The 144,179-nt window shown below is 40.1% G+C and overlaps 2 protein-coding genes across 7 annotated transcripts in view; both read left to right on the top strand.

The window, feature by feature from the left end:
- PAMR1 (peptidase domain containing associated with muscle regeneration 1) overlaps positions 1–43,323 on the top strand; it is a 60,509-nt gene extending 17,186 nt beyond the window's left edge. The window contains exons 4-12 of one of the 2 annotated variants that reach the window (XM_027703963.1): positions 689–803; positions 5,816–6,033; positions 12,994–13,101; positions 32,372–32,542; positions 35,220–35,432; positions 37,022–37,088; positions 39,183–39,415; positions 40,721–41,016; positions 42,305–43,323. In XM_027703963.1, coding sequence (XP_027559764.1) covers positions 689–803; positions 5,816–6,033; positions 12,994–13,101; positions 32,372–32,542; positions 35,220–35,432; positions 37,022–37,088; positions 39,183–39,415; positions 40,721–41,016; positions 42,305–42,841 — 1,958 coding nt within the window. In that variant the 3' untranslated portion in view covers positions 42,842–43,323. The remainder of the gene's footprint in view (positions 1–688; positions 804–5,815; positions 6,034–12,993; positions 13,102–32,371; positions 32,543–35,219; positions 35,433–37,021; positions 37,089–39,182; positions 39,416–40,720; positions 41,017–42,304) is intronic. The other variant, XM_027703972.1, reaches the window with a different exon arrangement.
- A 4,242-nt stretch (positions 43,324–47,565) lies between these two features.
- SLC1A2 (solute carrier family 1 member 2) lies at positions 47,566–138,448 on the top strand. Of its 5 annotated transcripts, none has more exons than XM_027703927.1 (11): positions 47,566–47,875; positions 101,952–102,091; positions 103,651–103,803; positions 104,427–104,677; positions 108,179–108,338; positions 111,372–111,498; positions 114,312–114,545; positions 116,411–116,605; positions 120,119–120,253; positions 125,646–125,877; positions 129,327–138,448. In XM_027703927.1, exons 1-11 carry the CDS (start codon positions 47,859–47,861, stop codon positions 129,399–129,401), a joined length of 1,719 nt encoding a protein of 572 aa, XP_027559728.1. In that variant the 5' UTR covers positions 47,566–47,858; the 3' UTR covers positions 129,402–138,448. The 5 variants fall into 5 exon arrangements, with proteins under 5 accessions (XP_027559728.1, XP_027559744.1, XP_027559751.1 ...); XM_027703943.1 differs by lacking the exon at positions 47,566–47,875 and adding an exon at positions 49,801–50,036; XM_027703950.1 differs by lacking the exon at positions 47,566–47,875 and adding an exon at positions 78,691–78,857.
- Positions 138,449–144,179: the final 5,731 nt, after the last annotated feature.

The raw sequence follows: 144,179 nt of genomic DNA, 5'->3' as shown, positions 1-144,179 counted from the left end.
GGCTGCCCAGGGAAGTGGTAGATTCTCCGTCCCTGGAGATTTTTAAGATGAGGCACTTAATGCCATGATCTAGTAACCATGGCGGTGTTGGATCAAGGGGTGGACTTGATGATCTTGGAGGTCTTTTCCAACCTGGTTGATTCTATGATTCTATGACAAACGTGTCTCCTCTAGGAATACATCAGCTGTTTTCCTCCCTCCTCGTGAAGGACTAGAAACCATGATGTTAAGTGCAACATCTCATTCTTTTGCTCACTTGAGCTAATTAAAGTATTCACTGTAGTTTTGCCACCTTCCCACCGGCTTCCTCAGCATCAGTGATTGCACAGGTCAGCATAGGCTCCATCAAAACTGTCCTAAGCTGGAGTGTCAGCCAGGTGGGTGGGCTGGCTAATTAATTGTGAGGCAAAAGCTGTAAGAAATGGTTTCATTGGGCTACATTGCAAACCAGGGAGAAGCAATCAACTAAAACTTTTCTAGGGCTGCTCTTAGCCTAAACAATGCTCCAGTATAGTCATTTACAACCATTTTGTAGCTGTCCTATTATTTTATATACTGCCTTGTGAGAAGGTGTGTATCTTCCTAAGTCATCCTGTCTTCTAGTTCTGGTGTTGTTTCTATATGTATTTTCTTCAAATGTCTCTTGCAGGTCACTGACACAGATTTTTTTTCTTCTTTTGCTCCCCAGGGTGCGGGCAGGTTCTTCGGGCTTCTAGAGGTCAGATTTTGCTGGAGGGTTACCCACTGAATGCACGATGCGAATGGACTATCCACGTTCAAGCTGGATTTAACATTGAATTAAGGTGGGTCATGTTGACTTTTAGCCAGCATTGATTTCAGGTGGACATTGAGGCATGTGGATAACCAAGAACCAATGAGGGTCAACAGCTGTAAGCTCTACAGCACTGAAGGTATAGCTACCACTTTGCATTTGGTACCTCAGTTCTTTCCCCTGGTCTAGCTTGTGATGGGCAGCCACTGGACAAATCATCAGTGATGTGCTTTCAATTTCCATTTAGGACAGCTGGATGCTAAGGAGAGTTTCTCAGATTTTAAGCTCAATGTATCTCTTTTCAAGACCTTTATACCAGAGAACCCAACATTTTGTGAAGACAGTACCAGGCTAAACTATGACATTCTTTGAAGAAAAGCTGTTTTAATATGTTTTAATATGACATCTCATGCGAAGAGAGAGTTGCCTATGGGACCTACCTTGCATTGAGCCTACATTTTCCCTCTCTTATTTTTCTTTCACTTGCTTTACCAGGGCTGTCTTCTACCAGCTTCAGTTATTCCTCTTACCATTCCTGTGTCTGGAGGATGTGATTAGTTCTCCTGCAAGTCATCGCTCTTCTGACCTGAGTATGCTTAGACTTACTAACCTGTTCTTTCTGACCCAGGCTCACAGTTCTTGATTGGGTATCCTGCCTAGTGCAGGAAAGCCTCCTATTGGACTGATTTCACATGTGTGTAGCAGGGTGCTCACACATGCAACAGGAAGTGTGGCAGCGGGTGGTATCCAAACCCCACTAGTTAATATGATAAAAACAGTAGCCAAACCCTTCATATCAACCCTTTCACCAACTTTGGAGCCCAGGAAAAAGAGCTATGCTAGACACACAAACAGTTGAAATATGTTTAAAAGGTTTGAATGTGTTCCTGTATGTTTGAAGAGAGACTTAATAAGAGGAAGACAAATCAATTGAATAGAAAAGAAGAGCTTGTGGCTTTCCCACACTAATGCACTTTTTTCAGACTTGCAAATGCAAGCCTATTGTGCAGTTATGAGCAGCTGCAACTAATGCCTGGGATAGCATTGTAACCTCTTGACTTTGGAGAAATGTGTAGGAGCACAGCAATGCTGTGAGGAAGAGTTTTGTGTTCTCATGACACAGCTTCACATCAGTCTCAGCATGCGTGAGTTTTACCTACCTTGTTTTTAAAAGGTGTTGTTGAGGTGCATGATCTGCACAGCACAAGCTCAGGGAGCTGATTTTTTTTCCTGTTTCTGAACAGGGCTTTGTCAATTGTAAGGCTTTAAAAGTGCTTCAGGAGCTACAGGTGTCGCCCTGTCTTCACTGTTACAGGGGTGGATGTGAGAGTGGAAATGGATCCTGTGCATGCACCACTAGTGAATGCACCCATCTCTGGGTAAAATGTTGACAACCAGGTGGCATCAGGCACAAGGTACGAGAAAGGGAGAAAAGGCTATTTTTACAAAGGACACTAGATTGAAGAGATGTACAGTTAGCAGATGTGCTAACTCTTTTGAGAAATCAGACCTCCATTGTAGACCCTGAGGGCCACCCATATGCATACTAGGAAGATGTGTCACATGAGATCAGTACAGTTCATTCTATTTATCTTTGCTGTTAACCAGAAAATGCAAAACTTTAACATGAGAAGCATCCTGCAGAGAGTGCCTTTCTCTTTCTCCCCATGTCCAGCCTTCCTGCAATCAAACAAACACAATACTAGGTATCTCCTTGATGTAACTAAATTGTTATATTCCAACTGTGAAAGTCTCCAAGAAGGAAGCCTGAGCTACCAAACTTCTGTTGTAAGCATCTACATTTATCTGAGTTGGGTAGTGTTGGAGAAGCCTAAAGCCCTTTGCATAGCCTGATGATGAGTTTAATGTCTGAATGTCTAAAAATCCCAGCAGATGACACAGTACTTCTAGGGAAAGATCAGAAACTCTCCTCAATGTCCACACTTAATCCTGCCACCCTGCAAGTTCTGCAGGAGGCACAGAGGAAACCCTCAGGGTAAACACAGAACAGGAGGACCTCACATAAGGTACCCCTGTGTAGTGTGTTCTCAAAGCTGGCCATTGAGGTATTTTGGCAGTTAGATGCTGTGGCAAAGTAGCACAATAAGCCTACAACTTCTCTTTTAGGCCATTCCTAAAAGAAAGGGAGGTACAATTAAGCTAGCCATCAGAGCCTGCCTCCTGAGTCTGCCATCCCTGTTTCCTTCACTGCATTTTCATACAAACATGCTGATCCCCTCTGTGGGTGGTAACTGCTTAGAACTGTAATGCACAGCCAGCACTGTGCTGAATCAGCACAACTGCTAACAAAAGAACTCTTTTCTTCATTATGTCTGTGCACAAATCCTGTTTGCTGCCACCCTGATGGCTTGCAAGGGCAGCGATGGGGACACTGGGATACAGAAGGTGAACAAAGTGGTTGTCTTTGTTTACATAGAGCAGGAAGAGTAGAACTCTCATGAACACAGATAAATCTTCCCTTGCTTTAAGCTGTGCCACGCAGTCCTTTGGGGATTGGCTTAGAAGAGCTGTTATGACAAATAGTGCCCATATTGTGGTGGTAGTTTGTTTTCCCTGCCTTTTTTCCCCAGCCTTGTTTTGTTTTGGGATGTGATGTATAAGCTCCCTCAGCCTGAGCCATGTCAGGGGTATCATACCACAGTAGAAGTAGCTCACAACTTTCAATCCTTTTCTTTAGTGTCTCAGCAGAGAGTTTTAACTACTTTCTTTGGCTGGAAGCTTTCCTTAGAGGGGTTGATGAATGTATTCACACTACAGACACTGATGAAGTCAAGACAATACTTTGCATTTTGTATCTGATGACCTGTTGCATGAAATTAGCATGCTTATTTTTATAATATCCAAGAGAGTTATGATATAATTACAGTTTCACTGGTCAGGGAACTGAGATTCATTACATTGCCTGCACCTATGATTTAAACAGCAATAGACCTCATGGTCTGTAAAGGGGCCTGTCAACTGGGCCATAGCCAAGAGGTTTTTAAAAGCTTTGGCAGGTTTCCTGACCTGCCAAGTCTGAGTCTTAATCATGGGATCCCATGTCATCAGTACAGTATATCTGCTTCTATGCCAAGTTAAATAAAATGCAAATCAGAACCCCTATGCCTTTCGCATTTTCCACTCTGTTTTCCTCATTTTTTAATGCAGAGAAAACAATTAAAGAGAGTATTCTGTGTATGGTTCTTTCATTATGTGCTTTCATTCTGTGTGAGTATGTCTTGATATTCTTTGTTCAGGGATGCACTTGCTAGACACAGTTTACCTTTACATGTATAAACAATACTGCTCCCAGTAGGTAATGGACATTCCAGAAACTTTCCTTTTGTACTCACACACATACTTAATTTTAATCAGAAATACACCAGGTCAGAAAACCAGTAAATATTTTTAGGATTCAGGATAGGGTTTCAGGATAAACTGTAGCCTGATAAGCGTAATAAGCATGAATGGGTTAATTTATATTGCTCTATTACTTCAATAAGGATAGATCCCTGGGGTATGTTTCAACAGTGAAAGAATGTTTTGAAGATGTAGTGTATAACCTGATACCTGCGAGGATGTCTATGACAAACCTGACAGAACTAGAATTCAACTCATGCATTTTATGCAAAGCTAAGTTGAATTATTGCTCTGTAATGCATATTTAAAGCAGATGTGGGTTTTTTCTTATTCTACATGCCATCAGATGATTTAAAAAATGTGGGGCTCTGCTCCATTGGTGTAGTTTCCTACAACTGCTCAATCATTTCTCTATATGTAGTCTACTCCTGATGCTCTAAAACTAACCATATGACCTGAACGAAGATGACTGAGTAGAGTCAAAGAAAGGTCATTTCACATAACATGGGGGCCTCCTTAACATAGAGGCCTGAGTCCCAAGATGAGAATTTCAGGAAATAGGCTCTACAACTCTCTTTCCCTTCAAACTGTGAGGTCCAGCAGCAGATCCAAGATTTTGTCTCGCTTCTTTGGTGTGCAAATGCAGTCTGCAAATCAGTAGGACCACACTAGAATAGGCAGTGTGGGAGATATAGCCTAATCCTAAATACACGTTTGCAGTGGTAGGGGTTCCTAGGAAGACTGAGTACATAACAAGTTTCATCTATAAAATATCCTGCTGAACAGTAGTAACATGACTCTCCCAGGCCCGTATCTTCTCTTTTTCTGCTGTACCAAGGCTGATCTCGGCCTCTCTGGCCATTGCGCATTCTCCAGAGGCACTGGGTGTATCTCGCTCTGTTTCTCATTCATATTCTGGTGGGATGGTTTGGCTCTGGACCCAACTGAATTCAAATAGCAGTATATAGCATGGCTGTTAATGAACAAAAGCCTCGTACAGTGCCTGGATTGAAGCTAGGAAAGACAGACATTGTGGGAAAAGGCTTTAAATATTTCCCTTCTGCATTAACCCCTGTGCCTTATTTCTGCTCTCAAAAGAAGGACAAGTGCCAGACATTGAGGATTTACTACCATTTTGCTTTCTAATGCAAAATGTGCTGTAATATTTTGATTCCATTTCTCTGGCTATTTCTTCTTCTCTTACATCCCCAAGCTTTCTTTGTATTCCTAATTGCTGACTTCTGAACATCACAATGTAAATAGCTTTTGAACCTTGTTATTTGATGCTACTACTTTCAGTACTTAGAACTTTATTTTGGGGAAATAGAGCAATTTTTAGCAAATGGCCATGATAGAAATATGCCCCCTATATTGTCTTACCCTATATGAAAGTTCTGACACTGTATTATGGTTAGAAACCTGATGCATGTGAACAGACTGTATGACTTCAATTTAGACTTCACTGTTCTGATACTTTATTATTCTCTTGGAGGAACTGTATAGAGTTGAGCTGGCTTCCAAAGATCATGATGCAAAAATTGAGAGGCAGTGAAGGGGACTCTATGTGGTTAGGGACTTGTTGATTCATTGAGAGGGGCAGGCACTAATGTAGCTAAACATGCAAATAAATCATATTCAGGGTGCACAGGTATGCAGTCTGACTGTGTGTCCTTGTTCCCCAAGATTTTCCATGCTGAGCCTGGAGTTTGACTATATGTGCCAGTATGACTATGTGGAGGTCCGTGATGGGGATAATTTGGACAGTCGGATAATAAAGAAATTCTGTGGAAATGAGAGGCCACCTCCAATCCAAAGCACTGGGTCTTCACTCCATGTTCTCTTCCAGTCTGATGGATCCAAGAACTTTGATGGATTTCATGCTGTCTTTGAAGAAATTACAGGTAAAATAGTCCAAATGTGGAACATGCCACTCATTCTCATTAATTCAATTTCACTAATCTCTTTCCCTGTTTTGCTTCATTAAAAACTTTCATGCTGTGTTGCCAACAGCAACTTACATAAAGTCAGTGTGGGGAAGATCCAAAAGCTGTCAGATGGCATGTGAATGTGAGCCTCTTCTAAAAAAGACTGAATTCTTTCTACTTGTGTGAAGAACAAGCACATCAGCCAATAGAGAAAAGCTGCTGTTTTGTGTGACTGTTCAGTTTGAATTGAAGAATTAAGAGCACAGAAGGAAATAGAGGAAGGGGCATGTGTATCTGCAATGGCAGAATTGCTCAATGCTGTATGCAGGAGCAGAGTCACTGTCTCAACTACCAAAAACCTGATGCAAAGCCTCATGCCCTGACAGAACTCTTGTGTTGGCTTATGTACCAGTAGGGCTTAAAAAAAAAAAGGGTGTACAAAGGACAGATTATTTTCTTTAAGAAAAAAAATAAAAGAAGAGGCATTTTCTATTCTGTAGAGATCTCAGTGTTATGAATGACAGAAGCAGGACTCCAGAATTACTGGTTTTGTTACTACTCAGTGCTTGAGTCTCCTACATTGCTTTCCATAGTTTCTTTCTGACTACAAAATAGCACTTAAAGTGTAGCTCACTCCTCATTTTTCCATTGCATTTGCAGCAGCCTCTATGCTCTTTCTGGATCTTCCTTGTTTAGCTATGTAAGGAATTTTGGTCAAACCTATCCGCAGTACTCCTGGCACAGAAGGTTAATCAGACTGTGCTGCTTTGCCATAGATAAACACTTCAGGATCTATGACTCACCATAACTTGCCTTCTGCACACACTAGTGACCCACATTTTATGAGGTCATCCTGGGTATATCTGTCTCAGGAAATTTAGTTAGTTTATATAACCCTTATATAAATACACAAACCTACAGAGGATCAGCTCTTAGCAATGAGCAGAAGTGTAACTAGCAATCTGAAATGCACATACTTCTGGATGCAGCACCTATACCATTTCTTAGCCTGCCCTGTTCTTGAAATGTCACTTTTAGTACCTGCTAGTAACATAGCAGGAGCAGTTAGCTATTGATAGTTTGCCTGGGCTTACAGCAGGAGAGGTGACATAGAACAAATGAGTGTGGCGTGGGCTATGTTGCATAAGGACTGCCTACACTCAGAGAACTAACATTTTCCATATGGTGCAAGCTGAATTGGTTCTGTTTTCCCTGCCCAGCAGGGAACACTTGGTATTCAAATATGGTTGAGCACTTTATTTCCGCCCCATTTTTAGTGGTAATTATTCTGAGGCTGTGAGGCTGCAAGTGTGGTAATCCACACAGAGCACGTTGTAAAGGCCTTCTTAGAGTTTGTGAGGAGGTCTTATTGTGCACTTTATTATGAGGCTGTTCTGGTCTAATGTGTAGCTGCAGTGAAAGGCTTTTCAAACACTCCCAGTGTCTTTTTATGTGAAGCATTAACCTGGCCAGCAGGACCATTTAAGGGAAGAATACAGTGTTCATGGGGCAGCATAGAATTGAAAGCAGGGGCAGCACAGGATCGAAAGCTCTGGCAGCACATTGAAAACTGAAGCAATTCCCCTAAAATTTTCCTCTGTGCACAGCACTGTGGAAGAGCCAAAGTCCCCAGAACAGATTTCACAGGGCTTACTAGAGCAATTTCCTATGCTGCAGGTGAGAGCAGCAGCAGCACAGGTGCTTACAGGATGTGGACCAGGCCATGGAGGTGATCTGATGTCCCCGGCACCTTACTGCAGTAGTGGAGAGAACTGAAGAAGCATCTTATGCTGCCAAAAGTGAATTCCTTGAATTCCTTCCCTTTCTGGCTTCCCTTCCTGTGAGCTCTGTACTGGCTTAGAAGTCACAGCTTGCTGAAACAGGGGTGGTGACTGCACAGATGTCACTGGTTCAACTGCCAGAAAGGTTTTCATTGATACAAAATAAGCTGCAAAGCCTGTATCTCCTTTAGGAAAGGTCACTGCATGTGTAGTTATTAAAGGATGAAACCACACAACCTGCTGTGCTGCCTAGTCTGGGGCAGGTGCTAGGTCCCATCCCATGCCAAGTGTGAAATGGGACCCAGTAATTGGCATGAGTGACTAGAAGTCACTCAACAGAATTCAGATGAGAAGCCAGATGGGGAGCCATCAGGGTCTCTTAAGGATTAGTCATATGCTGGATCGAGTTAGATGAAAGCCGGTTACTGACTTTCAATAATAACACTTTACTTTTTGTACCCCTAAGCTAGCAATCTTTGACACAACATAGTGGATTTAACCTTTTATAGTATTGTCCTATGTTGTTTGACTTAATCCAGGAAATCAAGACTCCTTAAAAAAGGAAAAATATTTAGTGCTCTTGAATATCAGGCATTTTCAAGGACAGTGTCTGACAGTGTCTGAACCTTATCCTTGTCCACTTGACATGCTTCCTTTTCCATAATCATGAGACAAAGCTGTGGCAAAGACAAAGCTGAAAGTTCACTAGCTTCAAACCAGTGACTACAAAAGATCAGTCTGTACAGTCTTTTGCTTCTCCTTCCCTTTCTCAGTGATATTTTACATTAGTTGGATACAGTAAAATTGCCACATATATATTTCATTTTAACGAATGAATTACTGTCTTTAGTCAGGCCTTAGTCTTCAATGGAGACCCCTGGTGGCCTAGTGGTTAGCGTGCAGGACTTTCACTGCTGCGACCACGGGTTCAAATCCCGGTCTCCTGGCCTGATGGAGGTCGTTAGCCCTGTGTGGCCATCCATCTATGAGAAGGACACTCTAAACAAACCTACGTCCTGAGGACCTCACTGCCATTGTCCAAGCTTGCTTGGCCCCGGCAGATGAACCTTAGGATTAAAGGGTGGGCTCAGTTCAGCGCAGGCTGTGTCTCACCTAAAAAAAAAGCCCATTGCGCAGGCTGGAAAGGTAAAAGACCTTTCCCCAAATCTTCGCTCGCGAAGATGGGCCATTATTATAGTCTTCAATGACACCTGGAAGATATTTGTTGCCCAGCTATGTATGAATTGCTCTTACATCACCACATGAAACCTCCAGAGAAGTCCATATGTGGCATCTATATATTTCTTATCTCATGCCATCTGGATATAGGAGACTTCTCCAAGAGAAGCTACTCTGAGGTCGGTCCATATGGTGGCAGAGTGACAGATCCTGGCACATGGAGGTTTTCTTGAGGTGGAAGACGCCTGAGCAGGTCTCGTGAGAGGTGCTGAGGAGACCTGCACGTTGCCAGAACAACCACCCCTCTGTACCCCACCATGCCTATGCAGAGCAGCCGGGGGAGGTGTGGCAGGTCATGCAGTGCTTGGGTGCACAGTGGGGGCAAGGTCCTGCTGTAGCTGCAGAGCTGAGCCCAGCCATGGTATCCACTCAGCAGAGAGCTATGTCCTCTGCACATGCCAGAAAGGAGGTGGTGACCCAGGCAGAGCTTCCACAAAAACATGGAGCCATCCAGGTCTGGCTGCAGGGAGGGCCAGAGCCTGTCTTTTTTGACTCAGTCATTTCTTCCCACACTTCTCAAGCAGATTGACTGCAAGACAGGCACTGGGAAAGCAATGTCCCTCCCACTGTAAGAGAAGGTCAGGGCTGTGACCTCCTGAGGAACCTGAACATACCATAAGTCTATGGGACCTGACACCATGCATCCCAGAGGAACTGGCTGATGTAGTTGCCAAGTCACTTTCCATTTTATTTGAAAAGTCATGGCAGTCAGATGAAGTCCCAGGTGACTGGAAAAGGGGAAACATTGCACCCATTTTTAAAAAGGGGTAGAAAGGAAGACCCCAGGAACTACCAACCTGTCAACCTCATCTCAGTGCCTGGGAATATCATGGAGGAGATGCTCCTAGAAGCTGTGCTAAGGAACGTGGAGGACAGGGAGGTGATTTGAGACAGCCAGCATGTCTTCACCAAGGACAAATCCTGCCTGACCAACCTAGTGGCTTTCTACAACGGAGTGTCAACGTCAGTGCACAAGGGAAGGGCTACAGATGTCATCTCTCTGAACTTTTGTGAGGCCTTTGACATGGCCACAGCATCCTTCTCTCTAAATTGGAAAGATATGGATTTGACGGGTGGACTGTTTGGAGGATGAGCAATTGGTTGGATTCCAAGGGGAGCAGTCAACATCTCAGAGTCCTGATGGACATCAATGACAAGTGGTGTCCCTCAGGGGGCCATATTGAGACCAGTGCTATTTAATGTCTTCATCAGTGTCATAGACAAAGTGATGGAGTGAGCACTCAGCAAGTTTGCAGATGATGCCAAGGTGAGTGGTGTGGTTGACATGCCTGAGGGATGGGATGCTATCCAGAGGGACCTGGACAAGCTCAAGAAGTGGGTCTATGGGAACCTCATGAGGTTCAACAAGGACAAGTGTCCTGAACTTGGGTTGGAGCAACCCCAAGTATTGATACAGGCTGGGAGATGAACTTGCTGAGAGCAGTTCTGACAAGAAGGACTTAAGAGTACTGCTGGATGAAAAGCTGGACATCAGCTGTCAATGTGCATTTGCAGCCCAGAAAGCCAACTGTGTACTGGGCTGCACCAAAAGGAGAAGAACCAGCAGGTCGAGGGAAGTGATTCTGCCCCTCCACTCCACTCTGGTGAGACCCTACCTGGATAATTGCATCCAGCTCTGGGGTCCTCATCACAGGCAGATAGACCTGTGGAGCAAGTCCAGAGGAGGGCTGCAAAGATTCTCAGAGGGCTGGAATACCTCTCCTATGAAGAAAGGCTGAGACAATTTCAGTCTGGAGAAGAGAAGGTTCTGGTGAGACCTTATTGCAACCTTTCAGTCCTCAAAGGTGGCTTATAACAGAGATGGAGACAGACAGCTGCAATAGGACAAGGGGTAATGAATGTAAACTAAAAGAGGGTAGATTTAGATTACATATAAGGAAGAATTTTTTTATAGTGAGAGTGGCACAACACTGGAACAGGTTGCACAGAAGTGGTAGATGTCATGTCCCTGAAAACATTCAAGCTCAGACTGGATAGGAGACTGAACAATCTGATCTAGTTGAGGATGTCCCTGAAGGGGGTTGGACTAGATGACCTTTACAGATCTCTTCCATCCCAAAGTATTGTATGATTCTATGATTCTGCTTCAAGTGAAGTCTCTGCAAAGAAAACTGCTGATTCTGGACTGCAGCACAGTGAATGCTTTGAAGTAGTAGTACACAACCTTACCATAGAACCCCCAGGGTGGGTTGCTTGTGGTTGCAAGACTCAACAGCTGGTACAGGCATTCATTTTTCTTTATAACCAAAATAATCATGGAAGGACAAAGATGATATGTAAAAGAATTGGAATGCAGAACTTTCTAGCAATTATGATTTCCAAGTTTAATGTGTGAGCTATCAAGCATGCTTGGATAATTCTTTAAGATGGCAAGGAATATATTTTGTAGTCAATGTGAACTGAAACTGAACTCAGCTTCTGGTATGGATCCAGATGTGAACTTTGCTGCAGAGTCTTGTTTTATAAAGATGGACTTGAAGTAGGACATCAGATCCTGAACTCCTCAGGTGTTGGAGTTACTTGAATCTTAAACTAGATCTAAATCTTGAGATTTTGGGTCTACTTTCTGTCCGCTAAAACCCACACTCGATTTGGAAAATAATCTAAGTGGAAATTATTTTTTTGCATTTTTGAGATTAATTTATGTTCTTGTCCTGGTTTCAGCTGGAATACAGTTAATTGCCTTCTTAGTAGCTGGTGCAGTGCTGTGTTTTGGACTTTGTATGATAACACACTAATGTTTTGGTTGTTGCTAAGTAGTGCTTACTCTAGATCAAGGACTTTTCAGTTTCCCATGTTTTGCCAGTGAGGAGGTGCACAAGAAGCTGAGAGGGAGCATGCCCAGGACAGCTGACCCAAACTGGCCAAAGAATGTCATGCTCAGGATATAAACCAGGGGGAATTGGCTGGAAGCCACCACTTGCTGTTTGGGGAAGGGCTGGGCTTCAGTCAGTGAGGGGTGAGCAACTGTGTTGTGCATAGTTTTTTTTCTCTCAGGCGTTATTTCTCTGTCTCTCTCCATTTCAATGTAATTATTACAATTATTGTTATTATTATTATATTTTATTTTGTTTCAATTATTAAGCTGTTCTTACCTCAACCAGTGAGGTTTACTTTTTCTTCCTCAATTCTCCTCCCTACCAGAGGAGGTGGGGTGAGTGAGTGGCTGCATGGTACTCAGCTACCGATTGGGGTTAAACCATGGCAGTCCTACTCACTCATCTCCCCTTAGAGCAGCCACCAAAGAAAGTGTGTGTGTGTGTGTGTTATTACACAGTGGAATTTGCTGATATTAATTGCTCAGTTACACATTCTGATATTAATTTATGCTAGTATGTACAGTTTGATGTGTATCACTGCTAGACTTGTTGCATGCAAGAGCTTCCCCAAAAAATTTAGGATCATCATGACCATTCACAGCTTCCTGAACCAAAAACCAAAGAAGTACTCCTCAGGGACAAAGCAACTCCCAAAGTCTAGAATTACAAGATGCAAGACCCCAAAAACCCTCCAGAACCCACAACTTATCCCTAAACTCTGGAGTGAATGGCAAGAGAAATGTAGGTTGCTATTAAACATCTTTAATTTAGGCTAAACATTATTTGAGCTTGGTGTAAATTATTTTTCTTCCACAAATGTTTCTTACCACTTGACTACAGTTAAAAGAAAATGGTAAAAGTAATGGATGTTGGGTAAATTGCTACTCACCCCTATTACATCCCTTCTCCAGTAAGTGAGAGCAGAAGACTTTTTGACATGCATCAGGCCCTTTACTCTGTCTTCCTAACTTTTAACTAGAATATATAATTTACCCCAAGACACAACCACCATGAGGAAAACCAGGTAGGTCCCTGATCCTATGAAGACCATGAATGTTCCTGCTTTTCTTTTACAGCTTGTTCTTCATCTCCATGTCTTCACGATGGAACGTGCATTCTAGACAAAAGAAGTGCCTACAAATGTGCCTGTCTTGCTGGCTACACAGGGAATCGCTGTGAAAACTGTGAGTACAGGCACTGTGTGTATCACCAGCCTCCAGGGTTGTCACTGATATAGGCCATTAATTGTTATGAGTGTCATTGATGTGTAGGTCAGGTCAGTCATACTGCCAGGGAGCACACTGAGCTTCCTCTGGTATTTTTAAAGACAGGGTGCTTGCAGTTCATGAAGATTTCCACTGAATCATTCTGGAGCTTTATGTCTATGTGTAAAAAGGTAAAACAGAAGTGGAACTGAGGAAAAGCACACAAGATATCTTGTAGGGAATTAGCCTTATCAGACAGAGGTATACCTGCCTGCTGTTTTCCACTGTGTGGATCAGCTGTTCTCTACTAAAGACACATACTCCAGCTGAGCCCTGTGCTTGATGCTCTAGTCAGAGTCAGTCATAGGAAACTTGTCTCCCCCCACAGCCACCTGAAAGGTAGAATTCTGGCACCATGAATGAAAGAGCCTTGGGATCAAAAGAAATGAAGAGGGGTAGATTCTATCCATGTCTGTGTTCGTAGTCCTCACTGTCCCTATAGTCATACACTTGGTTTTGTCTGCCAAGTGAATTGTAAAATAATTGGGTTTAAATCAATTGTCTGTTCCAGTGATTTACTTCATGCATGAGCAAATGTCTTCATCTAACAGGGCTCGAAGGAGCAAGAAGGAGTAAGAATTGTGCAATATATGCCACGACAATGGCTATATCATCTGTACTGGCTGAAAGGAGCATGCTGCCACATTAAAAGTCCCTGAGCTAGACCTCCAGCTGACCCTGGAGGATTTCAATGATGATGGTGAAATACACTTGAGATCATATTTGGCCCAAGACAGGAAGCATGGCTTACTGCTGTGGCATTACTCTGGCCACAAGGCACACAATGCCTTGCCTGCTAGGAGAGTTTTCATTTCTGTGTCAGAGGAGCCAGTATACACCAAACCTCACTACTTCAAAATCTTTTCCCCACATATGCCATTGTCAGGAGTGGATTCATCTCCTGGAATTTCTTTTATTTCATCAGGGGAGTTAAATCATAGTGACATGATATGTCCTTTCATGGATCATTTTGAGATAAAAGACCTTTTGATTTCAACAGATCCAGAATTACCTCATAAGGCTTGACTTCCCTCCCAGCAGACCAGAGGAGAGGTAGTTTTATATTTTCTATGAGTCTGAAAAAATTGTGGTTCTGAACAGCATGCCTCATTCTGCAGATTGCACCAATTCCTGGTATGTGTTCCATAGGGAAAAGGTTACTGAAAATGGAAGGTTCCTGACCTCAGGACAGAGAGTGGCTGGCTCTTCTGCTAACAACCTCTTTCCTGAGAGTAGTTGTTTAGCAGGTCATTTAGGGACTGAAAACCCCCGAGCTCTTTGCAACTGCTCAGTGGGATTAGTTCTGTTCCTGCCTCTAGAACAGGGTTAAAAAAAAAAAAAAAGGAAAGATTCCTGTCTGCTTCAGAACGAACCTGTATTTCAGATTAATTACATTTCCAGCAAACCTCAACCCTAGTTTTGGCAGGCTCTACACTACGGTCAAGTCATGGAATGAAGCTCATATTCTTTTACTGATTTTCTGTAACACACAACAAAAAGAGAAGTTAGTAAAAAAACAATAGGATGAGACTTCTGTCATCGTAAACAATGAAGGGTACAAGTAGTAACAGGATGAAAGCGAAGAGACACTTAAAAATATAGACAGTAAGATTTTTAATTTGGCAGGAATCCTATAGTTTGATTAGTGAAAGAACAATTTAGGTGAATCAAATTCTGTTACTTTATGATGTTTGTGGCTGTGTGCTTGCCTTTTGCTTATGCTAGGAAGTATTGTTTTCCAGCACCTATATTGCTGCTTCCCATAACAGAAATAAAGGTTGACTTTTTTTGTTGTATATGAATAGCAAACCTCACAGTGGGAAAACATCATGGCAATTCTCTGTTTTTTCCATCTTCAAATAATTTTTTTCTTAAGATATTTCCTTCTGTTTTGCCAAAAGGTATCCTAAGTATTTTCCACTGTATGGGGGAGAAACGTCAGAAAGTTAAAGTGTGATTCATTTTTTAAGAACAAAAGGAAGAACTGGGAAAAAATATCTATGAGTGTAATTCTTTAAAAATTAGTCATGTAGTTTCCTGAACAGCATTTCAGTTTAAATGTTAAAGAGAGATTGTGTCATGCTCAGAATCTTTCTTTCTTTCAGCAACAGTGCTGTCTTGTGAGATGGAGCCAAGGGAATTAAATTTATTTCTGCAGAAAACAGTCATAAAATAATCACTGTTGGAGCACTGAATATGGCTTTGGACACTGTAAGACTGATTTTTTTCAGCCTGGTTTTCTTGGAGCAAGTCAGGTGCAATCCCATTACAGTTAATGGATGAAAAATAGATATAAGAGAGAAGAAAATTAGAGTCCCTTGATGTTAAGTGCCTGTAGAAGCTTTGTGGTGGTGCAACAGAAGGTACCCAGAGTGATACAAGGGTTTTAAAGAAATCCAAGGGACATACTTCAGATGAAGGGAGACTGGGGGATTATCTCACTGAGGAATAAGTTAAGGCCAAATTAAACAAATTTACAATGGATATTTCATTACAGAATCAGAAATTTTGTAGGTCCCTTACCATCCTAATGCAACTGTCTCTTTTTGTCCATTACTAAGTGTAGTTTTAAGGGTGTGGGAATCACTATTGGAATTATTATTGAAATCACCTTAATGAGATAAACCACAAGGAACCTCTTGTTTCCTCTGTTAAACTAAATTCCATCTATTTAACAGGATGGTCAACACTGGTCAAGCTGCTTTCCTGAGGTAATATTTAACCCTAATTGCTCTGTCACGATTTGCAATATTAATAAAATAATCCAAGGCACAGGTTACTTATAACTAGCAATCTCTCTCCTCTTCCACTATAGCAGCCAGGAAATTAACTTTTTGTTTACAATTTGATGAGCTAATACAGTGATTGAAAGGTTTCTACAGCATGAAGTGCAATATAGGCAAGTATCTTTCTAACAGCTGCTAATATATTTTGATCAGTCCTGTTTCAGAGCAACAAATATTTTATAGAAATATGTCTCATTTCACTCCAGATAGTGTTAAAAAAACCCAAACAATATGAAATTGTAAAACAAATGCTAACCTTTTTTTTCTGACCAAAAGCACAATAAAGACAAGACTTAAGTACAGAAAAAAATACCTTCTTACAGATAAATATGCATTGCTATCATGGTACAGTAAGTAGAGAAAACTACTCCCTATTTTAAATACTTCGGCTTTTTTTCTGACCTTAAACTTAATTTGCAGTATATCTGCATACCTCTCCCAGTAACCCCTTAGCCATGGTGACATAATTGAGATAAAACTCAGGCTTTTCTGTTTGACCTCTGTAGATTTTAATGCAGTCAGAGGCACTCAAAAAACCACAAAATCAGATAATCTTGTTCTTTTAACCTGCAATACTGTGAGACAGAGTGGCAACTTCCTCAAAAGATGCAGGGGAAAGGTAACCAGCTGACTAGTGCACATCCTGCATGCTAAAAACCATCCATTCCAGTATCAGATTGTCAATGGCTCTACAGTGTAACAGCCACTTGTTGATCTCAAACTAAGAAAGGTCTTTTCCAAAGTCTCTATGTTGAGTTTTCCTGCTGAAGATGCAGCTATAGAGGGATGGTATTGCTGGTACCCCATAGCACATGCTCTTGCCCTCTGCTTGTCCTCCTCCTAGGACAGGGTGTTCTGACTCAAGTCCTCCTAGAGCTTGCTGGCCCCAAAGCAAGAGACCTTGACCTCATCCTGCCCAGAAATTTCCTGTTACCTTTATTTCAAACAAAGCCAGGCAAACTGGGGTTCCTACGCACATAAGAAGAGCTTTGCTGAATGGGGAATTCAGGGCTGAGATCTGATTTCCATTTTTATTCTGTTTCTTGCTTCTGTCTGCCAAGTAGAAGAGGTTTGCTCTGCATCCTAATGAAGAGTCGAATCCAATTGACTAAACTGTATAAACTAACTCCTTGCTTAGCCTTTGATGTTGCTAGGGCTGGCCTTAGTGTGTTCCAGCAAGCCTCTGAATGTAGCTTTCAGGCCCTTCTCCAATGCTTATATAATCCACTTCTATCCTTCCTGGCCCCATACAACTGTGACTTGGGCTGGTTCTTGGGGATGTGCTCACCCTTAACAGAGTGACTGATATTTAAGACAGGGAGAAAGCATTAACATCCCACCACCACACCCCACCCCCTGTTCTGCTATGGGAGAAATGAGCCCAGCTGTCAGTGCTTGGCATAAGCTAGACAGAGTTTTAAACTCAGCAGAGCCTATGATGAGGCACTGGGGAAAAGTTCTGGACATTAAACCTTGTTTTCTTACCTAACCATGGATGTGTAATGCAGAGTCTTCTAAAGGAACCTTTGCAGGTTTAATTTTGTCAGAAAGATTCTCAGTAATAGATTTCAAAGAGTGTCATAATCACTGGTATATATTGGGCCATTTGCAGCCCACATGTGTTAGACCATGCCTATGCTGCCTGATTACAGTGGAGAACTTAATAATACCCCTGATAACCAAACACCCTCATAACCCCTCAGTCCTTTCTTTCCACTCTGTCCTGGAAATCAGTCCTATTCCAGTTGGGGAAAATGTTCCAAATAGAAATACAACTCTTAATTTCCCAGCTCCTGGGGCTGCCATTGGTTGGTGGGGAGTGGGTTTTTTTGGGTGTGGGGTTTTTTTTTGTTGTTTACTTGTGGGTTTTTTTATTGTTTGTTGGGCTTAGCTTAGTTTTTCCAGTGGAAAATAGCTTGTTACAGCTTTTTTTTAAAGGGACAAAGTTTGTCCCCACTTCTGTCAAAGCGGCTCTTTTGGTGGCTATGCCAAAGAGATGACGTTAACGTCACTCCTTCTCCACCACATTTTCATTGTCCTCCCTATTGGCGTATGTGTATAGGGTGGGAAATAAGAACTCAACTCCTCCTGCTGTCAAAGCACATGTATACCTGGAGCTGCTAAGGAGTAAAGGCAAGTGGTCTTTTTTCACTATTACAATCCCAGGGTTCACCTGCCTCGAGACCCACACAGTAGCAAAAACCTTTAATTGCAACGTGGCAGTTCTCAGGTTTTGCAGGCCCATTAGGGGTTACAGGCTAAAGCTGAAAACAGCACCATCCTTTGGCCTGTCATGCAGCAACTCTGTAGTGTGAACACAGTCAGGATGCCCTCAGAGGTGGCCATTCTCCAGAACCTTCCTGGAACTCCCTCTGAGAGGACATGTAGTATCACTCCCTGTGCCTTGAGCACTGTTACTTGGTTAAACTGCTCTTTGTGGGCAAGACTGTTCAGAAGGACTGTTAGTGCAAACAGGGTGAGAAAATCCTACAGTGATAACATGGCCAGTGTAGTCACACAAGAAGCTTCACTGACCCACATGTCTCTCCAAAGCCAGATACTGCAGTCCTCAGAGAGGTTTTCAATGTCATCTGCAGAGTTCAGTTCTGGTGGCATAATGCCCTCTTTTGTTCTACTGAGCTGATGAGAAGAACATTGTGATGTTGCCTAGAATGTTTGCTAGAATGTTATCATTACTTCCCAACTGCCCAACAGTGTACTCCTTTCCAGGAAGATCATGTGTTTACAAGGCAATCTGTATTGTTTAGTGCCTAGTGCATGAATCTGAAGGGCTTGGGTAGATATGGAGGTAGAGATTTCGACTCCCAGTTTTCACTTCAATATATTTCCTGGAGATTTCTCCCTTGGTTAGAAGGATGCTGGAACTGTTCACACAGAAACTGCCAAACCACCAAACATGATGTCTATTGCTTTAAGATAACCTAACATCAATTTCAGGTTGTCTTAATTTACTGAGCAATAAACTAAAGTTGTTCAGCTCCTGCTACAAAAACAGCCAAGAGACCTCATAGGAGGACAGAAACACCTAAGAGAAAAATGATGTTGATGGCTGAGGATGGAAAGCAAACATCTGAAGCAACCACTAAACAACAGCTGCTTGTAAATCAGCCTGCAGAAAACTAGTCCCTAGGACTGGTTTTTCCTTCAGTTTGTCAATATGACTGTTGGATTGGATAGGTCATGCAGTCTCTGGGAGGAAGGTGCTCACACCATGTAATAGTGTTTGATCTCATAATACTTTTATAATGATTTGAAACTCCAGTGAGTAAGTGTTGCTAACAGCAAGGCTGAAAGAGACAGGACATCTGCTTTACTGACAACTACTCTTGTCCCTTTTTATTTTCTTGGTGTCAATTAACTTGCCATTTTTTTTAGTTTTTCATAAAGTGAAACATATCTGGTAAAACCCTATGGTATTCTGCCCAGAGCATAGCCCCAGGCATTGCTATCATCTAAACAAATAAAAAATTGTCTCTTTGTTAATGTCATCTATCCAGGGCCAGGCCTGCCACAGGAAAAGGAGTCTATTTCTAAACTACATTAAATATTTTCATAAGGAATCTCCACTTGCCCTACCCCAAAACAATACTGAACTTTTTCTTTGATCTGCTAAGATGCCTTAGAGATAAACTATCCGTGGGATTCTCCCTGGTATGACTTGCCATGTGGAAGGATGAATCAGTGTCAGGAGGACAGGTTGGACCAAGCTGCATTCCAGGTATTTTTGCCCCACTGGATGGGCCAAAGATACTTTTCCCTGTCATTTAATCACTGAGTCATTTAGGAGACTAAGTCCTTCTGGCAAGCCTGCTCTAATGTATGGCATAAATCAGCATAGAATAAGCGCATGCAGGCCAAAAACCAGTTTGCATCACTGGCACACTTTAAGCTTAGCCCCATGTTTTGCAAAGGTCAAAGATGATGGGGGGCTGGTGTAGAGTTACAGAGTATTCTGAGTTGGAAGGGACCCACAAGGATCATTCAGTCCAACCCTTAAGTGAATGGCCTCTATGGGGATCGAATCTGTGACCTTGGTGTTACTAGCACCATGCTCTAACCAACTTCTAAGTTGCTGATGGAGGTGTTTTCTGCTGCCTAGCTGAGGAGGAGGAAATGTAACTTTTGGTTTCTTTGGAGCTAGAAGAAATGAGAGAAAGGCCCAGAGTAGATTACAGATTTGGGATCTCTGCCTCTATCAGGCATTCGTCATTGTTGGCCAGCTAGCTTCCCTTACCTGCTTCATCACCCTCCTAATCCTCTTCCCTATTTTTGGAGCCCTAGAAAACAAAATACTGAACTTCTAAAAATACTCTAATAGTTTATAAAAAACATTGGTCTTGTAAACCAACAAGTGAAGACTACACCTCTTCTTTAGAATTCCAAAAATCACCTCAGAAAAAAGGGACCTAAGCCTCTATCTCCAATTCCCAAAGCTGGTATTTTACATTAAACTACTCTCTGATTTTTACCGTTAAATTGCCTGAATCACCCTGTCAGATAACCATCACACAAGCTCCAAAACAAGTAAAGTTAATAATAGCCCCCATCCTGTGACCAAAACCATCCCCACCCCACAAGAACAAAACAACTACACCACTAAAATCCAATCGAACAGAAAACATACCCCCACTATCAACAGTAGCCACACCAAACTTTCAGCATTCAGTAAGCCCCCCCAATAACTACCTCCAAGTTCTAAAAGACCCACACCATAACAACCAATCCCACCAAGCTTCTGGAAAAGTCTGCCAGTAAAGACAAAAAAACCCCACTGTCATTCCACCCAAATAAACCATAAACAACACCAATGACACAAAGGACACCCCCAAACTCAACAACCACCCACCCCCTGCAATAGATACCAACAGCAAACGTACCATTCCATAATATGGTGAAGGGTTAGATGCAACTGCTAACCCTCCCAAAACAAAGCACAACCCTAAGAAAAGTAAAAAATAGGTCATAATAGTTCCTACTTGGCCTCTCGCCGAGGTCTATGGCCTGAAAACACATAATTGTAAGCTTCAGCTACAGGAACCCACCCAAAATACAATTTTTATTTTTTTCTTCCCCCTCCTACCCTTCTGCTCAGTCCTCTCTGCAGACTACTGATATACTGTTGGTAGCTTCTGCGGTGCAAGCATAGTCTGCACACGGTCTTGCAGTTCATCTTTCAACTGCTTTGACAGTTTGCTCAAATAATCAGCATGCTTAAATGCTGAGAGTTTCGTTCTTCTCCCCCCCTCCCCACCTCCAAGTTCATTAAAAGGCTTTGTTCCTCCTTGAGGATTTTACAGTCAAGCATCTCTGAGGCAAGCTACCTTACACACTTCCCTTTGTTGTGCTCACGGGAATGGATTTCATTGTCTTGTGCGCTGTTTGCAGGTGATACAAAACCCTGCCAAGGCAGAATGGCCCCAGGCGGTAGGAATGATGACACAAACGACCAGGCAGAATTCCGCTTGTTCATATCTTATGGCTCCCACTCTCCTCCTTGGTTTCTTCAAGAGCTCAGGAACTGCATTTCACAGCCAACCAAATTGCCCTGCTACTTCCTTAGTACTCTCCTGCATTTTAGTTCCCTTCATTTTCTTTTCCCTATACTCTCATCTCAACACTTGGTAATTTCCATCTCTTTTTCTAAAATGGGCAATGCCTGATCTTCCTTTCTATACGAAATTCAGCTTGGATCCCCACAAAAGGCTGAATGAACTATTCTGTCAGCCATGCTAGGGTGAATCTATATAATTAAATATTATTTTCGTGTTACAGTTAATGCACATTCACAAACATTGTTTCAAAGCAATATGCATTTCTGTAGAGTGTCTTTCTCATCCAGCGTTGTTTGGGCTTGTCCCTGTTTATCTGGAAAGCTGACATCTCCACAACAAAACACCTCAGGCTTATTTACTCTCTCATTTGTAATTTGATATAATAATGAGCATATCCACTTCTCTCTTGCCCTAGAATCTTCCCCCTGAACAGACAGTGCTCTCCTCTGCAGCACATACTGTGATGTTTTCCAAGGGACACATTAGGGAACTTACGATAAATATTAGTTCTTGCTACTGATAGAGAAAGTGAATGTTGAGGATCGTTAGGATACAGCATCCCAGCACAAACAGGTCCAGTTGTATAATTAAATAGGCCATCCAAGTACCGGAAAGGTTGTATCCAGAGACACAGCTTTCTAAGGGCTAAAAACAATGCTGATAAAGATCAAGTGGCTAATTGTAAGCAACAACCTCCAAATTGCCTCCGGATGAATAAATCACAGTGAGTGATCCAAGCATATTTTCACATGGATACGGTCTCATTCACAGAGGCAGGGAGCTGGAAAACATCAGGGGTGAATTCCAATTGGCTGGAAGGGAATGAAAAGATCTGGATTTCAGTAGGGATTACGTCATACTTCTGTGTAATTATCCCTAGCCAGTGGAACCACTGCAAAAGCAGAAAGGCCCAGAGAGCAGCACTGGACACCTACTGTCTCTGGTTCTTGGGGCCGTTTGATCAGCTGCTCTTGTTATGATTTCCTTTGACATTTCCAGTACTAATGTGAGGACTGACAAAATGCAACGAGAGGAGATTTGAACTTCCAGGATTCTTCCATGGGGGATAAATTAAGGCCAAAGATCTTTGTAATGAATAGTCTGCCCCAGAAATTCTGCATGAGCTGTGGCTGAAGCTGGGCATGGAGCTGGGAGAATGTGTCCTGGGACATCACAAGAGGCATGAAGGAAGGTAGACAGTTTCTTCCCTTTTGAAGAACAAGTGAGTGAGGGCAGAGATAGTTTATCAAAAGTCCTCCTTCGCTAGCAACCTAAATGGACGTTACTGCAATGCCGGGAAGCACTTTTGGGGAATAATCCTTGTTACCCCTTCAGGACTTGTATTTGATACTGAAGGCCAAGGTCCTGAGTGAGGTTTGCTCTTTTATGTATTGCAAGCACCATGACATGAGCGTTTTTGTGGAGCTGGCCGTTAGTATCTTAGCCTTGGCTAAGTGCCTATGATAACACAGAGGTTTGAGGTACCTCTGAGACCCCTGCCTAAAGCCTCAACCAGTCATTGCTGAGTCTGTGGTGACAGGCATAACCAAGCAGAGCAGTGCTGCTTTGATGTGTGGCTGTAGCTGTTCAGAAAATGCTGCCATCACTGTGAACACTTTTTATGACAGTGGTTTCCATGCCCTTTCCTATACAAGATCCACTGTGTAGTTTGCAAGTATTTGTTCTCTGCTACTGAGTCTTGCTTTAAAACAAAATAATTTTCAATCCAAACCTTGCACTCTTGGCTTTCCTTGTTCACTCCGTTCTAATTTCTACTTGTAAAAGCTGCAGTCACATTGTTTTTTTTACCTAAAGTGCAGAGCCTGTCAGCTCCAAAAAGTAAAAGTTCTGAGTGGCAACAAAGAAGACAAGCGAGCATTCTAGACAACACCAACCTCCTCAGACATGGCCCGTGTGAACACACACCACCCCCAGAAAGCATTTTCTTCAGAATTCTGACCAAGACCACCTGTCCTCCAAAGCTGTTCAGCTCCAAGCAGTCTGTTCCTGCTGTGGGAAAGAATGATGATCACATTGCTAAGCTAATGCCATCGAGCCTCTCTGGCTCTCATTCACATCCAGCTCTTGCCAGAGTCTGGAGGAGAACAGCTGGGCTGCTTGTCACTGTGTGGCTTCTTAGTCATCAGTGCTCTCCAGTGCAGGAGCGGTGGGAGGTTCAAGGAGGTGGTGGCAAGAGTGCTAGTTTCCTTATTCTGGATCCTGCAGTGCTTGATACCATTTATTCAGGAGATCTTGAGCTGAGAGTTGATTTTGAGAGCAGCATCAGAAGATGCCAGGCTCTTTTCTAACTACCATCATTGTGAATTTAGCTCCTTGTAGGAGCAAAGCCTGTGCTGAAACAATTGTAGGCTCCGGCAGAGTGTCAGCAGTGTCACAGAAAGAAGGACATTTCCTCCACAATTTACACAGCTTGCTCGATGAGGCATTACAGGACCTCATGAATCAATGTTGCTGTCAGCAGACTTATGATGTGCCCATGATTCCAGCATGCAGAGAACCTTGAAGTCAGACAGGAGCCAGACAAGAACAATGGGACTCCTAAAGCATAAGTCTGGAGTCAGGGTTCCTGCCTGTGTGTGTGTGACCTAACAAATGCAGGTTTGTCAGGCCTGAGCACAGAAGAGTGCAGAGCTACACTGCACTGCCTCAGGATGGCAGAATGGCCTGATGCCTCCCAGTGTGGACTATTTTATCAAATCCATTGCCAAATTCGTATGCTTGTCTGAAAGCCCTACACATTGCTTATGAGAAGCAATAGAAAAGCAATTCTGAGCACTTTGAGCCATGGCCTCCAGGAATCTTTCACCTCATTCTTTCCTAGAGGATACAGCTATTCTAAAAATATTTTGACAGCCAAGGTCCTTATGCTTTTGGCTAAAGTTAGTCTCTGTGGGCTTATGTGTTAGGCATTAACCGTCTCTGGGCTGCTATGCCAAGCTGCAGAAGGAGGATGTCTCAGGAGAACCATCTGAGTCCTCCCCCATGTCAGTTCTTCTCTGCCAGTAAACCCTGTGAGAACCTGGGGGTCCTCACCTAGTGTATGCATGCTGCGGAGAGAAGGGATCAGCACAGGGATAAATGGTATCAGAGATTTACATGGACTGACAGAGCTCATGGACCAGGATTAGGAAATAAGCTCTGTTATGAGTGAAGACAACAAATTCTGTAAGTCTGAATTCAGAAAAGTCCCACATGGGACTTTGAAAGGGGCATCACAATACCCAGCAGTAGCTGCTAAGCTTCTGGTGGCTGCGTCCCTCTTTAACTCATGTGCTTTGTGTTCAGACATACTGAAGTATCTGCTCCCATATGGCTTCATCACCTTTGGACAAAACACTGCTGCTGAGAATAAAGTGTAGATTCCTAAATGGTAAGACTATTTAATGCTGCACAAAGTTGGGTCAGTTTAAATATAAATGTAGTAAGAATATCAGGAGATGACAGGACTGTTAGCATTGCCACTTACTCAGTGTTTGCCTTCAGATAAATCATTTGATATCTCGATGCTATCACTTCCCCAGCAGTAAAATGCAGACAGATGCTAATTTTATAAAAAAGGTTGGAAAAACAGAGATTACTGTTATATAATGATACTCAGGTAATCATGTCATCAGACTTACCTTCTAAACAAAACTTAAACCAACAAAAAGAATTTGGTCTGATCAGACTTGCAGTCCAAAAGTCAAACATGATGGGATTTATCACTATTGACTTCAGCAGGCTTGGCTGTAGGCAGTCTTTGCGAATATCAGTGAGCTGTATGAAGTGTATGTAGGTGGAGCTGGCTAGGAGTTTTCTGTTAGAATGGTTTTATAGCAGAAATTTGTATTTTCTACTGTATTCTTATTTAATTTTTATTTCCTTAGAGAGAGAGAAAAAAAAAAAAGTCACTTCCACATACTCTGCCTGTTGTGCTCCCTCCAGCCAACAGTGTTTTGGAGCCATGTTTCTAGGGCTTCCAGGTCCTCTGGCTCCAGAGAACATGTTGGCCACTGCTGTAAAGCCAAGAAACCCCAAAGTTCAGATCCAAAATCCTGATGCTCAGGATCCCTGCGCAAGTGTTTTTCTGGCTTAGCGGCTGCTGTGACTTTTAGCAGCATGCAGGGTCATGATAGCATTCACTTGAAACAGAATGTCATTTTGGCTTCCTCCAGACAAAATGTCCTATCTCTCAGGATAGTTATTTAAATTTCTTCAGTTTCAGTGTCTATTGGGCTTTCTCTGACAGCCATTAGATGGTTTGGCTAGAATGGTGACACCAGAGGTTCCAAAGTAAGTCCATAACTCTTTTTCTGCAGAAGAAATACGCTAGGATTTGTTACAGCAGAAGCTGCTCTATTCCCCTACTTGTTACAAGTGCAGTTTCTGTGACCATTTTCAGTGTTTGGCCTCCACTGAGCACACCAACAGACCTTATGCAAAAGCAATATTACAAGTACCTACAAAAGTTCTGGGGCCCCCAACACAAGAAGGATGTGGACCTCTTGGAAAGAGTCCAGAGGATGGCCCGGAAGAGAATCAGAGGGATGGAGCACCTCTCATCTGGAGACAGGCTGAGAGAGCTGAGGTTGTTCAGCTCAGAGAAGAGAAGGCTCTGGAGAGACCTTATAGCAGACTTACAGTACCTAAAGGGGGGCCACGAGGGAGCCAGAGAGGGACTTTTCACAGGGGCATGTAGTGATAGGATGAGGGAGAATGGCTTTAAGCAGAAGGAAGGTGGATTTAGATTAAATACCAGGAAGTAATTCATTACTGTGAGGGTGATGAGACACTGGAAGAGGTTGCCCAGAGAGGTTGTGGTTGCCTCATCCCTTGAAGTATTCAAGGTCAGACTGGATGGAGCTTTGAGCAACCTGGTCTAGTGGAAGGTTCCCTGTCCATGTCAGGGAACTAGATGATCTTTAAGGTCTCTTCCAACCCTAACCATTCTATGATTCTATGATTGTATGATTCTACAAAAAATGCTCAACAGAACTGTACTACATAGGCAAAATGTGCTATATACATCAGAACAAGTCAGCCTGAAATCCAAACTCTGATTGAAAATATGCAACAAGATAAATTTCTTTAGCAGTAGCCATATTAAAGAGTTTTATAAGCAAATTAAGAACAAAACTCCATAAAATTACAAGCTCTTGCACCTAATATTTCAGGGAGAGACAAAAAGAGAAATATAAACCTTTTATTAGTACCGGCAATGAGAAATGAGATTTATTTCAGGCATGCAATATATTATTGAAAGGTTGTGCAGAATTTAGAGATAATAAATGATATGTGTAAGGGGGAATATATATTATTTAACAAAGTGGGTGAGAGGAAGGCAGCAGAAAAAAATAGTGTTCATTTATTGAAGGGATCCTGGGACAAAAGCAAATGATAATTCCATCAAGCAGGATTTGAAGGACATTGAAGAGAGAAAAGTGTAGCTCAAGAGATCATCTAATTTATCTCACTGGTGATAAAATTAGCTTGAAAACTATTTCTAAATGGCACATAATTCAGATCTGAGGAATGTCTCTTACTTATAATTGAAAAGGAAGAAGTATTTGTACTGCTATTATTAAAATTCAGGAACTTACTGTTCCTCTAGTCAAGTTTTCCTCATATTGAGGAAAGTTATGTGAGAAATGTGGAGGCATTTTAATGTTTCATATGGTATAGAAATTATTTTCTTTTTCCCAAGACACCAAAGTAAGAGGCAAGAAGCACAATAAGTTTTATCAGGAATGTGTGAGTTTGTGATATAGACACTTGAGGCAGCTCTGGTTTTTATTATCTGACAACTGGGCTGCCACAACTGAGCATTTCTGCCAGAGGCATGTGTAACCACCTTATCATATATCTTCCTACTTTGCTCTCTTATGAACTGTATGGAGCTGTATCAAGCCAAAACTCACCTCAAACCCTAAAGTGACAAGGGTTACCTACATGCCTGTATAGTTTAATTGTAGAACTTCCCAGGAAAAACGCTGTGTAGCAAAATATGGAAACATTAAAACAAATAAATAGAACTATCTCCATTCATAATGCATTTGCTAGTGTCACCCTGTTCTCTCCAAAGTCTACTTTTTTTTACCCGGAGTTTCAGTTTTCCAATGATGAGACTCATATAATTTCCACTTACATACTATTATGCTTTTCTAACATTTGTCAAGGAGACTTTTTCTTGAGTAAGAATTACCCTGTTCTTCATTTTATCCTGCCTGAATATACCTCTTTGTCTTCCTGTAAACATTTTAATGCATCCTTTCTGTTTTTAGCTTTTTGATTATTGCAGTTTTTAACTTTCCCATGAGCAGGGCGGTCATTCTTAGCTCTTAGTCACTCTCAAGATTACATTTCCCTAACATTAATTTCACCTTTCCCTGAAACCTCTCTCATTTTCCTATTGCTTTCTAGATATAAATTCACCAGAACCTTAATAGGTCTGATGACATCCCAGCAGGAGGAATGTGATCAGCCTGACCCTCATGGAGTCTCTGAGTTGCTCAGATATTTTTTCACAGACCTTGAATGAATGTCTTTCATATTTGGCTGTCCATTGCCACGTCATGGTAGAATTTTGTAGACACCTGGTCCATTTTCTGGGGTCCTGGTGGCTTTGGTCTGACAGGAAAGTTTAGGGATTGAGCCCTGCAACCTGAAATCCTGATGCTTTTAGTTCAGTTTTGGTAGGGCTGTCTCAAACTCACAGTTTGGGGTAAGTATTGCTGAATTCATGGTACATTTCATGCATAATTCTGTCTGAAGCTCTCTACCTCGTCTTCTGCTTCTTCCTCTATCTGCTTTGCAAAGCACATGGAAAAGTTAGGCAGTAACTGCTATTCAGAGGGCATTGCACTAACACTAGGGAAATGTTGATAAGGCCTTTAGGTAGGGTAAGATCTGTGGATGCCAGTTCTTTCTTTAACCACTGCTGTGTCACTGAGAAAAGTCCTCCCATGTGTTATCAAGACAGATTTTCCTACTCCTTCTTCTCTCATTTTGCTATGGACAAGTAATGCTGTAGCAAAACACAGGGTAAACAACACGTCTAAATTGCCTCAAAGGTAGGAAGCCAGAGTCACATGGCAGTAGGAATGTTTTTTGTTTGTTTGTTTCTTTGTTTTCCATGTGGAGCAGGGCAGTCTAACTAGTGGCCTAGGAATGGTTCAAGCTCATGGAGTGCTCCTGGAGAGCCCACCACCTGCTTCCCAAGGAAGTGCTGGCCAAACAGCTTCCAGCCCTGTCTGTGCTGTAGCAGTCAGGCTAGACCAGGCACAGGTATAGCTGGGGCTGGATACAGGGTGGGATGGGGATGGCTGTGGGTAAGTGAAGGCTATGAGGGGAATCCAGCCCTCTCTGGACCGATACTTAAAAGTACTCAGTAGATGGCAGGATCAGACCCATCCTGCCTAGGCAAGGGAATCTGAAATCAATCAAATACCTTAGAAAGCTTAGAAACTGAAGAGAAGTGGGTCAGCTCAGGTGGTTGGATTTTATGACTAATATGTATCCAAAGGGTAAGGGCAAAGATAGGTATGAATGACATTTACAAAATGTTCTGTCCTTTCTTTTTGACTTCTGAGAAATGTCTGTTGGAGAATTGGATGTAGTCTTACACCAGAAGAGAATGTTGAAAGACTTCAATAAAATATCTCAAACAAAGGAGGCTGTCCTAAAATTCAGTGGAATACACTGCACATTCTGAAAGATATAAGAACCAGTCAAAATCACAGTCTTGATGGGAAGCTATCTGCAAAAAGATAAGATGAACTTGGATGAAGCACAGGGGCTAGGATTCCCTTCATAATAACTGTTCAAAACTCCATTGCCTGAAGTGTAAAGGGAAAAGGTGCAGAAGAGATGCCTGAAGCATACTACATGAAAGGGATAAAAGGCAAGTCAAACTGAAGAGGAAAAAAACCTATAGAGCTCAAACCAAAGCAGTAGAAGCAAGTACTAGAGTAACTGTATGAATCTTTCAGGCTAGATAATATCACTGAAAACAGAGAACTCAGCTATGGTACTGAAATGCAGAGAACACCCCAAGATTCAAAAGCACATTTAACTGGTAGAGAGAACAAATGAGCTTAACAAGATTATCTGAACTTAACAAAATAAATGTAGTGCCTGTGCCTCTAGTGGCAATTTTTAAAGAAAAGGACAGAAGATGAGGGAAGACCCTTTGTTACAAGAGAATGGACAAGCAATAGCTAAAGGCATGGGTAACAAAAGGGACACATCTATTAATAATACTAAGCTGTTTTGCCATCAGAGAAACCCTGCAGTGGCTCTGTGACACAAGTGGCTATGAGCTAATGCTTGTGACATCCCTATGATGAAAGGGGTGCTCTCATTTGTCAGATACAGCAGATGAAGCAATCTATCTATGACCACAGTTTTTTAGCTATGATTAGATCTCCTGACCTTCTGTCTCCATATTCTCTGTTCTAGGCCATAGTTCAGTACTAAATTAACCTGTGTAGGAAACACTGAATTTACATAATAAATTAAACCAGAGCTGTTCCAGCTGGCTCACACGTGCACAGAGAATCTAAAGAAAGTGTGGCAACAGAACAAATCAAAAGGACTAGAAATGAAATAGCTTAATGAGTTAGGAGACTGAACAAGAACAGGTACTTATAAGTAAACAAGTGTAGCTTCGTGAAAATTTTCTCGGATGGACCTAGAACACAAAAGTTTTTCTGCAGAGTTGAACTGGACCACATGCCAAACAGAAAACCTGTATTTATGATAAAAAATAGAACTCTGAGTGATGAAACAGATGTTTCATCTAATTTTCTCATTTGACAAGCTCAGTGTGACTTTACATTGAAAGAGAGAAACATAAATGCAGGGAAATAGATTGCTGCACAGAGAAAGATATGGAGGGAGTGACTGGGAACACAAAGATCATAACTGCAAAGATAAGTGTTCTGAGAATTTAAAACACCTAGAAAATCTGTGTTCCCATTATTTCCCTTTCATTTATCTATGTGCTTGTGTATGCACATATCCACCTATATACGCATGTATATGTGTCTATATTTTACATGAGAAATGTCAAGGGCTAGGAATAAATTCTGTTGAATTTTTATCATTATTTTTTTACTGACAATGATACTGATGCCAAACACTTGGAGCCAAGAGGAAACGTTGAGCTCCCCTAATGGGATGTGTTTTTATTAGGAGCACTGAGTCCAGGCCCTTCTCTAATGCTTAAACGTTAGACAGTTTTTCTTGCCAAGACTTGTGCTCACTAGTGCACAAATGATTCTTCCAATTCATCATTTGATGTCTTCCTTATGTGAATATTTGAATGGTCAACAATCCATATAAATAGATGTATTTGTGTGTGCTCTGTGTAAGGATTACAGGGCAGAGGCCTTAGAAAAGTTTTTCCTCTGAAAGTGTAAGGATTGAAATTTGGCTTCAGGTTAGCAAGCAATTAGCCATGAGGCAAAACAGAAAAAATCAAATTCTAAAAGCATAAAGTAGGGATTGATCTCTTTAACATTCACCTATCTATCTTCAGTGGAGTACTGCAGATCCCAGGTAAAAAACCTATATGCATATCTAAGTGTTGCACTGAATCCTTTCTCATGCAGTTTTTCACAATGAATGGCCCAGGCAAAGAGAGACAAAGAGATGGATAACTGTGTATATAATAAACCATGTGTTTCCTACATTGCTGTGAATTCTACCTACAGAAATACACATATGTAATTTCTACATACAGGAAATTGGTCTTTAAAAGTGACTTGGAGAAAGTTAATAGGGCATTCTCTGTCTCTATAACAAAGAAACTACAGCATCAAATAAAATTATTAGGTGTCAGGCTAGAAACAAAACTAAAGAAGGCAATGCATTTTTCACACAACCCTTAATCTGTCAAACTCATTACTACAAGATGTTGTGGCCACCAAGTATGTGGCTGAGTTTAGAAAACACTAAGACAAATAAATATTAAAAAAATATCACCTGGGTATGTTATACGAAAAATACCATTTTAGTTCTTCTAGACCTTGAGCTTCAGACTTCTGAATGCTGACAGAATATGCCAGGAAAGTATCCTATATGCTTGTTCTGTTTTTATATTCCTTCCTTCAAATCTACTCTTTACCACAAGTGGACAGGTTTCTGTGCTGGGTGAACTTTAGTTCTGATTTAGTATGGTTGGTTTGATGCTGTCAGAGAAATCTTGCTTATGATGCCTAATCTAATATTTACTACTTGCAGTAGTTATATAGACCGTCATCTGTATTTCCCCAATAGAGCGAACTCTGTGGAAAGGGTAAATATTCCAGTTTAGTAAATATCAAGGTTCCTTTTTAATGTAATTATGCTAATGTTTGGTCTATACAAATAATGATGCTTTAATATTTCAGCAATATTATCTGCAAACCTATCTAAAAATGTAAAGAATTTGAAAGAATTTTAGTATAAGATTTTTAAGGATCTAAATTTTTTCTTGACCAGGCATAGTAGTTCATTCAAAACCACTTTTAAGATAGAAAGTGCTTCAAGTACTAATATTTTGGAAAAATGATCTCTAATTATTCAAACACATGCACATGATCATGTCACACTTCTGAGCAATCCCATTGAAACTAATGGATCTATACAGTCTTTGAAAAGTGACATATATATAAGTGTATGTAGAACTGACACCTAAACAACTTTCTAAAGATCAGCATATACCAGGCTTTTAATTTTTACTCCTGTGTCCATTTTAATTGGTTTTTCAATGTTCTAAGTATAGAATCATCCTAACACAGTCCTGTTTTTGTAATAAAGTGGATTTTTTTGAAATATCTGAACTGTCAGTGGTGATGTGTAGGACTCCAGGTGCTCCCGCTCATGGTATTGTGGAAGGAGATGACTTTAAATACGGGGCCCAGGTTTACTTCAAGTGCAACGCAGGTTACAGCTTAAAAGGCAGCCGTGTTGCCTACTGTCAGCTTGATGGGATTTGGTCATCACATCATCCTGAATGTGGTAAGGTCATTTTAAGTTTTAATTCTTATGAAATACTTTGGCCAGTGTATGCCCATGAAACTAGACTATCCAAATCTCACTTGAAATTTGGTAGATCTGTGACTTAACATGTTCTTTTGTCTTCCTGTCTTTAAGAAGCAGTAGAAATTTTTATTTTACTCTGCTGGAAGCCAAGCCTGCAAGACTTTCTTACATAAAGGTCTGACTGAAACATCAATTGACTGAAAACTAATATCCTCAAAGACTTTAGGCATATATTCTTTTTATACACAGATTGAAAATGTCTAGGACCAAAGCCAAGTGAGAGACATTGTGTAACAATGAATAGTTACTTCCATTATTATGTATCCCTGACACCTTCTCTGCAGAAATCTCGTGCGCTCTGCGGAGGTCACTAGGGGCTTACTCTGTGAAGACTAGATCCTTATTTCAACAGAATTCCCATCCTAGAGAAAAATGGATAAAAAAGAAACTTCCGTTCATTCTGACTGTGCAAGATGGCATGCCTACCATTCACATTGATACAGCTATGAAATTCCAAGCCCCTTCTTCTCATCCAAAGAGACTTTTAATTTTTCTTTAGTTGATTTGTATGGCACAATTTCATTTCCATATTCCAGAATAATTCGTATCAATTGAAAAAATGCTTTTACAAGTGTGTTATGTCAAACAATGTAAATTTGGGGGGGAGTGTTGTAAAAGATCTGTATACAAGTTCATCTGAAAGAGCAAGCACTAAGCATTCTTCCATCTAGAGAGAATGTCTCCAGTTGCAGTGAATGTAATGTCAGGATCATGCTAAGTCCCTGCTGCATAATGTTCCTGGCTAAAGATCTATAGAAAGATCTGTCTCTAGACTTGGCTGTTACTGAAGTGCTAGGTGATGTAATTTGGATTTCTCCTTCCCAGATGTTTTCTCTTTGTTTTTAATCTATCAAAAAGGTCATAAACCTGTTCTTAGGGAAGAAGACGATTACTCTTCAAATTACTGAAATAAGAGAAGGTCTTAACTGACCTATTTGGTCAAGCTTTTGGTACATTTGGAAACATGTACTCCACTCATCAGATGATGCCTCTAGGTTAGCCATCAGTGCAGAAAGCAACTTGCAAATAAAGCATTATACTGTGGGGGATTCCCTGTAGTCTTTAGCTGCTATCAAGTTACCATTCACTTGTGGTTCACAAGTGAGAGAGCCTGTGAGGTACAAAGAAGGAAAATGGAGCCAAATTAAAAGGAGACAGGGCTCCACTTTTCCCTTTCTCCTGGTTGAGAGGAAGTTCAGACATCTTCATTGTATACTGAATAGGACTTGTGGAAAAGTATTAGGTACATATATAGCTTTGAGCATGTACTAAAACCCACAAAGAAAACACGGAAATGTATGCTTAGCTTGAATTTACTCAATGTTAAAAGCATGTGCTCTTCATTAGACTTGCATTGTTAGGGTTACCTGTGTGTTTAGATGCTTTGCTGAGTTGGGCTTTGTCTGGTGGCATGAGGATATGGGGACAGGACAAGGCCATACCTTTGCACTGTAATTGTGTAGATTTTACAGTGATTTAAATAAATGTCTAAGTGCTTTGTTATATGTTGGTGCTTTTGTGAAGTGAGGCTCAGCAGGCAGCCAAGTCTGAAGCAATGATATGAAAAGGTCCTTTCGGGTCAGTTGATCTGTCTCGGTCTTCGGCCCTCTGTAAGCAGAGCAGCACCAACACCAGCTGTCTAAACTGGACGTTTACTGGTTATCATGCAAGGAGACATCAGGGAGACGAATTAAACAGAATTGCATGTTACTGTCGTCCTGACAAGAAAACTGAGATGAAATCCAAAGGGAAAAAATAGTACCTTGTCACATGCTAAATAGAAAGAGCAGAGTTAAAAATACGGGGAAAAACATCTACTAGCATCAAATAGTCAATCCAGATTTAGGCAAAAAAATTAAGTTTATTGAGAGAAAAAAAGCCAAACACAAACACAACAAGAATTAAAAAGAAGGGGAAAATACTGGGAAGGAGGAAGTAAAAGAGGTTTTGTAGGCAGAACATAGCATGAGTAGGCTTTCCATACTTACTTTTTAGTATCAATAAATACAGATTTATATTCTCTTTCAATTCCCATATTTCCCTGGATTATTGAGATCTCTCTCTCAGTGCTAAGAAAACAAAATGCATACATTTGCATGCATGCAAACATAGAAGTAAAATGAAGTAGTCAAGTTTTATTATCCAGGTCCAGTGAAATATTGAATGTACAGAAGGGGGAAATGAATGACAAGGGCCTATTTCCTGCAAATATTTTAAGTATAGCCTTTTATGTTATTGAAGTAGCCTTGTTAATGTTAGTGGGATATTAACATCATGTAAAGTCAAGGTTCTTTTTCAGTATTGTCAGCTACTTCTTATGGTTTTAACCACTTGAGAATCTTTAACAATTTAAGAATCTTATCCTTTCGTGAAGACTAAAGTATGTATTATAAACAGACATCTCTATATTATAATTTCTTCTTTAATATTTGATATTTTCAAAGACAGGGATCCCAGAAGGGTCTTGAAAAGGCATCTTTAATAAACTGTAGATTGTTTAGTAACATAAGAATGAAATGCCAAGCAATTTGATGGGTGAAAATAACATAGTGAATGTGATAAAATGGTTACCATCTTTTTCCCCTATCATTAGTTCTAGATGAAAAAAACTGCTCAGATCCCGGTGGCCCACTCAATGGCTACAGAAGAGTAGTAGAAGACACTGGGCTCTTGAATGGACGCTATGCAAAAATTGGCACAGTCATTGCTTTCTTTTGTAACAACTCATATGTTCTTAGTGGGAATGAACAGAGGACCTGCCAAGAAGATGGAGAATGGTCAGGGAAGCAACCAATCTGCATAAAAGGTAGTTTACAAACTTTTTTACCACAACTCACACAAGCTGCTATGGTTTTACTGGATTTTGTTTAATATAATTTGCACTCACCAAACAATCATTTTTCTAAGAATAAGCTGTCTGACTGATACCTGATACTGAGATAGGTAGTTTGTGAGCCCTACTGGCTGCTATACTCAGACAGAGAAGATGCCAATGATTCCAGAAGATTCCATCTTTAAACAGGGAAAGGAATGTTCCCTAAAACCCTTATTACCTTTATTCTAGGATCAAATTTGCATAAGATCAAAATCAAAGAAAATCAGCAGGGAATTGAAATAGAATGAAATGATTGTCTCATGAGACAGTTGACAACAATCAGTTGCTGTCATAGGGAACAACTCTCCTCTCACAATCCTTTTAAGACAATGGGACCAGTCATGAGTGTAAAAGGCCAAGTCTGTAGATTACCTTGAAGATTTGGTTCAGAAAACCACTTGAGGACATGCTTAAACTATCTGTATTGATCAAAACACTGAATCACACCTTTAAATCCTTTGCTAGAAAGGGAATTATGCTATTGACCTGGAGCTATTATAACTGTTTATAAATCCATGAATGAATCAATGAATCAATGAATCAATGAATTTGGGCTGTGGAACTGCCAAATTCATTTTATCAAAGCAATTGTTTCACACATATTTTAATGGATTTTTTGAAAACTGAAGTAATGATAATATAAGGAAATGCATCTGTCTCCTGGGGAATTTGCTTTATTCTGTTATTTTAGATGAAAATATCCTCCCCCTGAAGAGTATAATCATCTGTAAAAAGCATCTTTATTGATGTTTACTGTGATAGTGACATAATGGTTAACATATATAGTAATCACAAAGAACTAGATATTGTTAAATCACACAGAATACAAGTGTTCAGGCATACAGATAAAATCCATCCTGCAAGATTTCTTTTCTTCCACTCTGTGCAGTAGGAGGGAGACCCTGGCAGAATTATTTGAACTGATAAACCTGAATATTATATCCTGTTCTAAAAGTAAACAAATACAAAACTAGAAATCCTGGATCTCACTTCTGTTATTTTATGCCTGTTCAGGTAACTCTGAGGTGTTCCCCTGAATCAGAGTCTCCAGTTCCTTCCATGAGTACACAGACTCTTAGAAGTCCGTAGCATCCTTTCTCTGTATGCCGAGTCACTGGGATTAGCTGTGTGGGGCTATACAGATAGAAATTAGGTATTTTTATATATAATTCCATTATTTCCAAAGTTTGCTCAGATACAAACCCATCAGCCGTAGTGGTGTAAATCTGGCAGAGACACTGATGGAAAAATCCTCCTCCATGTCTGAAAGTGCCAGTGCAGAAGGTGTTCCGTAGCTTCCGCTGTTGTAAATGGGACAGATCTTGCAAACTGTGGAGAAGTATTCTTCCAAGGTTTTAGGTTTTAGGGTCTGTCTTTATTTTAATGCACGTAACTTAACTGCCTCTTTTCTTAATCCAGTCCACTATAGCTAGTGAGAGGAAAGGTTGGAAATGTGTATGAACCATAGCACTTGAGCTGTGAATGTGAAAAAGTACTGTGCAACATTATATTTTTTCTAGCCTGCAGAGAGCCAAAGATCTCTGACCTGGTGAGACAGAAAGTGCTTCCAATGCAGGTTCAGTCAAGGTGAGAATGCAATATCTCAATTACAGTTTAAAGAAACAATGTGATTTCTTTTTCCTTCCTCTCCTTTTCACTCTGTGTATTTAGCCTGCCTGAACAGCAATTCCTACAAATTCACTGATAACCAAGCAATGAGAGCTGCTGGGAGGAGAGGTCTGATTAAGCACAGGTTGAAGCTGCTGGAGGCAGCCAGGAAGAAATGCACACAGAGATGTGCAAACTGCAGGGTGGTGCTGGAATTCTGCTTTCAAGCTTGTGACAGACTATGAGAACAGTCTGAGAACAGTTCCTTGGGCTAATGATGTGTGTTAAAATATGAACATGTGCCGTCTCAGTGAAAAAATGTGTGGGGAGAGCAAAAGGAGAGAAGGGAACAATGTAATATAATCTGCAGTGTAATCTGCTCCCAGTAAGTTTCACCATCCAAAGCAATATGAGATTGGGTTGAGTGTGGGCATGAGGGAGAGGAGGAAGTAGAGTAGGAAGGGAGGAAGAAATGAAAGATCAGAACCTTCCTGGGCTTACTCTTCTGATGATTTCCTGAAATAAACCAAATCTGAATTAGTTATGTTCAGGTTCATTTTTGTCCAAGTAGTAATTTCTCATTTCAGGGTTATTTTTGCAGTACATGACTCATTTAATTTTAGATGCAGTGAAAGAGCTGTCCTCATCTTTGGTCTTAAGAACAGTCATATCGGGTCAGAATAAAGGTCCAGCTCAAGCCATACCCTGTCTCTGGCAATGACCAATAGCAGATACCTAGAGAAGACTTTAGGAACAAGGCAAGCATGCACTTCCCAAGCACTCTTCTACTCTCCAGGTCTGTGATGTATGACTGTAGTGATGTCCCTGAGAGGCCAACATGAGGCTTCAGTAGCCATTAGGAGATTTTTCTTGCTTAAATTTCTCAATTCACTTGAATACAGGTCTTTTTATGCTAAATGTTTCAGATATTAACACCAGCTGTGTGAGGGCACGTACATGCCCCCACATCCACAAGATGCCATGAGATGATGGCATCTCATGTTTTTGGGCTATTTTTAATCTCTTGAAGTAGAATCTCCATTTCATAGGTCAATAGTGAGGCAAAGTTTGGATTGTGCAATATCGCAAGTCACATGTGAGTTTGGAATGGGACCTTGGCAGTCTAAGCATGACCACAGCAGCTCTCATCCTCCTTCCAAAATACAAAAAAGTTGCCATTGCTCTTGTTCTTAGTAATTTTACTTTCCTGTTAAGTATTGTCTCACAGATTGGGTATGCTGGAGGTGTCTATGTCTCTCTGTGATAAAAATGGAATTGTCATGAGAAAAAGAAAAATTATGTCTTCTCTGGATGCAGGCAGTACCAGATATCTCAAGGGAAACTAATTTCCTGCTGAATTTTTCAGACATAAATAGGTTTTTTTAGATATGGGCTTTTAAGCATTAGAGCAAGGGACACATTCTAAGGGATAAAAATTTAAGTATTACTGTAGTCAAGCTTATGGACCATATCTAGGCTGGTGCATATATTTATTTTTAATTATTATGCCAAGTTTCAGCTAATCAGTACAATTTCTAAATGGAAGCTTAGTGATTATGAAATTATGAAATCTCTGTGGCGAGGCAATTATCTCCATTAATTGCTAAACCAAGCAACTTTAGCAACATGATTTAATCTGAGTCAATTCCTAATACTGCCTATTAAAAAGTTCACTAGAGAAAAGATGTGCCTAACTCCTCTCTAGTGAGAATTAATTACAGCAATTACTTCAGGTGTAATTTCTTTATTTAAAAATGGTATCTCAGTCCTTTTGTGAATGGCAAAAACTGTTCCACATTCAGAGACAACTTATTGCAATTCAGAAACCGTAAAATGAAAAAAAAGAGACACAAAGAGAAAATGTATAAACATATGTGTATTTATATATGTGTGTATATATATATGTAAATGGGAGCATTGCTAAACTCTGCTGGAATGATATTTTTGCCTTATTCTTTCACAAGCAAACTTCATATGCTTTTTAAATGATACTTAACACAACTGGTGATGAAGTTACGGTAATGATTGCTTTTATAATATTATAATTATTGTGTTCTTTGTGCCTTGAAACAGAGAAACACCTTTGCATCAACTTTACTCTTCTGCATTCAGCAAGCAAAAGCTTCAAATCTATCCAACCAAGAAGCCAGCACTGCCATTTGGAGAACTGCCCCCTGGGTACCAGCACCTGCACACTCAGCTCCAGTATGAATGCGTTTCTCCCTTCTACCGCCGCCTGGGTAGCAGCAGGAGGACTTGTCTGAAGACAGGAAAATGGAGTGGGAGAGCCCCTGTGTGTATTCCAAGTGAGTCTCCAAGGGAAAAAAAAAAAGCACATATCTCTTGGGTGGATGAGGGAACATAATGTGTATTCGTCTTAGATATTTAGGGAGTCCCAGAAGTGTAGGCTGCCTATGCTTCCAGCTGGGAGAAAGAAGCTATAAAGCTTGAAGGATATATGTGTCTTTTCATCCACCAGTAGAACTTGTGCAGTTGATGGTAAAGTGATCATTCAGCACTGTAATTTACCATTAATTTCTACCCTTTCATGGAGCAAAAGGTGCACTGAGTTTTTCTCCTGATTTGAAAACACTTTCCTATATACTTTGGCGCACAGCTGACACCACCATCAAACTTTAAGCAATAGAGTGAAGAGTCGGCATTTTTAAAGAGTCTCTTCCTTTAACAAACTCTGCTAAGGAAGGGTTCATATTGCAAAATCTTTTCCAGAGCTAGTGAACAAAGTAAGTTGGAGTAGGAACATCACAAGATTTGGTAAAACCCAGTACTGACATAATGAAAACAGCGAAAAGTAGATCTTAACAACAAACAAATTTTTATTGTTCTTGTTTGTGGTTTTACTTTGAGATCATATCATGTATTTTGAAAAGTATTGCATTCAATGTTTTTCACTATGGACATGCCCACACTACATCCCAGGAAAAAAGTGTCCTAAGGGAGACTAAAAAATGCAACCATATGATGTAACTCTTTCACTGGAAATAAACATTTTCTTATACAGGGGATTTTACTGCAGGTCTGACCCTGAGTAACATACTTCTAGAACAAGGCAGAGCTTTTTCTTTTCCCCATGATGACTGATGATTTAGATGCATTTGCTTCAACATTCTTGTTGCAAGACAAGTCTGTTCTCATAGGCATGAATTCACCTGTGCAAAGATTAGTGTCAGGAGAGGCCTCACAAGTACTTTGTGACTGCCTAGGGTGCGGTTTAGTGCAATGCTGGCTTTATGGTGTTTTACGATAAACAAGAATCAGGGATGTTCTTTACATTTCTTTATGCAGTTATCTCATTATAATGCAGCTCAATAAGGTTGTTGTGAAAATTCACCTGCTCAAGTGCAAAATCCATATTCCTACTTTACTCAGGAATTCAGAGAATAATGGAAAATTTGATTTTTTTTGTAAAGCTATATAAAATACTCCTATAATTTTGCAGGTCAGATATAGAGGTTAATTAGACAACTGTCCCAATGCTAGTCGTTGCAGTTTAGTTTCTTTTGGCACATCCTAAGAAGGAATCAAGAGTAACATTCAGATTCTTTGGCGGGGAAAAGGTGTTACCTAACTTTTGTTTCATGTTTCCTCAGTCTGTGGAAAGGCAGAAAACATCACACTTCAGAAGATAATGACCTCTACCAGGTGGCCCTGGCAAGCAGCAATCTATCGCACGGCCAACGGGGTGAAGGAGAACAGTCTGCGGAAAGGGGCCTGGATCCTCATCTGCAGCGGGGCCCTGGTGAATGAGCGCACAGTGGTGGTGGCAGCTCACTGTGTCACCGACCTGGGCAAGACCATCGTGCTCAAGACAGCAGAGCTCAAGGTGGTTCTGGGGAAATTCTACAGAGATGATGATAGGGATGAAAAGACCATCCAGAACCTGCGGGTGAGTCAGTCTGATGGGAGTGGAAAATGATGAGCACAGATAGATACTGATCCCACCTGTCTTGTATGGGGAGAAAAAGTTTACACTTCGAGCAATATAACTCTTTTACATGCTGTTCTTCAAAATGCATATCTAGAGAGGCAACTGACAGAACAGCCATGGTACAAGAAGGGTACGTGCTGTAGTTCATTAAATTCCTCAATGCTGTCCAATTCATACATCCACCCTCTAACAGAGAATATGAGGAAAATAGCTCAGGTTCTGTGAGCCATAATGTCTTGAGTGATATTGCCACAAAAGAAAGGAGAAGAGATGCCAGCTACTGTCAAAATTGATTAGCATAATTTATGAGGGAAGCACTTGTGCTCTAGATCCTGGTTTGATGCCATAAGCACATTTCACTCCTCAGCCCTAAGGCTGTATAGCTCTAAACTCAAAAGAAGTCTGACTTCAGCTCCAAAAATAGCACCTTGGGCTCATGTAGTGGTTTGCTTTTTTCATGTAGAACTAGAAAGGCTGAACTTAAAATGAGGAGAAACACAGCAACTTTGGGAACGTGTGTCTCTTTTGTGTGTGTGTGTATGTGTGTGTGTATATGAGTTAATTAATGGATGTTATCCAAGAAATCATAATTAACTTGATTCTTTTTCCCCTGCCCCCCTTTTTAGCTTCAGTTTCTTTCTCTAATCCCAGCTTTTTCATACTTTTCCTGTAAGAATATATATTTTTTTTTTACAGTATTTCCTTATAGGAACCCTGTCTGTTCTTTTAGCGTTTCATTAAGGAAATGAGCAGTAAAGGTTTGGCCCCAATATTAAGTAACGTATTACTAGTATCCTTTTTTGGTGGGAAGATAGTTGAATTTCAGTAAGGTAACATTTTAATTCAAAGCCCCTCCTCCATCCAAAATCTACAGGCTGAAGGTGACATGGCAGGTAAAACCTTTTTAGTAAACAGTGGAAAAACTTGAACTGCGTGTTAATTCCCCATTTTGCTGAAAATGTCCTTGACTGCTTTTGATTAAGAAGTGTCTCACGCAATAAAAGCTGTCCTGAAATCCAAGCCAAAGGAAAAAAAAAACAAGTCAGAAGATGCTCGGTCTCTGCATGTTTCTCATTTGAGTGAACACCATGGTGAAAGAACAGCATAGGTGAGGGCAGAGGAGAAACAGGGATAGAGGAGAAGTATGCAAAGTAAACTAACATGTATTTTAGTAGTATGGAAAGAATGCTGCTGACTTGCCATTCCTGTTAACTCTACAATTCTTCCGATTCTGTTTCCTCCCCAGATTTCTGCCATCATAGTGCATCCCAATTACGACCCTATATTACTTGATTCTGATATAGCTATCATAAAACTCTTGGACAAAGCCAGAATCAGCAGTCGTGTTCAACCCATTTGCTTGTCATCTACTCATGACTTGACGACATCCACAGAGGATTTAAAGATAATGGTTACTGGTTGGAAGGTACTGGCTGACATTAAAGATCCCGGATACAAGAATGACACAATCCGGATGGGAGCTGTTCAGATGGTGGATTCACTGTTGTGCGAGCAACAGTATGAGGATAATGGCATACAAGTCAGCATCACTGATAGTATGTTCTGTGCCAAACAAGACCACACAGCCTTTTCTAATATCTGCCCTGCTGAGACTGGTGGGATTGCAGCCATAACTTTGCCAGGAAAAGCATCTTCTGAGCTAAGGTGGCACCTGATGGGATTAGTGAGCTGGGGTTATGACAAAACTTGCAGCCTAGGACTCTACAGTGGCTACACCAAAGCTCTTCCCTTCAAAGACTGGATTGAGAGGAACATGAAATAAAAATCTGTGTCTGGAAATGGCATTTTATAATATAATATCTCTCTCAGTCTCTGCTGTTTTTGGCTTCTCATCCCAGTGATGAGATACATTTGGGATAAGGTTAAGGTAGACAGCCTGTAAATTCTCCTGGGATCAGATACTTCATCAGGCTACTTAACCTAGGACAGAGGGTCTTAGTGCATGAGAAGTTTTGCTATATTTGGTCTTTCTCCCCTGGTGGGAGGACAATGCTCCTGAGTCTGACATACAGAAACAGGACAGTAAACTCTGTCTGAAATTAATCTGTAGTGTGGAGTCCCCTAGAGAAATTGATGGTGAGCCTCTCCCAAAGATCTATGTGACTGAGTGGATTAAGAGTCTAGAAAGGGTAGCCTGAATTCATTAAGATGGACGAGCTTGTTACGGTATGTGCTGTCTGTATTGCCATTACAATGTAATCATTTTCCCTCCCAAGTACGTTACACATTTAAATAAACCATGGTTTGTTTTTTTAACCTACATACTCATGTCTGACATTGTTTAGATTCATTGTCTGTGTCACACTCTAGAAACTCTCTACTTCCCCTTCTGTTTGCACATGACTCTCACTTGGGACACTTCAGGACTCTAAAAGGCAGAATTAGCAAAAAATTCAATGACAATATAAATAACAAGATTCTTTTTTTCTTAATAGATCCAGCGCTGCTATTGTACATGAGCCACTACAATGAAATGTACAGGGGAGTTCTCTTCCATCTTGTATTCTAAATAGATGGAAACACGAAACATATTCTAAATACTTTTTTTCCAAGTGGATTTCAAAGTACTATAAAAGCCTCAGGAAACTTCTAGTTTCCATTAGTTCCCACACCTTTGTGGCAAAACTACTCCTCTGTAGCTCTTCAGAGTGAAGAGTAACGTCCAGGTCTCACACTTAGCAGATGTTTTTCTTGAACTGAGGCTGAACTGTTTGACATCAAAGCGTAAGATCCTCCCATTGGGCATGTTGTCCAGGGGAGACACTTGGGTGTCCTCATGGTCCTTAGTCACTGCTCTTTCACCAAATCATTTGCTATTCTCTATTCAGTCATGGCTAAAGACTAGGGATTAACCCTAAAAAAGCTGGGGAGAAGGGGCAGTAATGATTGTCTCCCATCAATAATGACTCCTTGATAAGTTATATATCACCATATGACAACCTGGAATTTGAAGAACCTTCAAATAATTACAGTGCCCAAACCAGTTCACAGCAATAGCTGGACGTGAAGGCTGGGAATCTGATGAAAGGATTTAGTACTCTTACCAAGAACTCCGATCCTGAAGTCGTGTTCTGCCTAGCCTATTGCATGGCTATGGCAATTGTAAGCTAGAAAGTCTGATTTCAACTTTGATTCTCTGATGCTGTAAAATCTTGTTAAGAGTTTCTTAGCATTCAGTAGTTTCCACTCACTTTTGAATCTGAAAATTGCTGCTAATAGGACAATTAGTATTGGACATCATTCCATGTAATTTATTTTTTACTTTACTGAGCAAAAATACTTAATGTCTTATGCTTCTGCACTTTTCTTGTTTTCGCTGACAACAGGACCAGGTAATTTTGCTCAAATCATATACTTTAAAAGCTACAACCAAAGTATATTGCTTCTCTTTATCTTGTTTGTCTGTTTCCTCCTGCCAGGAGATTATGCTTGGCTGACAAACTGCATGGCAACAACAGCAACAAAAATTCTGAATTAAATGTGAAAAATATGACGTGTGTCATTCCTCTGCTGGGAGGAACATGTGCCAGTGAACGTGTGGTACTCCCCCACTGACAGCATGGGTTAGAGGAAATTAGGTGTCAGTTTTGGAGAAGCACAAACTTGCAGAAAGTCAACATGTGTTTCTTCCTAACACTATTGACAAAGAATGAAATGAGAAAGCTCTTCCATGATTACATTAAATGATAGTCTCTACACTCTAAATAATTTAATTATCTAATGATAAACAGAAATTATAAAGATCTGTGAGCTAGTTCTTTTCTCAGTTATGACACTATGACTGCGTTGCTCTCCATAGCATTATCATTTTCCACTGCTATAACTGAGAGAGAAGAGCCCTAAATGTTTTTCTCTCCCTTTAGGATTTGTCCAGTCCACACAGATCTGCAAAAGTCTGTTTTAATTACAGCTTTAGCCCTCACTCTTCTCATTTTACTAAAGATCAGCCATGACTAGTATTTACCAATCCTCTAACTCCTCCTCAGTGTTGAATCTCATCCCCATTTGGCTTCAAATCACTCACAGATCTGGCAATGAATAGCTGAAAGTTTCTGGGCTTGGGCAACAATATAGCTGTTCACTGGCTGTGTATATCACACAAAAGTACATTCTTGAAGAGAAAGTTGTAGGAATTCATGGAATTAAAATCTTAGGAGGTTGCTACAGCTGTGCACCATTCAACCTTCCTTCTTTTTACAGTCATGATGCTCTTCAAAGAAAACAGAAGCAAGAAAATGGTCAGACATCTCTCAACCCCAGGATTCAGATTTTACCATAGTCCTTTATAGAAAGAGGACTTGGCTGCAGCAATTGCTTCTACTTCTGGATCTCAGTGTTTGAATCCTAGATTCAAATCTGGCTACCTCTAAATGTGGACATGATGTTTTATTTCTATTATTATGTGCCATATGTATTCACATGTACAAGTGAGCAGTCATATCAACATATCCAAGCACCTGTACCCATGTCTAGTATTCCCAGGAATTACAAGTCAGCTTGCCCATCCTTTCTGTCAGGCTTACCCACAGTAGTTTCATATCACAGCCGGAGCAGAACTGTGCAGGGGTTAGCATCTAATTCCAAAAATGAGGAAAAATAGGGATGATTATTTAAAAAAAAAAATGCAACCTGTGAGTTGGAATCACTAATCCCTTTGATTGCTAGGCTCTATTTTTAAGCTGTAAAACTATTTCAAACATCCCTTTATAAACAGGTGAGGATTTGTGCCATCTGTTGGAGAAAGGGTGTGAAATAGCACAACATGGATAGCAACTCATTTTCCCTCCACGGAAAAAGAGCCGTGGATTCTGGAAAGGCCATAAAGATATTGCTATGGAAAGAGGAGAGCAAAACACTCTCTGCATTCTTGTTTGCTCCAGTGGATTTATACTTCTTCCTTTGTATGTTTTTGGGGCTGAATTAAATTACTTCCAAAAGGCTGGGTGCTTAGCTGAAAAACAGCACTGAAAGGAAATGGACATACTGAAGTACAAAGTCTTTTCAGGCACCTTCAGTGACTCTTGTAGAATTGCCCTTGTAAATTGTTTCCAATGAAAATCTACGTCCACGGTAAGATTACAAGAAAAAATGTGTATTTGATTAGGACTTGGGATTGCGCATAGGCTGCATTCTGCCATTTTTAAGGGCAAGTACTGGAATTGGCTTGGTTGCAGGAAAGGCATCCTGGGGGAGCGGGAGTGGTGAGCATTGTCAGGACGGCGTTGCTCAGCTGTGCAATCCCTGCAGCCTCACGGCTCCTTATCGTGCCGGGGAGCTTCCCGCGTGGCCGCTGGCTCTCTGTGTCATCTCCTTGGCGCAGAGGAAACAAGCTGTGGCTGAAATGTTTGTTCCCTGTGAAACGGGACATCAGGTTTGTCAGACTTGGACGGAAAGGCACCACTGAGGTTGGCAGGCAGAGCCTCGGCTGGGGTCACCAGAGCGAAGGTGTGTGGCAGCGTCTCGGCGTGCCATGACCGTCCTGTGGCCCAGCACAGGAGTGCGCGTATTGAACAGGACGAGAACTTCGGGCCCTACCCTGCAAACACGGCCTGGACAACCCCCGGGCCCACCGCGCCGGGGCGGGGCGGTGCTGCGGGGCGAGGCGGCGGCGGGCGGTGCAGGTAGGGACGCGGGGCGGGCTCGGGGGAGAGGCTGCGGCCACCGGTGGGATGGCGGCCGCTCCCCGGGGCCGGGCAGGGCAGCGCCGAGCCCCATCGCGCCCGGGCCGAACCCGCGGGGCCGCCGGCGGCAGGTGGGGCCGCGCCGGCCGCACCTCCCCGGCAGGGGGCAGCACCGCCCCGTGCGGCCGCGCCGCGCCCTGCGCGTCCCTGCGGGCGGGGAGGGGGTCCTCGGTGCTGCCGCGGGGGCTGCCCCGGCCGTCCCGGTGGGACAGCGCGGCGCTGGGAAGGGCAGGGCGGCCCGGGGCCCTCGGGAGGTCGCTGCCGCCTCGGCGCAGCGGGGCAGGTGCCGCGGCTGCGGGGGCGCAGGCGGGGAGGCGGAGGCGCCCTTTGGCCAGACGAGCCGCGGGACCCTGCTCCCGACCTAGCGCTGTCCGCTCGCCGGGTGTCCTGGGGGTGCGAGGGGATAGCCGGACACCCAGAGCGGGTGTGAGTGTGTCTGTGTTTGTGGTGTTCGCGCCTTCCCGCGCCTCCTGGCCGGCTCCCGGGAGTCCCGGCGGGCCGAGCCTGCCCAAGGGAGGTGGTGGCGGCCGCGCCGAGCGGGGCAGGTCGCGGTCGGCGGCGCCCGGCCCTCCCCCTGCGAGGGGCTCGCCGCCCCCCCCGCCGCTGCCAAGGAGCTGTTGGGGGGGATTTATAGGAGTAACAACGGCTCGTGATGTCAGCCCGTGCCTAAAATAGAGAGGGATTGACTGCAAATCCACGGCTCGAGGGCTAAAACCTTCCAATCCAGCCGCAGCCAGCGCCGCGCCGATGTGAAGTCGCCCCCCACCTCCCGCTCGCAGCCGCGCACACACGCACACGCTCCCCGCGGCGAAGGGAGGGCGCCGGGGATCGCAGCCCAGGTGCCAGCGCCTCCTCGCCCCGCCGGCCACTGCTGGGCGGCCGCGGGGCACCGACAGCCTGCTCTGGGACGGCGGGGTGGGGACAGCCGAGGAGCGGAGCTGCCGGATCCTAGCCCTGCGGAGCCCCCAGGATTACAAGGAATTGCGTGCTCCTTCCCAGACGTGAGCGAGGGTTATACCAAAGAGCCAACCTCCGTCGCGCCCTGCTGTCCAAATTAATCCCTTGGACTCTTGAGAAGACAGGGGGGTTTTCGGAACCATGGCATCGACAGAAGGGTGAGGGGGACCGTCTCTTGGGTGGGAGGAACGGGAGGATGGGGGAGATGCCCGGCATTGTTCTTTTGGTAACAGTTTCCTGTCATCTGCTGCATTGTTAATCCTTGCCCCTCGCCATTCCCTAACAGAATAATTAGGGAGCGAGAGGAAACGAGAAGCAGACTAGCCACATATAGAAGAGGGAGAGGGGAAGAAGAATTTCAAATATGAGCCACTGAAAAGGTCTTGGTTTTCCTCCCATCACTTCTTTATTTAACCCCTGGAGGGCAGATCAAGCTTAAACCACCTGCCTGAAAGAAGAGTCCAAGTGAATGGTTAACTCAAAAGGGAGGGGGAAGCTGTTTCCTAAATAGAATAGTAATAATAGTAGTAATAATAATAATAATTTCAAAAAGAATCAAGGACCTGTCCGCACAGCCATCCCTTAAAAAGGCAATAAACGAATCCAACTTCTCCACTTGAGGAGTTGTGCAATTTTGTAGTTCTGTGCCAAATGCGTTACAGTGCTAGCAAGAGAAATGCTGGGAAGGGCAAAGGGTTCTACAAGAAGCTTTAAAAAAAAGCTAACACAGTTCAGCTCTGGTAGTGTCCCTCAGAAGGAAACTGTTCTCCTACCCATGCCAGGATTGCAAGAATCAGCCACTTCGTTGCTCTCTGATAGGGTTGAGGGCTTCTTCAGTTTATAGAGTAACTGGTAGTAGGAAAGAAAAGAAAAGGTTTCTTTGATCTCTGCTTGCCCTCTTATAACACTAGCTAGTATTAGACTGCGTTTAGTGTGAGCCTCCTCTTTATCCCTGGATGTTGTCATGTTGTATCAGCATGATCTGCTCTGGATAGGACTCTTTGAGGACAGAGTGCAAAAGGGAGCTCAGTTTATATTGCCTTTGTGTCTCAGGTTGAAAGACTTGCTGAGTTGATTTAAATAACCCAACACGTGTCTGGGAGAGTGTGCACACAAGTGTCCCGTTACCTGGTCAGAAGAAGGAACTGACTCTGTGCAGTGGCCCCCAAGCAGTTGGCTTGGGAGGAGTGGAAGGTTAGAAAGTATTAGTTTTGGTTGCTTTAGAAAAAGGACTGACAAAGTGCAAATCTGTAAGGCTCTTCTGGCTTTTCACAGGGCTGTGACAGAAGTAATAAATTTACCATTTGCTATTGCCTTGCCTTTGCATGGAATTTCTGCGCTAAATTTATATGTTTTTGTTTTGGTAGCAGCCCAGTAACTTAACCTGCCCTATACAGCATTTCCTCTGACAATGAATTAGATACTGTCAACAAAGGATCAGAGCCACGAGGAAGATGCTCAGAGATGGAAGAACGAGCCTACATCCATAGGGTTGCAGCTCTGTCCGTTCTGTATCCTTGGATTACTCCAACTATCATTCTCCTCTGGGTGCTGCAGTCACCTGCTCTTTGTAATCCCACATAACGTGGCTGTACAGGTCTGTGCTTGTTTTGGATCAGTGGAAGAATGTGGGATTTGTTGTGCAGGGGTTTAATAAAAGGAGACATGAGAAGAGATGGCTGTGTTAGAGAAATGTGTCAGCTTTGGATGAAAGAACTTTTTAAATGTGTGTAGAGAGAGGTACTTTTAAAAGAAGTTGGATGAAAAGATGGGCTAAAAAAGATCAGAATGCCGAAACCAAAAAGGTTTCAGTGGATGCATGCTCTTGCTTTCCTTACGGAACAGAGCTAAATTGTCAGGATGAGAAAAGAAAAGGTTTAGGCCTTGCTTGCAAACCTTTTAGGAAATTTACCTAGATTAAGACAAGCTGAAACTGTTATTTTATATGATTCAACTAGTGGTTGGTGATAGCTGAAGGAAGTATGGAAAACAAGTCAAGTGGGAAGCATTTCACTTGTCGATCCCTTTTTACCAGTGAGAACCTCTTCCAAAACTGAATTGTCATCTTTCTCTCCCCTCAAGTAAAAAGCTGAGGATAGAGATTAGCTTTCACTCTGGTGTAAAGGTCAGCAAACTGAGGCATCATAAGGATCATCAGGGAAAGTGAACATTGACTGGACCTTGTTCAAGAAGGCTTTCCACCGGCAGTGGCACAATGTGAGAGCGGTAGCAGAGAGTGCCCATCGCTGCAAGCAGAGCAGTGTATCTCAGGCACACACAGGTACATTGGAGAAAGACCTGCTGGAGGTGGGGACAAAGGTATTGTGTCTGTTGGCTCTTGGGATATTCAGCTACATATGGTAGTCGACATCAGAAATATATAAATGCTTTATTTTATGGTGATAAAACTACTCCAACCACAGTCATTTTTTTGCAGTGAGTTATTTCTCCTCTAACAGGGGAGCTTACATAAAATCTCCAAAGTGAGGATGTCAGGGATGTGATAGGACACTTGACGGACAACAAAAGGCATACATACGCAGAGGAAGGTAATTCTGTATTCCATGGTTAAGAAGTAGTGGTCACTTAAAGCTGGGTTTTACTAGGAAAGATTTCCTTGTCTGCGCCTTTCCAGTTGTTATTTCCTTTTCCTTCAATGTCTTGTCAGGTTCCGCTTATCCACGTTTGGAATTTTGCTGCACATATCTTTCTGTTTCAGGAGGATGGTGGACAATGGGAAACTTCAACTGGTAGAGAGGGAGAAAGGAAGTGTTCAACAACATGGCACAATCAGACCCATGCATCCTCTGAATCTGTCTTACTGTAGTTTCAGCTAGTGGGGTTTTGGCTGACTGTTGAATACACTGTCTCTATCTTGATGGTTAAGTCTTTCTTTCACAAAATCCCTTGATACAGATCTCATCACTAAGGTGGATTTTTGGTGTTTAGTGTGTGCTGAAAATGGAAAATAGCTAGTTCAAGGAGGAAGGGCTAGCACCAAGTATTGATACTGTTAAGGGTTTCTTGGTTTTTTGTTCTCTGTTTAAACGTCCTCTGCTGGCCATGACTGCAGGCAGGGTGCTGCTGGGAGATTTGGCCTTCTTACCTGTGCTGGCATTGCCTTTCATGAGTGCTTAGTGTGGTTCAAAGATCCCACAACATTAGTTTATATTTGCAGGTTGTGGTGTCTGACATAGGGCTCACTATGCGATAGGTCGATCTATGGAGATTTATCATAGCAGAGCATTTCAGCATTTCCATGGCTTTTACAGGGTCTTGATAGAACCTTAAGGTTAAATAAGATTGACTCTAATCCAATTGATGCCCATGTCTGCCTTCAGACCTTTGAGCAAAGTCCTGAACACCTTGCTTCACGTGGTTTTATTATGGCTTTCATCTCTCACTTCAGTGTTACTGTTCAAAAGGGAAAGAATGCAGTACCTTGCTACTGATTTGATTTGTTGGTTTTTGTTGGTTTTTTTAATAAAAACCCCACAGATTACTGTAACCTAGAGACAGGTTTTAGATGTTAAATCAGCTTTATAACTCAGATATTAAACCTTGAATATTTAAGTTACGTATTTTACTTATTTGAGCGATGCTGATTTAAATACTCTGAAAACCTAGAGATGTGTTTGTATTTTGTATGCCTCTAAAGAGTGGGAGTTTCAGGTGTGAAATCTGGATTTGGGTCTGTTCCTTCAAGAACACAGCCACTAGGAGACACTATCACTGCATCTGTAGTAGCAAATTAAACAGAGACAGAGGAGATGTCTGAGCCTGGAGCTCAACCCTCTGTGTGCAGATCAGCCTCAGAGCAGCCCACCATGATCTGGCCAGGCATCCCTCTCCCAGTCCACAGGTGTAGTTAGGGAGTCAGCGTGGACCAGTGGGCATTCCCAGTGGACAGTTTGGATATATATGATCACCATATTTTGGAGAGTTTAATAATACTGATGTGGGCTCTTCCATTTCCGTTTCTCTCAGTTCTAGAGAATGGCCCCGGGGAAGGTCTGTGGAAAGCCCAGAGATTTTGCCCGTATGGATATGTGGTACACAGTTAACAGGCAAGTCTGGGTGTGCGTGTGGAGGCACCCTGCTACAGAATAAATCCCATGAAGTCTGAAACATTATTGTGTTTGATAGACAGAAGTCTGGGTAATTGCTTAGCATTGTGGTTTGACTAGTGAAATAGTTTTAAGTGCTTCTCAGTTTTATGTACACTTAACATAAATGATGTTTCTGTAACATGAAATGGTGCAAATGCAGTGCTCCTATTCTGTTCAGAGTAGTAGATAAACCACATGGAAACTACAGAGATTCCTGCTCTGGTATTTAACATTATCAATATCTCACTTAACAAGAAAAAAACCAAAATGAAACAAAAAAACCTCATCTGTGGTCCATTCCTCCTCTCCAGACTTGCTTGTTCCTACATCCTATTTCTATAGATACTCTATCTTCATCCCAAGTTGCATTGTCTCTGAAGCTACAGTTGCAGCATCATCAGTACTGTTTGTCTGTGCTGCTGGATCACCAAACAATGAAAGTTTGGTCCAGATCAGGGAGCATATTCAGTTTCTCTAAAATTAGCCGCAGCATATAGTGTGGAATTTACATAGGTTTTATATTAGCTGTAGAAAAATGGTTATTAGTCAATTCAACATAAGTTAACACAGGAGGTGCAAATAATAAATACTTGCCTGGCATCAAGCCCTGTGAAGACAAGTTAAGCTGTCAGCATTTTTTGAACAAATTTGAACTTTAAGAATTATTTTACTACACAGGATTATTTTTTTAGTTATGCAGCTGTGGTGGGTTTGGATCTTGGAGTAGGAGTCATAAGCCATTTTCTGCATTGTCAAGACAAAGCCTGAAAGGGAGATTGCCAGCATTTATTATGCATCTAGCCTGGAGACAACAGGACACACCTAGGTGAGTCAGAAAAACTAACTTTGCATTTCATTGTAGGGTTCAGGCGCCTACATAGGGGAGTGGGGTTTTAGGATCTGACACAATACGTGCAACAAGCACACCCACAGATTTCTTGCCATCTGAGTTCTTATTCTGTAATTTACCCACAAAATTTCTCTACATGGAAACTTGATGAATTATTCTGGCACAAATGTTTAGATATTTCAAAGGATGAAATCTTACAAGTGCTCTTGCTGTTATTTTTATACAGGATTTGACCAGCACCAACATAGGATAGAGATGTTTTACCCTATGCTCTTAGACATTTTTCAGGACAGATGGGGAGGATGTAGCCTGTTAATTAGACATATCAGCTGTGGCTCTGACCTCATTTCACTGTGGACAATTGCAAATCTCTCATCAATTTCAGTGAAAGAGAATTAGGCTTTTCAGGAGATAACCCATGACACGATAGTTCTCATGGCCCCAGCCTTCAGTCTGGGCATGAGGTACACTTTCAAAAAGAAGTTGTCACCTAGACGTAACTCCATTTTTGAACATATTCAGTCCTTTTATAGACACACAAGGATTAATATACTTCTTATACAGTCTACAGGGAATTATTTATTCTGAACTTCTTGGAAAAAGCACATTATAGTATTGGATTAGATATACAAAGCCTAAAGGGAGATCATGCTTCCTTAAAAAATGGTTAAAATTTTCAAAAGATTGTCTTACTATAGGTTTCTGTGAGATAAACACATATGTACAAGAACATACATGCAGATGTATGTGTTCAAGTGCCCTAAGAACTCAGCATACGAAGCGGTACTGTATTGCTATACTAGCAAATTACTGCATTTAATTTTCTCTTCTTCATTTTCCTGTTTCCCCTGATCTACAGGCTGTCCCAACCAAGATCCTTAATAACTATAAATCTGTGTTTAAAGGGTCTTAGCTTTTTGTTTAAAAAAGGCTGTCATTAAAGCTCTATCCTCTCACCTGTGTGGCAGTGTGGTTGGCATGGGAAGTTCTTTCTTGGTGTAGATGACAGTGGGAACACTGGAACTCTGTAAGCAGGAGGGTGCAGAGCCCACACTAACACTGGCCTGCAGTATTAGGCTATTTCTGCAAAGAGTTGGCTTCATACAGAAGCAATCTGTGTGCTTGGGAGGGGTGTGGGGTGAAGGCACAGTGCTAACAAGGGAGCCTTCATCTGCAGTACCTTCTCATATAATACCTTTTCATCTTCTGTGTGATTTATATCCCTTTCCCCAGCAGAATGTGTTGCAATACTTCCTATTTAGAACAAGTGATTGTATGAGTTCTTGAAAATTCTGGCTGGGTGTGTCAAATCCATCATCTCTGTTATTGTCCATCTGCTAATGAAACTCCTCTCTCTCCAGCTCAGTACAGTAGTTCACAGAATTTTAGCCTCCAGCTCATTAGTTTAAAATGCTATTTCCAGAGGCAACAAGCAATAAAAGTAAGTGTGCTTTTATATATTTAATCCTACTTCTGTATTAATTTAAAGCCTGTCAGTGTGCTTAAAAGTTTTAAGACAATTAACTACAATACATGTTTCGGTGCTTAGGAAAGGAAACAGACTAAGTTCAAAGATCATCATAGTTTCTAACTTTTATCTTTAACATATTTGGTTCCTGCATAAGCAATTCCAAATTGGGTATTCTCACAAGGAAGAACATAAAAGAACCAAGGCATAAAAGAAGGCTACTTGCAGGCATCTTTAGGAGAACAGTGTGGAATTAAAAAAAATGCAGTATTTCACATTCACTGATGTGTCTGAGAAATCAAATTAATTGAAGCATTTTAAGTAAAATACGATAGAATGAGATTTTAAAAATTAAAAACATTTAGTTTTTATTTTTCAAAAACAAATGCTTAGTTTCAGCTTCAATTTAGAAGACTAAAATGGTGGGGCCTCCAATACGGAGGAAAAGATTTTGCTATGTATTACGGAAATGTTTTGCGTAGACTAAAGCAATATTGGTCTTTTTTTGTATTTTGCTTTTTTTAATTTCTTTTTTTATTTTGCTGACAAACTCAAAACATATCTTTTTTTAGTGTGACTGCAACTGATCAATTTCCTGGCTTTTTAAAAATAAAAACACCAAGTTAAAAATCAGTAGTTTTTCCAGGCTACTCTCAGCTCTGTGGCTTTTTTTGCTCTTTATCAACATGAGTTAAACTCTGGGCTATTCCTGTAAGCATTTAAATTTATAAAGAATCATAGAATCAAATACGAGTTTGGTTTGGAAGGAACCTTTAAAATTCATCTAGTCCAAATCCTCTGCAATAAGTGGGGCCATCTTCAACTAGATCAGGTTGCTCAGAGCTGAGTCCAACCTGACCTTGACTGTTTCCAGGAAATGGGCATCCTCCATGTCCCTAGACAACCTGTTCCTGTGTTTTACCACCCTCCTTGTAAGAAACTTCTTTCTTGTATCTAATCTAAATCTACCCTCTTTCAGTTTAAATTCATTATCCCTTGTCCTGTCACAACAGGACTGCTAAAAAGTCTGTCCCCATCTTTCTTGGAAGCCCACTTTAAATACTAAAAGGCTGCAATAAGGTCTCCCTGGAAACAGGAGAACATCTGCGGGCTGAACATCCCCAGTTCTCTCAGCCTTTCCTCATAGGAAATGTGCTCCAACTCTCATAATTTTTGTGGACCTACTCTAACTCTATGCCTTTCCTGCGCAAAGGACTCCACAGCTGAACAGAGTACTGCACGTGGATTCTTAGGAGAGCAGAGTTGAGGGGGAGAATTACCTCCCTTGACCTGCTGGCCACATCTTTTGATGCAGCTCAGGATGGATTTCTGGGCTGCAAGCACCCAGTGTTGCCTCATGTCCAGCTTTTCATCCGCCAGAATTCCCAAGTCCTTCTTGGCACAGCTGCTCTCAAGTTCTTCTCCCAGTCTGTACTCGTGTCTGGGATTGCCCTGACCCGGGGGCAGCACCTTGCACTTGGACTTATTGAATCTCATGATCACCTTTGAGATCGAGTGCAGACATAAACCTACCACTGCCAAGTCCACCCCTAAACCAAGTCCCTAAGGACCACATCTACACATCTTTTAAGTACCTCCAGAGATGGTGACCCAACCACTTCACTGGGCAGCCTGTTCCAATGCTTAACAACCCTTTCTATTGAAGAAATTTTTCCTAATATCCAATCTAAGCCTCCCCTGGTGCAACTTGAGGCCATTTCCTCTTCTCCTATCACTTGCTACTTAGGAGAAGAGAGTGACCCCCACCTGTCTACAGCCTCCTTTTAGGGAGTTGTAGAGAGCAATAAATGCCCCCCCGCCTCCTTTTCTCCAGGCTAAACAATCTCATTTCCCTCAGCTGCTCCTCACAAAACTTGTGTTCCAACCCCTTTACCAGCTCTGTTGGCCTTCTTTGGGCACACTCCATTGTCTCGCTGTCTTTGTTGCAGACTCAAAGTGTCATCTCTGTTGTCCATCTTTTCTTTTTAGTCCTTTGTGTCTTCTGTTTTGCCTTTTTTAATAATAATTCTCTTTCCCTGTCACTTGGCCCTGGTGATTCATGTAGGGTCTCTGTGAAAACAGCCAGTTGAGACGAGGTTATGCCAAGTCTCTGTGCTTCAGTACTGCTCTGTTTGGTTTGGAGTAAAATGTTTCTTCTTCTCTGGCTGCATACAAATGCATTTCTGATTCTGTCTTCAGTTGGTTCACTGATGTTGCTTCCAAAACTTTTAAGTTTTGAGCCTTTTTTTCTGTCAGTCTCACAGCATGTTAGTGTATTTTGTGGTGTTGATTTTCTCAACTGCGGTTTTTCAGTGTTGGTTTTTAATACTGGTAACCATATCTAGGCATAGGGCCTGCTTGCTTGGCTCTGTTCAAGGAGCATCATGCAACTGCTGCTACCAAAGTCAGGGTCCTTGAGGGTCATCCATGAATTGAACTTTTTCTTGTTCTGTGATCGCTCATTATGAACTGCATCTCTGATAAGAAGATAATGGACAGGACCTCTGAAGCAGGTACTTTGGGGCAAGTTTAGATTTAATCAATCATCTCTTTGGCATGAGAATAATCAGTGATGTGTCAAAGTGTAAAATCTGTGTGAGTGAGAAGATGGTCAGTTTGCTCCTAGAACACTTAGAAGATTAAAAGTAAAACCTGCATTCAAACTGATACTTGTCAAAAGTGTAAATACATTAATTTATTTTTTTACATTTATCCCAGGGAAGACAGGTAAATAGGTCAAAGGGGAGTTACATCACCTACTAGTTTACATTTCTGTGTGAATCAAGTTAGTTTCACTTAGCCCTACTGCCAAAGTTATGCCTCACAACTGGGAGTGACTGCACTTCTGATTTACTTGTGGCCTCCTCAAGCCATGCCATGTGGTTTCCAGATGGTGGACTTCATCTCCCCTGAGGCAGGAACCCCTGGTGTTTGCCTTTCCAACTGTTCATTGTACTTTCTGTACTGTCATTTACCCAGCAGCTGAATTAAGGTTGGATCTTGGAGATTTGCTCTCTTGCAGGGACAGTGACAGAGATTAAACAGTAAACAAGTCACGTGCACTTGTAAGCTTCTGACACACTGCACATCATTCACAAAGGCTGTCTGGCAGGTGCTGTGAGCAAACCTGTTCATTCATACTCGTTTGGACAAGTGTATCTGATGCAGCACCCTCTTAGAGGGATTGACTAACACTTGTGGTACATGTTTCCAGTCTGGAGGAGCAAAATGATCAGGGACCAGTTTAGCTCCTGAAGGTGATGTAACTGTATTAGCCCAGCATTGTATCCAAGCTAATGACTGCCTCTTACTCCAGCTAGTTATCTCAGGTGCAGAAGAGCACTAGTATGGATGTGCCAGGCTAGCACAGAGGCAGACACAGATACCCTTTATATACCAGGTTCAATGCATACAGAATCTAAAAGCCTGTTTCTCAGTCCAAGGAAAAAATATCAGTGTTATTTCTGAGTATGAAAATTAGGGCCAGCATTTGTGGGTTTTACAAACCTTTAACTGTCTAGGACTATGGCTTCCTTAATTAAAAAAATGCCAACACATACGTAACATGTATCTGGGAATATGAGAGTGGACTAGAGGCTCTTCAGAGATCCCTTCCAACTTTAACTGTTCTAAGATTCTGTGCACCACAAATACATAGTATACAGTTATCTCCATGCAGTATCTTCATATCCTAGTTCTTGGATATGGCTATGATGCCATGTTCTGCTGGCACACCATCCTGTAATGTATGCATCCATGTTACTGATTTTTCATGAGATTGGCTTCAGACTATGTATACCTGAATAATAGTCCAGCCCAAAAGAAATGCTTGGTCCTGATAAGTCCACACTATGGTGGTTACTATGTGAAGAGCCTTAGGTTTGCTCCTTGTATTGGGTCTGGCTGAGCTGGAGTTCATTTCCCCACAGCCCCCCTCACAGTGCTGTGCTTTGCATTGGCAGCTAGAATGGTGTTTATAACACGCCGGTGTTTTGGCTACTGCTGAGCACAGCACCAACACTGTAACATTCCTTTCTCAATCGAGGGCAAGATGCAGGGAGGGGACCCAAGTAGTGCAGCTGACCCAAACTGACCAAAGGGATATTCCATTCCTTATAATGTCAGCTCAGATATAAAAGCTAAGGCAAGGAGCAGGAAGGCGGGCATTCATTGTCTCCAATGGCTGCCTACTGAGAAACCATTATATGTGCTGCTTCTCAGAAGTGGCTGACCATTGCTGCTGGTGGGAAGTAGAGAATAAACTGTGTTATCTCTCACTTCACTTCGCTTTTGTGTGCGCAAGCTTCCACTTTGCTTTTTACTTTAAATAGATTGCCTTATCCCAACCCATGAGTTGTTTTTCCACCTTACTCTGTCCCCTGTCCAGTTGGGAAGGGGAGTGATAGAGCGGCTGGGTGGGCACCTGGTGTCCAGCCGAGGTCAACCCACCACACTCCTCTAGTGCATTTCCTGGTGTAGCTTAATCCAAAAGTAATTCAGTGCATCTGCCCCAACACAGCTCCGCAGTGTGAACCAGAGCACAGCAGGTGGGCATCTTCAGGAGGTTCACTCCAGAAGCTCACTTCGGACTAAATTGCTAATATAAGTTTACCCTCAGTTGGTTACTGATATGCCTCAGGTAAGTGCTCCCCACTGGGCAGGTTCCTGGCAGGCTCTTGTCATCTTGTGGCTCTTGTCATCCTCTGGCTACTCATGTGCATGCTGGCAGCACAGCTCTGTCTGTGTCCACAAGCTGAGGTGCTGCCATGGCCTGTTGAGTCAGTAGTTGCTAGTGAACAGTACTTGGCCTACTCACCACAAGGAGCACAGAGTGAGGCAAAGCCTGGCTGGAGGTAAACCACAGTTTCCAATTACACAGAATGTGGAGGCTTCTGTTGCAAATTCATGCCAAGCGTGCAGGGGGTTCTTGGCCTCATACAGTGGCAGAAGCAGCATCCCCAGTGTGTATGGTTTAGTACACTTCCTTTGAGGCAGAAAGCTATCTCATTAATTAAGCATCTGGTCCTTATCTGTGTAAGACCTACTTTTGCTATAGTAACTGAGAAAAGACTTGTCCATAAAAGCACACATGTATATAAACACGTCATCCACATACAGGCATGCGTATGGGAATTAATTAACACCTGGCTGCTATTTATATCACAGCAATTTAGGTCAGGAAGTGAAAAACAGATCAAAATCCTCCCCCCGATATTTTAGGAGGATAGAACAGGCAGATTACAATGTCCCATGCTGGAAACTGCCAGGAAATACTATTCCTATTGACATAGAAGTGTCAGAGGAACCTTCACAGCTATGTAGGGCAAAGGCATACAAAACCTGTCGCACTGTAACACCAAAGCATTCAGTAGGAGGCTGCCTGCTTCCAGGATTAGCTGTTGCCCTTCTTCTTGCTTTCTTTCCCATCCCATTTGCAGGTGTATGTTCCCTGCTGGTCTGCTGAAGGGAGTTCCCAACAACCCTTTCCAAGGGGATCCTGGAGAGGACCTTCTGAAAGATATGGTAGTGGGCTCAAAGTTAAGGGCAAAAGGGCCTCGTAGCAATCAGTCTCTTCAAGTGAGTTGCTGGAGTGCCTTGAGGAGGACATTCCTGTCTCCTTTCTCTGGGAACAGTTTTGTGTCACACGGTGGCACCCTTGCAAACCAAATAAAGCTTGAACTCCCACTGCAGCCTCTCTCAGGGAGGTCTAAGGGGTCTTCACTCTCACTCAGTAACTGAGGCTTCAATGTCTTTTGGATGTTGATCCCCTAATTGTGTCTGACTTGAAATCAGTGAATAGGTAGAAAGACTTACTGGGCAGCAGGAAACAGATAAAACCCACAAGGACAGTGTGGTTGTGTAAGCCCCATTTTTTTTAGGTAGCCTGGCAATAGACACAAACTCATAGTGCAAAGGGTAAAATCCCAGTGTGTTGGTTGGTATTTATCATATTTATTTTTGCCAAGACATTTCCTCAATAATATTTAACAATGAGGTATTACTATCAGGAGCAGTTAAGGATTTTGTGAAACATAACACAAGAACATATGTAGCTAGATTCACACTGAAGGAATCCCATTCTGGCCACATGAATTCTCGACAGCCTCCTGACTCAGGCAGAGGTATTGTGTTACCAAGTTCTCTTAAACAGTTGTTATTTTGCCTTTCCACAAATGAGGTATACTGCTGAGTTTAGGTACTTCAGTTTTGTAAGTCTCTGCATCTTAGGAGATCAATCCACTTGAGATATTGCTTTTTGTCACTGTGCTGTCCAAAAGCCTGGGCTGAGGATCACAGCCCAGCTGTGCATTAACTCTTACATACATTTATTGTAGAAAGACAGGTAGTTGTTTGCTTTGGACAACTTACACTCTCTTACAGAGCTCCAACAAGCTGCTGCAGTGAAGGTGTGTCAGTGTTTATTACCAGAACCTCTTTGTGTGCTGCATTTTTCTAGCTAAAAAAAGACACCATCAGTTGTTATGGCGCTTTGACTTAGGGGCCCTGGTGATGGCAGGAGTAAGGTGGAGTCCAAAAGCAACTCAATTTGTAGGTGTTATTTATTCACTAACCTACATATAATTCAAAATATCAATGGTTAGTTAATCTATATGTATTGTCCAAATCAGGAGAAAATAATGCATTTTTCTTTCTTGAGGGAGTAGTAAAGATGTAGTCTTAAAAAGGCTTGAATGCCTGTCTTTATTCCTGTCCATTTTAAACTTGCTCCCAAAATATCCTGTGGAGCCAACATATGTAGCCCTCAACAATAAAAACATGAAGATAATAGCATTTCATTTGTGAAATTTTCTCCGGTGTCTGGATCACTCAGTCTAGGTTTGCCATTTGCTTTGATAAGTGATTTTCTGCTGTATGTCATACTGTTCAACCTGCATATGAAACTTGTTCATTGCTCAGACTTCTTGACAAATAGATGAAATGACAGTGTGGGATTGATACAATGAACTTGAAAAAATTTTAAGTGACAGTTTAATTCCACTGGATGGTAACAGTTCATAATATTTTCTATCCAGGCTGTGCATTGAAGGTACAAAATCACTGTGATACCATCATCAGCCATCATATCGCTCCTCCTTGTGAAAGTACAGGAGGATTTAAGTAGTCAGCACATCTGAGATTGCTAGGCTACTCCCAACAGCCACAGTCTGCTGAGTGCTGGAGATGATGAGAAGAAAAGGCTATAGCTCTCACATTAAAGCCACTGGCTTTATTTCTGCAAAGGGAACATTGAACATGGTCACTTGGAAACTGGTCATTGCTGATGAAAGGAACCTGGCACAACAGGACATGGGTTGGACAGGGACATCCAACTGCAGAAACAGCAGTTGGTGCCTGGAGGTCAGACTTGGCCTCAAGGCTGAGAACTGAAGAGGGGGACATATATTAATTACCATCTTGTACCTGTGTGTTAATGCCTGGTAATTACCCTGGGTTATGCAGTGACCATACATCATCCTCCAAGTGAAGTATTTCCATAATTTTGGACACCATAAGGACATTGCAGGATCTGACATATTTGTTGCTTTGTATTTCCAAGCAGGAGAGAAAGTAAAGAGAAGGAGGATTTTAACTTCCAGCCAGTTACCTTCTATTTATACTCCTTCTGCCATCAGGAAAGATGATAGTTTTGTCAGCATATCATCTCATCCATGATACAGCAAGAGTGGCTACATTGAGCTGTTATTTTTCCAGTCTATTTATTAGTAATGCTGCATACCAGTATGCCTAAGGTGTGCTTCTTTGGGGCTAAAATGTTATGTACAGGGAGACTAATGTCTCCTAATTTATCTTCCTGTGTAAACAAAGAAATCAGTGACAGTTTACGAGAAGTAATGTACTCTCGTCTTTATAGGTGGAAAGTTAATCTGTGAAGTTTGCTCTGTGTCACACGGCTGTGGATAAGAAAAGTGTTCTGTCACCATGGCCAGTCAGATAATGCAAAACTATCTGTCTCCCATATTTTTCACCCCAAGTGATGTTGGTTACACTTTTGATGCTTGACTAGAGCAGAAAGGCCACATGAGGGGCTCATCTTGCTTCTTTGTGAGCACCTGCAGCGACTTCCCTCCTCTTGTGAAAATACCATGTTGTCTTCAGATTTGTTGAACTGTTTGGGAAAGCTTAGGTTCTCCTTTTGCTTTCTCTCTTTTTTTTTTCCCAAGCTGAATCTTAAAATATCCAAAAACCTGACAAATGCAATTTATTTTTAGAGGCAGGCTGCCTTTCTCAGTGCTGTTTCTAAGCACTGTTGCGAACTGATGTGTTTATTAACAGTGGCTGATTTGTAAACCTAGGCTTTTAGACATCAAAAGTACATACCTGAAGGATAGAGAGAACATTTTCCAGTGATGGGAAGTACACTAGTGCCAGATGTACATCAAAATCTGGAATGGAAAGATCTTTATTGGCAGATGACCAGCTTATTGCATTTCGCAAATCTTCCATCACTCTCTGTTTTGCTGGCTATTGCAAAAAAGTACTCAGGAACAGGAAAGTCAAAACCTATCTGAATCTGATTGTGTCTTTACCAGTTTGCTGGAATAACGTCTCATATTTCAACATGTAGTTTCTTCCTCATAGCTCATGCTCGTGACATAACTTCAGATTCTGCCTAGCAGGACAGAGTAGCAGGAAACAGAAAAGTTATTGTATGAGTTGATTAAGCATGATAACACCCTAGAAAAATATTTGTTACATGACAAAGTGTAAAAGAACAGTATAGTGTGTTTTCTTGAAATTGGCCATAAACAATTATTATGAATCGTCTTCCTTGTTTAAAGAAGATGCTTACACATCTGCTGAGACATGGGAGATGTTTTTACATACAAACACATACTAATAGAAACACGTTTAAACATGCAGTCACTATTATGTCACTATTATTATGTAAGTGGTAATCTGCTACTAAATTGTCAGGTGTCTGTAGGACACAACTGACAAACATGACATAGTTGAAAATTGTCCCATTTGATATACTGCAAAATTTACACTAAAGTGAAGAGGGCATAGCTATCATTTGGTGTGTTTAGGTATTACTGACCTCAAAACATTTCTTAATTTCTTAAAGTTTTGTTGAGAAATTCTGTTCACCATGTCCCAAGTTCAGTGTAAAAGAAATATTTGGTCTCTGTGGAAGTGATCTTCACAGTCCCCTCCCAGTACAAATTAGAATAGTCTAGCAGGTGCTGTAATTTTCAAACCTTTACAATAATTTAGACTGGTTAGTGAATGTGCTAGAAATCCTTATATTGTATTTCCTCCTCAACATTTCCTTTGTCCAGAGCCTCTGGAGAAGGTGGTATAGGAGTTGGCTAAGCTGTATCTGTATCTTTCAGTGTCTTCTTGGGTGAATATCCTTCTGTCCACTCTTATTTTCTTTCAAAATACTCGAATTATGTATGTGAAACAGAAAAGACTCCAGATTTTAGCCTTAAATCTTGTCCGCTTCTAAAATCCTTTAGCATAGCTAACAGTCATCCCTGACAAGTTGTTCCACTGTTAGTGTTTTCAAACCATGAGCATTAACTTGACGTAGTGATTCATATTTGTTTTTTTCAAGGCCTACGATAGACAGCTAGAAAAATTGCAGTAAATACCCACTGTAAAAGAAAATATGTTTATCTGTTTTGTGGCCAATGCTGAATCTGATTTCATATAAACAAGCCCACTCACAAGTCAGCAAGGGTAACAATCAGTGACTCCCCCGGCAGGGAGAGAGACCACCTTTGTCTTACTGTTCAGCATTGGTTACAATGGTTTGAAGCCTCTGACGTTATCTATGGATTCCATATCAATGACACCGCTCAAATACATTTCAGTAGGTTTCGAATCAATGCACAGGCATACATTCTACATGAAGATCTCATATTTTGTAAGTTTTGTTTAAAATGCCTTCTTCCAGGCCAGTGGGATTATTTATTATGAGTGTTCCTGTGCAAAAATGAAAAATGATAAGTTAAATTTCACCATCGTGTTATTATTTGTCCATAACACTTTTGTTGTGTTTAGTTTCTTTTTTTTCCTATTCACTCAATCCACATACAAAGTGGAAGTTTCCTACGGCTTATTTAGTGCCTGTGTGGATAGAGCTTGTATCAAAGACTCTACATGCACTGTACCTTGACAGTTCCCGGCAGACTCAGTAAACAGACTCTCTCGTGTGAGGGTGTATTCTCAGTAGCTGTGAGTGCAAATATCCACGCTCATGTAGACATCAGTGTTCACATGCAGAGTCCCACAAGTTTGCCCAGACATTCTAGCGTGCCTTAGACCGGAAAATTTTTTGCTCTCAGTTTTTTGAATGGATCAAGTAGTGACAAAAACTATAATAGGATTTAACAGTTTTGGCTACCTGGTCTCTTCTGTTTACACTATAAGCCTCTGTGTCATTTTTTTTCTTCAGACTATTGGCAATAGTTGGTCGCTTGAACTAGAATCAGACTTGAAAGTTGCTAGAACATGTTACAAATGTCTGGTTTTAATTGAAAAGGAAGTGAGGAAAAAAGTGCATTCTAAACAAATACTTCTTTTAATAGGTGAAAGGTAGGTATTCTGCCTGTTTGTTACATTTTAAATCTTTACTCATTGCAAGAATGAATAAAAGTTAATTACAAAGGAATGCAAGGAAGGTGGTGCACATTTAATTGCATCTTTCTTGGCAAGCTTTGCGTAGGCTGTTTGGGTTTGCCAGTACAGACTGTTCTGATTATTTGCCCGTGTTCTGGCAATCACTTCTCATTGGTTATAATAGTGGAAAATTTCATTTCAAGTTTACTATTCCTTCAGTGAGACTACTGCCAGTGTGGCTGGCAGGAAGAAAGCAGTGTCAGTGGAACACACTGGTCTTTTTGCTCAAGCCCAGACTTTCATGGAATACGTGATATGTGTCATGAGTAAATTCTAATGCTTTTCTGGATTACCTGTTATCTGAAAGCCTTTCTTTAGAAGTCCTTCACAGCTGCTCACAAACATGCTGGCACTCTGTCTGGAAATGTATGGGCTTGCCTACTGTGAAACATGCTGTTTGCCTGATGGGCTGTACACTAGCTACTAGCTACCCTGCACTAATTCCTCACACAGATATGATTACCTCAAAGGAAAGGGAAAGTATCTAACTATACCTTGAAAGTGTAGACCCAGTATGGTACCTTTGCCTGCACCTCAATGGATTACTAGTACAGGCAAGCCTTTAGAATTGTAAAGGCTTTTCTGCCCCCTCCATCACAGCTTTCAATTTACTGTGAGTTTCAGCAGCTTTGTTTTCTTTGGCTGGGTTCTAAACAGGTCTGCCCAGATGAGACCAGGAGATGGGGTTAAAGAATTGATTTTGACTCTACCTGTTTCTGACTACCACCTAGCAGTACATGAAATACTCTGCAAGTTTGAGCCTGGCAGCTAATAAAACCACTGGATGTTAAGCACAAAATAAGTTTGACTCATACTTGTCTTAAAAATACCCAATCAGAGTCACAGACCTTTGCATGTTGCAGACTTTGCCCAGTTCCCTTGTGCTGTGGGTGTAAAAGGAGCAGGACACTTGTGAGAACAAGTAGTGCACAATTGCTTGTGACTCTTAGGGAGAAAAAAACCCAAAACAGGTAGAGCTCTGTAACATGTGGTATGCAGAAATGGGGTTAAAAAGCTAACTTTCCCAAATCTCCCTTCACAGGGCATTTTGTTAACAGTAAATCCTGCCATACAGTAAATGCTGCCTTACAGTAATACATAACCACGAGGACACAACAAGGTTGTATGGGAGGGTGTAATTAACACAAAAAAAAAGATGACTTAAGAAAACTAAAACAAGCCAAGTAGATGCTTCCCTAATGAGGCCGTGAAGAAAATGCTCACATTTAGTAAGTGGACTTTTTTTTTATGAAATGCCATAAATAGGCTAATGAAACTCCATTTAGGAATACACTGAGAATACACCTTCCAAGTTGCAGTTGTGAAGTGACATTTTTTCCTGCCTTAGAAAAATACAAACCTGGAATTCAATTCTGCCAACAGATGGAGAGCAAGGATTCACTGTATTAAACAAATAGATTAATAATACTCAGATCTTCTTTATAATACAAAAAATGACATATTTTGAAATTTATATCTGTGATTTTTTTCATTTGCTCCCCAAAGCAGAATGGAAAGGGATTGGTGGTTCGTATCATCAAACCCAGCTAATCATATTTTTTTTAAGTGGAGAAAGACCAGTCTTTGCTCCTCCCTATTTGCTTAATGTTGCTGTATCTGGATTTAGGGTAACATGCTGGTAAAACACAGATCGGGATGTGGGGGTGGGTGCTTGAGGTACAGAGAGAGCTAGGCTTGGTCAGAAATGGATTTAGAGAGCTGAAACTTTGTTATTGCCTCTTTATACAGTTAGCCTCTGGGTGCAGATCTTTCAAACCCTTGCTGTGCTGAGATTTCTCTGCCTGTTCTCTGGTCTGGAGTGATGTAGGGCAGCACCAGTCAAGGAGGGTTGTGCTGCTGCATTAGTCCAGTGCTGCAGCTGAGCTACTGTGCCTTGTCTGTCAAATTAGCCTGTGTCTGATTTCATGGTAACCCTTCTGGTCAGCCTGAGCAGGGGGAGTCTGTTTCTGCCTGTCTTATGCTGCTTGAACCCTGAGAGTCAGTTGTGGCACAGCAGACCTTCTGCAGGCTGACCCTGGAGCACCTTGCATGGTGGAATAGGAAGGACATGGTTGTTGCAGAGCTGAGATCTGTTCTCTGTCAGGTGTTCAGACAAGAGCCTGAACCCAAAGGCCAACCTGCCAAACTAAAATCCTGTCTAGACCATTAGATACCACTCTTAGGGCATTTAATACAATACTATTAGTGTGGATAGTCATATTCTAGTGCAACATAAGAGGTTATGAATTAACTTTTATCTGTTACTCACTTCTTCCTACTACGTTATTCACAGCTCATCCCAAATATGTGCATGCCAAGCTTCTCTTTGATCTTCATTTGCCTTTTAGATCTTAGTCATATGCAGTTTCTCTGAGGTTTGTTTCTCTCCTAGCCTTAGATTTTAATCTGAACTGTTACCTGATGTCTTTACTTCATGTTAGCATGCTTGCTGTCACCTCTAGGTCAGAGTGAATTCAGTGCTTATGAATGATGCTAAATGAGCAATTGAGAAGAATTTGAAGTTGGTATTTGTCCATGAGTAGGAAGGTCTCAATACTGCCTCAGTACAGTCTTTCAGAGAGGCCTCCAAATGTACAAACATCTGATTTGTGTAAGTTTTAAAAATCTCATCCTACCTCTTGCAGGGAGTGAATCCAGTCCCAACAGACTGGATCCTTTGGATTCTCCCTGCTGTGTCTACCACAAGTAATGTTTTTGTGGTTTGTGGGAGTGCTCCCTAGGAACTGAAATCAATCTTTTTACATTTATCACAAAACTGCTGTTAATGGTTGGGCATTTTGGTCACAGCTGAACCAGCCTGGACTGGGTCCAAGGATGATCCCAACTCCCCTCCCTGAGGCATCCAGTTCCACTCGATTGCAACACTCTCCACTATGTAAAATTAACTCTGTCTCTCCCAAAATAAAAGCCCTTATGATATTACACCGTGCTGTTGCTCTGTCCATCATAAAGGAGTGGCCCTATTAGAGAAGCAAGGCTGAGTACATGTGCACAATTCATGCAGTAGTGAATTATGTATTGTTAATAATTACTCCAAGCTTATAAAAATGGTCTAACCTACAAGACCCCCCTTTTGAAATCATGGTCAGCACCACAGAGCAAACTGTGTATCTGTCACCATTCCTCCTGACTTGCTTTCATGCTCCAGGGAACTGCATGAGCTGTGCAAAAATGTGACACAGACCTTTCTGGACAAAGGACACAGGCTGAAGTAGTTCTGTCTTCACACTGAAGGTGGTTGTGTGAGTGCATATATGCTCATATGCAACTGGTGCTCCATTAGGAGAAATAGATCCTATTACAATGTGGACATGAAACCCAGCAACTCATTTCCAGGAAGTGCAGGGAGACAGAAAATGGAAACAAGGAGTATTTATTGTTGCTTTCTCTTAGCCAGGTGACTTTGCAGACAGTGAGATGTATTATCTGCTTGTGTTCACTGGTCATCACTCTACTGACTTCAGGTCAGTTCTGTCAGTTTATGTCAGCAGAGATCTGACCTTCTGCTTGCCTGAAATTTATATAGACAATCCATCATTCAGGCAGTTGCAGGCTGTGTGTTTTATAGGGCAACCTCAGCTGTAGTGTATGCACATCTACCTACCTTTATCAAGACTGTTCATGTTCAAAGCAACCCAAATATGTTTTTATGAATAGAGATCCCAGACATTACTATGGCAACCTAATGCTGTCAGTAAATTATTAATGGTTTTCAGCCGCAGAAAATGCAAAATCCTATTTCTGATCACTGTGCACTGCGGTGTCATGTGTTTTAATGAGAAAATAGTGCAAGACTTTTGTAGCACTGGGATTTCACAGTACAGTATGTAAGCTATTTTTCTTTATATATTTTTCTTGGAGCATTGTTTTCTACTCTCAAGATTTAAGCAGCTCTAGCAGTTTATCTATTAAAAGACAGAATGGGTTGTGTTTAAAAGGGAATTTCTTCCTCTGAGCTTCAAAGTTCCAATGCAGAACTCACTTGTTTTAAGTTTTGTATATAAGATGCCTTCTGACATTTAAAAAATTACTATTTTAAATTAGAATCTAGGTTTTTTTTGACCAATACATATGTAGGGAAAGACTGTGGTGGTCTAATTTTCAAAGGAAATAAAAACTAAGCTGATGAGCTCTAAAATTCTGGTTTTGTACTATTTATTGAGAATTTTCATAATGGATTTTACTTGCTCAGATCCACCCTCCCCCAAACATACTTCAAACATTTTCTTTTATAAAACTTCCTGGAAATTCTTTTTAGGCTTTAGTATGAAAATCATCATGAAGATAAGAGGACAATTCACTTGGAAATGAAACATGCCAGTGGCATGATTTGAAGGCAGAATATTTTCCATCTTTAATATCAAGATCAAGGTATACTTCTGTTATTGTCAGAGAGAGCAGCTGTTCTCTGGAGGGTCAGACAACTACTTTAAAGCTTACAAAACTTGTTGACACAATGCTTACTTTTTCAAAAGGCTCTTAGTAACTTCTATTGTAGGACTTTACTGCTTTAAGACTACTTATAGATGTGATCATGCTTATCAATTTTTCTCATGTGTGTACCATCAGGTTTTTTTGGTTATTCAGATTTGTCTTTATTCTTAGTCTTTACTCACTAAGGGATTTGCTTAGTGGCTCACAGGTGAGAATTACATTTCTGGTAGTGTTGAATATTGGTTACAAAAATGGCAGAAAGTCTTTAAAATGTGATTTAACAAATACGTAGGTATTAACCTCTACTATTCGTGGTCTGTGAATATGCTCTAGGAAAATACAGATATTTAACAGGTATGCCAAGAAGAAAATTCACTAGATGTAGTTGTGCTTAAAAATACTGGGAATGTGATCCTAGATTTATTTGTTGAAACAAGTAGATAATTGAGTACCTGTCAATCACATCGTACGTTTTTCCCACCTAGGACTAATATGTTTCTCAAATGGTCTGTGCTATATAGGTCCATTTTCATGTTAGATCTGAAAAGGTTGTGTATGGGTCTTTCTCTAGGCTGCTGCTCCTGGCTGGAGAGGATCTTTCTTTCCCAGGTGGGTGGCTCAGGAAGGGTGAGCCCTGTGAGCCCTTATGCCCTGTGAGCAGGGACTTGTGTCTTTGGGTCCATTTCAGAGCTTGCTGTAGGGCTCTGCAGCTTAATCAAAGTCTTCTCCTTCCGGCCCCAACTTTTTCCTTTGGGATGTCTGGTATACACAGACATCACTGTAGGCTGATCATTCTTGTTGGCATCTTTATTAGTGCAGATTTTTCCACAGCTCTTCTTGTTCTCTCTTGACACTCCAGCTAGGCTTTGATATGCAGGAATGAGACCAAAGACAGGTTTTACGTGCAGGATTTGAAATCCAAAGCTGATGGTCTAGGACAGATACTATAACCTCATCAGCCAAACAGACAAGAGCTGTATCTGCTTGGCTGTCCATCACAAGCCCTTGATGAGTCCTTTGGAAAAAAGATAAAACCAAGAAATCAGTGGTGTAGGATGCCTCGCTTTACTGAGACACCTGGCAGGTGGCATTGATCATTTCTAGGAAAAGCAATAAACTGAAGAGTAGGCAGCTTTCTTGCCAACTGTTCAAGCCATATCATGCTTCACTGCAACTTTATAGAGGTAAATGTATGATCCCATTTCAGAGGGAATGGGAGACCTCAGCTGTTCAGCAAAGCTGGGAGCAGATCAGGCCAACCAGCTGACCTCAAATGAGTGGCAGCACAGCAGGCTTCTTGGAAAAAGTTGTAGTTCAAAGCACAGACTCCTGCTTTTTGTCAGGTTTTTGTTAGAAGTAAGTTTTCTATACTAGCCTGACAAAATTAGAGGGAGAAGCAGAGCTAGCCTTTACTGTTATTGCCATTGGAAGGAAAAATAGTGATTTTAATGTTTTAAGTAAGTTACCTGTGCTTATCTAAGGACATTCTTCTACTGGGCTCTGAGCCGAGATGTAGTGCTGCAGGTTGAGACACATATTTGTGTCATCAAGAAAGGAAGGAAATTAATTTGCTTGGTCCTTGTGTGATATAATTAGGAATATTCAGATGGGGGAAAAAAACAAGGGAAAAATGAACTTGAATTTACTGAAAAAAATCCAAATGTATGCATGTATTTATGTAGTAATGACAGGATTCATTAAACAGTTCTGGAGATTCTCAGGGGAAGCAGGGAAGGATAAATTCCTTAAAATTTTAATGAGCAGACCGGACAAACGACTAACATATCACAAGGCACACCCACCTGAATTGCCCAGGAAGTGCCCAGATGGCCTACTAGATATCATATTTAGAGTTTTATTTTAGAGAAGAAAGGTCAAAATACCCTATTGGAAATAAAAAAATATCTAGCCCTCCTGTTTTTTTCTCCTTTGGGATCCTGTTGCCCCCTGAGGTCTTGGGACCTTCTACCACACTCTTTCTGGACATACTCATCATCCACAATAGGAAGGAGAGTGCTTGCTTATCTCCGCCATCTGCACCACTGTCCAAAAGCCATCTTTTAGTAGAAAAGAAAATATTACTTCTCCATTTAGCATCCAGTCTGTGGTACAGAATGATCTATTTACTAAGGCTGAGGAGCAGGCCTGAAATGTAATCCACTGAAAACTGGACAGCAAGGAGGAAAAGAGGTGGCCTGTGGGGAATGTGTGGGGCTATAACTTTAGCAGTGGAATTGTCCTTTATAGATATTTTAGCTGTTCAGTAAGCCCAGATAAAATCATGATTCAGGAATATTCAAGGCAAATCCCTCTTGCTTGTGACTAGAAAAGGAAACATTACAAATCAGGTTGCGAAAAGCAAAGAAAAGAAGAAAAAGATAAAGTAGAAGAAAAAGAAAAGATAAAAATCAGTAAAGCTTCCTGAAAATCCACGAGGCTTGGGGACAGTATGTATTTTTTGCCTGCTCTGTGTTTTTACCATTCAGCCCACAGGGGCTGGCTGTAATAGACACGTACTGGTTTGGACATAATCATTGCTTCATGACCAAGTTAAAAATAGAGAATTACCAGAAACCCCAGAAGTTCAGACTGTAACAAGAGCAGTGCTGCTTTTTGCTGTTCTCCACCAATCCCTAACACTTGTGTATTTCCCTCCATCCTGCAGCCAGCTTAGTCATCCCTTGCAGACAGCTGATGACCACTGGGCTCTCTCAAGGGTAGCACATGTTAAGCCCTGCCCCACTCATCTGACTTCCCTGTAAAACTGTTAGGGGGACTAGCCAGGGGATTTAACAGCCAAAATTTATGCCCCAAGAAAGGCAAAATGCTACAGCTAGAGTCTCATTTAGAAGACTTAGTCAAATATTTGTAGAGACATTTACTTGCTTTTTCAGGGCGTTTCACTGCTCAGAGTCCAATAAACATCTCACACTGAATAGTACATCTAGATGTCATTTCACCAAAAATTGTGAATTATCCACTGTTTTCTTGTACTTGTATCTTCTTAGTTCCCACTGTGAAATGGAAAGGAAATTACTTAAGCATGGGGCAGAAGAGTTCAAGCCTGGTTTTGCAATGCCTCCTCTTATAAGCAGTCCCTGTGAGATTACTTGGAAGAATAAAGGCTGCATTCTTCCTGTCTGCAGAGCATATCAGGAAGCTGAAGCCAGGGTTTTTTTCTTACTGAAAAAAAATCAGACTGTGGTCTGTGCCCTGGGACATGGTGAAATGGGGAGGTGCCTACCAGAGCTCCCCTGTTTTCCACATGGCCATTACTCTAGCACAGATGAGGAAAACATGTTTGGTTTTCTACCTCTACACAGTTGGGAGTAATCCAAGGTCTAGGTTGTCACTTCAAGGACAGATGGAGTCGGCTATGTGTCCTCCTCACAACTCTTTTGTGTGTGAAATAGTTTTTCTTGTACCCATAAACACATACATACATGTTCTGTGCACATGACTGTGTATTTCGGCCTCTGGGACTTCCCTCACACTGGAAATCCCTCCTCATTTTTAATGCATGATGGCCAAGTGACCCTTACCTTTATGCCACCTGCAATAATCATACCACGATGTTTCCCAGTGCAAGGGAAGGGGTCACTCAGAATTAGCAACTACAAGGCTGTGAGCACAAAAAAGGTCTGTCTGTGTGTCTCTCCATCTCTTTCTGTTTAACAGGTTCAGGCTGTGGAATTGCCAATCATAAACTACAGGAGAAAGATTTCAAAGACTTGGTGGCCTTGACACTGATTCATTATATAATGAAATTTAGCAATAATATGTCTCAAAAAATGCACCATTCTGTAAATTCTCCCTCAGCTGTTTTTTTCCAACATCCTGTTTAGAGAGGCTAAGATAAAAGTAAGAAAATCTGAGCAAGCAAATCTGATGCATGTTTTCCTCTCTTTGAGATGCAGTGAATAATTGCAGACAGAGCTAACAAAATCATACATTGTAGAGCTGCTGAAAAATCGTGATAAGAAACAAAAGACAACTAAGTGTGTGTGGCTCCTGCACCTTTTCCAGGCTGCGCTAAGATCCCAGGGAAGTGTTGCATGTCATGTGGTTCTTTTCTGTGTCTTCCTTACCCTCTTCTAAAGGTAGATATGAAAGAGGATTAATTGGAAAAGCACTTGGTGTCATCTTGCTCACCACCAATGTAAGCTAAGATTTATCAAGAGATCAGCCTAGTCTGTGGTGCAGCAAAGATTAGTCAGGCTTTAAAATAAAACTCTTTGGAAAAAAAGTTCACTAAAAATAAACTGTCGTGCTTTTATCCATTAGTAGGTACAGGGACTACAAATAGACATCTATGCTTAAAACAATATGGAATCACAACCATAGAATGAAGAAACACCTGTCTTATTTTGAGATGTGTTAAATACGAATTTTAATACCCCTGCACTGGGTGGGGTGTGGTATCCTGGGTTTTTGAAGAAATCAGAAATTCTGCATTATTTTAAATGTTGAAATGGCATCCTGTTATTAAAGAAGCATGCATATAGACCTGTCAGTTGGAATATTCCCATTAATGAACATCACTGAAATTTTTGGTGCTCAAAAAATGCCTTTTTATTTGAATAGTGACAGGGTACTTTACATCCCAAACAACCTTGGCACCACTATTAGGGACTTAGCACATCAAATCTAGTTCACAGAGAGCACCATGACTCCTCTTCCCAGCACAAATGGTAGCACACATTCACTGTCTGAGGCAGATTGATAGTAAGAGATTAAATGCAATCAAGCAAACAAGGCCCTTTGATCACAGTATCATAGAATGGTTTGTGTTGGAAGGGACCTTAAAGATCATCCAGTTCCAACCTTTCTGCTATGGGCAGGGAAGCCATTCAATAGATAAGGTTGCTCAGGACCCCATCCAGCCGGGCCTTGAACACTTCCAGGGATGAGGCATCCACAACACCACAGGGCAACCTGTTCCAGAGCCTCACCACCTTTACAGTAGGGAATTTCTTCCTAATATATAATCTAAATCTCTCCTCTTTTAGTTTAAAACTGTTCCCCCATGTCCTATCACTATCTGCCTGTGTATAAAGTCACTCTCCATCTCTGACTGGGTTTTGTTTAAACTAGAGGGTCAGTGAAGAACATCCCCAGCCTCTGCAGGTTAATTCTGCTGAGTAGAAGAGTTTTCGTAACACCTAACCTTAGCCTCCGGTTCTGTCTTATAGAGCAGCCTATTTCATAATAGAATGCTTGTCTGATCCCCACTTGGTGTTATATCTTAACTTAAATACCTAATTTTTTACTGGAAGAGTTATGTTTGTTATATTAAAACTTACAAGAGACGCAGTTCAGGACTCAGTTCTCACTGTACAACGACAGAATAAAATTCTATTTTTGTTCTGATCATAATAAAGTTATCAGTCACTTGGGTTTATAATATGGTATTTTATGATGGTGTGCTATATTCAGCATAACCTATTTCCATTTCACCAGCAGGGAATATTCAGGGCCTCTCCTGTGGAATGTTTCAAATAGAACATGTGTTTTGTGAAAACTATCTTTTTACATCTCTTCAGAGAGCCTGTTCTAACTCCCAGGAAATTATTTCTCTTCTTACTGAAAAATGTCAAGATGTCTTTGGCAACTGGCCTCATTGTGTTTTGTGGTGGTGTTTATGTGTCTGGCACCTTGGACCAAATGAGGTGACAGTCGGTTCTCTGCACCTCAGTGTAGTCTTTCAGAATGACTGACTGGTCTTTGAATAGAGAAAAATGAAAAGTGGATTTTGAAAGATGGAATCAATCACACTGTTCCATGAGTCATGAGGTGTTCTACACGCTCACATGAGGGAGTGTTGTCATTAGGACAGTAAGGCCAGTGATGTTTTCTTTCTAGAAAATCTTACTTTAATTGTCTTTAGACCTTTTAGTACTGGCTGCCTTTTGAGAAGAGTCTTGAGTTGAAATATGATGATTTTCATTGTGAATGAGGGTGACAGTGTCTAACTCAATATAAGCTTTTGCAAATTTAGGTGGCATATTCTGCTTTTCTAAGAACATTTTATTTTTGTTTTTCTGCTTAGCCACAAATGGGATTTAATTTACAAGGCTATCTTAGTTACCTCTTTGTTTTCCCTCCATAAAGACACCATTTGGGAAGTGTAATTAGAAAAAAATAAGAATTTATTACATCTGGATTAAACCACCCTTCTTTTTGATGAAATTTGTCCTAGAATCCTAAAATAAAAGGACAGTGATTTGTCAAGTATGTGGTATAGCATGAGAGGAAAATGTTTAGGTGATTATCCATTGTCAGCTAAGTAATCTAACTGAGTGAACAGCAAAATTCTACATTGTTGGTCCCTTTAGTTTTATGCTGTTGTAAGTCTCTTAAGCTGAGTGGTATGACAAAACTAAAAAGCAGGAATAAAGCCTGTGGTAACTCTGGTCTAAGAGTACTTCCATTTTCATTTAATGTGCGCTGTTGCAATCCCAAGAGTGAATCCATGGTCCATGTTCTCACTGCAGCTCTTATTTGACTCGAGTATGAATCTCTGATGCAAGCCTAAGGAGAATTAGACTTAGCAAAAATGTACTTCTCTAAGGCTGGTGCTATAAACCCGAGGGTCAGATAATCTATATACTTTTTCAAAGAACAATGTTTTTAAATGTTATTGCATGAGTGAAATTTAGATGTCTGTTCTATGGAAAATGCCTATGTTTTATTATCATTGCAACATAGTTCCCGGGAATCATTTCTGATTTTTATTGGAGTGGCTGAGATAATGCAGCTTGAAACAGGAAACACTGAATGGGTTGTTATGAAATACAGTTAATAAGAAGTACCTAAAACTTTGCACTAGGTTCTCACTATTGTGTCTAGGACTCTGCTTTGAAAGAGAGCACCTAGATATATAAGGAATGTGAGTCCTAATAATAACTTTGTGAAATGAATGTTACCTAGAACTGATGTCAATGTCAAATCCAGGGGAGTAGGTTGAGACAGAAGGAGGTCAAAAACAGGGGAAGTTGTTCTTAAAAACCATCAGAAATTCTCAACAGTATATAATGATGCCTCAGCATTTTCCATACAGGTCTTTAATATTTGTTCTCCCTCTCAAGGCAAAAGGTGGATAGCATAAAAAGAGTTTGGATCCTAATTTGCAGAGATCATATCTGTGCAGTTCTGAGGCAGTTATTTGTGTCATTTGCAGGCTCAGGAGATTGTCTATGGGAAGAAAGTGGCAGAAGCCTCGAGGCGCTGCCCTGAGTCTCGCAGCGTTCTGTGTGGCATTAACCAGTTTGAGTCTCTGCATTGAGGGGGCTCTGGCATTGTTCCCCAGCATGTGTGCTGCTGGCCTCCTCTGCCAGGGAGCTGATTCTCCTGTGCCCCTTCAATTGGATTTGCTTATTGAAGCTAAAATGAAACACCAGCGAAACTGGTGAATAAAATGAAACTCTGTATTTCTATAGTGGCCTTCAAACACATTTCAGCATCTTAACAGTGCTATTGTGGGCAGCATTGCATTCATTTACTGTGCTGCCAGGTGAACAGAGGTACAGAGAAGTTTGGCAAATCACCAAAGTAACAGTGAACCCATGACAGACAGAGTCAAGGACAAGTCTAAAGGAGTTATAACTCTTAAAAATGCTAGTGAACTAATTCATCATTAACTAGCTTATCTCCACTATTGCCAATAAAGTTGAGATGGCTTATTCCACCATAAGTTTTCCCTTAGAAGTGCCAAATTGTCCTAATAGTTGCCAATAGCATTTATATCCTGATTTAAATGCATAGTAGAAGGAAAACACTGATAAAAGAACGGCAGTGTGTATCTTTATCAATTAGCAGCTGTCTTGCCTTCTGTAAAGCAGTTGGTGTTGCCTACAATGAACTGGCTGCAATTAGGCCTTTGAAAGAGTTGCCAGGTATCATAACATTCCGACGTGTGTTTCTACTCCGAGATCAACCTTTCTGTCAAGTCTGCCGCACAATCCCTTCCTGGATGGTTGACAGTTTTTCTCAGGGTTCATCAGTTGTGAGCTTTTGTGTTTTGTTTTGTTTTGTTTTTCTTTTGGCTGAATTTAAAAAGGTTAGGCTGATGGGCAAAGCTACCACTAACCTTAAAGGAAAAAGGATATTATCAACAATGTAACTCCTCTGCTTTTTTCCTATAGCCATTGTAGTTTGTGCCTTTAAAGCATGTCTGTCTATAACACGGAACTTAGCTTTTTCTTGGACTGATTGTTTTTATGTCTCTTTCAAACTGATGGCTATATATTTTTAATAATAAGTTTTTTCAGATTCTCATTAACTTTGGATTTTTTAATGAAAAATAAATTAAAAAATGCAGAAATCCTGTTTGTTTTTCAAACCCAGACTGGGAAGTCTAGAAAGAAAGAATGTATCAGCAAAAAGCTACAATGAAAAACATTTCTAAAGGCAAATGTTTTGAATACCTGCACTTTGCATGTGTAAAACTAAATAGGATCTTTTCAGTGTATGTGGCCTTCTCTTGTTCTGTTCACAAGAATGCTCCCTGAAACAAGGTGACTATTCTTCTGAGTTCATTTCAGTTCATCCTAATATTGCATGCTTTAAAAATAAAGCTGTTCCTTCATTTGGAGTTGAGCTATACATTTGAAAGATGTCAGAGGGTATTCTGCTTAAGGAAATAATTAGTTATTTTTTTGACAGTATTGTATGGAACCTCTTTTCCCCCAAGACATTGCACATCTATTTTCAGTATCCCCGAAAGGAATTTGCATAGCAAATTATTTCCAAACTCGAGTAACAAAGGTTTGGAGATGGGAATATTCTTTGATGGCATTGCTGACCCTAATTGCTGAAAAAAAAAAGGCTTGAAGCTCTCCTGTACAGTATAGCAATACAGAATGATTCTTTTTTTATTGCTTGAAAACTTCGTAACTGACAGAAAACTGATCTGAGGAGTGTAGTCTAAGTCTTTGGAACAGATGTCAGAGGGAGAGAAAGAATGGATTGGTATCTGTGAGATTGTAGGGAATAACTTCCATAGTAGAGAGAAACAAAATTGCTGCTCTTAACAATTTTGGGGCAGAGCTTTATGTACTGAAGCCAAAAGCATGGAAGGGGTTGAAATTGAATTTTTTTACACATTCTTGTTCTTTGTTATGTGCAAGGGCACAGATGTACAGTAACTGCAATCGTAACACAGTATTTAAGACAAGTGCAAGAAACGAGGTGGAGGCTTCTCTGTTCCATGTATCTTCAGCTTTCAGTGGTTTTCATTACAAATGTCAGATATTACAGTTGCCATCCTATGTAGCTTACTGAGAAAAAACCCAACTGCTGAGTGTGACAAAATGTGAGGCATAGCCAGAGCTCTGCGTAGTTTTCTCATCATCACTGCCAGAGAGAATGGCATGATCTCCAGATGTGCTTGCATCTGTTTTGTTTTGTTAGTTTTTTCATACAAGATATAAACCCAAATCTATGCAGCTGTATTGCTGAACAACTGAGGAGAGATTGTGCATAAAACCAGAAATGACCGAATGAGATTTATATCTACAAAAGCAGAAATAGAAGAGATTGTGAATAAAACCGTCAATAAGTGAATGAGATTTGTATCTACAAAAGCAGGATAGCTCCTTCTTCCTACTCAGGTAAATCTCTTTCCTAGCATGCAGGTAATTATTTTCAGAGCAAGGAGCCCACATCCTCCTATCAGGCAGCCCTGTGGTTTGCATAGTTCCTCTAAAAATTGCACAGAGACATGGGTATCTCCCATTAACTTTAATATGGTTTGGTTCAGGTTCAAAAGCGTGGAGTCTTAAAAGAACAGAGGAAATCTGGGTTCTGTCTCAACTTGTCTAACCTTTAGCAAGCCCCTAATGCTAGAGCCCTGCTGCTCTAGGTGTTTGTGCAGTTCTGGAGAACTATATCCAAGGGAAACACGCATCCGGTCACACCTCTAGGAGATGCATGGTGTGCTGCCTTCTGCACCTCGTCATCTCAGTTGAGTGGCACAGAATAACGGGAGGCCTTCATTCAAGTCCCTTCCTGTTTCCTTCGAAGAAGCTACTGCTTGCAAAGAGGACACCTTGTGTAACTATAATAATAATAATATAATAATAATGGCCAGTCTTCGCGAACGAAGATTTTGGGAAAGGTCTTTTTACCTTTCAAGCCTGCGCAATGGATTTTTTTTTTTTTTTTTAGGTGAGACACAGCATGGGCTGAACTGAGCCCACCCTTTAATCCTATGGTTCATCTGCCGGGGCCAAGCAAGCTTGGACAATGGCAGTGAGGTCCTCAGGACATAGGTTTGTTTAGAGTGACCTTCTCATAGATGGATGACCTCACAGGGCTAACAGGCTACCATCTGCCCGGGGGACCGAGAATCGAACCTGGGTCGCAGCGGTGAGAGTGCCGCATCCTAACCACTAGGCCACCAGGGGTCCCCTTGTGTAACTACAGCTTTAAATTTTTCATTAAAAGATAATATGATCATTGCCATGCAGCTGGTTCAGAAGGTAAATCTACCACAGTCTGGGTCATGTAGCAGCATGATGTGCCTTGGAGGGCAGGACCATAATACTAGCCCTGTATGGCATAATCTGAATCTGTGATACTCCTACAGTATTTTAAAATATATTAACTGCCCCAAATCCCAAACAGTTTTCTTATCAATCATCAATTCTGATTATTGGCATATTAAGTTACTTTTCTTGTCTGTAGCCTTTTATTGGCTGTGGAAAAGGGCTTGTGAGGCATCTGCTAAAGAGGTATGCATCCAGTGACATTTGAATGAGCTTTAAGATAATTTGGGTCAGGATAAGTAACCAGAAATCTTACCATCTCAGACAAGCCCAGAAGATCATGATACCGTTTCTTTTGTACAGGATCCAGCACTAGGAAGCTGTACATAGAGCACAGCCCAAGCACTTGAGTCTCCACCTGCTGAGTTTAGTCTGTAATAGTTGAGTGTAAGGAAGATCTTCCAAGTTTCCTGTTCCTTTGGAATCAGAGGTGAAATTGTGAGGCGAGCGTGAGCAGAAATGCATAGAATATATCACAGAGCAAAAGCTTCCTTGTAAAAAAACAGCTGTTTTGTCATGACCTCATCCTTTGAATGAACCCACAGAAGTCTGTAAGAGCAAAGTATAATAGTCTAGAGCTCACCAGCTCTGGACCCGGGCAGACTCAGATTTCAGATAGTTTGCATCAATTCAGAGGTTTCAGGGGCTCTAGCAAATTATTGTGAAAGAGCAGTTGTCTTTCTCCTCATGTTTGTTTTTTTCTGCTGTTTTGAAGTGTGAATCAAGGTTGTACCTATTTCTCCATCAGTAACCAATCAAGAGAAGAATCTGCAAAAAACAGCAGCTAAGCACAGAGAGTGACCACAGTGAGTGCATGTTGTTTGCTGTCTACTAACCTTTATCCTGAGTGCCAGTCTTGGATGCACCTCCTGAAACATTAAAACAGGAGCTAAACCGAAGCTACGCCCATCATAAGAACATTTTGTTCACTCCAGCACTTTTAATTGTACAATAGTGCATGCTTTGTGCCCCTCAAAGATTTGAGGTTTGAGTATACCCTCGCGCAAAAAAGCAAGCTTGCTTTTGAGGAGCTTTTTCCCTTGTACATTAAAGCCGAGTAAGAGGAAGTGTCTTTCTTCATGAGGTCCTGTCCTTATCTTTAGAAGTTAATAGTTCTTGTTAAAATTTCCCTCTTTCTCTTTTCCTTGTGTACACTCCTTTTATGTCAGAACGCAAAGTTATGAAACTGGAGTTAGGACATTCACATGCATTTACAAAGAACAAAGGTGCTATTCATTCAAATTGTTTGTGTTGTTTGCTTTCTTAGTTTTTCACTTCTTTATTAGTAATCCCTCATTTTGAGTCTGTATTCAACACGTCATACTTGACTTTGGTTACAGGTTGCTTGGCATAGGTACAGCAGATTCAGCTGTTAAAAAAAAAAAAAATCACCACCTTTTTGTGACTGGTTGCCATTAAAATAAAAATGTTAATTCAGACTGTAGAGACATTAATGTGGAAAATCTCCAGCAAGGAGCAGGAAGAATTAAATACATGAGCACTGTGAGACTTCCAGGCAGTGTAGGACCAAACCAGACTTCTATCTTCCTTCAGGCCTATGCAAAAGCTGAAGCCCTTGCTAGCTAGACATGTCACTTTCCCTGCCTGAAACACCACCTCGTACTCTAAAACTACTCAGGTGAATGTGTCTCACTTGTCATTAGGCACAGTTTCAGGATCATGCTTCAGTAAAAGGTTAATTTTAAAAGCCCCTTTGTGCCTGCTTCTAGGTGAATGGAAAGGGAAGAGGAGGTACAGGTGGGCTGCTGCTGCTGCTACTGCTGCTACTGCTGCTGTTTTCTTGTGTAGCACAACGGGTGTCTCACAGCCCATGCCAGAGGAGACAAAAGGGAAGAAAACTGGCTGCAGAGGAAAATAGACTTTGTATGACTCCAAGGCAATACAGTTGCAGTGCTTCTGTAAGACTTTTCTCATCATTGCAATGCCCTACATTCTCTTCTAGCAGTGGATTTTAGGAATAAGTTCTCCTGCCCCAATAGCACCTCACATGGGCTGATGTGAAGAAGATGCATATTTGCCTGTTGAAAATGGCAACAAACAAGGAATTTATGATTATTAATTCTCTTTCCTTCACATACACATTTGCTTCAAACCACTGCGCTGGAGCCGTGCTGAAATCCTGGGGAACTGGCAAATGAGAGACATCGGGGCAGGCGATGGTCTAGCCAAACTGTAGTGTAAGCTTTATGCTGTGGTTCATTTTCATGGCACCCTTCACACTGTGTTGGGAAGTGTGAATGTTTCCATTGTCAAGATTCCTCTTTATGAGTTTTTTCCCATTCTACATTGAAGGGAAGTAAGAGAAGCATCTCATGTTTAAAAAGCCAAACGTACACAGCCTGTAGGTTGGGCTGCTGGACCTACAGAGGTGGACAAAAGCAAACAATGAATAGAAACATGGAACACTGTTTTTTTAAACTCTGATTGTTTGCATTCAACACAATTCTTTTGCTTCACCTATCTGTAAGAGATATGTGTGAAAGGAACTGCCTGCAAAAAGTCAGGGTCAAGTACAAATTGTAAGAGAGATGAGGAAGCTTGAACATAAGATTGCAGTTTTGTGTTGTCTAATTTTCTTGCAAATGAATTTTCAACTTTCCTGTCCCCAGTCAAATACTACTTAAATATAGTATTACATGCTGCTTTCTAGCTCATGCTTCTGTGAAAAAATTCCTAGACACTTCACTCTGCATATGCAGAGTTTCAAAAGCTCTTCTGAGAACCTTCAGGGCTTAAAGCATTTCTGCATTAAAGAGTCTTTTCTAACACATATGACTTTAGTATTTCTCCACAATAAAAGATTTGGCTGGGGAAAAAAATGTTCAAAGATGTGGACGTGTGACATTGTTTATTGTATTACTTATCATTTGAATTCTTCTATTTGTTTGTTACAGATGATCAACATGCTTATTGGTATACTTTTGATATTAACATTCATTTTTATGTCTCTTCCTGAGCTAATCTGGTTTAACAACTTTTAAAATTATCTTTTTTTACATAACAATTTTGGTGTTTAGACATGCTAAAGTTAATCCTGACCAATAGTGACAGTAATTCTTAAGGCTGCTAAAACTTTTCCACTATTACATTATTTTTGTTTCCTTATAGATTTGGCTTTTGAAGGGAAAAAAATTTCATATATTTCATGTGCAATCATATATATGGTTGTTCATAATAAATATCTATTTTATATATATGTATATTTTAGCAAGAATAAGCAAAATCAGCAGCTGTAATTCTTTTTTTCTTTAGTATGAAGATCCACATTTCACTTGTGTAATAATTCCTGTGACCTCTAGTCAGGAATCTGAAGAGTAGAAATTGTAAATTACTGCTACTTTACCTTCTCTTTGAGGGTATACGCTGAGGAGTGGTGTATGAGTATGTATTCTGGCAAGCAGTGATGACATGTTTGTTTTGGTTTTGCATGTTTGCATTTGGTAGACCTCCTGGGGTTTTTCTTTCTTATATTTTATTCAAAGAACACCTGAAGGGCACAGATATATTGCTTTATTTGTGTTGAACAACTGATGGGGTTATTATTCAAAGAGAAAAGCATAAAATGGCATTAATAACATTGCCACAAACTAAAACATAGAGTGTCCAGTATTCTGTGATGTTTCATTCATTTGTCGTAGAGCTATGGCCCAGCGATGAAGGGAGTCTAAGATAATCGTGGTAATTTGGGGAATCTGATTTTATAGCAGATATTTAAACTGCCTGGAGAATCTGTGTGAGAAAGGAATCTGTAAACAGAGATCTTGGGGCATGCTTGCTTAATCAATCACTTCAAACTAAAGTCAGATCAGAACTACCCTGGCTGAATTATCAAACTGTCACAATGTGTTATGCTGTTGTCTTGCTGTAGTAATTGTAATTTGGGTACCCAGATGGTTTCCCATTCTTCTTAATAAACTAGGCTAAAGGTCATGTTATGTCTTGTGATGGGAAGAATGAATCACATTATGGAGATGTCCCTTATGGAGATGAAAATATATGTAGACCTGAGGTAGCCAGAGACCTTCATCTTAGCATATCTGAAATGGAAATATGTTCCAAACTTTCCCTGAATTTTTCTCAAGCCCTGAACTTTGACTACGCCCTGAATTAGGAGTAGATAGGCACTCAATTGAGAGAAAAAAGCCCAAGATAATTCATTTGTAAGCTGAGGCCTTAAAAAATGGTATAAATATATATTTGTCAGTGAGTGAGAGGTAGCAGCTCAGAAAATAAATTAAACATAAGGAGATTAAAGGGGCAGGCAAGTGAGAGACAAAAAAAGAGATGTACTGATCTTGCTTAACTTGGAAAAGCTAATTAATAAAGAGGAAAAACACAGTTCAGGATTCAGCATGAAGGTTAGCTTTCTTTTAGGTGATGCTTATTAAAAATCTCGGGCAGTACTATACAGAATAATAGTATGAATAGCTATTATTTCTAGAAAAAATAAGTGAGTCTAGACTGTAACATGCTAGTCTAGTGACTGTGTAGAAAACCTGTGAATGATTTTGTTCTTGGACTCTCTTTTAAGCAGAAAAACTTCTCAGTGGGAAGTGTGGAGGACCAACCTTTTATACTCCAGGGTTAGAGCAAAGGGAGTTGAAATGTCATCGTTGGCACACGCATGAATGAAGTAAAGGACATCTTCTTTTAATTAGACGGTGTCCATCCTATACAGTTGTAATGACAATAACACTTCTTTCATATAAAACTGGAAACAAGAAGGGATACAAAACAAGTAGATGTTTCCAAGGATATTGAAATGAGTGGCAGAGGACTAATCTATACAGTAATGGATACCAAGTGTGTTATTTTACCCTTAAAAATTGTGGTAAAATTCTGTTGAATTTTCCCAACCCTCCCCTTCTTTTATGCTACATGCAGATAAACCCTAATTGAATGTAAAAACAATATTGGATTTAATGTGTTTGACAAAAATGTGTCCATGCTATAAAAATACTGTGTTAACAAAGCAAACTAACTTTCCATTTAATGAGTTTAAAAGTAGATTGGCTGCTAGTGCAAGTGTGCATTTCATCATACCGGGCAATCTGTAACACACTTCCTGCAAGTGCAGTAATAAGCCAAGTTGTTTTTAATCCAAGTGATGTGTAAGAGAAGGGAGAGCAATCAAAATGTTTTTTCTTCTTCATACAGACAATACAGGAAACTGTGTAACAGGTTCTGGCATTCTGTGGCCTTTGACTTTTACATTATTAGCATAGTGGATAGTCAAGTTCCATGTTTCTAGAGATAAATAACTAAAAGAAGGAGAAACTGAGAAGATTTTTATTTGGTAAAAATATACAGTCAAAATGCATGGGTCCTATATTTTCATTCAAAGGTGGGATTTCATACATGAATAAAAACAAGTTAAGGGTTAGGGTTTTGTAGCTTTGCTCTGTTGTTGTATACTTTCGCGCTTTTTTGCCTGTACCATGTGTATTCACTCTTGCTGTTCATGTTTCATGTTTATTTTTAAGTATAGATGAAGAATGTATTTTCTCATCTAACACCTATGCATCCTGTTATAAATAACCCCTTGCAAAACACCTATGAGTCACTATTTGTGCTCCTAATAAATTAGCAAGCAAGGAAGTATTGAAATGCGTGGAAAATGTTAAGGGTATAAAATTTTTTACATTAGTCTTTGCCATGGAAGTGATCAAGTTACCAAAATTGAGAGCTAAAGGCAAAAATGCAGAGGGCATTATTTGTCGTTCTCAGTAGCTGTCTGGGTTTGTGATGGGAAGGCCTGTAAGGTAACTTGGACTTATGGCACCAGTAAATGTGGTGGTGTGAGGTGCTATTCAGTGCCGCTTTGCCCAAGCCTCTGCTGCCTTCTGCAAGTCTGCGCCAGCTCTTGAACCACTGGGGGCAGTCAGGGGTGGTGGTGTGCCAAGAAAGCTGTAAGGAGTGTACCTCTGCCATAAATCATATTTTCTAGCTCCTGTAACTCTAAAAGTGGACGTGTCAGACTACCTGGGTCATTTCAGACCAGTCTTCTCTCCTCTGAAATGAAGCCCTTGTGCTATTCTGGTTATTAGAAAAAACCACAACCTCCTGCACAGTAGAAGATGTTTTTTTAATTAAGTATTTTAAGGTTTAGTTGCTGAAGATTTTAAACCAGAATAATGAAGGAGGCAGAATAGGAATAAATACAAAGTTAAAATAAAGTGAATTGTATTATAAAATGATTTCATTGTCACCTGATAATTAAAGCCCAGAACAGGAAAACAATAGTGTGTCCCCAAATTTGTATTAATCTGGGCCAAAATTTGAACTCCATTAAGTTCTTAGGAAACTGGATTTTGCTTTAGCCCAGTTTGCCTTCTGACACTATATATCAATACATAAGATGCTTGTTTTAGAAGAAATTAATTTTTTACCAGCAAAAGGAATGCCCATTCATCTCCGGTTGAGTTCTACTGTGTAGCAAAAAAGGAGAAGACATCTTTCTCTTTGTAAGTGGTGCCATGATGGCCAGGCAAAACCCTTCTGAAGTCTGCTAGAAATAGGACTTCATACCCTGCCAGGAAAACTGAAGACACTATTGTTTCCAAGGGACTTTACTGCAGCTGCTGGGGAGGTTTCACTGCATGCGGTTGAAACAAACTGTACTTTTGCACCTTGAAAGTTCAAGCAGACCTGTCAAGAAATATAATAAATGTAATAATTATGGTAAGAGGAGTGATGCATTGGTTCTGGTTTAAAATTTCTCAAATGTCACTCTTATACACTTCTGGAAAATTACATTTACCTGAGTTCTGGGAAGCCTGCCCATGCGTGCAGTATGGCACAGCTGGAGTTTCTCTGCAGGTGGGGGAACAACAAGGAGTGGGGAATGGCCAGCTGCTGCTGTGGAGGAGAGAAGTGGGGACAGATGAAGGACACAAGACCGAGAGAGAAGTTGGTTAGAGAAAATGCTGAGGGCTCCTCTCAAGCAGTTAATACTTTGGTATTTTATCTGGGAAAAATATTTTGATTTTGATGAATCTGCTGCTTTCTGTCAGCTGAAGGAGCTTGCTCATCATTTTTGGGGATGGCCTCAGTGCTTGTGTAAATGTCCTCAAGGACACTTGTGTATTTTGAAACATTCTCTGACCAATGCCCAGTGAAGGGTGCAGTGGCTGAAAGGTCACAGGAGACATTTGCTGGGGTAATGACTCACAGAGCAATGGTGTGATATTTGGGCTGTCCCAACAGCTTAAAGAAGCGTTAACAGCAGAAAAAACTGAGTTAAGAATTTCAAGAATTGCAAGACTGACCCGTTTTTGTGTTGCAGTAAATACAACCATGAAAACTTATAGTCGTTAGAAAGTAGCAAGGTTAGTGTATGAGACTTGAGCTTGGCAGAGAGAGAGAGGGGAAGAGAACTGAACATAAATATGAGGTAGGTTCAAGTCAGTGACTCCATGATGCCTGAGGAAAGACACACAAATGCACAATCACAGACTTTTCATTCCTAGAACTTTTTAAATATTTCAGTGGTACAAACTATATGCTGTGATTGGTGTCACCTGTTAATTAATCTGGCAGAAAAGTACCAGACATTAAACAGACTTGTTACTGCAGGGTATGTGGAAAGGGCAACAGAGTTTTAAAGAGCATTTGAAGAGAATGCTTCTTCCATTAGATTGGTTGTGCAAAACAAAGTTTCAAATTTTCCCACTTAAATCTGTATGCTAAATACTCAGCTGAAGACAAGCAATTAAACTAGCACATACTGTGTTGTTTGCAGGGATGCAAAGCTAAGTCATGTACTCTGTGGATTTTTAATATAGATTTTTTCACTAATCCAAAGCACATACATGTGCTGTAAGGTACTATAAAGCTTTGCATCATAACTTCAGCACATGATCCTGTTGATTTATGCTTGTTTACAAATTCAGCCTAACCTGAGCATTATCATGCCCTAGGACGTGGACACAAGCACAGCATTACTCGTCCATCTTATTTTTAGTGTTTATTGTGGCTGCTTCCTCACTTTGTTGGTTTGGATACATACAGCCATTATTCGTAATTTGATCATTCTTTAGGCATTGGTTGTTTTCAGTTTAAAACTCTATTGCAAATTGGCTATTTCTTTGCAAGCTATAGCCTAGTAAATCCTAGGGCTGTGTCTTCCTGTGGTTCATTGGTTAGGGACCGCTTCAGTCAACCAGATAAACATGTACTTTAAGGACATGTGTAAGAGCTGCTGAGTTAACACACAGCTGTGTCCCAGGATCTCTCTGTTCATTTGATTAAAAGACCAGAAGATTTTGTTTGGGTGTGACATGCTGTAAAGTGAGCCTCTAGTTGTGTGCCTTTCCTCTAACATTGGCCCAGGGACAGGCCAGTCAACAACTGAGTTGTCCTGCTTCACACAGTTTTACTATCCCATTTCAAACTCACATGAAAACATCCATTGCTTAGACGGTTAGTGGTAAGGGCTTTTTTTATTTCTTGGAAATAATTTCCTCCAAAAGTGAATGAGATTTTCCATAGTTCCAACTCTAGGTAAACATTCAAGTGACTTTAGTAGAAATGTCAGTAAAAACTCAATATAAGCCTTAGAATTTATCTCATGGGAGTTCATTATTGGGCTTAGACTTTATTCCTTGGACTAAAGCACCCTACCATACATCACCATTTTGCTGGATGTGATGTTTACATAATATGCTTTGGAATTCACCATGGAAAACATAGACATAGACATAGTAAATGTGGTTTGGATTAAGATTGTTCTGCGATTTATGGTTGGCGATGTAACTGAATGTAATTCAAGTTAAAACTCTGCAAGCTTTCTACTTGTATAGCACATTCTGTAGAGGTTCCCAGTGCCATCTCAGGCATCTCTCCTTAAGCAATCTGTATTATAAGTCTCACAAGGAAGAATGGGGAAAATTGCTTATGGTGTCTCCTTCTACTTCCTTTTTCTAACTTTGTATTGAAAGTTTCTTACAGTTTATGTCTGGATAATGCTTGAAATCCATAACCCACAGACTGATGAATACCAGGGCAGTACTTTGGGGAAATATAGTGCTGCATGCTTGTCTTACAGTCCTGTCCTGAGTATCTAGAGCTGGTCACTGTCAGAGATTTCATACTGAGTTAAAAGAGCTCTCTAGTTTCACCTGCTTCATTCTTCATATTAAAACATCATTAGGGAGAGAAGCATGGAAGAATTTGGAAAATTAATCTTTTTAGATTACCAGTAAATTTGAAAAAGTTAAGTTTCCATGGTTGAATTTGTCCAAGGTTAGAAAATCCATCCTAGTTTTCAGAGAAGCTATTGTGTCCTTATCCAGTGCGAGTAGTTGTATCACGCGGAAATTGAACTGCTGCAGCTCACATTAATGCATCCTGCTGTTGAGTCTCCCAACTTTTGGATAGAAAGATTTGTCTTCAACAGTTATATAGTAACCATGCTGCTCTGAGCTGAAGTGAAGCACCTCCCTAGGAAGACACCACCAGCTGAACAGTGGTAGTTCAGGCAAGACTACCGCAAGTGGTTCTGCAGTCCCGTGGACAAAACTAAATAAGCAGAAAAATCAAATGTTTAAGAAAATGCCTTGTTAGGATAGAGACTTATGAAATGCCAAAAATAGTCTTGCTCCTGCTATCCATGAAATTCTTTCAACTCTTTTGCATCTGGGGGAGACAGGCAGATACTTTGAGGGCATGGTACATGCCCTGAGGGCATCACATGTGTAGAAAGGTAGAAAGCAACTCAATCATCCATCTTCGGGTCCATAATCCTAAAAATACCCTTCTTTATGAAAGCTGTTTTGTACTTATGAGCTCCCACCTTAATACTGTTGGTTTTGGGGGTCTAGTTTCCTAACAGACATCTCTGATATGTTAATAAGGAAGGAACAATATAAGCAGATCACCTGTGCAACCCGTTTATCTGAATGTCCTTTCTGTTTTATACAGCTACTAGAATAAATTATTAGTCTATGTGAGCAGGAAACTTTTCCCTTCTTTCACAAGATTGTGGACACAGAGTGTTTACTACTGTTTTTCATTTGGTTTAAAGGTACAGTAGGAAAAAAAGGTTCCAAATCCTAATTACAAAGGCACATGACACAAAGAAGAAGATGCTTAACACTGAGTGAAAATTATTGCTACTTTTTAGGATTTCCTCTGTAAGACATCTTTTTGATTCCAGCAGATGGCATACACTCTTCAAAGCTTGCTGTGTATGATCAAAAATACTGCTCCAAGGATCATCCTGAGCTCTACAGAGAAACTGTATCACAAGGATTTTGTTATGCTACACTCGATTTCTGTAATCTCTTTGACATACTACAGGAAACTCGTATGTCTTCAAAACTAAGTTTCTTTGATGTTTGGGGGCCCAGACAGAGTAATTTTTGTTGAGATGGCTTCCAAGGAACATGAGCAGAGTTTGACCAAAGCAATTTTGTTGGAACAATAGTTGTAATTAAAGCAATCTGAATATCTGACTATAATGAAAGTGTATTGGCATAAAAAGAGAAGCTGGCACTCTAGGTAAAAAAAAAACCCAAACAAACAACAAAACAAATAAGAGAAAAGAATGACTAGAAATTTCTTGAACAGGATGCATTTTAAGCTAAACATGCCATATAGTGAGACAAAAAGCTTAAAATATCTTCTTTTTTTTCTTTTCAGCTTGCAAGACAACATTGTACTGGTGACCAAATACAGTCTTTTTATAATGTTATGCTATGAGACCTCTGCACTTTCATGGAGGTTTCTGGCACTCAGAAATCGCAGTGGTAAATTATTAGCTTTATAGTTGCTTAAAATTTCCTTGTAAGTCAGATTTTGGAGAACAACTGAGAAACACTATTAACTATAGTCAGACCAGAATTAATATCTGTTAGAGTAGATAGGAGCAAATTGGGACTTTGAGTTTCCATGCACTAATCCAAATTCTGACATTTTCTGCAAAGAAGTTCAACTTTTTCTTCTGTTCTTCTTAGTTGTTGCTCTTTGTGCAAACAGTTTCTGACTACCCACAATAGTTTCTGGAAGAGAAATTTTCCCTACAGGAAGCACTGAGGAATGTTTTCAAACAGAATTAGTGCTGGATACAATGTTATGTGCTGGCTCATTGACAAACATCTCATGAAAATGAATGCATTTTTTTAATGCATTTTTGGTTGCTTTTTGTTAGGTTATCTGAAGCCTTGTCAGACTTGGATCTATTTGTGCCCTTTGCAGAGTTTAGAGTAAAATACTGAAAATGTGAAAGGTCAGCATTCTCAGACCTTAGCCTGTGAAAGGTCAGCTTTCTCAGACCTTAGCCACTGGAAGTCAGAGTGGCTCTGGATTTTGGTGGTTTTTTTTTTTATTTTAATAGACTTTTTTGATTGAATGCGCATAGCAAACCTAGCACTATTTAGTCACTTCTCAGAAAACATGCACAAAGTTAACAGCTTTTAGTACTTTGAGAAGCAACTAGCTGGATATATGTATCTTCTAAAGCATACTGGCAAAGAAAGATGAAGTTTTGGTATGAGAGAGAAGTTTATGTACTGAGAACCAAGATACCAAGAACATCAGTCATGGTGGGATGGGCAAGGAGGCTTTTCCTAATTTTTGTATTTTTTTGTGCTCATTGACACATATCATACTTGTTTAAATAAATGGTTAATACACAGATTTGGTGAGAAAATAAATTAAGCAATTGAGATTGGGTCTTTTTATCCCTAATGGTGTCTAAGTGAATGCTAGTAACTGTGTTCAGATTTATTTAAGATTTGCTTAATTGTAGAGCTCTGATGTGCCTATTCAGTCATGGGGGGTTACAAAGCTCCTATAAACTTGTTCTGTGTGAGTGATGTGGTCCAAAATCACTGGTGTAGCTGCTTGCGATGACAAACCTTTGAGAATTTATGGCAGGAAAAAAACCCATTACTCAAAAAATAAATTCCTAGGAGAAATTACATTTTGTTTCCCGTTGTTATGACAAGTTAATTCTTTCTATCTGTCGCAATCAGAGCTCCTTGATCAGTCCCTCTTTCCATGAACTACTCTGAATTATACAAAACCCCCCACACTTCTACTCCTTTTTGTCCATACCCAATACGTCTAAGAGCAGGTATGTTTCTGATCTTCTCACATTCTCGCTGTCTTAATCTTTGCTCAGTGCCCTTGAAAACTGCGCTAATCCCCAATAATTCCATAGGCTTTTTATTTATGCTACCTGGCACACCCCGAGTAGAAGCAAATGCAAGATCATGATTTTACTTGCCTCAGAATTTCTGAGGATGTGAGTACATAACTTTTTGCATGAAGTACACTGTTATTGTATGATTTGCCATAATAATAATATGATTCATCCTTAATTCTATTACTCTTTATCTCAGCCTCAGTACATAATTGTGGGGTAATGAAGCATGCACATTCCCAGGTTGTTACATCACTATAAAGCCCTATCAGAAAATTGACAGATACTCCACATGTGCATCACTACATAAATAAATTATCATCTTTATGGTAGGTATTATACTGTATTAACTTTCTTGCTTTAGACTCTGAATGATGCATAGAATACAATTTCTGTAGATAGAAGTGCACCTCGTTAATTCCAAACAAGAAACAAACTGGTAGCCCTCCTTGCACATAGAACTGATATCCCCTTGAGTCTGAAATACAGAGTAAATTTGAATCTTTACCATGACCTAATAGGATTTCCTTTTTTAGGTTAATTAGGCTTGAAATTTAGGATCAGAAGAGCAGAGATGATAAATGGGCAGAGACAGAGCTTCACATAGATATGTCAGTGTCATATTTAAAGAATAAAAAAAGTTTTTTAAAAAAACTATGTCCAGATCCTCATCTGGTACGAATGAGAGGACTTGGTGAATAGGAAGAATTATGGAAGTTTTTTCTTTGTCTGCTAAAGTGTAAGCTATATCACGATTTCTGTCTTCCCACAAACAACAGCTAATCTCTACCAAGGCAGTGTTATTTCGCACTGGAGATGCTCACAAGGAGAGGGGCACAGCATGAGTCTTTGGTTGCTCACTCTACGTTGTACACTGGTCAGTGCTTGCAGGAATGAGAAACACTTTTGGGTCTTTGAGATATTTCTGCCAGGAGTGGATTTCTGATCAATAAAATATTTTTCCTAGTAGAGTGTAGGAGATCTTCCTTGCCAAGGACCATGGAAGACTACAGGACGCTTGTCTTGAGTGAAGTTTGGTTAACTACCTTAGCTTTGTTCTTAGAAACTGCAACTTAATCTCTTCCACCAGGCTTTGTCATGACACTAAATCAGAAAATCAGTTAACTCACAAACACTCCAATACACACTGTCTTTGAGGTGTTAAACTCAAGTTTTCATAAGACTATGAAAGGCAATGCTTTGTGGGATTCCGAAGCCTGTGCCACTGCATGGTTGCCAGCTGGAAGGAGATTGTACAGCTTCCCATGCCTCCCTTCCATCAGACCCACCATGTGTTGGGTGGAGAGGTGGTGTTACAGATCTCCTTTTTGCAACTTACTCTCTCAGCCTTTCAAACACATAGATGGTATCCTGATTGCTTTCTCCCTATCTATCTGACACTTCCAAGTCATTTCTAGGTATGCAGGTACATACCTGTTTTCGTAAAATACAATTATCTTTTTTCTAACAAAAACAATGTGATTCAATGTGATCTGTTGGCTTCAAGTGGTTTATGGTACAGGGTTCCATAAAAACTGAACTTTAGTTCACAATCTCTCCATAGAAACTAATTTTCTTTTCCACATAGCATGCCATAAAATGCTATATAAAATCTAAGCTGCAATAAGAAAAATCTTGCCCAGGAAAAGGCATTTAGACAGACACTGCAGTCTGTCTAAAGAGATTGTTGAAAAGCCATGTATGTGGACATGCACAGGATGCATCATTCTGAATAGAAAATAATTCCTTCCCGCCTAGCAGATCATCATCTTTACTTCGCTTTCTTATTTTTCAGATGTATTGCTGCAGCCCAGTTAATACATAAGTCAATATATTAGTCAATCAGACATAAGGAAACCCCAGGGGGGAAAAGAAGTCTCTTCCATGGTGATATGTATTCATGGAAAGGCCTGGATAGATATATAAAAAAGGATCGTGTTGTAAAATATTTGTGTCACGTTTACTTCATTTTCCTTGGCTCCTGCTTTCAAATGGACTTTAGACTTCTCTCTCTCCACTGGACAATTAAGCTTCCTGGGTCAGATTTAAAAGCTGAAGAAACTGTTAAAGGAAGCATTTAATGAGCAGAAATCTCCTGATAATTCTAATAGGGTTTTAAAAATGCAAACAAATATAGTGTAAGTTCAAATATTGTAAAATCAGGTAGGTCATTAAGAGTTATTTTCCTAAATGATCTCATGGACAAATACTTTTAAAAAATCAAAAGAAAGAGGTAGATGTAACTGGTAACTAATTCAGAGTAAACCACCCTTCCTTGCAGGATCACTAAGGATGCTGCTGATCAGCTATTTAAATATACAATTGTAGCATCATAGAATTATTTAGGTTGGAAAAGGCCTTTAAGATCATTGAATCCCACTGTTAAACCTACACTGCCAAATTGTCCACTAAATCATGTTCTTAAGTGCCACATCTACACATCTTTTAAATATCTCCAGGGGTGGTGACTCAACTACCTCCCTGGGCAGCCTGTTCCAATGCCTTTTCGTGAAGAAAATTTTCCTAATATCCAGTATAAACCTACCCTGGTGCAACTTGGGGGCATTTCCTCTTATTGTATCACTTCCAGCCTGTGAGAAGAGACCAACCCCCACCTCGCTACAACCTCTTTTCAGGTAGTTGTAAAAAGCAATAACTACTCCCTTGAGCCTCTTCCTCTCCAGGCTAAACACCCCTGGCTCCCTCAGCCACTCATGAGTCTTGTGCTCCAGGCCTTTCGCCAGCTTTGTTGCCCTTCTCTGGACACCTTCCAGTACCTCAGTGTCCTTGCTGAGGGACCCAGAACTGAAAGCAGCATTCAAAATGTGGTCTCACCAGGGCTGAGTACAGGGGGATGATCACTACCCTGGTCCTGCTGGCCACACTATTTCTGATACAAGCCAGGATGCCACTGGCCCTCTTGACCACCTGGGCACACTGCTGGCTCATGTTCAGCCGCTGTCGACCAGCACCCCCAGTTCCTTTTCCTCTGGGCGGCTCTCCAGCCCGTCTGCTCCAAGCCTGTAGGGCTGCATGGGATTGTTGTGACTGAAGTGTAGGACCTGGCACACTGCCTTGTTGAACCTCATAAAATTGACCTCGACCCATCGGTCCAGCCTGTCCAGATCCCTCTACAGAGCCTCCAGCAGATCAACACTGCCACCCAGCTTGGTGTCATCCACAGACTGACTGAGGGAGCGCTTGATCCCCTCGTCCAGATCATCGATAAAGATATTAACTAGGACTAGCCCCAGCACTGAGCCCTAGGGAACTCTACTAGTGACTGGCCACCAGCTGGATTAAAATCCATTCACCACCACTCTCTGGGTCCAGCCATCCAGCTAGTTTTTTATCCAGCCAACAGTGCACCTGCCCAAACCACGAGCAGCCAGTTTCTCCAGGACAATGCTGTGGGAAATGGTGTCAAAGACTTTACTGAAGTGCACATAGACGAACGACATCAAGAGCCTTTCCTTCATCCAAGTAGGTTACCTAGCCATAGAGGGAGATCAGGTTGGTCAAGCAGGACCTGCCTTTCCTAAACCCATGCTGGCTAGTCCTGATCCCCTGGTTGTTCTGATATGATTGTGATTAAACTCCCTCATATGATTATGTTAAACTCACAGAATGTATACTAAATACTAACTCAGAGGAAACAATGTGGTTGTAAATTGTTCCAGGGAGAAAAGTTCTCTTTCCTGCTGCAAAAAGGCAAGTCATGCTTCAGGGTATTGCTTGTAATGCCAGTCCCTACAACAAATCATGCTACATAGTAAATTACTAAATCTCCACTCAGAATTCATTAATGTCTTACAAATAAGAAGAAAAAACCTACATAATACAGTTAAAATTCAATAGAAGGGCTTAGTGGCAGCAAGCGGCTTAAAACCCTTGTTAATGCAGACTGAGGCTTATGTTTCTCTTGCAGACTGAGGCTTATGTTACTCTTGTTTGTAGTATTTTATGTGTTTGTTTTTGTCTTTTTTTTTTAAATTTTTGTGCAGAGGCTGAACGTGACTAGAATATTTTACTGATGTAAAATGCTATTCAATTACATAGCCAGAGTGATACCAGAGCTAATACATGTTTTGCACAATAAAAATATATTATCTGTTTCCCCTGCATGGCCTGTGATATTGTGACTGTATATAATGAGCTTTACCAGCTCCACTGTGGTCAGAAAAATATGTCTAACCTACGAAAATAAACCCCCATACTATAGCATGTGCTGGGGCATAGTGGAACAATATAGTCACAGACTGTCTCCCTAAAGAAGCTCAGCAGCTGTTGTTGTGATTTAATTAATTTAAGCAGCAGGCAACACTATTTCAACTCAAACCAAAAATTTCTTGGTAAACTCATGCTTGAGACCTAATTTCACAAGAGTTGTGGCAGACAGTTCGGACTCCTGACATCCAGCTAGGGAAATCCCTCTTGTCCTGGGGATGTTCCATGTTTTCCTAGTCGCTCATCTTTTATACACCAACCAGAGTAGATCCTTTCCTACATATGAGGTAGGAGTAAGCTGATCATGTGGGGTGGATCAGATCCGTACTCCCTCTCCCTCTCATGAACACAGCATGTAATCCTTAATAATCGGTGTTACACTGTCTCTGCAGGGAAAGGGAAAGAGAGACAACCCTGATCCAAGCCTTGCTGCTAACAAATATCCTTCAGGGTGTATTAAGCTCTCATTTACTCCCATGCAATCCCACTGATTGCTAGGAGGAGCTCTGTCAGTGAGGAGTCACCAAGATTACTGTGCACCAAACTTCATCATAACATGTTTGCCATGGCTTTTCAGCTCCGACTACTTTTGGACAACCTGTCTGAGTACTAGGGAATTGGCAAGAGAAGTTTTGCAGCCCATTCGCTTTTTATTCTAGATCAGCTTTCTACACCCCCGTCTTTTTTTTTCTCCTTAAGAAGGCCAACCCTTCTGAGAACAACTGCACTTGTATAGCTGCTGTTTACTCATTGCTTCACAAGAGAGCAGTGTTTGGTTTGACAGCAAACATGTAGCTCAGGAGATGTTCTTAGACGCTTAAGCCTGTTTATCCAAGGTTGTTTTCTTAAGAATAGCTCTTGCTACCTAGATTGAAGTAATTGCTACAAAACAAAGCAGACTTTTATACTGAGAATACCTGCTTGGTTAATTGTCACAGATGAAATGCCTTGAGCAGATTAAACAGGGTCTCTGCTAATTTACCTTGTCCCCAGCATCTGTTTTCACAAGCCCAGTTATGGTCTTTGCCTACCTTTTTTATTTAGACGATTTTTTTTTTTCTAGTCTGTAATCTAGATTTATGACAAGCTGGGTAAGTACTGGGGAGATGCAGAGTTCTTTACCTGTAACTGACTGAACATAAAAGGGCATTGTCACTCAAGCACTGCGTAAATTGTTAACCCTTAACTTTAGTGAGGAAAGGAGTTATAGTTGGTAGCTAAGAAAAAGCAGTTTCCCCAGCCTGTTAGTCCTAGAAACTTCAGTGGGAATACAGGAAAGAAAGAAGCATTTGAAAAGGTACAGATAGCAGATTTTTCCAGAGGGAGCTAAGAGAAAACCTAAGAGAAACACTGGGAGGAAATAGGAATAAAAAATACCAGGGACCTTGGTGCTTCAATGAATTGCTTTCCTGCATTTTGACACATTTTGTATAGCAACCAGCAAGACAAGAAGACTGCAGCTCAAAAAGTGTAGATAAATAGATTATCTCATATAGCACTGTATATCTCACATGCAAACCCAACTGTAAATATTTAGATAATATAAAATCAAATGCTTATGAACAGATTTCTTTTTTCTTGTACTGTGTGCATTCTGTGGGGATGAGGGACAGTAGAAAGAGCAAGTAGCTAACATCTTGATTATTTGGTCAAGAGATTGTTTCTTTGCTTTAAAGGGAGTAAAATTGAAGTTTAATTCTGATACTAATTTCTGTTAATTCACTTACGTAGCACCTTGTCAGAGAAGAGCATATTTGAAATCAGTGAAAATATAGACTGTGTTCACTTTGGGACATCACTCTACTAAGGTGAATAAAAATCAAATCTCTTGGGCTCGAAGGAGTTCCTCTCTTTTCTAGAGAAAAGTGCTGCCTCAAAAGGGAGAAGAGTAGGTGACACTGAGCTAGGAAGAACATCATATAAATTATTCAAAAGCTACCACATATGCCTAGCTCTTGGTGTGTGCTCTTTCATATAGTCTCCTATTTCATGTGACTACACATTTTCCAATATTTGGTTCGTTTTTTAAAAAGTTCTGTCAATGTTTTCAAGCACCTGTAGTTAGCAGAAAATATTATCATCTTTGAAGGTCTCGGTACTTAATATTACTCTGTGAACCTGTTTTGGAGCTTAGCTCTTTGGCTGCTTATCACAATGACATACGAAAATAATGAGCAGAATCAATTTGTGTCATTATGTTCTGGCTTCAGTGTAGTTAGACTAAAAGGTGTTTTAGTTGGATGGATTTTAGATAAGTATTTAGAATGGTTGCTTTGTTTGAATAGCCATAGGAGCTCAGCGCAGTGGAACAATGATTTATTTAAATGATTTATTTAACTAAGGTAATAACTTGCATGTCGGAGAGATCACAGCTGCTAAAATGCATTCTCCACTGTTTTGTGATACATACTTAGCTACAGAGGTACCATTAACATAGAGATATATTGGTGATGTTCAGTTGTGTAGGAGGGGCTGGCACATTTCTGGCTTTGTACTTGAGTCCCAGCACTGCCCATGAGTTGGGGTGCAGTAAACACCTCTTCCTTCAGCATGAAAATCTGAAGCAGAAGAAAGCCCTGTATGTATTTAAGTCCCTTCCCTGCGTGCTTTAACATGGCACTGTGTCCTTCAGGGTAGGAAGAAAGCTGTTCATGTGGGCATGCACTCTCAGTGGCAGACAGCAGAGGAGTAGGACAGATCAAGGGGAATCTAGTTCATAAGGGTCCGTATTTTGCCCTAACTTACATCTGTGCGTCTTCCATTGACTGAAATAGGCACTTCTTGCAGTTATGTCATTATATGACTGCAGGTTTCAGGTGCAAAAAGTTCTGCATTCTTCTAAAGCTAAATATAATTTACAAGATGCAAATAGAGGCACAAAACCAGCACAAGGAAGATGACTTAGTCCATAAGACAAAAGCTGATTTCCATGACTTTGAGGTTAAACAGATTTTCATCTTCTAGTAATTGGATAGAAAATTTCTGGTGCAAAATTTTGATTTTGTCATGTGCTACACGAGAATCCTTTTCTTATCCTTCACAGAAGGCTTATATTTCACTATTGTTTCCCCTTCTCTCCTCCCACAACATAGTCAAAAGCCTGGAACAATACTTTGTCTCTGGTCTGGTGATAAATATCTTATTTCTGAGAGCAGTGCTAACTCCTATGTGGTGCTGTTTTTCATGTTATGATATTCATCTGTCATCACTTTTCTTAACATAGCTGCATGGTTAGTGTATTTTCCTATTGGGTCTTTTTCTTTAGAAACCCCATACTCATCAGAATTTCAGTCTGTGCTGAAGGTACACTTACAATCTTGAAGAGCTGGAGAGTGTAAAACCGATGTTTTGCACTTGAGGGAAGCACACAATACAGTACTAAGTTCCTGGAAATTTAGGAATGTCTTTAAAGAGCTTTGTGTCCTCTTTTCCTTCTCTTCTTAGAGGATATTTGGATATCTACATTTTACATAACTGAACTTTTGAAAAAGGTAGTTGCTATCATGCAGAGGCTCTGTGTTGTTTGACCGCCTCAAGCAGGGCTGGCTTCTCTTCGGGCTATAATCCTGAAGTAGTCACTGCAGCTGTGGTAGTAAGTCCACCTTCACCTCCCTTCATGAGCCTTTGTATGCTGACAAGGCTTGAAGTGGAAGGGGATCTGGCCAGCAAACACAATGCTGTCACTTAGAAATGGATGGCAATAGAAATAGGGCTTGTATACAAGACCAGAACTGGAAGCCACCTTCCATATGGGAGGACTTACTTCAGCAATGGTGTGAGGGGAATGATATACTTTGTTGTGAATTGGAGAAGAGCCCCACAGCTGAGGAAGTAGATATTTATGAGGGGCTTTCTCTTAGATGGTATGAAGCTATATGCATGGTGTCAGGTAGAAAAGGGTCCAGGAAACCAAACTAAAATTAGCCCAAAGTGAAATCATCAAGTGCTACTGTTTACTGATCCATTCTAGTTCTGCCTAATTATTTGCTAATGGAAGAGACTCTAAGGTTTTCTTTTTAATTACTTTCAGCTGTCCATAATTCAAAGTTTCAGAGGAATATATAATTAACCTGTAGTGAATAACAGATCAAAACAAGTTATATATTCATGTTCAGAGTGCAAGTGAAACTAGTTGTAATCCCTAGTTGCAAAGTTTGGATCCCAAGTTCCTTAGGGTTTTGGCACACTTCCACCAGTGATTTCATGGCTTTGTGGCCCACATGCATGAAAACTGCAGACACTCTCATCTTTTTCATAATTCCTCCAGTAACTGTTAATGCACATTATCCTCTGGCTAATCCTTATGTATCTCTGATACTTGCATTCATAAGTCTTCAAGAAGTAGGCATGCCTCACATTTGAGCTGTCTGAATGTGCACTGGTGTTCTTTGTTATTCCAGCAGCAGCACATCTCATTGTGACCACCACTGTGAAATATTTTTGAGATTGCAGAATAAAGATCACAACACTTGGAGGGTTTTTTCCCCTTAAAAAAAAAATTCTCTAATACATTTTCAAATGGTGCTACATTTTTAACAATCAAATGTATTGGAATGAAATGCAATGTCAATTTGAAAGGGAAAATCGTGGAAATATTTGTATCAAAATGATTGAATTCTTATTACAGATCTAATCATAACTTTCTGTTGAAAAACTTCACAAACACAACAAGTTATACAATATATAAAAAAAAAGTTTTGATTCATTGGGAATGTCTTAGTATTGAGATCATTGAAACCTTATATATCTTTTCAGACCTGTTTTAGGTCTGTAAACCTCAGTCTACTGTTGTAGAGGAAAATTTTCTAAAATCTTATCTTAATCTGGCATAAGACCAGATCTCAAAAAATATATTTTCTTGATAATAAAAAACCTGTTCTTTACCGATTTCTCATATTTAAGTAGATAGCCTTAACTTTTAGGGGAAATGTTTGATTCATAGTATTTCTAGTATTTTTTTTTCAAATACATTTAAATACTTTGCATACAAAGGAATCTATTGCTAACAATTTCTCAGGCATTGAGAAACTTAGAGGCATGACTTTTGAAGTCCTACAGTCCTGTGTGTATCACTTACTCAAATATAAACCAGAGCTAGTAAAAAAGATTTTTCCTCTAACCACTGCCAATTCAATAAAACCAAAGGTTTTCTTAGGGAATGCATAGTTTTTTTGACTAATGTTCAGTGGCAGTTGTTCAAGTCTCATTACAACTAAGTTAAAAATATTCTTTTGACCTCAGCATTCTGATTACATTACAATAAAATATTACTGTTAAAATCAAATGTTTTCAAAAGATTAAGCAAAATGTTCTTAAATGCTTTATTTTGCAAATAAACCCTCATTTTTAAACTATTATTCTGAATTGGAATTAAATAAGGTATTAAAATTTGCATTTTCCTGCTAACAGAAACTTTGTTGTTCAGCCATGGTCTTTGGGGAATTTTCCAGCTCTGAACCAGTAGTTTAGTCCACAAAACATTTGGAATGATGTGTCCAGTGAATTAATTTTGTTTACATCTCTAGCATTTGAGAAATAACTGCAAAAAATACCATAAAGACTACACCTTTAAAAGGCCATAAAGGCACCACTGCCATTTCAGAGACTTCTTCAGAGCAGTAAATATGCAGTGTTTATGAAATGTGGGAGGCGATGGATTATGCGTCAGATTCCCCAGTTATATATGATGGAAGCAATCCAGACTTTCCCCTCTCTTTTGGCATCTTGTGTTATAACTTTTACTTGATTTTCACTTTTTATTCTAGTGCCAACAATATGCCTAAGCAAGTAGAAGTCCGGATGCATGAAAGTCATTTAAATCCAGTGGAGCACAGATCCGGGAACATATGTGTGCAGTTCTGCCAGTCACTCCATAGGAATCTGCTCCTGACTCTTACTGTGTTTGGTAAGCTACATCCTCTGGTCTGGACACTCTGTGTATATCTGTATTTGTTCATGTAGCACCACAGTCCCTGTCTGTGGTCATCAGCTGTTCCAGCTGAACAACGCCCATGAACATTGTCGCTTTAATTCAGGTGTGCAGGATGTTACTGACACAGCATGGAGCAAACCCACACCACAGAGATACATTCTGTGTCTGGTTTTGAATGGACTGTGATTTCAGCCCCAAAGCCAGTCAGATCAATGTCATTCAGTAGAACTAAATGCACTACACATTTTTGCTCTCAGTGATTTGAAAAAAAAAAAAAAAAGACAAAAACTTTTCAAAATTTCCTTTCCTTCATCTTTTATCTCTCAGTTTACACTCCACTGCTTTTAAGTTTTGTCTTTCCTTTCTGTAGCTGTAAGCCAGCGCTCCATGATCTCATCCCGAATATTGCCTCTGGCTTTAGCAGCTTCCAAATACAGAACAGTTTGACATTTTATTGTGGTTCACTGGCTCGTTGCCTGTTTCTTTTTCACTGGAAGCCCAACAGCCAAATGCAGCAAATTTGTAGACATATTCTTATTGTGTTATTCTTTGAAAGACCAGCTGCAACTGGTCTTGAGCTGCAAATGTCACGTCCATATTTTCAGCCTGCAAAACTCCGTACTGTTGAAGTGTTCACTTGGAGTCATCTTTAAAAGGTACCTGATGCTGTTCCAAAAAAAGTTTGAAATACACATATTTTTTTCACTGTATCAAACAGATACTTCAAAGAGTCATAGTTGCTGCAAATCATAACTCAGGCTTTGCTATCGAGTTTTATTACACTTGAGACGTGGGCTTGGGATCAGGAAAACAAAGGCATCTTGGCTGTAAACATAAAATACCCATTCATAAAGACCATGTTATGGAAGTAGACATGGCCTTTTTTTCCCCTAGACTATGCTTTAACAGCCTCAATCCTGAGAGGGAGGTTTAGGTGCTATCACTGTAGAAATCTACATAAGAGATGGATGAAGGGATGGTTTGTGATTTGAGAACATTAGCACAAAGAGAAGGATGCAGACCATCAAAAAACAGAGTAATATGTGAGTCCTAAGAATCAAGTATTCTTCAATGATATGTGCAGTATTCCAGATCAGGCATTCTGTTCCCAAACACCCCAAATGCAACTTCAATGTATTTTCCTCATGGGACTATTCTACCTTACCTAAACCTACAGGGTTTTTCTTAGACTGTAGAACAGCTACTCATGCTGACCCTGTCTTCAAGTGGTACCATTCCTATTTTGAGAGCTACATGTTGTACTCCGAAGAGCTGGATCCTAACCCTGACTCCTCTGTCAGTTCTGTACGGACTTATATAAACCACTCCACCTCTTGGTGCCTCAATTTTATTAGCTGTAGGATGACTATATGAATAACATTTGACTATCCCTCCCTTCCGAAGTCTGTGTTGTACCAAAGATCAGCTGCCCCATGTAACCGTTTTTCTTGTAGGCTGTTCTTCTGGATAATCAATGCACATTCAGCCATACTTAAGTTATGTACCTGCTCTTTTTTGTTATTTTTTCCCAGGTGTTATCCTGGGTGCAGTGTGTGGGGGTCTTCTTCGTCTAGCAACACCTATTGACCCTGACATCATCATGTTAATAGCCTTCCCAGGAGATATACTTATGCGGATGCTAAAAATGCTGATCCTCCCTTTAATTATCTCCAGTTTAATCACAGGTAAGATCTATTAGCCATAAATACTTTAAGATGCTTTCTACAGATATCACCTGGTTTGCTTTTTGTGGTGTAGGAAGAACAGTAGTGTGATCCTGTCAGTATTTTGCAGGTGTGTATTTTAGAATTAATTTCTGAATAACTTAATTGATTTTAATATGTATATGCTCCAGTGAATTTAATTTCAAACACGTGCACACATACTACCATCAGAAATTTCTTAATATGCTGTTTGATATAATTCCTGGATTGGACCTTGCAAATAAGATGGCATAACACTAGTAAGCATAGCCTTCTTGAAGATGTGGTGTCAACCAGACCATGACCATTTTGCAGCAATCAAGGGCAAAAAATGGTATGATATCTTCTCTATTTTTCAATGCCTGCAATGTCTGCAATTAGATGGGATCTTAAATGGTTCTGTATAAATTATTAGCAGTAGACACTGCTCACGTAAGAACTATAGGGAGAATCTGTCTAGTGGTGAGAATTTCCCTAGAACAAAAGTAAGTACCTGTAGGCAGTCATTAAACTTTGAAAATTATAAAGGTTTTTATTTTATAATTATTGAATTGGATATTGAGTGTCAATATATTTGTTTGTTTCTTAAAATAAAACACCTGCAGGACTGTCTGGTTTAGATGCTAAAGCAAGTGGCCGACTGGGCACAAGAGCCATGGTCTACTACATGTCCACCACTATTATTGCTGCTGTGCTGGGTGTGATTTTGGTTTTAGCCATCCATCCAGGGAATCCGAAACTCAAGAAACAGCTTGGTCAAGGGAAGAAGAATGATGAAGTATCTAGTCTGGATGCTTTCTTGGATTTGATCCGAAACTTGTTCCCTGAAAATCTAGTTCAAGCATGCTTTCAGCAGGTAAATCCTTCTACTCCTTGGTAACATTCTTCACATCTTTTACTTACCAGGGTTGTCTGTAGAGTTAATGTCATTGTTTAGGTGAATTGGATGATGTAAAGAGGAATACAGGTCTGAAGTCCTGAGCAGGTAAATGAAAGAGCATTATTTATAGCTACTTTGGTTGTAGTTGTTATTTAAATTCATAGAACTTTTTTAAAGAAGATGATTTTTATTTTGTTATTAAGTAAACTTAACTTTTTTCTGTGCTTTTTATACAATATCTGTGGTCATGAAAGCTGGCCTGGGGCAGATCTTTGACCCAGGTTGAATTTGATCATCATTGTTAGTTGCAGAACTGATGGTTCTGCAGTGCCCTGTTTGGAATACATGGATGATATTCATTCCAGCTGGTTGCCAGCCCCGAAACACAACCTCTCTTAACCTCTAATGCTTTGTTAGAGTTCAGACTAGGTGGAGATAACAGAGCCAAGTGGCTGACCACCCCACAGGTGGCTCCACCACACCAGGTTTGGAGCATGCTGGGAAAGAAAGATGCTTGCCCCATGTGTTGCTTGCTCTGTAAGTAGATAATTAGATAATTTTGTCTAAAAGCTTTTCACCAAGGCCTAATCAAAACTTTTTTCCTTTGAAAAGTAAAATAAATGAAAAATGTATGCTTCCTAAGTTCTGCTTAAGCATATTTCTTGTATGTAAGCTGCTTTTCTCCTGCAGCTGAATTGTTTGGAAGTAATGCAGACAGGTTTTGGTTTCAGGGTTGTTTTGGTTTGTTGTTTTGGTGTTGTTTGGTTTTTTTTTTTTGATGTAACAGGCTTTGTTGCCAAACCTGTTTTTAAGTGTTCCTTTGTGAAATGGCATGGTTGCTGGTGCTGTGGTTATGGCCAAAGAATAAAGTGAAGAGAAGAGGGGGAAGGGAGAAGAGGCCATTGGGGAGTGGGAAAACGGGGGGTAACCTAAGCTGCCAAAAGGGCTTGGATTGCTTCACTTCTTACATGGACTTCCACATAAAAACACATAATCCTTGGGGATTTAGAAAGAGAACATTCTCAATATTTCCAAATCATCATGGGAATGTCAGTCATGTGGTCAAACTGTTGGCGGCTAAAAATCACATGTAATGTGAAATGTATTTCTGCAAAATTGAGTGAGGGAAAGCGGGATGCTTATGGTTTTTTCTTCCTTCCCCTTGTTTGAACTCTGGAAGAGAGAAGAATTAAATTTCTGGTCACTTGAAATTAATCAAATATCTCAACAGAGGGGCAAAAAGCAGTGGAAAGTAGAGTTAAGCTACCTGTGTCAGATAGTTTTCTTAAAACCTTAATACTGTTTTTTCAGTGTGTGTAATTCCAGTGTTCAGGTCACTTCTCTAGTTATGGATCACCATTTCCCTGATTGTTTTTCAACTTAGTCAAAAAAACTTCTGAGATTTTTGGCTTTCCAAAATTTGATTTTATCAGATTCAAAACTAATTGCTAGTGAAAACCTCTGCCACAAAGCCACATTTCTTTTGCGAAGTAAGTCACGCTCCTTTCTAGATGGAACTTGTACCTCTCTTAGCCCTTAACTCCTCAGCAAGGAGTTAGGCTTTACTTGAATCTCTCTCTAGGAGGAAAATTAACTGCTTTTAATGGTGTCGGCATATATTTTCTCTTCCTACATTTATACAGTCTTTCTCCATAAACATTCAGTGTTTCCAGGTTGCCTTAGAAGGAAGAAGTGTTTTGCAGTAATCCTGAGAAGAATGGTTCTGAAGGGTGCGCAGCAGCGGTGCTGTGCAATGTGTGTGGGAGTTTAACATGCCTTCCACTGTGACCAGGCAGAAAGCAATGAGGAGACTCATGTGCAGTTTTGAAACAGTTCATTTACAAACTGGACTCTGAACCGTCATCGGATTTCAATCTCTCCTGAATTTTAGTATGGTCCACTAGAAAGTTTTAATTTATAATGAAAATTGCTATTCCAGCAGAGATAAGACTTTATGTGCCATGAAAAACCATGACACTATCATCTGTAAATATGACTATGACATTTTAATGGTGTTTCTAGCCTCAGACCTTGTTGTCAGAATCTAAGCTTTATATTTGATTCAGCATTTTTAGTGACTCTGGCCTTGTGCAAAGAAGTGCTGAAGACCTTTTACTTAAGTGACTGTAGTGGAATTCGAGAGTGTGTATAGTCTAATGTTTTAATTTCCGTGACTCAGTTCTTACATTCTGAATACCTCACATAAAAAAATATTGTTGACAACATCCCTCAGATGACCTCTGACAAAAATATGAACATGCAAGAATGTTTGGTTGTTTAAGGACAACTGAAGCATTTTTCTCATGCAAAGCTACATAGGGTTTCTGTCTATATCCTCCTCTACAGATTTAAACAGCAGGTTTTGAGAGGAGGGATGTAAGGTATTTTAAGACCATAAGGTTTTAACTATATGGATTGAATCTGGATCATCATCCATAGTACTACAATGTTCATCTCAACGGGAAAGAGGTGCAAGTGTACTTTCGAAGGCTAGTGCACCATTTCTCTTGCCTTGCTCAAACGTGTTTCTAGGAACAAGAAAAGTAGGGAGCGGGTGGGAAAACATGGCAAGGCAGTCACAGTGTCCAAACTAATTTGCCTGTCCCAGAGCCATGAAGAGGCAGAAAATGGTGAAGATGTGAAGTGGGAGGAAAACATCCCTTCTAAAAGCAGCAAGTCACAGATCTCTCTCTTTCCACTCCCTCCTCCCTTTTTTACCTAGCTGTAAACTCAAGCCCGTTTCTCCCCCTAGCATTCCTTCCCAGCTTTCCCTTGACCCTGCCTTTCATGTGCCAGAAGGGTCTAAATCCATTCAGATGCTGATGTCTTCTTTTTATGAGGTGGTCAGATTTCTGTCTGGGAGCACTGATAATTTTTCTGTTATCTGTCACTCACAATATTTTAATTAGAGAGCTCAGGGGACTGTATATTCCATTTTGAGCTCTTGCAGTCAAGAGCTCAAAAGCTGTAAGAGAAGTGTTGGAAATGTCTTAAATTTTTGATTCAACTTAACCATTAGACTATGATAATTTGAGCTGGGCAGACCATCCTGAATAACAAGCCTTACTGCAGAGTTGATGCCATGACTGATCTTAGAGGCTCTTGCCTTTGGTGCTGAGCAAATGGTATCAACATGTAACATGCAATCTGTGAAGCACCCTTTGTGAACCATCTGGACAAAGGAAATAACTGTCTGTAAAACGTTACACTGTAGTGGTAAGGAACAAGTATTTGCCATGCTTTTCACACTAGAGTCATGAAGAAGACCCCTAGGACTTTGTAACACTTGAAACTATTGAAAAATAAACTTATTTTTGGAAGAGGAGTGAAAGACTGTGGAATGCCATGTCTAGTCCTTTAAAAATATAGTTTCCTGGAATTTCAAGTGCAGACTGTTTTTATTATTATTTCCTTATTTATCATATGGATTGTATTCAATCTGTTTCCATTCTCATTCTCCCTCTTTATTGCCTTCAGATCCAAACTGTCACCAAGAGAGTGCTGGTGCCACCACCCATTGAAGAGCCACCTAATGTGACTGATTCTGCTTTGGCTATGGTGAATGAGACAGCACCACCTGAAGCCCAACTGGTCATTAAGAAGGGACTTGAATTTAAGGATGGCATGAATGTCCTGGGTAGGAAAGTTTTTTGCCTGTCAAATATGTACCTCATATGTATGACACAGCTTTTTGCTGTGACTGATCAGTGTTGTCAGATCTGCTCTTCAGTGCAAGTTTAGTCTCTCCAAATAATCATCAAGTGTTATCACCTACTGGCTGCCCATTGGTCTCTGAGATGAGTATATCACAGAAACAATCAAGTGAATTGTTCTGTATTGGCAGCTTTGCAGTTATGAGTTGGAGCACAATAGCAAAGCATGTAGGAGGTACCCAAAATACCCTTTCATCCTAGAAGAAGCCGATCTAGACTAATACTAATGCATATTGGCAAAACAGCATGAGGGAGAGCTTCAAGAGCCAGTGCTTCACCCACCCGCTGATGAATTTGAGCTAAGTTGTTTCCAGTAGGTGTCTTGGGCATGCTGAAATAATTTGGCTTGAGGCAGAGCCTGAAGTGAGAGGTGGGGTGTAAACCAGACCACCCAAGAAAAATCCCAGAAAGGCTTGACACATCTCTGAGTCACAACTCCCTCCTCCTTTCATCTTGGCTGCTGACCTTTACCAGCTGCAAATGCCATCAAGCCATCTTGTCTGGACAAGCCAGCAAGTGAGGGAGGTCGGAAGACTTTGCCTATCTCCCACCCTTTCCTGAAACAACTGTTCAGACTGGGGCAGGAGCACAAGGGAAACAAATAGCTGGCACACCACTTCTATTTTCTCCTCTATGCCTGGAGTCACTGTTTTGTCAGCCCAAAGAGGAGAACTCCTCCTTCAACTTTTTATTTTCTGGATGTGGGTGAAGTCAGTCACAAATTAGCTCTCAATTTGTAACCTCATTGGCACACCTACTCTTGAAGCTACTCTGTGACAGCATATCCACGGGGCTGAGGCCGATACCTGTGTGCTGTCCTCAAAGTGGGACAGTATGTGGCAGTACCTAATCTACTGCTTTCTCTCACCACTAGACCATAACCTTTTAAGGGCAAATGGCCCCTTACAGACTCCTTACAGCTGATGAACAGATCCTGCTGTCAGTGGCTGCTGTGTCTGCAGAGCTTCTTTAGGTGTTGGTGAGTTGGTTGGCAGTGGCTGCTTTGCTTAGGCATAGGGGAGATGGTAGTATCAATAAGCTGATCTTGTTTGTCTATGAAGCAGCCTGCTCCACAAGAGCCACTGTGTCCTGCCTACCTTCATGGCTCCTCCTTGCATTCAGCATCTGTGGGCAGAGGAGTCACTTGCTTTCAAAGCTGCGAGTTGGCGTTTTGCACCATGTGTGAGGCAGCAGCTCATTGCATCTGCTGTTACCCTCACCTGCTTTCCTCTCTCCTGGAACTCTTCTTATGCATTAAAGTGAAACAACCATTCTGACATGACAGATGCACTACATTTAATGCTAGATTTGTTTTGTGCAGGCTCTTCATGGATAAGAAAAGATCTAGAAGGCTGAATGCAATTCCTACAGAAAATAAATACACAGTTTAGGTGTGGGATTTTCTGCGGTGTTTTGACCAATGACTCTCAAATGTTGCAGAGTTTTTTGGTTTGGTTTGGTGTGGTTCGATTTTGAATGAAGCGAAAATGTTGGGGAATTGCCATCCAGTTTGCATAAACTGTACAAGCCAGGCAAATTCCTGCAAACATGAACCAATCTTAGTCTTATGACTAACACAGCAGTTCATTTGGAATTAATGAACAGAAAAACCTGCCTACTAACAGTTTCTGATGCAGATTCTGAATTCCAGGAAGTAAGTTGGTATCTGAAAAGCTTTTAATTATTTCTTTACGCTCTGCGGCACACAAATATATGCTTCACTTCCCTATTCAAGTGACTCAACGGAGATAACTTGGTTCTAAAGAATGACTTTACATCCAGGAAATTGGATTAAAAAAAAAAAAAAGAAAAAAAATCTGATTACTAAATCCAGTGTGAAGGTATGGGACAGCCTGTCTTTTCCCAGCATACTTGTAGGTCAAATTCCCTTCTCTTGAACGCTTTTGTGTCGTGGTAGGTTTTTCCTTAGGAATTTCCCTACTGTTTACACATTTGTTAAATACTGAAGTCATATCATGAATGAAAATTTACCCTCAAAGGATGACTGAAGATTCAAACCGTCTGTCAGTATCGATTAATAATCTGATTCTGGCCACAGAAAGTTGCTGGCATTGAAGACACAGCTCCAAAGTAATACGGGACAGATGCACTCTGCTGTTTTTTCACACTGATAGTCCAATACTCCAGATATTCATACCTTAGCATTTAAATTTTGGAACCAAATGTTACTCGTATTGAATGCTATGATTTTGTATCCAGTGATAGCCTGTTCCAGTGAAATTATTCTGTTTATTGGGAATTCTGTGGTTAAGCTTAAAATGCAATACTTACCTTCTACTCCCACCTCCAACTTCTTCATTTAACTGGAATACTCCTGGACTGCAAAAGTTATGTTCAGGGCTACTTTTGCCTTTCCCTACACTCCGGAACTCACTAGATTGTAGTTTGAATCTGTCAAGGGACTTTTACAAAGCCTGAGAAAAACACTCTTGATTTCTAGTAACTGTTTTAACAGCAGCGTTATGATATAGCAGTGTGTTACCTCTCCCATTCACCAGGGCTTATGAGGTTTCTAATAGTTGCATGGCACTGAGAAGATTATTGTATACGTACTTTTTGATGATCAGGTTAATTCAGGAAAAAACACCAATAAAACCATAGCTGGGCTGTGAAATTGGAATTTAGTAAAATATTGAAGAATCAAAGATGTTCTGAATTTGATCATGGTAGCTGAGAGTGAGTAAATATTAAAAAAATCCCAAGACATGTAATATCCTATAGTTCTGAAATCCTGGTGCAATGTGCTCTAGGACAACCCTGCTTAAGCAGAGAGGTTGGACCAGATGACCTACTGTGGTCCCTTCCAAACTCACCTATTCTTTCATTCTGTGAAGTCTCATCAGCATGTAGTATCAAGACATTGACTAGGAGCAAAAAACTCCTAAAAACCATGGGCTTATGTGCCTTTTTTTTTGTCTTGCCATTTTTCCTTATAGGTTTGATAGGATTCTTTATTGCTTTTGGCATTGCTATGGGTAAAATGGGAGACCAGGCCAAGATGATGGTGGATTTCTTCAACATCCTGAATGAGATTGTGATGAAGTTAGTAACTATGATCATGTGGTAAGTTTGAAGTCCTAACTTATAGAACAAAAAATTATTTTAAGGAAGCCCTCATAAAACCTTAATATAGCATATAGTGATCACAGTTTGTTAGTAAACAATGTAATTAAATAGTTGACTTTTTAAAACCTTGACAGGTATGTTATAACCACAGCAGCAGTATTTCTATTTAGTGAGGATTATTTAGTACCCAATTTGAAATATTTCTGAAGATACTCTGGTCTTCATTTACTGAAGTACAAGACACACATGTACCAGCAAAGGCCTTCAAATGCCACATTGGTTATGGAAGTTCATTATACAGAAGAACACCTAAGCAAGCAAGAATGCCCCACATAAGAACATCCCAATCTTCCTGGGAGGTTAGCATAATCCCAGGATATTACCTTGGAGGTACAATTACAAAAAAGCCTGGACACACACACTATTTACTGTTTTCTGTAATAAAAATATTTTACCACAAAATAACATTCCAGTAGTTTTCAGTGATGTGTAGTCCCTCCACTCATAGTTTCTGCAGAACCTGTGTCTTACAGCCTTGCTGTAATGGGGTCACTGGAATATATCTGTCCTGTTTTTGAAGTGTACCCATGCATAATAATGGGGCCTGACTTAGAATTGACCTTACCAAATTAAGACAGCCATTGTTTATGTCTGGTAGGGGATTCCCCCCCTTTTTTTTTCCTTTGAGGTGTTTTTCCAAGGACTTCCCCAGAGCTATTTGTATGCAGTGCCAAGCATGGCCATATCACATAAAAACACATTTTCATAACATAAAAATGTGTTGCTGTGTTTGGCAATGTACTGCTGTGTTACATGTCTCCTAGATCTCTGAGAGCAGAAATAGCCACTCCAGTACAATGCATATATCATGGCTCATTGCTACCTGTGATTCCCTGGTGTTCCTGGAAGTGATTTTTGAGTTACAAGGCCTCTTCTCTGAAGCTCTAGATGGGCACAGTTTATAGAAAAGAGAGCAGGGTGCCTGAAGCACGAGTCTTCAACATCATCAGTGTTTCAAAGGCAGACTGTTATGCAAGTGATGCAGATAGTAACAACAATGTGGAAATGTGTAGAATAAAAGAAAGAACTTAAAGCAATGACTTAAAGCAATAACTTAAAACATTCTTTTTATGCTTCTGCTTTCTTGTAGATGATCTTGCTGCATAAAACTACAGTTGTTTTTATTCACAAAGCTTTCAATATTTGCTTTAACCTGCTGGTCTCAAGTCTATAGAGAGGGAGTTTATACTTCATTCCAGAAGCTAGAATTTACTCTTACTTCACTTAGCACCAGCTGGTAGACCCAAGACATAATACCCTGCCTACAGTATAAATTTTCTCTAGTAGTCAGTGTTGCAGTGGCAGGAAATCATTCCAATTTCAAGAAATTCACTGTAAATGTTAATTTTTTACTGATTTGCTTTTTGTTTCTCTTTTCATGAGAAAAGGAAATTGATGTTGGGAATTCCACTTGTTTGAAATTGATGTTAGGAATTCCTCTTGTTCATTTCTGTCTAGAATTTTAAAAGAATTGTTGTGGCCTGAAGCAAGGGCTTTTTATGTGTCTTTATAAAGAAAAATGCACTTCTTTATGCAGAGTTACATTTTGTTTGGTTTATGATTTCTCTGCACAGACAGCTGTAACTCCCATGGCACTACAAATCCTCAGGAGCATGGCATTGCTACACAAGCATAAAACAAATCAGACATCTGGCTCTGACAGTGTGTAATTCTTTATAAGAATTGAATTTCATCAAGTTCACTGAAATGTGGCATTGTATAACAGCTGGTCTTGCATTTCAAGTGATTGAGGGCTTTCCATGTTTTGGGCACATTGTTTGAGAGACCATGAGATATTCTAACAGAAAACAGGAAGCACTTTTATTCTGAAAGTCAGTTTCCTTTGTCTTGTCTTTAATTAAGCATCCAAATCACTAATCATCTTTGGAAATATACATTATCATTTATTTTCAAAGAGGTATTTTTTTTTCTCTCCACATTATATTACTTTCTCCCAATTTTTATAAAACAGATAGAGAAGGTGAATCTCACTTTAAATTATATAATGTACTAACTTTTACCAGTGCAGGTATAAATATTGATTTCTATCCATGTACTTGCAAGTATGTTTCACTATACCTGATTATCAAGTATTTTAAGTAATATCCATTCATTTCAATTTTTTTTTGTTCCCAATCTGTGCTACCATTATCATCCTATTCAAAAGTTCCATTTATGTCTTCAGGGAATCACATGATTAAGGGGACAAAACCCCTACCCAAAGTAACAAAAGGACATAATAAATGAAGAATCCATAAACTAAAAAGCATTTGTTCAAATTATTGAAAGAACATAATGGAAACATTTGTAGCCTTCAAGATATAAGCAGTTCATTCCAACAAATAGTTTATCTGAAGTAAATAATGCAACTCCCTGAAACCATATAAACAATGGGTTGTAAAACTTATGTACTAAGAACAAATCTACACCACTCTTTGTAATGATCCAAGCCTGAGTAACATTGTAGTATCCTTGTACAATGTTATTCCAGGATGCAAAACTATTCAGGAAATGCATATTCCATTTGATGGGATGAAAAATGAAGTAGATGGGGAATTCACTGGAGATGGATGTTATTTTTGAAAAAGATGTGAAAACTATGCATTGAATTTCCATTCAATTCCTGATCTGCACCTCAGCGTTGAGCTTCAGAGCTCCCTACTCTTTCTCCAGTCTGTACTATGTTGAGCACAGTTTTTATGACTACACTGCAAAGACTAGGTCCATCTATGCTTGTTTTCTTTTTCCAGGTATTCCCCTTTGGGTATTGCTTGCCTCATCTGTGGAAAAATCATTGCAATCAAGGACTTGGAAGTAGTTGCTAGGCAACTTGGCATGTACATGGTCACTGTGATTGTGGGTCTTCTCATCCATGGAGGGATCTTCCTGCCTCTGCTCTACTTTGTGATAACAAGGAAAAGCCCATTTTCATTCCTTGCTGGGATTTTCCAGGCATGGATCACAGCACTAGGCACAGCTTCCAGGTACACTTGAGAAATACCAGTGTGCTTTGTTTTCTAGCTGATTATTAGCTGCTGTTTAGACATAATACATCTGCTGTTCTGACCTTCACTACAAAAAACATTTTATGCCATTGAATAAAAACTACTTTGAATCCAGCTGATGAAATAAATCAAAATACCACGTCTTCAGGATTTTTCAAAGAGGTTGTAAAGCTACCTGCAGAGAGTTGGGAGACTCACTTTTTTTCTTTTCTGGCATTAACCTAATGACTTGTGCAAATTGTGTTGACTCTGTACTTGTTTTCTCAGCCAGGAAAAAGTGATAATTCTGTTTATTTTGAAAGCATGTTAAGACCAGTCTCATTGCATTCAAGAAAAAAAACCAAAAACAACCAAAACCAAACAGTGCTAGGTTTCAAGAAAGAAATGAAAAAACCTCTCAGTTTGTTCTTTCATCCATTTTGGCAGAGTAATGGCACTCCATTGAAAAGCTGAACATTTTAGATTTGTTCTTAATGCACAGAACAGGCACAACAAAGTGTGTAAGCAACATAGCTCTCAGTAATACAATAAGATCAAAAATTGGTGCTTTGCATTGGGGCGGTTAGTAGATCTTGTGTTGAAATTATTTTCAGTTAAAGACCATACCTTAAAATGTTTTTCTTCAATAAATGTTTTATTTCTGAAGAAAAATTTATCTTCCATTTTAATTTAAAAGTTGAAAATCAAAAAGCCAAGTACAAGGCTGACCACCAGAAAGTTGAGCACTCCTGATTTCAAGAATACCTTGGAAGAACTGTAATTCATCTGCCTCTTTGGGTCTACTCAAACCACTATGCTGAATAACTTCTCCCCTGATGAGCAAAAGGCTCTGGAAGGGCCTTACTGGTGTGCATAAATATCTGATGGGACAGTGTAGAGAAGATGAAGTGAGACTCTCTTCGGTGGTGCCCAGTGACAGGAAGAGAAGCAGTGGGCACAAACTGAAACACAAGAAATTCCGTCTGAACACAAGAAAGCTCTTTTTACTGTGATTTACTATGAAGGTGTGTGAATACTGGCACAGGTTGCCCAGAGGAGTTGTGGAATCTCCATTCCTGGAGATACACCAAACCTGTCAGAGCATGGTTCTGGGAAACCTGCCCTGGCTGCTCATGCCTTGAGCAAGGGGGCTGGGATGGGTGACCTCTAGAGATGTATTCCAACTGCAGCAATTCTATGGCTCTGTGAAACAATGTGGAATTATAGGAGATATAGTCTGGCCAGGAGTTTTAGTAAATTACAATTTACCTAAGGCTTTTGTTCATTGAAGCGTTTGAGTTTCCACTTCAACAGTATTTTTTGATGAAGGTATCGTATTTTGAGAAAGTGAATGTAATAGACTGAAATATTCCCCCTCTTGCATCTTTTCCTATCCTCCAGATGTGTTTCATGTCCTTTCTTCCTGTCCTCTGGTGGTACAACATGGTTTGTTTCTTTTTCAGTCCCTAATGTCATACAAATTTCTCCCTCTAGAGCAAATTCACAATCAAAGGAATTTAAGACTTGTCCCTATACTCATAGGTCTGTCTGTCAGAAAACATCTGGTACTTGTATTTTTCAACAAAATGCAAGAAATAAATTGTAAATGAGTCTGAAAAATTTATCCACGCTCTCTCAAGCTCTCATGCTGCTTCAAGTCATGTTCATGTTTTGGCCTCAGTCCCACTTCCAGCTAAATGTAGGTTTAATTTAAAAGTCATCTAAAAAAGGCTTGAATCACAGCAGAAAGTGGACGTAGAAAATGTAAACTATGGTAATAGAATTTCTGACTTTGCTCCCTTATGGGTATGTGTTATATTGATTGTAGTTATGTTCTCTTTACTTTTCTGCTTTCTCTCCTTCAGTGCTGGAACATTACCTGTCACATTCCGGTGTCTTGAAGAAAATCTCGGCATTGATAAGCGTGTAACAAGGTTCGTTCTTCCTGTTGGAGCAACTATTAACATGGATGGAACTGCCCTTTATGAAGCTGTGGCTGCCATCTTCATAGCACAGATGAATGGAATTGACCTGGATGGAGGCCAAATAGTTACTGTGAGGTCAGTTCAAAAATGCTCCTAGGCTTTGTTTCTACAGACTGTAAAATGTGTGTGCTTTAGGTTGGATGTCTTCTCAGCTACTGGATTCACTATAAAATCCATGGATTTTTAATAATGATATGCAAATGAATGTTTTGTACATAGGTCCTGGTTCTCTGGTGATAGGCCTTTTCTATCATTTGCAGCTTTGATGCACGCCGGTGTTGTTTTACACTTTTGCAGTTGACAACTGCCATGGTTTAACCCCAGGCAACCACCAAGCCCTAGGCGGCCACTCGGCCAGTGCTCCACTGGTGGGATCAGGGAGAAAATCAGAAGGGTAAAAGCCACAAAACTTCTGGGTTGAGATAAAGGGAATAATAGGGAAATAAAGATAATAAGGAAAGCAAAAGCTGCACACATAAGCAAAGCAAAACAAGGAATTAACTCACTGCTTCCCATGGGCAGGTGGGTGTTCAGCCACCTCCAAGAGAGCAGGACCCCATCATGTGGAACTGTTACTTGGGAAGACAAAAGCCATCACTTCAAACGTCCTCCCTTCTTCCTTCTTCCCCTCATTACTGAGCACGATGTCTTATGTCTGGAATATCCCTTTGGTCAATTGGAGTCATCTCTCCTGGCTGTGTCTCCTCCCAACTTCCCATGCACCTCTATTGCCTCTCCAGCATGGCAGTAGGAAAAGCAGAAAAGGCGTTAGATCTGTGTAAGCCCTGCTCAGCAATAACAAGGTCTCTATATTAATCAACCCTGTGTTCAGCAAAATCCAAAACACAACCCCATACCAGCCACTGTGAAGAAAACTAACTCCACCCCAGCCAAAACCAGCCCAGAATACAATGTCAATTGTAGTATACAGCATTCTCTGTCCAATGCAATGCTTTTTTTTTAGTGTAGAGGGATGCTACAAGTCATATACTTTCTAGAATGTAGGTGTTTATATACACCGAAGAAAAAAGTATATCTAAAATATCTGTCCATGTATTTATGTTTGCCTGTACTTTTTCTGTGACTTGGTGAGCAGATAAAACAAATGAACTGAGAATAGCCCATCCTGATGGTGAGGTTGCCTGTGGCATGGTTTGGATACTTGCAGACATTTTATCTCTAACCCAGCAAATATTAACTGTAGTCTTTTCATATCAGATTGTCTTATCTAGGACTAAACTGAATATCTGTGAGGACAAAAGAAAGTACCCTTTAAAAAAGGATAAGAGTGATTGAAGACTGTTTACTCTAAGGGAGTTTTAACTTGATGAAGACATCAGGTCTAACATTTTGAATAGTTAAATGGGAACCGCAAGTGAAGGCTGTCAAGTCTGCCTTCTTCCTGTAGTTTTCACCCACACACTTTTCTTTTATTAAACCCTTTTAACTCTAAAGAAACTCCTGCAAAGGGATGTCTAATTCTATGTTTCTTGCCCAGCTGTACTAGCTCCACATTTTCCATTTCTTTATTTCCTGCCCCAACCCCTGAAATAGTAAAACCAAGGTTTGTAAAAGGTTCAGGGTTGCTTCTAATAAAGGCAGATGCTAGACCTGCGTGATGCATATTTGTTCCTAAAACTGAAAACAGACATTTCAGAGATGCCACATACTTAACTAAATTGAGACGAGGGAATTTCAAGTTAGGAATCTGCTATTGTCCAAGGGATTTGGTAGGCTTGAACCTGAGTTACGCCTCTTCTCCCCTTCTGAGACCTGACCAATTGGCTCTTCTTGGTCTTGCCATTTCAAGGCCGATGTAGCCATCTGTGATGATACTCACATTTACAAAGCAGGCAGCAACTTTGGTCTATCTGTACGAAAACCACTGGGTCTCCTCTTCATGCAGTATAGCATTTTTGTTACAGCAATATGACAAGAACTATCTCTTGAGACAATACAAATGAAGTGAAGGTTATTAGGTTTTAACAATGATGTTATATCCACTTTGTGATATTGAGAATATTCAAATGATCCAGACATAAAATCATGAAGGCTTAATTAGCCTTTGACCAGCTGTAGTTACTTCATATTGGTCATGTAGTTCCTCTGATTTCCTGTATTTTATGGGAAAGGGTGATCTTGGAAATTGTAGCTAAGCCAGATTCTGTGTAGTCCTAAACAATTCTAGCTTTATTCCCTTTCAGTTCTGTAAGTGCTGCTGTGGGAAGGTTGGCAGGAGCATTTCCTCACAGAGCTTGGAAGCAATCCCTCACCAGTTTAGGCTGGAAGTGCCTGAGGAGCTGGCATTGCATGCAAAGCCTGACAGCAGAGCAGAGCATCCTGCCTGCATACCTGCTGGACCTATCTGGGTGTTTAGTAGGCCAAGTTGCACTCTAACCCAAACACCTGACAAACACACTGCACCCTGGATTGTCAGCTGGATCAGATCGAGCCAGCCAGCATCTTCCAACTCTAAAATCAGGCTGACATCCTCACAGATTAGTTCTGTGGCTAATGGTCAAGGATTTCCCCCCACAGAGTCTGTTCTCCCCTGCTTCTGTGTTGGAAGCACTTTCAGATTTGTTGGGTCTACCCACGGAAGTGCAACCATGTTACTCATCTCTGCGTTTAAAAACACAGATGTAACTTTTTCTTTCCTAGTTTCTTGTTCCTTTTTGCATCTCTTTTTGTCCGCTTTTCCTTTTTACTTACCCTCCCTCTACCTCTTGCTCTCCCTCTTCCTCCACCTTCCTCTCCCCCTTCCCCCTCCTTCTCCCTCTCCCTCTGCCTCTCCCTCTCCCTTTTCTCCTTCTCTTCCATGTTTGTCTCCCCTTGACTGGCTCTCTGACAAATTTATTGTCCTTTCTTCATGGGACTGCCCAATGATGTTGATATTTACTATGGTCAGTGTTGTATTTTTACAAGCCTTTGAAGCTCAGACATTCGCTTTACTGACCTTCATCAAAGTATAGCAGGCAAAAACAAACACAGGTTTGGATTTATAAAAGAATCAGATCAATTTTGCTTTTTCATCTAGGATGATTCGTATCTAGGCTTGGTACACCACTGGCTTGTATTTTGTGAGTTTTGGATGCCAGGACTTTTATTCTTCTGTATTTAATAATAACCACTTTTTCTCAGCCTTTAACTCACAATTCAGTCTTCAAGTAACATAAATAAACAGAAATTAACCACCCTGAAAACTCAACCCATCATCACCCAACTTCATCATATCTGGATGACCAAAACTCAGAATTCAAAACCCTGGATGTGTTGGTAGAGTTCAGAAAACACCAGGACACAGATTTGAATGTCATAGTTAGCTTACAGTACTTAAAACTCCCAGACAACCTTCTTACAACTCTCAGAACAAACCCCATAGATCTGGCCTGACCTAATAAATATTTTTAGAGAAACACAAGAGTGAAAACTATGGCCTGAGCTTTCTGTGACTTATCATATAGTTGTTGTTTTGTGGGAAGAACTCATTAAAAATATGACCTTGCTAATGATCACATGATTTTGCAATGAAAGTGTATCTTCAAAGTGTATCTTCCTGCTTCTCCCATTTGATTTTTTATTTTGCAGTTTGACTGCCACCCTTGCAAGTGTTGGAGCTGCCAGTATTCCCAGCGCGGGACTTGTCACTATGCTGCTGATCCTTACTGCAGTGGGTCTCCCTACCCAGGATATCAGTTTGCTTGTTGCTGTTGACTGGCTTTTGTAAGTTGTGCTGACTCCACTGCTTCGTGCAGAAAAAATATTGAAGTAATGCTTGTCTGTAATGCTTTTCAGCCATTGATTTCAAAGAACTATAAGACTCTCCTGTACAGATAAATCAAAGGAGGAAAGGGGCTATTCAATAAAGTAGGAGACACTGAAAGCAGCTTCTCCACTGTTACAAACTATTAGAGAGCTGCTGAAGTCAGTTTCTGTGAGCCAAGGGTCTTCTTGTCAGACTTGTGAGCTCACACTTATATGTTTTCTTCTTCCTAATTATGCGTTTCCATCACTCAAGAGCAGTTTTCTGATCTTTGCTTTCATATTTCTGTTTCTTATAGTTCTGGTCTTAAATAAAGGACAAATGCTGAAAATGCAAATTCCATCAGGATTTTGTCAGCAAGTTACAGGGTGATTTGGGCATTTGTAGTATCAAATTTTTTATACTCTTAGTGGGAAAAGTCCGTTTCTTTTCATACATAAGACAGTAAAATAGCTTTAAGAAGAGTCTGTTCTAGTCCAGACATAAACCAAAGACAGATAAGAATGCAAACTGAAAGAAAGAGGGTAATTCTCTAGTTTTGTTTTACTGACAGATCCCTCAAACTGGAAAGACTGGCTTTCATCTCCAAGGACTTGAGATCAAAGTCCTTCAGTGCCATTGCAGGTCCTCCAACAAGAAAGAGCTAACCCGCATGTAATTTTCCAAGGCTTTTGGTCTTCAATGTTTGAATACAGAAGCTGTAAATATAGACACAGGATATGCCAAGCCACGTTCTTTCTCATTCCTTTCTTTGTCATTTGACAGCTTGAATATCTTTCTGTCACCTGTGCAGAGCTGAAAGGAACTCAGTAGTCCTCTAAATTGTCCTGGGTTCTGTAGAGACTTTCATATTGCCCTGCACTGCTGCAGCACAGTATATTCTGGTCAACAGCCATCTCTCCCCTAGTATTCTTTTAAGTAGTAAAGACACTTGTTTTTGTCATTCCAGCTATGGTGCCTAGAAGAGGAGATGTAAGTATAACTGTACTATTTGTGCATTTTCTCCTGCACTGGCAGCCTCAGCTGCCTGCTTCTGGTAGCTTTCAGTCCCAGATACACAACTAAAATTATGCAAGAAGAAATAACAGAGTTGAGAATGTGAAGTCAAAATACAAAAATGATTTTCTATAATTATCTTGTGGCTTATTGAGAAGAACTCAAGAACTTAGTCAATCCTGTGACATGTATTTTGGATCTACTACTATATCTGTCACTAAAAGTTTTAAAGAATAGAATGCAGCTCTGATTTCTGCTTCAGGGAAAAATGAAAGAGGAATTTACAGCTTGAGGAGGCAAAGGGAAAAGTTGACTTACATAATTTATATATAACTGAATAGCGTGATATCATGATGCAGAATGGTGAAATGAGACAGGGTTCAGCTGGCAGAGTACAGCTGGCATAGTGAAAGATGTGATATTCTGTGGGTTTATTATATTTATGAAGTCATAGTTGAAAACAGGAAAGTGGCATGGGAATCTGCAGCTGGGAGGAGGAGACAAAAAATATATAAAAATACATTTTAAATATATGTTTTTTCTGGCTCTCAAAGTAAGGCAAATAGGTAGGTTTCTGCAGCTGGTAGAAGGATGTGCAAAAGGAGCCTGTGGTTTGTTTGGGTTTTTTAGGGAAATGTCTTTTTAAAATAATCCTGTGCACTGAGAAGCTCTGCCCACACCAGTAAGCCTCAGAGACGTATCAGCAGTTCTGATCCACTGGTAGGTGTTGCATTTCATTCTCAGCTTCAGCAGCATTGTTCCCGCTGTCTAGTCCAACCCTCTTTAGGAAATAAAAATTTCTGTACTGTGGAGCTGTAGCTGTGATGAATGTACGTATAGGAAGGATAACAATTCTGAAAGAAATATTTCAAGGTGTCTTTCCAAAATAAATGGTAGGCAAAAGAGCTTTCAGCCCAAACAGTTGGGTTTGGATCCTTCTGGCCTAACAATCAGCAGTGCAATTGCAGTGTGATTCAGAATTGAAAGGTAAGGGAAAAAGAAATAAAAAAGAGATTGAAAGCTCTGTGTCATGCCACTAGTGCTGCAAAGTCAAAACATTGTTTGTTGGTGGAAGTGTTGTGCTTATTAACCTATGTTCAACGAGTAACAGCTTTATTTTCCATCTTCAAGTGACTGTGTTGTGGTAGCCACTATGATCTAATGAGCTATTAAAAATGATGCTGCTGACATTCCTATTTTAAGAAATGGCACACAAGCCAACTTTTGACCAAGCTTTTGCACACACAAACCAGACCTAAAGAATATCTGAAATGAAATGTCATAAAAAAGGTATTTACTTACAAACCTTGTCTTCTTCCATTTCTTTAGATCATTAAATAACATTACAGTAGTATTTCTAACAGAATGTGGAATAGAAAGTTAATAAAATTTTTAAGACCCAATTCCAGCTACTTTTCTGGAACCCATGTGTAAATGCAACCACCATGTAGAAATACTTAGAATAGCTCTTTTATAACATTTGAATTTCAGATAAAGAAAGCTTTTAAAAATTTTCTACTCTATGAGTTTTTTCAATATTTCTGATGAAAGCAAATATCATAACATCAATTGATTTTACACTACTAGCACCATCTGTAACTGTGGTCTTACCAAAACCAATTTTGCATGATTTGCAATTCATGGTATAGCACAAAGACAACTTCTTATCAAGTCCTTAAACTTGTCACTCTGGCCTTCAAAAGGTTTCTGTATTGACTTCTTCTCAAGTCTCTCCAATATCTAGAGATTAGGCTGCTCAACCTTTCTCCCTCCCATGCATACATACCCAGCGTAGGCTCTTTCACCAGGCAAGTTTACCAATATTTCACAACTCTTATCTCAGTTTAAAACCAAGCACAACAGAACAGTGACATTTAATAGGTCAGCAATCACATGCCAACAGATGGAATAAAACCAGCTTACTTTGTTCTAGCCAGAAGCTGGGTACTCTCCAGATGTGAGCTGACAAGCTTAGCAAATATCGGTGGTACCAGATTAGTGGTATTTTGCAATAGAGAGGAATTAGGGAAAATTAGCTTGGACAGCTTATCCAGTATTTAAACCTTCATTCAGTAGCTCAGAAAAAGATTGCTTCAGTTCTGACTCTGTTCCTTGGCTTAGATCTAAATTCAGACTGTTCAGACCTGGTTGATGTCTGGATGTTATGAACAGGGTCTGGATTGCAACCTTCCTCCATTTACTTTGTTTACATGTCCCAATGTGCCTCGAGTTAATTGATTGGTTTGTTTAAACAAAAGAGTAAGTACAGTTGCCTTTGTTCTTCTTAGGGTGTGCTTTGGCCCAAAAGAGGTCAGTGGCACTTTGCTGTTGATTCCTGACAGCTGAGACTTTGTCTCATGCAGTATATAGCATGCTCTGCATCAGTGTGCAGTTTGTATTGCTGAATCTCTTGGCTAGTGGTACACATATTTGAGCCCGAGTATCTCCTCAAATGACCCTTTCAGAATTTGAATTGTGCCTCAGTTACATTTATGTACTCTCCATCTTGGTGTTTTGGCATCCTACACTACCCTCTGTCATCTGGCATCAGCAAATTCTTTCAAAATGAATTCTTTCAAAATTCAGCAGCTGTTCTTTTTGTGGAATTATATTGCCAGGTTCAGCGTAATTGATGGCCTTAATTAAGTCACACTCAGAAAGTCTTATTTTCCTATTCAAACTGCTCTGACCAGGTCTTCATAGGCATGGGATGAGAACTGTATGAAGCATTTCATTTGTGTGAAGCAAAACTGGAAGGATGTTTTCCTTCTATAGGTTTGTTTGTTTCTTTCTCAGGGGGATTATTGGAGAGGTTTTTTACCCCCTGGGTATTCTTTTGATGCAAAAAAAAAAAAATTAGCTCCTTCAGCTAAGATATTACACCATGAAGTCCAAATATGTAGGCATGCTAGTGTTGAGAGGGAGAGGAGAAACTTGAATGGGACTACAGTTCCACAGCTGAGAAAGGCAGATTTACAAATGTTTTAAAATGGGCTCAAAAAGTTTGTATAGCCACGAATAGGCTAATGAGTCTTTATCAGTTTGGGGGTTACATATTTAGGTCTTTTTTTCTCAGTGTTCTACAGGAAAAGGAGATGTCACACAAATCTGGTACTAGAAATACAAGAAAGGTTGTTTTAAAATTAATCACTGTCGTGGGAAATGAGGTCTTACATGCTGGCTTTTCTGTCACTTGGCAAATGTCCACACTGTTCAACCTGCCCATTTTGTGTAAATGAATCTTGATGAATATACTTCTGAGAATCATTCAGTGTAGTCGCTTCTCTGACCTATTTGACATAGCTAGACTCAGTTGCTGTAAGTTGCTTTAAGGTGCAAACCTTGGTCAGAAGGGTTTAAGGAGTTTTATGTTTAGTTCAGATATGAAGAGACAAATTAGACTGTAAACTATTTCAACAGGTGTAATACAACCTACCTGCAGTAGGAAAGATAGCAGGACCCATCTCCCATTTTTGCAGAATTTTGGGCAGGTTTGGGGCAGAATTTTGAAATCAGGGAAAATGCACAACCATGAGTTCATTGTTGACAGATAAAGCCACACTAAAGACAAGACAGCAGAAAGGTGGCATGTCTGCGCAATGAAATCCTGTCCAGGAAGCACCAACGAACATATTTGTTTGAAATTAAGCACGTTAACCTCAGTTGGCACCCTCCTACGAGGGGCACTCGTTACTGAAATGCTGTCACAGGCTCATTATTTTGTAGGCCATGACCTATATTTGGTTTGCTCATATGCCAAGCTCTGGCATGGAGTAGTGTGAATGGGCATGCTGCCACACCAACAGATGGCCATCTGCAAAGATGGTGCCAGGAGAGGAGCTTCAATGGCCTGAGCATTATGGAGATATTTCATGCATTTTTGTTCCCCATAGTTTGTTCACTGACAGTAAAGGGAGAAGCTATTTGTTAATTCATACCAGAAAGGAGAACAGCTCATTAGATCCAAAATCCTTTTCCCTGACTGCATTAAGTTCGGCGCTCTGATTAAACAAAGGGCGGTGGTATGTGGACATTGAAACCTCCAGCTCCAGAAGCAGGCACTGGGGAGATCGCAGTCAAGCAGCTCTGCAGTTTGGCTGTGATCTAGCACACATTCTTTGCCAAACTCCATGAGAATGAGCAGCTGGGACACTGGAGGTTGAACATCCTCCCTGTCTGAACAAGTCCCCTGGGAAAGCAAGCTTTTTTCATTTCCCTTGGAAGCTCCCATCTCTCTGTTCAAGATACCTTAACTTCCTGAAACAAATGCAGTAACTGTGACAGTAACAGGGCTGCCATGCCCTACTTTTTCTTCCTCTCAAGCCATTCAGCCTCTGCCTTTTGCTTCTTTTGTAGGGACCGGATGAGAACGTCAGTCAATGTAGTGGGGGATTCTTTTGGTGCTGGCATTGTCTACCACCTTTCCAAGGCAGAACTTGACACCATTGATTCCCATCATAAAGGGCACGAAGACATTGAAATGACCAAGACTCAGTCGATCTATGACGACATGAAAAATCATAGGGAAAACAACTCAAACCAATGTGTTTTTGCAGCTCACAACTCAGTCATGGTAGATGAGTGCAAGGTACCTTTCACATTTATGGATATTGAGACATGTATATAGCACTGCATGCTTTATTTTATCTTATTTTTTAACCTGCATGTATTTTTCAAATCGTTCTGCAAATAACAATGTGACAACAAGGTTCATGAACCCCAGACATTTTGAATGTGTTTGAGCAGTTCAAAAGATGGTTTTTTTGCACTCTTCTTAAAACTTGTCATTTGATGGGAAAAAATCATGTACATTGTTTACATATCAAAAGGCAAGATGCAGCGTATTATGGGATATGCCAAGACGCAGAGAATATGGCATCACCTTCTATGGACATTTACTTAATTTTCTATGGCAACAGAGAACTTAATTGCCAACCCAAATGAAGGATAGCTACAATTCAGATACAGCTGTTGTCACTTGCTGACTGCCTTCATGATATGCTGTTCAGAGATCGACATGTTGAATGCACTTTAGCATCAGAATGCTCCTGCACTCACACAGCATGCTCATGCTTCGCTTCGCACATCATTCCTTCTCGAGTCATTAAGACACAAACATTGTATTCTCTCTAATCCTTGCTGTAACTAACGTGGGATATTAATAGTAATAATAACATCTTGATCAGAGTAAAGTGAGCTTGGGAAACTCCACCAGTTGAATGAGAAAACAGTTGGGGAGATTAGTGGTTAAAAGTTCACTAAGAACCCACCACTAGGATGGGGCAGTTTAAGATTGGGAGAGAGCTTTCGAAAAGTAGGAGAAAGAAAGTGAAAATAAGATGGAACCTTTAATTTCATAGTCTTTTTTTTTATTTATTAACACTCCAGTCTGATGCTGTACACTGTCTTTGAGACAGTGAATTTGCCAATTGGCCTACCTTAGCCATTTATCCAAAGAGATTCTCTTGTATCTTCCAGTTGCCACAACTGAGCCAGTATCTAACTGTGAATGACTGCACAAAGTTCATTAGCTTACCATATATATCAAAATATAAGTCCTATTCTATCATTTTCACTTGTCTCTAGCCTGGCTGGAAATGTTCTTTAGAATATTTTTTTTCCTAATGCTTCATTCTTGATAATGTAGGCCAAACCTGAATTGTCAGGGGAAAAAGTAATACTGAATTCGGAAAAAAACCCAGCTTTCATCTTCAATTTTTCCCTGAATCTTCCAAGGTTTCAATAAAATGATTTTTTAAAAATGAAAACATACATTTTATTCTGACATGGCTCTCCCCTTTCTCTTCTGGCCCACTCTTTTTCCATGAGAAAAATTTAAAATTAAAATCTGAAATGGAAAGAGAATACATGATTACACAAAATCAAAAATTGTCATTAATTTATATTTCTCAAAAAAGGGAGGGACACAAGAGATTAAAATTTGAAGGAAAAAAGAAACTCTCTGAAGAGAAAGATAACATTTGATAAAAGCTTTTTTTTCATTAAAAATAAGCATGTGCACACAACCCCTTTTTCGGATAACTTCCTTTAGAGTTTTTGGAAAAGTGTTTTTGTGTTAAATAGACTATGTTAATTTCAGTGGGTTTAAGACAAATTAAGCTACCATATAGCAGTCTTGAATCACATTCATGGAACTGAATACTGATAATTTTGTCTGCTTCCAGTCTCTCAGGTTTGCACAGAGATCCAAGTCAAGTTAGAAAGTTGATGCAATCAATATTTGCTAGACTTTCTTTTCTCCTTCAGTTTCTCTTATCATTTCTCTCATTTGAAGCAGTAGCTTGCCTCAAAAACATGGATTAGTAGTGCTCTATGTCACCCTAAGCACACTCTTTAATTAAAGTTTTGGACCAAGGATGTATGAGCTAGAAGTGTCTGTCCTTTTTAACCGTTTTAGGTTTGCTCTGCTTGCAATCTCATTTTGCACTTTTAAACTCATGAAAATAGCCAGTCTTTACTGGATTGAGCACAAAACTGACTTTGAGCAGATCACTTCTCTTGTTGATGTGTCTGTCTGCAAGCTGCCAAAAGGATGTGTTGTTATGACCTAATTGATAAGCTATGCTGACATGTGCAAAGCATTTGGATCATGTTGAAATACCTGTACAGCTCCTGTTAGAATAGCAAAGGCAACAGAGAGTAGGATTTGGGGCTTCAAAACAAGCAGCCATTAAATTTGAAGAGACATCTCTTCATCCTGTCAAATGCACTGGTGGGTTGAAAAGCATACTGCAGCTCTGGTCAGGATATGGAAAAGCTAATCTACTAGCATGTCCTTTCTGTTTACTTTCTGTAATATATTGCATGTATAACACTAGTACTTTATAATTTTGCATGGTCAATGTACATAATTAATAATTAGTTTACCTTTATATGGGGGTAGAATGGTTGTTACTGCATGATCTTTTTGTATTTTTTTATTACCACATTTCACATGACTCTATGTGATTTTCATTTCTGAATAAGCTGTTCATTCCTGTATTTGCATGTTTCCCACTTTCAATGATCTAAGAAAAAGCTTGACTTTGTTTCAAAAATCAGTGCATTTTGTCATATTTCCATGTCCCAATGCTTCCATGCATCCAGTTTATCCAGCATGGGGAATTTCAGCTCTGTCTTTAAGTTTTCATTTGAAGCTGAGGATGTTAACTTACAAGGTAAGTTAGGAAAAAGTAAACCATCCATTTAGAATTAAATGAAATATTTTCTCACATTATAAAGATCTAGATCACTTTTGTAAAGTTAAATTGACATTTTACCTTTTTAATTTTTTAAGTCATTTGGCTGGATATATCTTTCTTGAAACATGAATTTATTTATAGTTATTTCTGGAATGCAACATACAGTGTTTACTGTGAGTTGGTAGATCACTACAGGTCTTCTACCATACTTAAACCTAAAAATTTTAGCACATATCTTTACAGGAAAGAGCAAAGTTTTGCAGTACTTTTTGTGAGACAAATTTAGCGTTACTATGAATTTTTAATCTGGCTATACTCAAAATCTTTCACTACACTGTTACAGTGGTATGATGAACAATACTTTTCACAATATGTCTTTTCTTCCATTTCTTTAAAGGTGGTGTAATTGTAGGTGAGTTAGTATAGATATACATCTATGATTATTCAGGCCTTGCATATTTTTCATGTCCTCGCATCAGTTATGCAGATTTGCTAAGGAATTCCAGTGAAAAAATACATTAAATATATTACTACATTAAAAAAAAGTAATCTGTCCTTGAAATAACCCAGAGAAATCTATAAGAGATGAAAAGGAGTAAATTCTAAAGTATTTATTTAATAACATTTTTCTACTGCTAATGTTTTCTAGTCAGTATAATAAATGAACAGGAGTCTCAGTATTTGGCAGTGCTATGAATCCTGAATAAACACTTATATAATAAGTCGTGGTGTATGTAATTCCTGCAAATATCATGATCTTCCATATGAAACTCATTACTTTTCTCATCAAAGTGCCTTGGCCTTTAAGTCGGTTGTTGATGATAATTACTTGCAGGTAACACTGGCAACCAATGGCAAATCTGCAGACTTCAGTGTTGTTGAAGAAGAGCCTTGGAAACGTGAAAAATAAGTGAAGAGATCCCTAGCTGCATCTTTAATAAGCCCTGGAGCTATCTTCTGGCAGAAGATATCATGATTAAAGAAGATTTCTCTTTTTTTTTTTTCTATTTAACATCTACAATTTCTGCTTACTTAATTTCGTAAACGAAACTTAGCAAAGATCTCATCAAATCATTGTAGTGTCTTTGCCAAGCAATGATCTATAACCATCTGTCTCCCTTGTGTTACTGTTTGGATGATGCAGCTGGAGAATACTCCATGCAGTGCGATGTGCTCTCACCCACTTTCCCTTTCATTCAAGACACAGAGAATGTAAATGCTGCAAAATGGGAAGATCAAAGTGCCAGTACAGTTCACTACAGGGACTCAGGGTCACAAATACGAGAGAAACATAACACCACATAAGCCTTCAAATGTTTTGGTGACTCTTGTGGCATACCTGATCTGTTTATCACTGTATGGCTAAAATATCTTTTGAAAACATCCATAATGATTTCTATTTGTTTTAATAATTACAAGCACTGTACTTTTGTGCCTAGTTGTACTTCAAACTGACCTTAGATCCAGGAGCAAGATTAATGTGTAGAAGTCAATAAGTTATCCCAGACATTGTGTTAGATCAGTACGACTAATAGTTAGCATTAAGAGAAGACCTTAGATTTGTATGTGCATGTGGTGTGTTTTTATCAGATGTCCCAGGGCAGGTGCAGCCTTTATTTTATGATGGTGCAATGCTCCTTTGTGACCACAGTGCATCATATAATACAAGACAGTATAATTACAGGGGCGGTAGTTCACTAAATCTGCCCGATGTGCAAAACCACTGACTCAGTTATGGCATTCTTAATCAAAGTAGGTAGTACCTTAATGTTCACCCTGCTCCACTGATCAGAGAGATTTCTCATGTGAATGAGACTACTCCAGTAAGGTACTACTAAGATTGATTATGGATGTTACGATTGGGTACTTGAGCTACAAACAAATTCTGAATCCATTATTCTTAGAGAATTATTGAATGTGATCATCAGTAGCATTTGCTATGAAATGAAAGCCATCTTTGAAGTATATCATGTTTCAGTGAATGGCTAAATCCTGAATTCATTGCTAAGCCAAATTTCATATAAAGTTAATAGATTTTTGTCCAGGGTTAGGACTGAAAGAAGACTAAACCAGAATTTCAGGATTTATTAATTTACATCTCTCTCTCTTTTGCAGAGTAATAAGTCATATAACTCCCTAATGGCAGAGAAATGTTTTTATGAGTACATGGCATCTGAACTAATGAGATGGTCTTTTGTAAACATATTATATCTGACTCATCCTGTCAGAAGAAATTACAGTTACAATAATCACCCTCTGAAGTGTTTTTAAAGGTGCTTGTTAATATTCAGCAATTTTAAGATAGTGGTGAATGCCATTATACTATTAGCAATGTTCTATAGCAAAGCTGAGCCACATGGCCTTGGAAGGCTCTACTCACAGAACAAGCTTTGTGCAGTTTTGGGGGAACTCCGGAAGTTCTCAGAATTAATCGGAATATGAGCATATGGTGAACTTAAAAATGGCAGTAAACAGAGTTGAAACATTTATGAAAATAGACCATTCAGTGTCTGTGCTCAGACCTGTCACAGGTTTAAACAGGAATAATGTGTTTAACTGTAGACTGATATTTGGCTCTGTAGAAGCTATTAAAATATAAATATGGTCTGCTTTTGTTCATCTGCATTCATATAAATATCTCTGAAAATGCACACAGACCTGAGCCAGCTAAGGCTACTTGCATGGTTAATGATATGCAAGATCAAGTCCATTGTCAGAGTATCCCTCCTTTAAGCATTTGTTGTGGAATATTTTTCTTACTGTCGTATTTTTGTCATCACTTGAATTCCATGGCTACAATCCTAAGCAAAATGACCTATATAATTTAACACATATTGAACCACTGTGAATTCTGTAAGCCTCTAACATGTATTAAAGGTGGAGACCTTTTCCAGAGGCCTCCTGAAGTATCTGAAGGATTTTTTTTTTTTTGGTAAAGGATGGAATTGTAGGTTATTCAGAGAAGTGGCAGGCAGGTTCTCTTTTCTTCAGTCGTTGTTATTAGCATATCCAGAGTTCACCTATATCTAGCTACTGCTTCTCCCCATTAGCTTTCGCTGGGTTATGTGCCAGAAATGTGCCTAGTATGGTGCATAGGTACTGTAAAATGTTCCCTACTCTGAGGGTGCTGGCTCACATCAAGTGAAATTTGCTGTGACTTGGGTGGTAGTTATATCCAAGAAAAACGCATAGTGTTTACCCTGGTTTATATCCAGCATTCTTGAGCTGTTTCATGGCACAGCTCACCCCTTCACAGATGATTTTTCATCCTTTTTACCATAGCAGTTTCTTAGCAGCAGCCACAGTGATTGCTTGCCTTTAAAGTAGCTTTAGAAAATTGGTCCATATACTTTTAGCTGTCATTTGAAACTGTTTAGCAGTTGGAAACAAACAGGAATGTCAGCAACATGTGACTAAACAGCTCCACAAAATTACATATTGAGAAATGCTTAAAATATGCTTACAGTTATCCGCTTGGGATGTATTGTCCTTTGAGAAGTGCTTCTTTGGATAGAGACTAGGGAAGGAAGGAATGCAATAATAGAGAAACCCCACCCACATATGGAAGAATAAATTTGGGTCTTTTGATAGGATGAGAATAGCAGACTGTGATTTTAAATAGTAGAGTAACTCAGGGATTTTTCAAAAGATAATTATGATGGTATTTCTCTATTTAAATGTGGATGTGGGAGAAGGAGAAATGTTGGGTTTTTTAACTCCTCTACTTGTAGCCTGACTGAATATTTAATATAGTGTTACTCCAGAGCAGCACTGTATTAAATCATCAAAAAGCTTTCCACTTCTGTGGGAAAATGTAACTCACTCTTGGCTTTCATTTCTCAGTTTGCTCAATCTGCATGAGGCTGGGTTGCTACTTAACTAAACAAACAGAAAATAACCAAGGGACCGTCCACTTCAGTTAATACAAAGTTCACATTTCAGCAGGCAGTGCTGGTTACTTGCCAGCCTCTTTTTAGTTTCACTAGGAGTGTCGGTGCATTCATTTGAATCTGGCAATTTTTTTGTATCTGTTCACAGTGCTGGGGTGGCAAAGTTAAAGGAAAAGCACAGTAGAAAGTGATTTGTTTTCTGTGTAGTTCAAATTAACATTTCTTTGTACATTCATCTTATTTGCTGCTCTAGCAGTTCCCCCCACCTTTGTCTGTGCAACTCTGATATCCTTTGGCCTTTGGATTGCTGACAACACACTGGCACATGGAAAAGTCTAGGCAAAGACGCAGTTAATTGCATACTAAAATAAATACATGCTTATGTGTTTGCTTTATTCCTTTGCTGCTGAAGCAAGGTTGGCATTCTCTTAATATCTGTTCATTGAAACTAAAGCATACTCTATGTTAAAATGATGGGAGAGGTGGAGCACTTTGACACTGAACTTGTTTCTTCATTGCTTCCCTTGGAAGACAAAGGCTGCACCAGCCTTTTAAGAAACGTGTATGGGTCTTATACATGAAGATGCTTCAAATAGGTAGGGGATAAGGCATTTGAATTATATTATGAGATGTGCTCTTTCCACTTGAATTGGTGAGAAACTCAGTATGTCTTTGAAAAATTGTTTGCAGTGGTAAAACCTGTGCCTGCAATGCTTTGATTACTGGACTACATGAACCCCAATGAAATCTGTGGGAGTCACAAGCTTCCAGGAAAAGTCAAGTCCCTTCCTGTCTCTGTTAATTTATAAGACATTTCACAATCCCATCCTAGGGAATAGTCTTTGTTTGCTATTTATAATGAAGTTGATTCTCACATTCAAAAAGATTTCTGCCAAGATGCTTCTTTTTTACCTAATTGTTTATATGCTACAAGTCCAGCACTGAAATTAAAACTCAGCACAAAAATAAGGATCACTATCATTACAGTTTTTTTCCGTATCTTCTCTAAGGTACAGCTGACCTCAGTTTTTTCTCAAAGCATGTGGAATTCTAGACTTTATGCCACTTTTAAAGTAAGAGTAATATAGATTTCTGATTTGTTTTCCATCACTCCCAGGGTCATTATTTTTCCAGCAGTAGATACTCAGAAGAGCACACTGTTCCCCTGAGAAGTGGCAGCATTAGCGTTTGAAGAAATTTATTCTGGTGACTGCCTGGATTTTCTTTGCTTCCTTGCCTTCACTTGTGTTATTGCAGCCTTGTTGTAGCAACACAGCAGCAATTGCACAAATTCCCATAACTATAGGTAGTATGAAATCTCACCTCTAACATTCACTTCTATAATTATCTTCAGAAGGGCTCTGAGCTTTAGTATCAGGCTCAGAAGAATCCTTTTGTGAAGATGTAAAGGTATAACTGTTTCTCATTTCATTAAGTTCCATTCATCTATTTTTATTGCTGCATTTGAATTAATTTACAGAAGGATAAATAAGGGCACTTTATAAAAATGTACTGTAATATTATTCTGTTATGAGCCTGAAGACTATCCTTGATTTTATTACTGTGACTTTTAAAGCCACAATTATGATATTTTTCATATTAGCTATTGTAATAGGTGTAGAGTCCATTGGGACAGTTAACCTCGGCTATAATTCACCATGTAACACTATATAGAAGCTCCTGTTCCCAGCAGAAAGCATTCTTGGAAAGATGAGTTATTTTCTTCTCTCCAATAATATTGATGACTTTGAAGGAAAGATATTTACCCATTTCCTTTGTCTAAATAGTGATATTTAGGGTGTAGTTTCAAGTACTAACAAAAAAAAAGGAATCACGATACTGACGTGTCAAAGAAGGCAGTCAGGCTGTAAATGCATTGTTCAGCTTCGCCGTGTAATTTTTTAAAATGTTGTGTTCTTGCTCACAATTTTCCTGAAACAATCTATTTAGTGCACATTCCTTCCAAAGTCATCAGTCTTTCTTCCCACATAGGCGCAAAGGCTGTATCTCTCCATGGTCCTCAGACAAAGCACAGACTCTGCAGTTCTGCACACTTAAGGCAGGACTCTGGGTAAAGTCCCCAGGAACAGTGCCTGGGGACTGTACAATGGATGCCTCCCTCATTTTTTCTTCCTGATCATGTTTTATGTTAAATTGAAATCTGCTGCTACGAATGAGTCAAATTGCTGCTGATGCCCAGGTGCTGGTAATTCTTTTACTTCTCTTATGAGTGGGCTCCCTGGCACAAGGCTCTGAGGAACCGTCCCTCACATGTGCCCACCATCTCAGAGACATCTTCCCCTGCTCAGGGGAAACCTGATGGCTCCCCACTACCAGGTTGATACAAATCCTAACACAGATAAAGTGGTTGTGCAGTTGCAAGTACGAGTCTTACAAAAAAGCCAGGTTCCAAATATTGAAAAAACCTAGAGCATGTGAATGAACCACTGAGTAGGTCTCTACTAGTCCAGGATGGAAATAACTGACAGACTAATGTAAGATATGGGGAGACAAGAAGACCTGTGAGATTTATCACTTCACCCAACCTTTGATCCCCTTTCATTTCTAACTACATTCTGCTGCAGAGCCATTGCTGATCGATGCTAGAGCATCCATTCCTTCTAGTCTGATTTTTCAACATTCAGGAGTCCTGCAACTGTTTTTAATGATGCTCTGTGGCATACATCATTGCATGAAGAGAAATTGGCATAGGCAGCATCACACAACCTGGATTGTCTAGTACCTGTATATTGCTTTGTACATAAATAATATAGTTTACAGGGATTTTTGTATCATTCTTTTCCATTTGTTTTCTACAGTTTTTTGGAGACTGTATGCAAACTGTGCTTGCATATTGATGTTGTAGTTAGTATTGTAGATTATAGCATTTCCATTTTGATGGTTTGTATGGATTTGTGAGTTCCTGTGCACTACACATTGTCCTTCTTTCTTAAAGACAATTGCATACACTTCCATCCAACACATCCTGCTCCTTTCTTAAATATATCATATTTCCTATGATCTGGTGTGAACTCTTGCTTGTAGAATGCATTAGAAAAAGCTGAATATGTATTTATAGTATTAAATATTATATGCTCAACACTGATTTAGTTAAGAATAATACAGGTTTTAGGGGTTTGTACTTGTTCTCTGGAAACTACAGTGTAGACTGACTTAAATTACCTAGTATCTGTAATTTACAGACACACAAATATTTTCTTATAATATTTTCTATGTGATTATATAAGGTAGGGACATACTTGTCTGAAGGTGATCTATACCTTAGAACAAAACCAGTTTTCATATGACATTTAGGATCAATGAAATATTTCTGTGTTATGTTTAGTGACAATTTATAGACAAAGCACAAAATGCAAGAAGCAAATAGGAATTTCAAGATGTCCTTAAATGCTGCAGTTCATTATGGAACAAATGTTATAATAATCTAATCTGAGCAATCTTCTAGGTTGACTGTCTTGGGCAATCGTCCCTCATTGTAATAATTTTTCTTGATGTTACCTTTGCCAAATCCTGCAGTTCTTTCTTAGTCCCTGATAATGTATATTTGATTGACTCAGAATGCAGTTTTAGAAAAACTGGAGATCTGAGGAGGCAAAAAATATGTTACCAGGTACCCTGTCCATCTTGCTACAATACAGGGTGTGTGAGTTCAGCCTGTGGAGTTTATGATCTCACCACCTACTTTTGCCTTCTTGAAAAAGGACCAACAGAACCACCATGGGACCAATGTAATTGGGTAGCATCCATACAAATACCTCCTGCTTTCTTATGTATTTAAAGAGAATAACCACTATATTTTTCAACCCAGATGACAGTTACTTCTCATTTTGGTCATCACTTCCCATTAGGCAAATACCTGTTGGCATTAAGGCCGTGGCTATAATAATTTCTACTTAATAAATAGGGAATTGTTTTTAGATGAATAAAAATAAATTAATATAAATATTCATAACAATTATATAACAAAAAAAATCTTCTATGGCCTACTAGCTCTTTGACTGTGATTCAAAACAAAGAAAACATTGAATAGCAAGGACTGCTGTCTCAGTGTGACTGATACTGGGTATCTCTTTAACGATTAAAAAATCTATGGGGCCATGTTATACTGCTGAGGTTTTGGAGCCTAAGTTTCTAGTAGATATATATATGTAGGAAGTGTGTTGATATACCCTTGTATTTTAATCTTTATTGTATTTTAAATCAGATGTAACAGGTATTATCTTAATAGGAATCACAGGTAGAGTAGTGCTGAGTTACTAATAGCTGGAAAACCCTATTGATACCAGTTTTGACATTTTGTTGAAGCATGATGTCCAGTGCCTCTCTGCACTTAGTGTAGATAATGTAGCTATCAACATGTAATTTCAGTGAAATGGTGTATACAGTATATGTAGCAGTGCATTAATTTAATTTAATTGGTTTCTATGTGTTGAGCCATAGTAGAAAAATAGACTGTGTTTTGAAATTTTGTTCTACTTTCTGTTTTTCATTTGTATCTGGGTTTGTTTCTTTTTGGCCATTCAACTGATTAGGTTCCATAGCTTAGTAACTACTTTGTCTGTCTGTTATAGAGTATCCAGTTTTGATAACATTCAGAATCATGTATGCAGACAACTTATTGTAAATATGTTCATTTTAGTTTTCAGCTATCTAACCAGTATGGTGTGTGTTAGAAGCTGCATGTGTGTAGTTCTCTGGCAGTAAATGAAAGTGATCCCAGCATAGATTTCCTGCCTTGTGAATGCACTTGTTATGACATGTTAATGAATTAATGTTCACATGCAGTGATAAGTTTTGTTTTCTTAGTTTGCTTGAAATGTTTGAACTCTTTATCACCAGAAGTTTAGTAAGTCACTGTTTAAATTGGCACAATGAATAAGGGGAAATCCATCTAACTGCATTCCTGTTGGATGCCCTGGCTGCTTTTGACTCTGTGCAACATTCAGTCCTTAGTCACATCATGGCATCATAAGATCCCTCTGAGTCATTTCCAGTTTCTCCTTGACCACAAATGCCAGGAAAGCAGTGCAGTCCCACGGCTGTGACTGGGCAAACCTGCAGACAGCAAGGGGCTGCCAGTTCTGTCCAGAGTGCCTGCGAAGTCCAAGTAGGAACCTCTATTTCATCCCCTTAGCAGGAACAGTCTCTGAGAAAGATGAATACACTCAGGGGCAAAGGGGCACAGTTTCTTTCACTGTTAAAAAGGGATATTAACAGTTATTGGAAAATAAATGCAAAACTAACAGCTTCTCAAGCTACTGTGGTTGTTGTATAGGCCTGTTATCAGAACTATGTCTGATCATAAAACAGATATATGAACTACAAAGTCAGTGGCAAAAATCTGAAATCAGGGCTGCAGTTCAGATCTATGAGAAAATAAGGCCATATAGAAAGAAGAAGCTGATTCATTCCTAGATGCCCTGGACCTGGATCTCAGAAATGTAATCATCCCTTCTAAGCAGAAGGAAATAAAAATCAGGCCCCAAAGCACAGAATCTATCTTGCTTGGTGATTCCCATCATGATGCTTCAGGATGGATTGCATGCTGGAGTACTGTGTGCTGCCTATTCATCATCCCTTGCCCCTTCTTTAAGGTGACCAGATATGAACTGGAATGTTTTGTGATCTTTCACATAAAAAGGATAAAAAGGAAGAGGGATAAGATTGGTCTTTTCTTTATACTCAAAAAGTTCTGCAGATTTTGAATTTACATACTGTACAGAATCTATAGCACAGTTTGTTTAAGAATTAATGAATGCAGATGATAAAATTTCTCCCAACTCTTTGCTCTGTTCTTGTATATTGTAGTTGGAATGCCTTGTAGACTGATTCTATTTTTGTAGTTCAGATCCTTTCCTCTTTACAAGGATTGTTAGTCATTTGCTTTTAATGCTTTCTTACGGTATGAACTGATTTCTGTAACTTTTATGTATTAAACAAACTAGACATTCTTTCTATACTGGAAATATAGTCATGAATATAATATTTCACTAAGTGTTGTACCTCTTATGTACATACATCAATAAATGTTGATTCATAATTTTCATCTGTGAGTTTTAATTTCAGCCTGGGCTCAATATGGGAATGCTTTGTGTAGGAGTTTAAATAAAGCAGTCTGATGTGAGAGGCTGTCTGTTCTGAAAACTACATTTAGGGTAGAAGATGGACCTGACTTTGCCAAACTGTTAGAAAACCTCACCCTTCACTGTATCCTCCAAATATTCCAGGATGCCGGCTGCAAATGAGCTCATTTCCCAAAAAGGCCAGGACTCACTAGCTACAGTTCTTGGCAATGAAGCCAAGAGAATTGAAAAGAGATGTTAGAAGAGTAGGAGAATACAAATCAATGGTTGCAGTTGCTTTAGAAACCTACTTCCCTCCCCTGGCTACGAAAAAATAAGTCTCTTATTCATAGTCTTTCTAAAAAAAATAAATAAATAAAGCCTGTAGCGGAACTTCTGGAGTATTCTGTAAAGAAATCAACACTTATTTAACACATAGATTAAGAGATGCTTATGGAGCAAACTATGGCCCTGTGGACTGGTAGTTGCTAAGTATGGAGAGAAAGCTCCAACATTTATGCATGCTCAGAGTAGCAGACGTTACGGAAATAGCATAACTACCGTTGTGTGATAAAGACACATAACCGAAACCTCGGCTGCACAACCCTGGCCTTACTGCTTCTTAATCATCCACTTGACAAATTTCCAAAGAAACCCAGGCATGGCAGGAAGTGGCTTTGGCAGCACCTCATCTGGCGATCTGCCCTCTTAGTCAGTAACGAACTAAATCCTGATGTGGTGCTAGGAGGATCTTTGGGCAAAAAGTAAATCTGAGGCCCTGGCTATCTGCTGCCATTTTGATACCATGTTGCTGCTTTCTGCCAGAGGCAAAAATGCCTTGATTTGGCCTCATCAACAAGTGTTGTTAATAAATGCATTCTGCTGATGTAAAATTCCCTGCTGAAGTTGGTTTGTGATCCCCCATCACTCACATATTTCATGTGGACTGTGTACGTTCAAATTCCTTCCCTTGAAGGTGGCTATTCTTCTGTTACACATCATGATAAAAGTTTAAAATGAAAGGCCCGACACTGACCCTGTACAATTATATGAATGCAATTATATGAAGTTGTCCTTTCTGAAAATACACACCCCAAAGGCTGATTCTCTAAGCCCTTGCAAGCCCCTTGTGTACCCCTTTTCCTCCATGTCCTCAGCCTTAGAGCAAAAGATTATTTCAGGAGTGTCTTTGTATCTGAAATGTGTCCCTCTCTACAGGAAAGAATCTGCTAGAAGGTGCTATAAAAGACAGTCATGAATCATTGACCCATATTAAGAGATATTTCTATATCTCCTCTCAGGCATGAAAGAAAAACTGAGATAATACTCAGGGTTGTTAAAACTCAATCTTCTCCTTTGTATTAGTACATGTAAACAGGACAAGGTTATGAAAGAAACAGGTGGCCCCAACGTACAGTGCTTTAGAGGAAAAACAACATTAAAAATTACACTCGGGCTAGAAAGAGTTATTTGCAGCAAGCACTTATTCTACAAGAATGTACAAATACCCCAGCAGGGTTTAGTGCCATTTTGCTTCTGAAGCTGTGCAGAGCCCTGTGCATGCACACAAAACTGAGGCAGCTTCGCAGGCTTGGCAGGTGTCTGTCTGCTGTCTCACATGTACAGCATGCAGTGAAAGCAGGAAGGAAAACAGATTGCATGCAAGATCAGGCCTTGTGGTCGTGGTGGCGTTAGCAGAGCAGGCAGGTTCTGTGGCGATAAGCAGAACGTGTCTGCGTAGACAGATAAATTACAAAGCTGACTGTCACCCACCGAAACTCACAGGGACAGGATCTGGAGGAACAGGACCTCACCCTGTTGATGGTGCTTCTGTAGCATAAGGATGAGCACTTAGAAAAGCAACATAGGGTCTATTTTACACAGTGTTGTGCTCTTTGTTCTCACTTGTGACTAAACTAAAAGTGTTTGCTTTTCGTGTGCTCATTGTAAGACTAATCTGTCTCCATTTGTCTGCTTTCTTACTGGGGTGCCAGAAGCACTCGAGAAATGCTGCTGTGGAGATGTGCAAGTGACAAAAAACATCTGACTCCCAACTCTATGAAGGGACAAGAAGAGAGACCAAGATAGGAAATGCACTCAAAATTCATTCCATTGTTTCACTGAGGTTAGTGGTATTACCTAAATTGACAGGATCACACAAGCTTTGTTTCTGAACCTCATTTCTCCCATTTTGACTGGTCTGTAACCAACAGGCAGGCTTTATACCTATCCTCTTCATGGGCAGGGGTGAAGTCATCCTTCTTGAACAAAGGGCAATTTTGTTTTTTAAGTCACTAGCTGAACAAGCAACCTTACCTAGAGTTTATTTCAGACTTTCACTTGATTAATGAAAGATGAAAATGAACTACAAAAGAACTGCAGGGAAATACCCAACAACTATGAACTTGACTCCACTGGTGAATCTGATGACCTACTGCTGCAAAACAAAACATGCCGAATTGAGTGGATGTTTGTGAAATAGTGTTACAGTAAGACTAACCCCACGTGCTTGCACACTAGGATACAGATAGACAGTATTTAGATGTACATTGGCAATGCTTGAACAAAGCCAAAACACAGAATAATTTATGAATCTGAAAACTGAAAGGAACCCAAAATACTTTGTCCAGGGACTTGCTCTGAGGCTTGTATCATTGACAGTGGTACTCCACAGTATGTGCAGGAGGCCTATTCTCTCCTTTGGAGTGCTGTTGTCAGCTGAGATCACTGTGGCTTGATTATGGGGCTCAGCTGTGATGGGCTCACCTTAGGTAAACTCATTCTACAGGCTCAGGCTGAGAGCTGCAGAAAATTGTCTCCCCGAGGTAGCTATGGTAAGGTGCTGCTAGAAATCTGCAGCAGCAGCCCTAAACCAGATGTTTGCTTTTAAAAAAAAGTAGACTGATTAAAAGTGGTGAATATAAACTCTTAAATTAAAATACTGAAATACCCATCATGAGGCAAAACCTACCCGGTTTATTACTGTCTGTTCTGAGAAAAATGGAAGTGTGGAGTCTCAATTCATGCAAAGGAAAATGTGTTCATTGAAAATGACCTAAACCTTTTTTTTCTTCAGATTAAACCAGGGGAAAAATACCCTTTTGAGTATGTGGTGCTAGAAGCTAGACGATGTACATGAGTGAATACAAGTAAATTTAGATTTAAAGCTAAAAACTCTGCTGTACCAGAGCCATTTGGTACCAAATGATACCAAACCATTTATACAGTTCAACGTGGGACTGTCAAAAGGGGTATTAAAACTGACCCCACCATAATATGACTGCTTGAGGCAAGGCTTTCAGATGCCAGGTACAAAATTTACAGCCTCCAGAGAAGTGCAAAACGCCTTATCATATCCTCCTCTGTCCTGAGTTGCTCCAGGAGTTAGAAGGACTTCAGGACAAGCTCAGCAGACCTGAAAGTTGTTGGGTGTACAGAGCCTCCACTGCCTAAGAGCCATATGCTGATTTACCACTGCCAGCCTACATACCCCTAACTTTGACTGTGCCTCAGCTTCAGCACCAGAAGCAAGCAGCTGTTGAGCTAAATTCTAAGTTAAGTGGGTGTTTCAGTGAGGCTTTTCCTTAATATTCTAAAAAATGCTTGAGGGTTTTCCAATAGATACACTTATGTCATCTGAGACTTGGATAGTTCTATTTTATTGTAAATTTGCACATACATTATTTTCTAGTGGCAAATAAATTACTTGTAAGAATTGCATTTTAGTACAAAGGGAGAGCTACATTATCCATTAGGCATGAAGAATCTCCCCCCCCCAAAAAAAAATTGACAAAAAAAAAAGGTTAGATTTTGTCTGGGATATTAAAACTAGCTGAAACTATGTCTGTTCCTTAAAAAAAATTCTTAGTTGACAGTCTTTGTGGACTTATTTTGATCCAAAACTTCATAATTTTTTTTCCAAAAGAAATCATAAAATTAAAGACATTCACATCAGTGTTCAATACACAGCTTTTTGTGGCAGAGAATGTATGAAAGTAGTTTTCATCCCCCAACTTGTTCATTCAAAACCATTTTGCCTGCAGAGTAGGGAGTTTTAATAAAAAGCCTGAGACTCCTTGAAGGTGTCACTCAGATAAAATCTTTCTAATTCTTGCTGGACCCATCCAGACAAAAGTGATGGAAGACTGCATTTAAAGCATATGTGAAGCTTTCACTGCCTCTGCTTTACTTGCACTTTAACAATCATCAACTGTCTTGAGGTCAGGACGGCTTCTTTGATGGTGGATGCGCTTCTTCAATTTCAGCTTTTAAAAAAACTACGCAGCTATGTGAAGATCCATATCAGTCCTGCACTTGCAAAACAGGAAGATAAGCAAGAAGCAAAATGTTCTTGAAATCTTGCTGTTGCTAACCTTGCTCAAATGGGTGAGAAAGGGAAGAAAAAAAGCACAGTCTCTGTGCTGTACAAAAGACACTATTACTCATCTTTGCTGAATTTGTGCTTTGCCTCTCACTCCTCACTGTCACAGCTGCTTGCTCGCAGCATGGTGTTGGTGGATGCCAAATGCAGTATGGCACAGCAATAATGAGAAATAAGCTACCAGGGGAAAATTATTCAAAATCAGTTTGCAAAGGAGGTGGTGAATGTAGAGGATGACTTGGAGGTGGGGGAGGTCCACAGGAAAAGGCTAATTCTTTTTTCCTTCTCAGAGCTGTGAAACATTCAAGTGCCAGAGTCCTGGGAGTGTTGAAGGTACTTTCCCAGTAGTTGTACAGAAATTTCACTCTCCCTTTATTTCCTTTCCCATCATTTGTGTCCTCCCTCCATCCCTAATTCCCCAGAGCTCCACCCCCAAAACACTTTTTCACAACTCTTTCCACTCTTAAAGAACCGGTCACCCAGTCCCACATAGCTGGAACTGCACCTAAGTTAACAGCCCTTTTCCTGCCACCTTTTTGTCCTTCTCCCTTTCACAGAGAAAAATTAGACAGTATCTGTGGTTACCGAAAGGGCTGGTATTTGACTAATCAGATCTCTTGCAAAGACTCCAGGGGAGTCAAACCCTTGAATTGTTTAATAAAGACTAAGAAATAATTATTGCCTAATGGCCTAATATAACTTAAAATAAACCCATTAACTGCTGACTTACAAAATATCTCGTAATCTGTGTAAGCTGAGACAGTACACAGCTTTCAGAGGATTTAATTTCTTTCCTTCATCTACAGAAAAAATAATTAGGACCAGCCCTACCCAGAATGATATGCACTAAAGAGACACTTGGTAATTGTCTCCTAATAATATTCCAGGCAATATGCTTCAAAATAATTAGTACAGAAGCTGATGTTGTTGAAAAGGGACACACAAAAGACAAGCCATATCATGTGAAAAACTGCAAAATCACAATTTTGGAACTGATATTGTGGTAAGGGTTTAATATCCACACAGGTAGACATGATGGTCACGTACCTTTTCTCTTTCTGAGGTCTTCAAGAAAATACAGATGAAACAATCACCCTGCATTGCTTCATGAAAAAAAATCATATTGTTATAAAACATAAAATCTCTCTCCTGAATGCGTCTACTGCTTTAAACAGTATTTCCATTGGTCTGGATTACATTTATTTGAAACTTTTCAAGACAAAGAATTAACACAAGCTCATCACAGGGTCTGACCTCCTCAGCACTTTTAGAAGAGATCCTCATACTTCCTAGGCACCAAGGATAGACCGAAACCCAATTTGTCTGTCAGCACG

Source organism: Neopelma chrysocephalum, unplaced genomic scaffold, assembly GCF_003984885.1.
Source record: "Neopelma chrysocephalum unplaced genomic scaffold, ASM398488v2 Primary Assembly neopelma1_24, whole genome shotgun sequence".
NCBI classification, from domain to species: Eukaryota; Metazoa; Chordata; class Aves; order Passeriformes; family Pipridae; genus Neopelma; species Neopelma chrysocephalum.
Note: the sequence above shows the minus strand (reverse complement) of the source record. Positions and strands in the feature narration are given on the sequence as shown.

Excerpts from the sequence above, each read along its gene's own strand:
- SLC1A2 (XM_027703927.1), top strand. Across the intron at positions 111,499-114,311 it reads TTAGTAACTATGATCATGTG|GTATTCCCCTTTGGGTATTG; the intron begins GTAAGTTTGAAG and ends TTCTTTTTCCAG. Across the intron at positions 120,254-125,645 it reads GTTGCTGTTGACTGGCTTTT|GGACCGGATGAGAACGTCAG; the intron begins GTAAGTTGTGCT and ends CTTCTTTTGTAG.